Genomic DNA, 144,179 nt, shown 5'->3' with positions numbered 1-144,179 from the left:
GTCAGACCCAAATACTTTTGGAAACATATAATATGACCTAAATGTTATCTCAAATAACAGAGGTAAAGATGGATTCTTCAATGCATGGTGTTTGGACAAGTGGGTAGTCATTTGCAAAAACATAATGTTACATCAAATATCGGCCCATAAACAAGAACAAATGCCAAGTAGATTAGGGATATAAAGGTAAAAATCAAAGTTATACAAGCACTAGAAAATAACGTGAATTAATTCATCGTTAACACTGGTGTAGGAGATGACGCTCTAACAATAAATAATCTACAGCTGATAAAAAAAAATGGATAAATTCAGCTACAGGAAAATTTCTTTCTTAAAAATGAATGACTTTTAGAATTTAATTCACTTTTTTAAAAAATAAAAAGTATCCCATTCTATCTACACACCACATGTTCCTCATCTCTTTATCTGTTGATGGACATTTAGGTTGCTTCCTGTCTTGGGTAATTTGAATAGTGCCACAATGAACATGGGCGGGCTGACATTTCTTCAAGATCTCGATTTAAATTATTTTGGATAAATACCAGAGGTGGGATTGCTAGGTCATATGACAGCTCTATTTTTAAATTTTGAGGACTCTTTATAGAATAATATTCAGTCTCAAGAAATAAAGAAATTCTGTAATATGCAACACCATGGATGAGCCTTGAGGAAATGCTAAGTGAAATAAATCAGTTACTTAAATAAGCCAGAAAGGCAAATACTGCATGATTCCACTTATATATCTAAAATAGTCAAATTCATAAAATCAAGGAGTAAATGGTGGTTGTCCAGGGCTATAGAAGGGGGAAAATGGGAAGTTGCTAATCAAGGAGAATAAAGTTTCAGTCCAGCAAAGATGAATTAAATTCTAAAGGTCTGCTGTCCAACATTGTACGTGTAGTTGACGATACTATATTTTACACTTAAAAACATGCTAAGAGGGTAGGTCTCATAGGTGTTCTTATCAAAATATAAATTAAAACAAATGCATCATAGAAACATCATAAGCATAAGCAAAAGCCAGCTTTCATTCTGGGAGGAAAAAGTCTCCACATATACCACAGGCAAAAGGTTAACACTCCCAATCTAGGAAGAACAGTTAAATATTGTGGGGCAAAGGACTAAAGATGCAGTAGAGAAATGGAAGACTGCAATGAACCATTAGGTCACCAAAACAGAGATGACAATTTCCTTTAAACATACCAACAAAATATTCACTTATAGTTCTCATTTTTAGAGAAATACAAGTTAAAACAACCCTGAGATATAATTTCTCACCAGTTAGACTGCTACAAATTATTGACAAACAACACATTCTGCTTGTGAGGCTATCAGGAATCAGGCATTCTCAAACTTTATTGATGAGAATGCAGACTGTTTCAACCCATCCGGAAGAAAACTTGCAGATACTTAAAAGAATCCAATCAAAAAAACGACCTACATCTGCACTTAACCTTTGACTCAGCAATCCCACCTCTAAGAGTCTACCCTAAAGCTACAGCACCAACAATACAGAAATACAAATGCACATGGTTATATTTTGTAGCATTGTTTGGAATTACAAAATACTGGAAACATCAATTCCTATATATGGAGGGTGTTTCAGCAACTAATAATTTATGAATGAATAAACTGAGGTGCCTCTACAAAATAGTGCATTTTTCAGCTGCTTAAAATAATCTTTATGAACTCATATGAAGTGGTTTATACCAGGATATAATGTTAAATAAAAAAGGAAAGCACAAAAGGCTACTTACAGGATGCTACCCTTTATGTAAAAAAGGACGTATAAAGTATACATTTATTTGCTCATTTATACAACGAGAAATGCAGGAAGTATACATGAGAAGGGGATTGATTACCTACAGTGTGTAGGAGGAAAAGGCATGGGGAGAGGTGTGAGTAGAAATGGGAGGGAGGAGTAGGGATGAAGAGAAAGGGATGCATCTCTCTCTTATAGCTCTGACTTGTCAGAGTTCCACTTATCCTTCATATACCCAGAATTAAACAAAGAACTAAAAGCCACTAGCATGTGAGCCGAACCACAAATAAAGTGTTAAGATTAACAAGTGAATCTATCTGAATGAATAACACGAGTGCCCTGAAAGGGGTGACTAACTTTGTAAAGGATACCTTGACTGGATATTGTAAAGCTAAAGACTGTTTTACCTTAAGGATGTAATCTAGTGGATGCTTCTTCCAGAGATATGGGTAAACAATTCTCAAACTATATTTATTGTGAAACTCAACAAATAAACATATTGTAGATAATAAGAACTGGGTTTGTTATGGTGAGATAATAAGTTTACAACTAAGAAAAGGGGAGGGCTGGGCACTGTGGCTCACGCCTGTAATCTCAGCACTTTGGGAGGCCAAGGCGGGCGGATCAAGAGGTCAGGAGATCGAGACCATCCTGGCTAACACGGTGAAACACCATCTCTACTAAAAAATACAAAAAAATTAGCCGGGCGAGGTGGCGGCGCCTGTGGTCCCAGCTACTCAGGAGGCTGAGGCAGGAGAATGGCGTGAACCCGGGAGGTGGAGCTTGCAGTGAGCCGAGATGGCGCCACTCACTCCAGCCTGGGCGGCAGAGCGAGACTCCGTCTCAAAGGAAAAAAAAAAGAAGGGTGGGGGGAGGTACTGGAATGAACTGTGGGGCCTTGGTGTAGAATTTTAGTGATCCTGTCCTCACAAGACATGCATATACACAAATGCATGCATACACACAGAAAGATGATACAGAAAAGAGGCATACGTGTATGACTGAGTTAGTATACATACACGTATTTCATAGCTGTCTGCTGAGAAGGCCTGGAAGAAATGACGTACTGTGATCTCTCCTATCTTAAAAAAGTCAATAAAAAGCAATGTCTTGACCTGCATCTCTGCATTTGCCTTCTCTCCTTTGTGGCAAAGCTCAATAGAGACGTCTGTACTCATCTATCTTCAATTCCTCTCCTCCCAGTCTCTGTTAAATTTCTAGCTATCTGGCTTTCACCTCTACCACTTGAAACCGAAACAAACAAACAAACAAACGTTCCTGTTAACATCATCAGTAACAGATGCTTTCTAAAGCACAGGGTCAGTCCCCAGTCCACGTCATTTTTGACTGGCCAATATCATTTGACACACTCCGGAACTCCAGGTTGGCATACACAGCTGTGTATACAGCATCTGCCCTTGGATCTTCAATACAGGTCTCCCAAACAACCTATCTTCAAACCAGCTCTCTGATACTCTACTCAAAACCTGTTTCTCCTACAGCCATCACCATCTGAATACAAGGAACTTCATCCTGCAAGTTGCTCAGGCCAAACACCAGCATCATTCTTGATTCCTCTTTCTCTCCCAACCCATCAGCAGGGGTGCTAGATCGGAAGCTCTCCCATGGCCTCCAGCACACAGCCCTAGTCCAGGCTGTCTTCACTTTCTCCAGTTTTACTAGAATACCTCTCATCCTCTACTCTCATCCTCTTTGCCAACTCAGTAGCCATAGTAAACTTTTAAAAGTAAACTTTATATAGAATATGACATATTTTGGCTTGATGGATTTTGCAACGTGAACACTCTTGTGTGACCATAACCCAGGGGAAGAAATAACATGTTACAAGCTTCCCAAAACAAATGTTAGGCCCAGCATCTTCACAAAATAATAACTATGCTAACTTGTCTCTATTGGTAATTTTTTTAAAAATCAGGTTTGAACCTTGAATAAATGGAATTATAAAATGTATACTCTATTTGGATTCCTTAGAACAAAATTATTCCTGAGATTTATCGACATTGTTCAATTAAAATAGAAGTTAGTTTTATTTTCTCATTGAGGGATAGATTCCATTTTATGACTACTCCAAAATCTATTCATCTACATGAACCATTTTTGTAATTTATTTTTAACTGACAAGTAAAATTGTATACATTTATGGTGTACAACATATCGTTTTAATATACACACATTATGGAATGACTAAATCAACTTTTATTTCTTTCCAGTTTTAGACTACTCTGAATTATTTTGTTACTGGCAATGTATAATATCCTTCGGTTAATAAATATATGGTTTTGAGTATTTTGTAGAAGTGGAATGTTGGCCTATAAAATAGACATAGTTTCAGTTTTGTAGAAACTGCAAGAGTTGTCCAAAGTGTTTGTGCCAATCTATCTCCCATCAGTAGCTGCTTCTCACCCTCATGAACACTTGATATGTTCAGTATTTAATTTTAAGCCACTCTGGTGGGTCTTAATTTCTCTGACTCCAATAATTTAAAAAGTCAGCATTTTATGAATGTGTCGACTCTATAAATCTTGTTCTGCCTATATTTCTATTATGTGATTTGTTGCTAATGGGGGTCTGCAGGAGGAATTCTTTATATATTCTGTTTCTGAGTGGTTTTATTTAGGTTGAGAATTACTAATATCACCTCTCATTCTGAGGACTGAATTTTCACTCCCTTAATAAAACCATTTTATGATAAAAAGTATCACTTTCGTGTATTTTATAGGTAGTTCTCTTTAGGTTAGCCCTTTTATTTTTTATCCTATGTAAGAAATCTGTGTCAATGCTAACTTCATAAAATATATGGAACTGGAATAGATTTTTATGTATAATTTGATGTGTCAAGATTTTTGAAAATGAATATCCAATTGGCCTCATTTGTTATAAAAATCTCCTTTCTGCACTTCACTGTAGTACAATCATTGTCACAAATCAAATTATAGAACATTTGGGAGTTTGGTTCTGGGCTTCCTATTCTGTTCTGTTTATCTAATGCTCAACCAATGCTCAGTGGTTTTAATGATTTTACCTATATTACACGACTTGATATTTGGTACCATAAACCCTCTAATTTTGTTATTCTCATATAAGGTTAGTTACTCTTGACCCTTTGAATACACATATGAATTTTAGAATCAGTATGCCAATGACAGTAAATAAATAAATGTAAACAAACAAATAGGCAAACTACGTTCTGGTGTTTTCATTAGAGCTGCATCAAATGTTTTGATCAATAGGTGCAGAACTTTGCATACTAAGTGAAGTTCTGTTCATATTGAGTCTTCCCATCAAAGAAGTTTCTCCATATAGACTTTAATTCACGTTCATTGTGTTTTGTAGTTTTCTGCTTATAGAATATGAACATCTTTGTTAGTAGTATCCTACGTACTTGGTGCTTTATATTTTAAATAGTATTAGTTTAAATTTTCATTTCCTAATTATTTACTATAGCAATACAGTATTTACACAGAAATACAATTAATATTTAGGCTGACCTTATATTAGGTTTGTGCTAAATGTATAGTTTCAATTTATTTAGATTGCATATTGAGATATTCTAAAACTCATATTTTTAGTTCTTACTTTCAAATCACTATAATTTCATTCTTTTTTTTTCATGCTTTATTTTTCTGGCTGTGACTTTCATACAATGCTGGACAGAAATGGTGGGAGGAAACATCCTTGTTTCTATCCAGACCTCAGAAGAAACATTTTTAGTAATTTATGATTAAGGGAGTCTCCTTCGCCTCCTAGCTTGTCAATGTGTTTATAGTCGCTAACTGTTGACTTTTTCATATGCTTTTTTGGCATAGATTGAGATGACCCTAAATTTTGCTTTTTTATTTAATGAGGAAATATATATCAAGTGATTACCTAGTATTTAAAAAAATAAAAATAAATGCTTTCAGAAATAAGTTCATGTGATTATGACTTGGCATCCTCTTTATATATTGGTAAATTCAATTTGCTATTATTTTTTATTTTAAAATCTATTTTCATGAGGAAAATTGGTTTATAGCTTCTGGTTTTCCTACCTTGTCATGTCCTTGTAATATTGTGGTTTTCATAGATAAGTTGTTTCATGAAAGAAGTTGAAAACGTCTCCCCCTCTTTTTTCATTGTAATTTTTGTAAAGGAGTATGAAAAAGAATATTGTTATTTCCTTCTTAAACATTTGGATGGACTCACTAGTAAAACCAACTGGTCTTGCAGATTTCTTTGTGGGAAGTTTTTAGCATAGTTTCAAGATCTCGAATAAGTGTAGAATTGTTCAAATTTTTCTATTTCTTTTTGTGCCTGTAAAAGTATGTTTTTTCTATGAATTTGTCTATTTTATTTTTAAATTGGTAATTATTTGTGTATTTTCTTATTTTTTAAAGTCTGCAAAAATTGCAGGATTTTTTTGTAGTCCACTGTTAAATCATAAATATTAACTTGCGTTTTATCTCTTTATCAATGTTGCTAGGGTTGATTGATTTTTATTAGTTTTCAAAGAATCAACTTTTTACCTCAGTGATTTTTATATTGTGTATTATCTTCTGATTTTATTAATCTATTATGTTTATTAAACAGCATTTAGACAATATCTGTCCTTTGAGTGCCTATTCCATTTTTATCACTGGCATATTACAGATTATAAATATTTAATGTTTATTTTTCATCCCAACTACTCTTGTTTTTATCTCCTTTCTTACTAACCAAGCATTTTTTAAAATTATGCCACAACAAGCTTGTAGTTGTAATTTATTTTCCCATTTCAGTGTTATTACTAGTCATTAAATTTGCACCTTTGATTTAATAAAGACTAACATAAATCATTACTTTAACTTCATCCTTCTATCATAGACATAATATTCCTATGTCTCTGCCACCTTCTATGAAATAATTGTCATAAAGCACTAAAGCAGAAAAACAAAGATTAAAAAACAACAATTCCACGGCTCTGGAAATCAAGCAGAGGAAGACTCAAATTCAGAAGCATTTATTTTTGAAAGAATGACTAGATTTTTCAGTAAGGCCGTATGTTAGGCCAAAGAAAAGTCTTAAGAATGGTGAGAATCAGAGGCCTTGCCATGCCCAGCTCTATCAATTATGGATGTCTATTTGTCTAGGATAAGATTTGGTGTTAGATGTGGTAAACTATTTGAGTTGGGAATGTAAACCCATGACTTTCCAAGCTAAAATTCAGAAATCATCTGATGGCACAAAACTCACTGGTAAAAGTAAGTACACAGACAAACTGAGAGTATTATAACACTACAATTGTGGTGTGTACACTATTCAAATCTTGAGTAGAAAGACTAATGAACATATTAAAAATAATAACTTCTCAAGACATAGACAATATAAGATCAAATAGAACACAAATTTAAACAGCCAGAGGGATGAAGTTAAAATGTAGAACTTTTATTAATTCTCTTTGCTTATTAGTTTATTTGTTTTTGCAATCAGTGTTAAGTTGTCATCACTTTGAAATAATGGGTTCTAAGATGTTATTTGCAAGCCTCATAGCATCCTCAAGTTTAAAACCTACAACAGTACCACCAAAAATAAATGAAAACATACTACCAGAGCAAACCACCTTCACAAAAAGGAAGAGGAGAAGAAGGAAGAAAGACCACAAAACACTCAGAAAGCAAATATTGATATTTACTTATCAATAATACCATTGAATGTAAATGAATTGAACACTCTGATCAAAAGATACAGAGTGGCTGAATGTATTAAAAAAATACAAAACCCAATGATATGTTGTCTACAAGAAACACATTTCACCTATAGATATACACAAGTAGCCAGAAAATAAAGAGATGAAAGAAAATATTCCATGCAAATAGAAACAAAAAAAGCAGGATTAGCTATACTTATAACAAAATTGGCTTCAAGAGAAAAAAACATGAAAAGAAACCTAGAAGGTCATTATATAATGATAAAAGTATCAACTGAGAAAGGGGATATAGCAATTGTAAATACATATGCATGCAACATATATATTTTTTATTTGTTAATAAAACAAAAAGTTGGGTTTTTTTGAAAAGTTAAGCAAATTGACAAACCTTTGGCCAGACTAGGATGAAAGAGAGAAGACTCAAATAAAATCAGAGATTAAAAAATAGAAATTATTACTGATACTGCATAAAGCCAAAGGGTCATTAGAGATTACAATAAACTATATGCCAATAAATTGGAAAACCTAAATAAATGAATAAATTTCTAGACACATACAACCTACCAAGATTGAATCATGAAGAATTTCACAGTTTAAATAGACCAATAACATGTAATGAGATCAAAGCCATAATAATAAGTCTCCCAGCAAAGAAAAGTCTGGGACCCAGTGGCTTCACTGCTGAAGTCTACCACACACTTAAAGAACTCATAGCAATCCTACGCAAACAATTTCAAAAAATAGAAGAGGAAATACTTCCAAACTCCTGCTATGAGACCAGTATTATCCTGAACCCCAAACCAAAAAAGACATATCAAGAAAACTGCAGACCGTATTTCTGATGAATATTGATGCAAAAATCCTCAACAGAATACTAGTAAACTTACTTCAACAGTGCCTTAAAAAGATCATTCATCATGACCAAGTGGGATTTATTCCAGGGATGCAAGGATGGTTCAGCATATGCAAATCAATCAATGCAATATATCATATCAACATTATAAAGGACAAAAGCCATAAAATCGTTTCAGTTGATGCTGAAAAAGCATTTGATAAATTCCAACATCCCTTTATGATAAAAACAGTCAAAAAATGGTAGAAGGAAGATACTTCAACACAATAAAAACCACATATGACAGATCCACAGATAGTATTATACTAAAAGGGAAAATTAAAAGCCTTTTCTCTAAAATCTGGAATAAGACAAGGATGCCAACTTTCACCACTGTTACTCAACATAGTATTAAAAGTCCTAGCTAGAGCTATCAGATAAGAGAAAGAAATAAAGTACATCTGAGTTAAAATGGAAGAAATCACATTATATTTTTGCAGATGATGTGATATTGTATTTAGAAGAATCTAAAGACTCCACCAAAAAACCCCACAACTATTAGAACTGATAAACAAAAAACAGTAGATTTGCAGGATATAAAATCGCCATGCAAAAATAAGTAGCATTTCTATATCCCAACAGCAAATAATCTGAAAAAGAAATCAAAATCATCCCATTTACAATAGCCAAAAATAAAGTAAGATATCTAGGAATTAACCTAACCAAAAAAGTAAAAAATTTCTACAAAGAAAATTATAAGACATTGATGCAAGAAATTAAAAAGGACACAAAAAATGGAAAGATATTTCACATTTATGGGTTGGAAAAATCAATGTTGTTAAAATGTCCACACTACCCAGAGAAGTCTACAGATTTAATGCAATTCCAGTCAAAATACCAATGACATTCCTCACAGAGGTAGAAAGAAAATCCAAAAATTTATATGAAACCACAAAGGCCTAGACTAGCCTAAGCCACTCTGGCCAAAAAGAATTACATTACCTGACTTCACATTATACTACAGGGTATAATAACCAAAACAGCATGGTACTGGCATAAAATCAGACACATTGACCCATGGAACAGAATAGAGAATCCAGAAATAAACGTATGTAACTACAATGAACTCATTTTTGACAAACGTGCCAATGACATACCTTGGGGAAAGGACAGTCTCTTCAATAAATGTTGGGAAAACTGGATATTCACTTGCAAAATTATAAAACTAGACCCCTATCTCTGTCCATATACAAAAATCAAATCAAAGTGGATGAAAAACTTAAATGTAGGACCTCAAACTATGAAAGTACGAAATAAAAGTTTGGGGATGCTCTCAGGCCACCAGTATGGACAAAGATTTCTTTTTGTTTTTGAGACACAGTCTCGCTCTGTCATCCAGTCTGGAGTGCAGTGGCATGATCTCAGCTCACTGCAACCTCCACCTCCAGGCTCAAGTGATTCTCCTACCTCAGCCTCCCAAGCAGCTGGGATTACAGGCACGGGCCACCATGCCTGGATAATTTTTGTATTTTTAGTAGAGACAAGGTTTTGCTATGTTGGGCTGGGCTCCAACTCCAGGTGATCTGTCCAGCTTAGCCTCCCAAAGTGATGGGATTACAGGCACAAGCCAGCATGCTTGGCAAAGATTTCTTGAGTAATATCCCAAAAGCACAGACAAACAAAGCAAAAATTGACTATTGTGATCACATCAAGTTCAAAAGCTTCTGCATAGCAAAGGAAACAATCCAACAAAGGGAAGAGGTTGCCTACAGAATGGGAGAAAATATGTGCAAACTACCCATCCAACAAGAAAACAATACTCTGGATATATAAGCAGCTGAAACAACTCAATAGGGAAAAAAGCTAATTATCCAATATAAAAATGAGCAAAAGGCCTGAATAGACATTTCTCAAAAAAAAGACATTCAAATGGCAAACAAGTATATGAAAAGATGGTCAACATCACTGATCACTAGAGAAATGCAAATCAAAACTATAATAATTTATCATCTCCTCCCAGTAAAAATTGCTTTTATCCAAAAGAAAGGCAATATTGAATGCTGGTGAGGGTGTGGAGAAAAGGGGAACCCTTGCACACGGTAGCTGGGAATGTAAATTGCAAGGGGAACCCTTGTACACTGTTGCTGTTATGGAGGTTCCTTAAAAACTATAGATTGAACTACCACAAGATCCAACAATTCTACTACTGGGTATTTATCCAAAGGAAATGAAATCAGTATGTTGAAGAGATATCTGCATTCCCAAGTTCATTGCAGCACTATTCACAATAGCCAAGATTTGGAAGCAACCTAAGTAACCATCAACAGATGAATGGATACAGAAAATGTGGTACATATAGACAATGGGGTACTATTCAGCTATTTAAAAAATGAGCTCCAGTTATTTGCAATAATATAGGTGAAACTGGAGGAAATTATATTAAGTAAAACATACCAGGCATAGAAAGACAAACTTTGCATGTTCTCACTCATTTGTGGGATCTAAAACTTAAAACAATTGAACTGACGGAGATAGAGAGAATGATGGTTACCAGAGACTGGGAAGGGTAATAGGTGGGGGAAGTGGAGAAAATTAATGGGTACAAAAATACAATTAGATTGAATAAATAAGATTTAGTATTTGATAGCACAGCAGGGTGATTACAGTAAACAATACTTTATTGTAAATTTAAAAATAATGAAAATAATATAACTGGAAGGTTTTAACACAAATAAATGAAAATTGCTTGAGGTGATGGATGCCCCATTTACCCTAATGTGACTTTTATGCACTGTATGCCTGTATCAAAATACTTAATGTACTTCATATATATATATACACACACACACACACACACATCTACTAGGTACCCATAAAATAAAAAATATAAAATAAACTTTAAAGGGGAGGAGAAACAGAATGAGGAAGAATACATACTCAAAGAAATGCTGAATGGAAACTTTACATATTTGAATAAAAAGCTTATCTTGAAGGTCAATGAGCCCCAAATGAAATTAAGAGAAAGAGAGTTACATCTACATACATTGTAGTCAAATTGCCAAAAGATGAAAATACTAAAAATGGCAAGAGAACAATTATTATGACCTAAAGATAGACAGCAATAAGTGTAACAGCTGACTTTTCATCAGAAACAATGGAGACCAGAAGGCATCATGATGACTTACTCAAGGTGCTGAAAAAAATAAAACATTTGGCAAGAATTCTGTCCATTAAAAATAGTTTTCTAAAATGATGGTAAATAAAAGAAATTTCAGGGCCAATAAACATTAAAAGAATCAATTGCTAGCATAGCTATTCTAGAAAAAGTACGAATGGAAATCCCTCCTATGGAAAGGAAAATGACTCTAAATGATAAAACAAATTCACAGGAAAAAATGAACACCAGAAGTACTAAACATCTGCATTAAAAATACTTTTACTCTTTTCTTTATGTAGTTTTTGAAATACAAGATTATTTAAAACAATTAAAACAGTATATTTTTGGATTTTAACCATCTAAATGTGTGTGTATGTGATGAATGTGACATATATGAAAATAGTATGAAATAAAGGGGAAAGGGTAGATCTATATTGAAACTAAGTTGCTCTATTTTGCCAGAATATACACCACTTTTAACTTGTAGATGTTTTATACTTATTTTTAAATTTATTTGTATATTTATTTAAAAGAACTTTTTAGAGTAGTTTTATGTTTATATCAAAATTACTTTGAAGGTACAGAGATTTCCCACATACCTGCTGTCCCCACATAGCCTCCCTGGTTATCAACATTCCCTACCAAAGAGGTACATATTTTGCAATTGATGAATCTACCATGATACTCCTTTATTACCCCAAATCTACAGTTTACATCAGGGCTCACTCATGGTGTTGGACATTCTGTGGATTTTGACAAATATATAATTGCATGTATCCACCATTATAGTATAATACAGTAGTGTATTTTCACTGCCCTACAAATTCTCTGTAGTCCATCTATTTATCTCTCCCTGCCCCGAGCCCCAGGCAACCAGTGAAACTTCTCCTGTCTCTATATCTTTGCCTTCCTCAGAGTGTCATAGAGTTGGAATTACACCACATGCAGCCTCTTTATTTTTTTAGAGTTAATAACGAGGAGGACAAGTATCGGATTACATAGTAAGAGTATGACTAGTACTCTTATGTTAGAAACCACCAAAATAGCTTCCAAAGTGGCTGTAATGTTTGGCATTCCCACTGGCAATGAATGAAAGTTCCTATTGTTCCACATCCTTGCCAGCACTTGGTGTTTTAAGTGTTCAAGGTTTTGGTCATTCCAATATGTGTATGGTGGCATCTTATTGTTGTTTGAATTTGCATTTTCCTCATGACATATTATGGAAAACATCTTTTCATATGCTTATTCTCATTTGTACATTTTCTTTGATGAAGTGTCTGTTCAGATCTTTTGCCCATGTTTTAATTAGGTTGCCTGTTTTACTGTTGCTGAGTTTTTAGTGTGCTTTGTATATTTTAGATAACAGAGCTTTGTAAGGTATGCCTTTTGAAAATATTTTCTCACAGTCTCTGGCTTTTTGTTTTCTTGAGGTTCTCTTTCATGGAGCAGAAGTTTTTAATTTTAACAAAGTCTAGCTTATCGATTTTTTCTTACATGGATCATGTCTTTGGTGTTTTATTTAAAAACTCATTGCAAATCCCAAGATCATCTTGGTTTTCCACTATGTTTTTGTCTAGGAATTTTAAAGTTTCACGTTTTATATTTAGGTCTGTGGTTTGAGTTATATTTTGTGAAGGGTATGAGGTGTCTAGACTCACCCTTTCTTATGTGGATGTCCAGTTGTTCTAGCACCATTTGTTGAAAAGACAATATTTTCTCTATTGTATGCCCTTGGTCCTTTGTCAAAGATCAGTTGACAATATTTATGTGGTTTTCTCCCTGAGTTCTCTATTCTGTCCATTCATCTATTTGTCTAAGTCTATTCTTTCACCCTAATCATACTATCTTGATTACTGTAGCTTTACAATAAGTCATGAAGTTGGGCAGTGTCATTCCCCCAACTTTGTTTCCCTATAATATTGTGTTGGTTATCCTGAGTCTTTTGCCTCTCCATACAGACTTTAAAATCAGTCTGTCTTGCCAATATCCACAAAATAACTCACTGAGATTTTGGTTATCCTGAGTCTTTTGCCTCTCCATACAGACTTTAAAATCAGTCTGTCTTGCCAATATCCACAAAATAACTCACTGAGATTTTGACTAGGATTGCATTGAATCTGTAGATGAAATAGAGAAGAACTGACATCTTGTCAATATTGACCTGTGGTAGATTTTGATAACTTACACAATTATACTGTAATGCCTCAAGAAACCACTAAAACAATAAAGTGACATGACTAAAAGAAGCCACCGAGGAAATAAAGTGACACTAAAACATATTTGTATAACACACGAAAATGCAAATAAAGGAAGAATAAAAATGACATAAGATATGCAATTCAAATAGCAAAACTGTAGGCATAATTCCAACCAGATCAGTAGTTATATCAAATCTTAATAAATCAAACACCCCACTGAAGATGTGGAGGCTGTGGAACAAGTTAAAAATAAATATCCTACTACACACTGCCTTCAAGAGACAACTTTCACATTCAAAGATGCGAATAGGTCAAAATAAAGAAATTTAAAAATACATATTTTTTACAAACTGTAAACATGAGATGATTATTTGTTTGTAAGTTTTTATTTGAATTTACCCAGCCTGTTGCACTGCTTTCAGTAAGTTTTACTCTTCTACAAGTTAGTCTGTTTTACCAAGAGCAGACATTCTTCAGAATGATGTTTCTAAAAATATTAATCAGACTATGTTACTCAGTCCCATTCAAAACTTACCAATGGCTTCCTATCTCATTCTGTGTAAAAGTCAGAACTCTTCCAACAACAGCTGTCAGCAACCACAGTAGCCATAAAGCTCACCCTCCACCTGTTGACCTTGTGTCAGACAATATTCAACTCGCTCTCTTTGCTCAGCTGCACCGGCTTTCCTGCTGGTCTGCAAACCCTTATCTTCGAGACATTGCATTGCCTGTATTTACTGCTGGGATGGTTCTTCACCCACATCCATATCCAACTGCTTGCTCCCTATCCACTTTCCTCTTTTCACATAAATATAACTTCCTCAGTGGGGCCTTTCATAACCACCTTATTTAAACTTTTACCTACTTACCACAGCACTCCCTATCCCTTTACTGTTCTTTACTGCAATCTAGCTGAGTATATGTTTTACTATTTTGCACCTTATCTAACAACCCAGGCTGAATGAATGGTCCAGGAACATGCAGGTTTTATTCTATTCAAGTCATTTCAAGATCATTCATGCAAAAACAGTACAGGGTACTTTTTAAGTTTTCAATAAATATAACAAATGGAATTCTGAACTATTAAAACAGTATTTTAAATAGTAGATGCTTTTTGTATTCATTCAATTCACAGGGTATGTTTTATTTTTGCAGAACCTTTCTAATTATTTTCTCATTGAGCAGAGTCTACTAAATATGTGAATTGAGGGCCTAAAAAATATTCTACTATGAGGATGGATGGGCTAAACTGCTAATGTCTTCAATAATATAATGTAAATAGCAATGAAGCCTGGATGTCTTCATTTTAACATCTAGATCTTCATCTGTGTCTTTCTGTCTATCTACCTACCTACCAACCTACCTACCTATCTATATGTATGTATATGTTTGCGAGCTTCATATATATGTGAAAATTATAAAATATATAAAACATAAATATATTAATTTTAAGTTCACAGCAAAATTAAGAGAAAGTACGGAGTGTTACCATATGCCTCCGGACCCCACACAAGCACAGCCTTCCCACAGCCACATTCCCACTGGAGCCATGCATTTGGCACAATCATCTGCTTGGACATTTCTCTGTCATCCGAAATTCACAGTTTACCATAGGGTTCACTCTCGGTACTGTACATTCAATGGGTTTTGACACATTTATGATAACATGTATCCACCACTGCAATATCATACAGGGTAGTTCACTGCCCTAAAAATCCTCCACCTGTTCATCCCTCCCCTCTCTCTACCCCTGGCAAACATGATCTTTTTCCTGTCACTGTAGTACTGCCTTTTCCAGAATGTCATAGAATTGAAATCACACAGTATGGAGCCTTTTCCTATTGGTGTCTTATATATATTGAAGTTTCTTTTATGTTTGTTTATGGCTTGATAATTTCCTTTCAGTACTGAATAATATTTGTCAGGATGTCCCACTTTCAGTATGTTTTAAAATATTCATTATTTCTCAACACTCTGGTTGTTGAGAAACTTTTAATTTTTTTTTTTCCTCAAAAGCACCCAGAAGCACTGGCATGACAGGCATGGTGTGAGTGAGTACCCTGTGGTGTGAGTGAGTACCAGGGCACTTCCACGTGCTTAGATAACTTTACTGTCAGAGGTTAAATTACACAGTTACCTGAATCAGGCTGCCTTCTTAACTTACATGAAACCACCATTTTCTGAATACTTTTTTCCCCTAAAGATCTTGTTCATGTGTTAAACATTGCATGGAATCACTGCATTGAGACGATTTGGTCACCAAGAAGGTGTTGAGTCTGTTGGGCCCTTCTTTTTTATTCTGTATTATTATAATATTCCCTGTTAGGCAGACCAGAGTATTAATTCCAGGAGATGCTACATTGTCTTCTTTGCTTTTAACATATATTTAACTGCCCATGCTGTTGCTTTGAGGTATCTCTCTCCAAAGTGGATAAGCTTTTCTTATAACTGAAATTAATTTCTCTTTCTGTTAAACTCATTCTATCACTATATGAACATTAAGCTAGACAGTTATCGCACAAGGATTTAAACTGTAATTCAGCACATATTATAGGCTTAAAATTATAGTTTGTAATATCTTCCACATTTGTCTTTCCTTTTCCTTTTTCTCTTTCCTTCTCTGAAAACAGAAAATGAATTTTAAGTCTACATCTGCAATCTTTTTTGAAAATCTGTTAAAATCTGAGGTATTGATAAGTTAGATGCCCTTATTCCTTCACTATCTAATTTATGGCAAATTCATCAGAACTGTTATATACCAAATAGGCAAAATAAAAAAAAAATAAATACTGAAGGATCAACTGACATGTAAATCACCTAGTTTGCCAGGTAGCTGTAAAAATCAGTAACACAGGCCAAAGCATTTTGTTGTTGCTTTTGAGAAAAAAATAAAGTCGATATCTGAAAGCTTAGTCTTATTTCAAGAAAATATATCACAGAATTACTGTATTTTTTTCTAGTAGAATGCAATGAAGGGCTGTATGAGCTGAAGAGAAGGATCATAATCATGGCCTTGCTTGTTAAATAGTTTATGTACTAAGAGATTTTACTTTGTTTTAATCAAAATTAAATTAATTTGTAGAAAATGTGGCACAAGATAAAGAGAACCTCCTTAAAAACCTGTTGCAATGATCGTTTTATGACACTGTGTTTCTCCTGACAGTACTTTGCTGGGGCTTGATGGTAAAATTTGCTGTCAGCACTGGGGATTTGGGCGGCCCCCTTTGTGAACTTAGGCACTCTTGACCTTTGGTTTGGATGCAGATCATTCATTTGATGTTTTATTTTTGGTTCTGATTTCCACTGAAAGTGTGAACCTCAGAGCAAAGGTGTTCCTTGGGCATTTAATTTTTCCATGAGATGGGGCTACAAAGTCTGACCTATTTCACAAGGATTTCTTTAGGATGAATTCTTGCAAAAAAGCTTAAGGTGCAAACTAGCTGCAAAGTGGTTTGCATGGTTTGCCTGGGGTGAGGTAGCTCATGGCAGGAACATAAAGACAAGTCCAGTACACTGATCAAAACCCCTCATCTATCATCATTATCAAGTCAGTGGGGGGCTTGGAATCTCCATGAAGTCACAAATTTTGAGTGCATTCTACTTTTCCATAGACATTGAAGCAATATTAACACGGGAGCTATTTTGAACTTTGATGAGAGTTATTATACATGTAATCTACATTCATCTTAAATCCAGAAGTATAAAAAGAGAAGGGGGGAACATTCTTTAGAAACATCTCAAGGCAAAGACTTTTTAAAAGTTTACATTTACTATTATTGCTTTAAATCACTCAAAAACCAATTCGAGAAACATGTAAAAATTTCTAAAATCCAAAGTTTAAGAAGGCTGAAGATTTTTCTGAAGCAGCAGTTAATTCTGGCAAACGGATCCATTGTTTAAAACTAGCATCACCATGTAATTTTAGAGCCGGAATAACATTCGAGACCATTTATTCCTACATCTTAATTTTAATGCTAACAAAACCAAGAGGCAGAAAATTGATGACTTAAGATCACAGTCCACTTGTTCCAAGATGGGATGGAGCCTTGGCCTTGGGTTCTACTCACCACACCATGTGGACAGTCCCTGAAAGTCATTGTCAGCACAGACGCCAGTTTCAGGATAACACAAGGGTCTACACTAGAAAGGTAAGAGACTCACTTTCAAAAACGTTTAAAAGAGGAGAATAAGTTTACTTAATACAAGTAAAAAATATTAGGAAACTCTTCATACTAGCCATCGGGGGAAGGAATGGAGGGTCTGTTTAGTGGTTACTTTATTTCTGGCAGTAGACAAAAGCAACACAGCAATGCTGACATGTGGTCTCCAAGATTTAAATACAGCCTGTAAGGGTGACTTTGGAGATGTTTTAGGTTGCACAGTGCTATGGGTGTCAGAGATCTAATGCTGCCATTTTGTGTCCGAGTCTCCAAAAGCCTCTTTGTGAATTGGGCAGAGCTGGTAAGTGTACCCCTGATGTACAGATGAGCAAATCACTTGCCACCATCCACAGAGCAGATTTACAACAAATGATATCCAGGGATATCAGAGTTCAGTCCAGTCCCCTAGCCAACACACCCATCCAACAAATAACACTTGAGTGTACAGGAGGTAAGAGGCTGAATGTTCTGTAGCTAACACCAGAACATGAAGCGTGTTCTTCAGCATGCAAACGGGTCAGGACATTAGAGGTCAAGTATATTGATCCCTATATGCACACACTGCAAAAAAAAAGAAACTGGTATCACGAGTTTGAGAGAGAATGGGCCCTACATGCATATCTTTCCTCCTTATAACAGGTGTGTTTGTGAAATCTGTGGAGCACACACATGCACAGACACTGTGTGCATGGATGTGTATATGTGTACATATGTGTGTATATATGTAAGGTGTGTATACGTATACATACACATATATGTGTTGCTTGTGTGTGTACATCTGCGTGTATACATGTACACATACACATGTATAGAAATATATATTATATATATAATATAATATATATGTATAAAAGGCTCATGCTCTTTGGGGAACTCTAAGGCATTTTTCCTCTGAGCTCAACTGAAGTCACAAGGTCTGTATTGTGAAAGCCAAAGGAAAACACCAATAGTAACACTGTCCTTGCCATCCGCCTTCCTCTTTGCAGCACCCATGATCCATATCACTTTTCTGACCAGGGACAAGCAGGTCTGGAAGGAGAATAATGCAGGAAAAGCATACTTGCCTTCCTTCTTTCACCCGGGCCCATGTTCATCATGAGAAGGGCTTGCACGTTACGCTCAGCTCTGCACTCAGAGCTTGTAAGGGGAGCATGCTTTCAAGAATCCTTGTTCATAAGACATTTTACTACTTTCAAGAATCCTTGTTCATAAGACATTTTTAAGGGAATTTCAATTTGCAGCTTTTAATGAACAGCCTACCTCATTCCTACAGAATTGGTTAGTGGCCCATTTATCAAACTGCTAATACAAAGTTAATTAGTTACTGAATTTAGCTGATTTGGGAGCTATCAACAGAGATCGTGGCACTGTTGCAAATCCTCTCCTGGACTTTCAGACAAATAAATTAGAAACCAAATGTTTATATCTAATTTGCAAGATAGATAACCTACTCATGTAGGGCCCTATGGTGTTATGGTGGTATTCGAAGTAAGTCCACCTCACTCCCCTCTGCCCTATTTTTCGCTAATATTATAACAATGGTGTTTTGTTTTATGCCATGGGAGTTTCCCATAAGCACCTAATAACTTACTGAACAGTTAATCTAATTCTGTGGCTATTGCTTATTATGGGAAAACTTTGCAAAGATTTTACATACGAAGTGCTACTCCATCCTTAGCACTTATATATGCATGCATCTCCTACACCAGATCAACTTGAAGCATGCAGCTCATTTTATTTCCTTCACTTGAAACGCATCTGCACTGAGCTGACTCAACTGTCCTATCTTGCTGGCCGGCTAACAGAAGTGATTCACAAACCAGCAAAGGTTGTCCCCACTTAGCCAGAGGCAATGAAGCATGGCTTTCTAGAGCAATGTGTTAGCCCATTTTTGCCCTGCTCTAAATACATGGAACTGGGTAAATTATGAAGAAAAGAAGTTGAATTGGCTCACGGCTCCCCAGGCTGTACAGGAAGCATGGCTGGGGAGACCTCAGGAAACTTACAGTCATGGAAGAAGGTGAAGGGGAAGCAGGTTTGTCTTGCACAGACAGAGCAGGAGGAAGAGAGGGAGGGGGGAGGTGCCACACTCTTTAAAAAACTAGATGTTGTGGGAAATTACTCATTATTATGAGAACTGCACCAAAGAGGAAATCCACCCCCATCTATAGGTGAAGCCAGCTGGACTTCCTGGGTCAAATGGTGACTTGGAGAACTTTTCTGTCTAGCTAGGGGATTGTAAACACACCCATCAGTAGTCTGTGTCTAGCTAAAGGATTGTAAATGCACCAATCAGCACTCTGTAAAAAAAGCATCAATCAGCGCTCTGTATCTAGCTAAAGGATTGTACATGCACCAGTGAGCACTCTGTAAAAACGCACCAATCAGCGCTCTGTGTCTAGCTAAAGGATTGTAAATGCAGCAATCAGCACTCTGTAAAAACACACCAATCAGTGCTCTGTGTCTAAAGGATTGTAAACACACCAATCAGCACTCTGTATAATGGACCTATCAGCACTCTGTAAAATGGACCAATCAGCAGGAAGTGGGTGGGGACAAATAAGGGACTAAAAGCTGGCCACCACAGCCAGCAGCCACAACCCACTTGGGTCCCCTTTCACACTGCGAGTGCTTTGTTCTTTCACTCTTCACAATAAATCTTACTGCTGCTCACTCTTTGAGTCAGCGCCACCTTTATGAGCTATAACACTCACCACATTCCTGAAGTCAGCGAGACCACGAACTCACTGGAAGGAAGAAACTCCAGACACATCTGAACATCTGAAGGAACAAACTCCCGACACACCATCTTTAAGAGCTGTAACACTCACGGTGAAGGTCTGCAGCTTTGTTCTTGAAGTCAGCGAGACCAAGAACCCACGGGAAGGAATAAATTCTAGACACATCATGATCTAATTACCTCCCACCAGGCCCCACACCTCCAACACTGGGAATTACAATTCTACATTTGGACAAGGACACAGACTCAAACCATATCAAGCATATATAACTACTCCAGCCTCAAAGCAATCCTCAGGCCATTCTCCTTCACCCAAAATCATAAGCAGTTCAGTTTAGCCATGCAAACTTCCGTAGCCAACTGATGTCAGAATTTGAATGTGAAAAATATCCCTGCAATACATACTGAGAGGTATTTTTTCGATTATCTACTAAAAATGTTGAGTAGTATTTATTCCTGTGCCTAACTTTGGTATCTAGAAAGAATTAAATGCACATCTGCATTATTGTTGTTGTTGTGTGGTTTTTTTTTTTGTTTTTTTTTTTTTTTTGAGATGGGGTCTCTGTCTCCCAGGCTGGAGCCCAGTGGTGCAATCTCGGCTCACTGCAACCTCTGCTTCACAGATTCCAGCAATTCTCCTGCCTCAGCCTCCCGAGTAGCTGGTACTACAGGTAAGTACCACCATGTCCAGCTAATTTTTGTATTTTTAGTGGAGACAAGGTTTCACTATGTTGGCCAAGCTGGTCTTGATCTCCTGACCTTGTGATCCGCCTGCCTCGGCCTCCCAAAGTACTGGGTAACAGGCGTGAGCCACTGCCCCCGGCCCACATCTTAATCTGATTCTCACTCTAATGGTAAGTGAAGGTATTTGCAAGAATATGGAAATACTGGAAACCACTCTATGAATGGTGACTGTGTCAAGTATTACCTGAACAAGGACTATTTGTTTCCTTCCTCTTTCTTTATTTCTGTTATTTCCTGATTTGCATTGGATATTTGTCTCCACCAAGTCCCATGTTGAAATGTGATCCCCAGTGTTGGAGGCAGGGACTGGTGGGAGGTGTCTGGATCATGGGAGCAAATCCCTCATAAATAGCTTGGTGCTGTCCTCAGGACAGTGAGTTCTCCTGAGACCTGGTTGTTTACAAGTATGTGGCACATTTTTCTGTCTTGCCCCTGCCTTGCTTTATGCCATGATCAGAAGCCTCCTGAGGCCTCGCCAGAAGCTGAGCAGGTGTTGGTGTCATGCTTCCTGTACAGCCTGCGGAACTGTGAGCCAGTTAGACTTCTTCCCTTCATAAATGACCCAGACACGGATATTTCTTTATAGCAATGAAGATTGCCCTAGGACCCTTCCTTACTTCGTTCTTTTCTCCTCCTCTTCCTTCTCATCCCTTTTTGTTCCTCCCACTTCGTCTTTTATAAATGGCTGAGCATCTACTACCTGCCAAACACCAGAAATCACTGGCACACAAGAGTCAAGCAGTCGAGATGCCTGCTGTGCTGCAGCTCAGAGTAGAAAGGTAAATAACTCAGGTAGGGGGTCAGAAGACAGGGAAACTGAAGAAGCCAAAGATCAGGCACATGGTGGTAAATAACAATCAACAGCCCAGCAGAAAATAGGAAGAAACAAGTGATAAAAATGCCAGGTGTGAAGTCAGCTCCGGGGATGTTCTTGCTGAGTTTCAATCCCCAGTTCAGCCTTTGCTTCTTCAGAAGCCAAAGACTTGACTGATCCTAGACACCTACCAATACTTGACCTGCCTCCTCCTAACTCAGCCTGTGCCTTTGTCAGGAGCAGGGGGTCCCTGGGCCTCTGCTACCCTGGTATTCACCATCACAAGGCAAGTTGAGGAAGGGCCAGGGAGATGCTGAGGTTGATGGACTGGAAGCTGAGGGGGCTCATCCTTCAGGCTGAGGCTGACACACAGGGCTGCAGCTTCTCAGCTGCCTCAGTGGGACAGAAAGTTGTTGTTTCTGACCATAAGAGAGTGTGGGCTAAGAGAAGCTTTAACTGATCGTGGAGGATGGTCTGTTAGTTACTGTAAGGAACAATTCGCAAACCTTAACAACCTGAGTGAACAACCGATGCAATAAGTTGTGAGAACACACTGCCCATAGTTGAACTGTTGAGTTTCAATCCAGAAGTAACTTTTGTGCTGCAGAGAATGCAACATTCAACACATAGCATCATATGCAGGAGCACCAGATAGTATTCAAACAATGCTCTCTTTTTCCCTCACAGATTCTGCCGTCCAAGACAAACAGAAATATCCTTCCAGAACTACCTCCCTTGGGGAAATGGGCATGCTCCTGCTCATTTTCTTGCTTCAAATTAAAGAAGTCATTGGCTTAAGTGTTCTCACCACAAAACAGAACAAAACAAAACAGAGTGATACCTAGGTGAAGCCCATGGTGCGTTAACTACATTTTGGTAATCATTTCACCATCTAACTGTTTTTAAAAAGCAAATTCCAAAATGAAAGAATCAGGAAAAATTTTATCTGTGATTTTTTACTTTTTAGAAAAGATGTGAAACAAATCAAAGTATTAACATGTGTTGAAAGTTGATAGAGTACAGGGATGTCTATTACCTTATTCTATGTACTAATGGAGTACAGGGATGTCCATAAACTTATTCTATGTACTTTTCTATTTGAATTACTCTATCATAACAATAAAAATTTTAGATGCATATACTGAAAAATTGGGAGAAACATTTTTGAGCAAGTTATATAAGCTAAATGGACAATTCCCAGTTGTTTTATGAAATTCTGACTCTTCCAATAATCAAAATAATGAATTGGTACAAATGTATCACAACAAATGAAAATTATAATTATAAACAATATTACATAGTGGATTTAAAAATATGGAGGTAGAATAAAATTGATTTACTTTTGACTTGAAAAAAATGACAAAGATCTGAAAAGGTAAGTGATCCATCAGTGCTCTCATTTGAAAGCAACTTTAGCCCTGAAAACTGTGTGATCAGGAGTCTGTGTTTAATATTTACATGTGAAAATCTCAAGCTTCTCTGTTTCCTTTCAAATCACAGTCATTTTTTCCCAGGTACTATGATCATTGACATATCCCACTGATGCTGAGCATGGCCTCTCCACAGTGCCTTCTGAAACCTCAAAGGAGATTTGACGCCAGTGTGCCTCACACCCCTGCAGACAGGGCTCAGAAGGAGCTTTTTGTCTTCGATATTTCACACACTGTTTGGATTTCCTCTATCTTTTCAATTTGGTCGATCACATTTTAGTAGTAAACTCTCAAAACTTCACTGTAAGCCAGGCACGGTGGCTCACACACACCTGTAATCCCAGCACTTTTGGCGGCCAAGGCAGGCAGATCACCTGAGGTCAGGAGTTCGAGACCAGCCTGGCCAACATGGTGAAATCCCTTCTCTATTAAAAGTACAAAAATTAGCTGGGCATGGTGGTAGGCATCTGTAATCCCAGGTACTCAGGAGACTGAGGCAGGAGAATTGCTTGAACCCGGGAGGTGGAGGTTGCAGTGAGCCGAGATTGCACCACTGCATTCCAGCCTAGGCGACACAGCAAGACTCTGTCTAAACAAACAAACAAACAAAAAACAAACTTCATGTCTCCTGCTGTTGATGTCCTGGTAAATTGGATAAGGTTAGCTATAAATAAATTGGAAAGCCACTTGGCTTTTTCTTTCTCCATAACCTAAAGCAGTCCATCCTGTTCCTCACCACAGCCCATATAAAAATAAACATCCTAACAGCCTCCGCACCTCACCTGAATTCCCACTAAATGTTTCTTCTCTCCATTCCGTGACAGTCAGTTTACAGGTGAGGAAACTGTGTCACAGACTTTTCTTCAATTGTCCAGTATTTCTAAATAAAGCAATGGTACGGCCAAGAGGAACGTCCAATTTCATTCAATTCCAAACCCATTTTCCAACTATGTCACATTTCTCTCATCTTTGTTTTCTTGTTTTTCATATAAAAACATCACACAAACCTATGACTTTTAAAGCTAAGGAAATTGACAGCAACATCTGCCTTTTTTATACCTCTGCAGTGTAATATTTCCCTGTCATATTATAGAATTTTATAATGTTTTCATCGTAAAACACATTCTTTGTAATACTTTAAGTGATTTAGCAGCTCCAGGATACAATCTGCACAAAATTATTTCCATCTTACAGATATAAAATTGAAACCATCTTTACCAAGTCCCGTATTTTAACAACAACAACAAAGAAACCAGCTCTCAAGTTCAATGTTCTTTTCCCATTATCTAATGGCAAACAACAGCAATTACGTTTGCACTAACCTAATAATATGGGAATCTCTGCCATCTTTTAATTTATCTGCAATTTTTCCACATTGCTTCTCTCACTTACGGTTCAACCAGATATCTCTGTTTAGCAATTGTGATGCTTCTTGGTACTGCTCTTTAGGAGATGGTGATATCGAGGATAGAGCAGGGAAAAGTTGCAGGAGCTCTCTGGATTTGGCTTTTCTTGCACCTTATCAGACTATACTTTCTTTTTCACTGTTGTTAGCTCTTCCTTCTTTTGTGCTGTACATATGAGCATTATTCAATCTCTCTCCTTTTTTTCTCTCCCATCTATATCTATATCTCATCTCCTACTTTGTCTTTAAACAAAAATGCACAAATTAAATCTCCATTTTTCCCCTTGGCTATAGACTTAATTTTTTGTGTCTTCCCTAAAATTTGTATGTTGAAGCTTACATTCTCCATGTGATGGTATTTGGAGGTAAGGTATCTGAGAGGTGATTAGGCATGAAGGTGTAGCCCTCATGAATGAAAGCAGTGCCAGTGTAAAAGACACCCTGACAGATAACTGGTCCCTTAAAGCCATAGGAGGCACAGTGAGAAGATGGTCACTTATGAATCAGAGAGTAGGGCGTCAGCAGACATGAAATCTGCTGGCACCTTGAGGTTGGACTTCCCAGCCTCCACAACCATGATAAATACATTTATGTTGTTTATAAGTGATATGGTTTGGCTCTGTCCCCACCCAAATCTCAACTTGAATTTTATCTCCTAGAATTCCCGCAGGTTATGGGAGGGACCCAGAGGAAGGTATTTTAAGAAGGCCGGTCTTTCCCGTGCTGTTCTCGCGATAGTGAATAAGTCTCACAAGATCTGATGGGCTTATTAGGAGTTTCCCCTTTCGCTTCCTCATTTTTTTCTTGGTGCCACCGTGGAAGAGGTGCCTTTCGCTTCCCACTATGATTCTGAGGCTTCCCCAGCCATGTGGAACTGTAAGTACAATTAAACCTGTTTTTGTTTCCAGTTTCAGGTATGCTTTTATCAGCAGCACAAAAAGAAACGAATACAATAGTCACCCAGTTTATGTAATTTTATATAGTAGCCTGATGCGACTAACACCCCTCCGTCTCAGTATCCAGTCCAACACTGTCAATGGGATAGCACCTGAACTTGAAAGCCATCCTCATTGCCTCCCACCCAATGAAACTTGTTTCTCACTACTTTGTTTTCAAAAATGTTACTATCATTCATCCCAATATTTTAAGAACTATGAAATTTTCTGTTTTCTTTATTCCCCATGTGTCATCCACAGGTAAATCTTACTCCAAAGTGGTGCTAACACGTACAGGGCAGGATATAAACACATTGCTTGTCTTAACGGGAGCAAAAGTATTTGCTATCTTTTTATCATTTTATTATATTAAGAGAAAAGGATGCAATCCTTTACCATCAATGCCTGTCAGAAGTGACAGATCATTTCCTTTCTGCTTTTTGTATAATAAAAGGCCACAAATAGGAGAAGTACATCTTCTAGTTAGGCCAGGACAATCCCAATTGTGCTTTGTACCACTGTAATTATTAATAGTGCTCTGCTTTATTTAAAAAAAAAAAAAGTTCTAGCTGGGTCTTTCAATGACATGCTTACCCCAGCCACAATGTTCTTTTGAAAAAGAGAGATGATTTTATGTGTCATCTGGTTAGTAGTGATGAGAGTGGAGACAAAACCTGAGACAGCTGGAGGAAGTGAGAAGAGTTACCAGATGGAGGCTGCAATCTGGGAAGCATATCTCAGGGAATCCCAACAAAGGAGAAGGCCCACCACCTAGGAAGAGCCACATGGAGGATCATTGCATAGAATGAACACGAAGGGCTTTGCTCAATTGCCCAGCGATCTCTGAAGAGTTGATACTTGTACTGAAGACATCCCATCCATCCTCTTGTGAGCTGAATGATGTTCCCTCCTGCCTCAATTACTTCCCTGCTGCATTGCTACCTTTCAATGATGTGTCACTATTTTTTCCCTTTCTTACTGAGTAATTAGGGCAAACAAGCACCATTAAAAATCATTTACTCCTGGCCATACGGGAGTTGAATTACCATCAGCTTCCAGTAAAATGCAAGTCTACCATTCCCTGCATTTGAGATTATGGTAGCAGACTCTCCTTGTAGGGAGCAGGGGAGGTGCCACAGGTGAGTCAGCATTTTCCCCTGTGATCAGGCAGCAGGAGTGATCCTGCTCACTCCAAGAGATGCAGCTCAATCACTTTGGATTACCCCATACAGACATTCCCTGCAATGTCCAAGACAGCCATAATTCCAAAGGGAATGGGACACTATACCCTTAGTTTAGAGGTGGTGGGAAAACCTCAGGGCTATGTAGAGAAATCTCAGCTGTAAAGTCTGTAAGCCTTCACTTTGCTACAACCCAGCTCAGGCTTTATCCTTTCATACGCCTCCTCCCTGCCTTGTCTGACCCACCTAACTCACTCTGTGATGATACCCACACATGCTCTTGTGAGCTGAATCACGTTCCTGCCTGCCTCAGCTACCTCCCTGATGCATGGCTACCTTTCAATGATATATCACTATTTTTTCCATTCCCACTGAATCATTTCCTTGGCAAACAAACACCATTAAAAATAATTTACTCCCGGCTACCCTTAAATACTATGCCATTTATTTACTCCTCTTTATTTATAGAAAAGCTTCCTGAAGGAGTCATTTATACTTGAAAGCTTTACTTCCTCTCCCTTCATTCTCTCTTTGGCCCACTCCCGTCAGTCAGTTCCCCATCCTCGTCTGACAAACTCTCCACAGCATCTGACACAGGTGACTCCTGCCTTCATTAAACCCCATCTTCCTCTACCCTCTGGGAACTTCACTCTGGGTTCTTCCCCTGCCTCACTGGCTTCGCCTTCTCTGTTTTCTTTCTTGGAGTCTTTTCTTCTCTATTTGTATATGTTCTATGCAACAGGCCTCAAGCCTGTGAACTGTCTCATCAACAGTCACTCACCTCTGTTTGATTCTTTATTTATCATGTGTGCACTACTATTATTATTATTTTTGAGACAGAGTCCTGTCTCAAATTGTTCTCTTGCCCAGCCTGGAGTGCAGTGGTGCGATCTCAGCTCACTGCAACATCCACCTCCCAAGTTCAAGCGATTCTCCTGCCTCAGCATCCTGAGTAGCTGGGATTACAGGCACATGCCACCACACCCGGCTAATTTTTAGACTTTTAGTAGAGATAGGGTTTCAACATGTTGGCCAGGCTGGTCTCGAACTCCTGACCTCAGGTGATCTGCCTATCTCGGCCTCTCAAAGTGCTGGGATTACAGACGTGAGTCACTGTGCCCAACCTCTATGTGTGCACTATTGAAGTCCAAATTTCTATCTCTAACTGCCCACACATCTCCCCTGAACTCTTGACTAACATGTACAGTTTCCTACTCAATATTTCTACCTGGGAATCCAATAGGCAACTTAGAATTAACATATTTAAAATCAAACCCTTTATTTTACTCTGTCTTCCTCCACTGTGTGGATTTCTCTTCATCTTATCTGCCACCATGAATGGTTGCTTGCTCATGCAGAAAACTTTGGAGTCATTCATGATTGTCAAATTCACTGAAATTCCAATCACATTTCACTAGCCAGTGCTATTGGCTCTATCTTTAAAGAAATAGATGCTACAACCACTTATCCTCACATCTATCATTACTATTTCATCATTGCATCATTAATTCTTCCTGTTCCAGGAGGACTGTTTCAGTCGAGTGTAACTGGACTCCTGCTTCTTTCCTGTGTCCTTCAGTCTATTTTCTACCAATTTATACCATTATTCTTTTAAAAACAAGTCAAGCCTTGTCAATCTTCTGTTGAAACCTTTCTGAAGGCTTCCTGTCTTAGTAGGTAGGAATGAGGTGCAATGGCATTACCTGGCCTGGCAGACCTACCTGATGGTACCATGAACCATCCCTCTGATATCGTTTGCTACAGTCTTTCCCGTCTCACGTTTACTCTAACAACATGGGCCTATGTCTCTCAGTCGAATTTGCACTCCCATCGGGGAAGCTTTGTACCTGCTGTTTCCTTAAACTGAAAACATTCTTTGTCTTCATATTTTCATGCATTTCATTTTAGTCTTTGTTAAAACACTAGCTTGTTAGACAGCCTGTGACTATCCTATACAGAGTAGGTATCAATTTCCATCAATCTCTATGCTGCTTAATTTTCTTAATAAAATCCATTCCCACTAGACATATTATGTGTTTATATTTTTTATTGTCTGTACACCTGCTGTATCTCCTCATTAGAATGTAAGCTTTATGAGAGAGGAGAGATTGTCTGCTTTATCTGTTTTACTTACTGCTGTAGCCCCAGTCTGCATAGCAGTATCTGGCACTTTATGGATGCCCAATAAACATTTGCCAAATGAATGAACTCATTCATCTTGCGTAGCAGATGTCAGATTACTCTCTCAAAAGCACACATTCTGCATCAACCATCTTCTATTCAAAGTATTTCCTAAATTCTCCATTCATGCTGAATTAAGTCTAAAAAAAGTCTTAACCTGGCATTTCAGATACTGTGGAGAAGTGGAAGGGGAAGAGAATTAACAGTATTTGCCAATAAAATAATAAATTTTATATATAAGAAACTAATTTACATGGGAAGGAGACAAAGTTAAGAGGGATTATATAACTTTAAAACATAGTAGAGGAAGCTGGGTCAAAACCTGGAAAAGTCTCATGCAATAATAATGACATTGACTATAATAAAAATGAATTGAAACCTGTCAGGTTTCATATCAAGGAAAGACCTTGATGAGCAAGGCCACTAAAAAGATGACTTGTGTAACACCATGATCAATCTGAGGTATATTAAACATATTACTGACAAATAAAGAGCCTATTTCAGCAGAACATTGGGAACCTATTGTACTAGAAGCAGTACTAAAATTAGGCCTCCTTCTCTTCCATCTTGCATAGAGAAGAGTTAGAAATATGTAAAATCTAATTTCAAAGAATAATTGATGAATTACTACACATAAGAAAAAAATTGTGCAACATCAGAGAACATAAATACATCCGGTGGTTTTTAACAATCAAGAAATGTGTTCAATTAGTCTAAGAAAACCAGTTGAAAGATTTCTCTAAATACTACAGTTGCAGAAAATGAAAGGAGGATTTTTAGGCATCTACATATTTCAAAACATTAGCAGGGATACCAGGAGGGAAGGCAGAAGGTGACAAAATGATTTAAATGTGTTACAAATCTATGAATACTCTAACTGCAAGGGGTTGGGGGGAAAAGGTACTGACCTAAGAAACTTTGGAAATGAATGAAATCTATAAGAATGAAGGCCAAAGGAATTGTACAAAAGCACTGTGCTCTGGTAGGTAAATTTGTTTCCCATGGGGTACAGGTTAACATTTCTTATACCACTATGCATGTGTATCAGAATGGAACAATTAATAGGAACTCCTTTGTAGCTTAGATACTGATGTTTACATTAACAATATCTAAAGATATGTGTCTCTGCATGGGGTAGTCTATGCCAGTATATTTTCCTGCTCTCAACAGAGTGCCTGGAAACAATGAGAGCATTGTATGGTAGTAGTGAGCACACTTAGCAAGCAGATTTTGGTTTCTAATACCATTCTCAAGGGAGCCAAATCTTCTCAAAGTAATGAATAATTCTAAGACTGACATGGAAAATATACAAGATAAGCCTGGGACATTTTGTGGTTCCAGAAAGTACACACACAAAAAGTTAAACATCATTCTCAAATTGTTATAAATTAAAAGTTCACTTTAAAAAGTGATTAGCTATAATGACCAATGAGATTTCCAGGACTAGAAATATTCAAGTAGAGGGAATGTCTGGATTGAATCTGCAGTTGAATCAGGACTCTAATTTCCTATGGGACTCTGTGTAACTAAGTGTATCACTGTCATATTATTAATCTTTCTTTTTTCTTTTTTTTTTGGTATAGCTCACTGCAGCCTTGACCTCCTAGGCTCAACCAATCCTCTTGCCTCAGCCTCCCAAGTAGTTGGGACTATAGGAACATACCAGCACACCAGGCTATTTTTTTTTTTTTTTTTTTGGTAGAGATGGGGTCTTGCTGTGTTGCTCAGGCTGGTCTCATACTCCTAGGCTCAAATGATCCTCCTGTCTCAGCCTCCCAAAGTGCTGGGATTACAAGAGAGAGCCACAACACCTGGCCTCATATGACTAATCTTATACTACTTCTTAGTGGGAGGTAGAATGCCATTGTTGTTAAAGGCCCAGGCTATGGGCAGAATGAAGGCATTCGCATACTGTCCATCAGTCATCATCCAGGTGCCCTCGTTGGGTTTCTAAGCTTCCCTAAGCCTTGGCTGCCTCATCCACACAAAGGGTACAACAATAGTCTCTATGTGACTGGTTGTAATAAACATTACATAAAATATCCACAGATATTTCATTAAACCAGAGGTGAATATTAGATAAAACAATCCCCATATTTATTAAATAAAATAATAATCTCCAGATAATTGACTCTCTTTTTATCTACTCATCTTTCATGCATCTATTCAGGTGTCTATTTAAAAATAAACAATTATTTATAATATCTTTCAAATCTAATCTAACCCAACATGATCAACTATATCAGCATTTTGGTTCTTAATTTGTCTGTTCTTCATTCAAATTTAACTTCTCTCAATGATTCTAAAATTATCCTATATTTTACATTACTGTGTATGCTTTTACTCATATCACTCTCTTAATTGTATCTGTAGTCAATACCTAGATGAGATGTTTAAATACCCAGTTCAGATGCCACCTCATTAATAAATCATTTCCTGCTATTTCCAGCTAGCTCACTTCCTCATCCCAATTAGCTTATCCTGCTGTTTTCATAACTTTTATTGTACTCATTGCGTTGTGCTGTGCTTTATGGCTGTATGCAGGCTTTATTTCAACTATTAGATGCTGGACAATAAAGCAGAATGTCTGTATGTTTTTTCCTGCATTTCTTTCATGGCACTGAGCAAACTTCAGGCTCTGGATTCATAATAGGTGCTCAATGAATCTGAAATAATAAAGGCTGTTATATTTCAGAAGACTCTGGTTTCATATGGTCAATATCTCTGCAAAAACCTCTGTGTATTTGTAAATTCTTGAGCTGATAGATACTTAAAATGCAATCACTGTCAATTTGGCTCCAAGCTTCATTGCTGCACGATGAAGACTCACAGGCAACATATGCCTACCGATGATTAGCTGTCAAAATTCAAGCAAAGATTACAGCAGACAGAGAGCAAGACAAGCCACTTGGAAAACATCATTTTGTGTTTTTAGCTTTTTTTGTTTACTGTCTCTTGTTGGGTCATTGCCAATTGGTGGCAACTTTGCAACAGTTCATGCAGGAATCTACCAAGCAGAAAAATCTATATATTTTAATATGTTTCTCCTAGTTTTGAGGTAGCAGTTATTTATCTACAACAACATTGGTTTAGAAAATTGGTGTCGGTCATTTTCCTTGTCTTTTCTCAGTGATTGTGTCACGTTCCCTATGGAAACTGGGTCACAATGGAAGATCAGCATCACTGAAAGTCTTCTGATTCTTTGTTTCAATGGAAATGCACTCATGTTGTATGATGATACTCATTTCTGAAACAACACTCCCCACATTCCTGAAAACAAAATTCTTAAAAGCATTCCCACAGTCAAATGAACTCATGAAGACTGGAATGTATGTTCTGATTTGTGGTTCAAGAAACCTTATTATAAAGAGTATAGCTAGATTTCTACCATCATAAATAGTGTAGATAAATTGTTTTAATATACATATTTTACTACCTGCCATCATCAATTTGAAGTTTCATTAAGATATGACACTGACAAAGAATTATCTTGCCGATAACAAACACAACTGCACCAAAAAGACCCCCATAAGATCTAACCTATGTCAAATGACTTAAAATATATTAAATGCTCTCCTTTCCACACTCTTTAGAAAAAAATCTGAGATACATTAACTGACACTTAGCTAGTTAATACAACACATTTCAAACAACATAAAGTTACATATATATGGTATATTTTATGCATTTTTTTGAAAAGAGAATCAATTATATAAGTACCCTTCGGATAGAATATTTGTTTTATGAACAATAATTCAGTATATTCATAACAAAGGATTATGTAACATATGACTATAAATATTATCTTTATTTCTATAATTTTAAGTCTGTATCATGCACTTACATTAGTAGACTTAAAAATTAATATTTAGCTTTCTATTATGTTCCCTATAATCATCTTCAAACTCTTATTTATATGCATATGTACATCTCATTTAGAGTTACACACTTATCACATGTCAGGAATTTTTGGAATCATTCTATCAAATCTATTCTCTTTAGTGGTGATAAAACAGATACTTAAAAACAGGCTGACCTGCTGAAAGTCAAACAGTTCTATTGATTCATAGTACTATGACCTGATCCCTTTACCAAGAAAATAAAAAAAGTAGAAAAAGAGTAGCTTAACAACAATAAAACCAGCAGTAAAATCATCTCATACTACAGTCCATATGCTATCCTACTTTATTTTTGAGAGAATAACATCAAAAATCTATTTAAATGGAATTGCAAACATTTGGGCCATTATATTTCTGAGCCTATGGAATCCTGAAAGAAACAAGTTAAAAGTTGGAGGCCTAAGGGGTGTAGAGACTACTATGAACAACAAGAAATGAGGTACGCAGCGTAGGCGACCAAGTATCATAAAACTATAGACAAAGGTGCTTTAAAAAATTCATCATTTGGGGGCCATTCAATGTAGGGACAAGTCATCCTGGACACTTTAATAACTTCTGCAGTGAGTTGCACATGCAGTTCAGTACAATAATTGTGGAGCATAGAGAGACCATGGAGGCAGAGAGAAGGGGAGACATCGTGTTTGGTGCATGCTGTTGTAGAATGATGGGTGGTGAATATCAGCAAGTTTTCTATCCATAATGGGTACCACCAAGAAATTTCCTAATAACTTTCTTATTCTGAAAATGTATTTACATGCAACATCTTACTTCCAGACAAGGCTGGATAGATAAGGTCATAATTTATCACATGCACTCCTCTGAAGGTTAATGAACTGAATAATAGAAAATGAGTAACAAAAGAGAGAAGACCAAATTGAACACTGCCATGAGACTGAATGTGAACATATGGACTATCTTTGTTCTCTGTGTGTAGGGATGAGGGTGAGAGTGACAGGAGAGAGAAGACTTGGGAATGTATACAAAGAATCTTAATTACTGATTTATTTCTCCTACTTGATGTACTTCCCAGTAAGGTCTGATAGAAAAAGAAGACTACCGGCCAGGCGTGGTGGCTCACACCTGTAATCCCAGCACTTTGGGAGGCCAAGGAGGGCAGATCACAAGGCCAGGAGATCGAGACCATCCTGGCTAACACGGTGAAACCCCGTCTCTACTAAAAACACAAAAAACTAGCCGGGTGTGGTGGCGGGCAGTTGTAGCTCCAGCTACTTGGGAGGCTGAGGCAGGATAATTGCTTGAACCCGGGAGGTGGAGCTTGCGGTGAGCGGAGATTGTACCACTGCACTCCAGCCTGGGGGACAGAGTGAGACTTCATCTCAAAAAAAAAAAAAAAAAAAAAGACGACTAACTAGCCTGACTCAAGTTTGCAAATGGGACAGGAATGGCTTATCTGAAACAACACATGCAAGATATATTCCATTACTTTATTAATTCACCTTCACCTTCTTTCCTCACCTGCCCTTCACTTTCCTCAAGAACTGTACTGGATCCTGCTAGACTTTCTAAAATGGAATCCCTACATCTCTATATAGTTTACGCCAAATCCTTGAGTAGATGGGCAATATCTCCTTTTCTCCCCCAAAACAGTAGAAACCTACATTGTGAGAGAAGAGAGGGGATGATGAAAGAACAGGGCAATGTATGAATTTAGACATGTTGGGAAATTTGCTGAAAAATCATCACCAGGAACAGCATGGGAGGTGGGGAAATAGGATGGAGGGGAGGAAGTGAGGGTTTGACAGAAAGGAGCAGAGAAAACAGGGATGTTTTTGGGATGAACTGAAGCTCATTTTAAAGAGCAAGATTTAGCAAATTTATCTCAGAGATATCAATCCTACCTATTTCTGAAATAGTCTTTGTATTTTATCTACTTATTTATTTTTATGCACATAAAGATTTTAATATAAAAATTAGCATAATTTCTGTAAGAAATTTTAAAGAGCAAAATTATGCTTCTTTGAAGCTATCTATACTCTGGCATTATTTTCTTCCAGGTAGAATTCTACTGTAAAATGTAAGTAACCAAAGTATGAGAGTATATGGAAATACCTAAGCCGTGATAAATTGTTACAAAGATCAGGATTTGACATGTGAATGACATCATTCATAATTTCATAACTCTGTGTTTTAACTGTGTTAAACTTTCCTTTTACTGGGTAATTTAATTGGGAATAGAGTTTGTCTTTTCTTTGTTTAAAAAAATTAAATAAGAAAAAAATATTTTAAAGCTATTTGGTACTAGACATATTCCTTTATCTCTTCATGCTCCTTCAGTGCTTTTGTTATAATATCCACCCTCTCTAAAATTCATGTATGGGTTTGAGTGTGTCCCCAGTCTGTCTGGGACCAGATGAAAATTTACAAACCTAACTGGATTATAAATGTTCCAGTGCACTGTGCCTGCAGCATTGGATGACAGCCGAGAGTCGGGAGAGGGAGCCTTGAAATTCTCACTCAGAGTTTGCAGACTCCAGAGGCAGGTGGAGTCTCAGTGGTAACTGTTATGAAGTTGCTTGACAACAGTCAGCTTCAGGAAATGCCTCTTTTCTTTATTTTTCTAACCAAATGTCATCTGTCTTAAGCACCCATTTTTCAGGATGGATCGGAAGTTCAGGGTCAGTCACATGTGAGTATTTTCATGGCTCAGTGAGATCATGAAAGACACGCAGGGTGCAGGCGGTTCCAGAGCAAGGAGGTGTTGCCTGGGCTGAGTTTCAGGCAGGTGCTTCCCCCCTTCCTTTCAGGCTCTGCTGCTCCATGCAGTGCAGAGGGAGCCTCTCCCCTTGGGGAGGTTTCTCACTGCGGACCCTCGGAGTGTTCCTGAACATGTGGGCTTGGGGGTGCTGTCTTTGAGAGTTTGCCAAAGCCAGGCCACTCCTGTCAGCAATCCCACCGCACCAGACCAAGGCCCAGCTTCATGGAGGTGGGACCAGCGCAGTCTGGAGGGCCCTGGGCTCTGAAGGTTTCTGCACTTAGGGATTGATGATCTGTGGTTGCAGTTCTGAATTCTTAATATTTCATCTTTGAAATTGTGCTTCGTAAGTGAAATCTAATGGGACAATGCAGACTGCAGGGAGACCTGAGGCCTCAGTTCGTAGGAGATCCCATCTGCAACCACAAAACTATCTCCTCTTCTGAACTTTTCTCAGCTGCTTATTCCCCGACCCTGTGGACCTTGAGTCCCACCCAACTGCCCCTCCCTCTCCAAGACTGAGCAGTGGCTAGGCACGGGTGCAGGACAGTGAGTGCACCCAGCACATCTGGTTGACATGCAATGTCCCAGCCCCGTTTGCAGCAATAGGCTGGAGGAAGGCTCCCAACCACCTCTACCCCAGATCCAGCATGTCCCAGCACTGCATGGAGCCCCTTGTGGGCACCTGTCTGCTGCTAGGGCAGGGATCCTGGAGGAAAGGACAAGCCTCCTCTGCAGGCCTTTCTTTATCCTGACCTCCACCGCCCGTATTCTTCACAGTTGTTCCTTATGAGCATCAACACATGTTTTTTGTGTTGAAAATAAAATAAATTTGTTAACTTATAACTTTTAATTAAAAAATGTGTAATTGTCTAATGAGTTTAATTAATAAAGAAAACCTAACATACCAGTGCCTGCTGTGTGTCAGGCTGAGTTAGACACTGGGGGAAGGTGATGACTGAATGTGACCTCTACTGCCAAGGGTTCAGAGCCTGGGAGGGGAGAAAGCCCAGCAGTCCACAGCTCCCAGCAGCATGACATGTGCTTGAACAGCATCTATGGACCTTTCCTACCTGCTGAATCCACACAGGGTGGTAAGACCGTGCCACTTCAGTAGAAGAAGGAAATCTATCTAGTCAAGGAGGTCCCTGTAAACAGCATGAATATGAAGACAGTAGGACACATCAGAAGCAATTTTTTTTTCAGCCTCAAACCATGCCCTTTCTTGGGATATTATTTAGTAACGTGCCCAATAGCCCTCAACTCCTAATGCTCTTCTGTTCTATTATTGTCTATTGTTCATTCGTAGTCTTATTTATTGTATTTTTTACACATTTATTATCATCTGTCCTTTGTCTCTCAAATTCAAGATTAGAGTGTAAGATTTTAAAGTTCTGGCCAGGGTAATCAGGCAAGAGAAGAAATAAAGGGTATTCAATTAGAAAAAGAGGAAGTCAAATTGTCTCTGTTTGCAGATGACATGATTGGGGTTTGCTAAATATACATTGTCTCAGCCCAAAATCTCCTTAAGCTGATAAGCAACTTCAGCAAAGTCTCAGGATACAAAATCAATGTGCAAAAAATCACAAGCATTCTTATACACCAGTAACAGACAGAGAGTCAAATCATGAGTGAACTCCTATTCCTAGTTGCTACAAAGAGAATAAAATACCTAGGAATACAACTTACAAGGGATGTGAAGGATCTCTTCAAAGAGAACTACAAACCACTGTCAAGGAAATAAGAGAGGACACAAACAAATGGAAAAACACTCTATGTTCATGGGTAGGAAGAATCAATATCGTGAAAATGGCCATACTGCCCAAAGTAATTTATAGGTTCAATGCTATCCCCATTAAGCTACTATTGACTTTCTTCACAAAATTGGGGGAAAAAACTACTTTAAATTTCATATAGGAGTAAAAAAGAGCCCACATAGGCAAGACAATCCTAAGCAAAAATAACAAAGCTGGAGGCATCACACTACCTGACTTCAAACTATACTACAAGGCTACAGTAACCAAAACAGCACGATACTGGTACTAAAATAGATATATACAGATATATAGACCAATGGAACAGAACAGAGGCCTCAGAAATAACACCACACATCTGCAACCATCTGATCTTTGACAAATCTGACAAAAATAAGCAATGGGGAAAGGATTCCCTATTTAATAAATGGCGTTGGGAAAACTGCCTAGCCATATGCAGACAAATGAAACTGGATCCCTTTCTTGCACCTTATACAAAAATTAACTCAAAATGGATTAAAGACTTAAACATAAGACCTAAAACCATAAATACCCTGGAAGAAAACCTGGTCAATACCATTCAGGACATAGGCATAGGCAAAGACTTCATGACTAAAACACCAAGGGTAATGGCAACAAAAGCAAACATTGATAAATGGGATCTAATTAAACTAAAGAGCTTCTGCACAGCAAAAGAAACTATCATCAGAGTGAACAGCAAGCTACAGAATGGGAGAAAATTTTTGCAATCTATCCATCTGACAAAGGGCTAATATCCAAAATCTACAAAGAACGTAAACAAATTTACAAGAAATAAAACAACCCCATCAAAAAGTGGGTAAAGGGTATGAACAGACACTTCTCTAAAAATGACATTTATGCAGTCAGCAAACAGATGAAAAAATGCTCATCATCACTGGTCATTAGAGAAATGCAAATCAAAACCACAATGAGATACCATCTCACACCAGTTAGAATGTCGATCATTAAAAAGTCAGGAAACAACAGATGCTGGAGAGGATGTGGAGAAATAGACAGGCTTTTACACTGTTGATGGGAGTGTAAATTAGTTCAACCATTGTGGAAGACAGTGTGGCAATTCCTCAAGGATCTAGAACTAGAAATACCATCTGACCCAACAATTCCATTACTGAGTATATACCCAAAGGGTTATATATCATTCTACTATAAGGACACATGCACATGTATGTTTATTGCTGCACTGTTTACAATAGCAAAGACTTGGAACCAACCCAAATGCCCATCAATGACAGACTGGATAAAGAAAATGTGGCACATATACAACATGGAATACTATACAGCCATAAGAAAGGATGAGCTAGTGTCCTTTGCAGGGACGTGGATGAAGCTGGAAACCATCATTGCTAGCAAACTAACACAAGAACAGAAAACCAAACACCGCATGTTCTCACTCATAAGTGGAGTTGAACAATGAGATCACATGGACACAGTGAGGGGAACATCACACACTGGGGCCTGTCAGGGGGTGGGGGGCGGCAGGGGGATAGCAGTAGGAGAAATACCTAATGTAGACAATGGGTTGATGGGTACAGCAAACCATCATGGCACATGTATACCTATGTAGCAAACCTGCACATTCTGCCCATGTACCCCAGAACATAAAGTATAATGATTAAAAAAAAGAGAAAGATTTTAGTGAGATGTCTTAAGTAGTCTTCCAATGGTAGTGATGGCAAAGCTCCCTTTCCAGAAATTTCTGTTCATCCCTGTCCAGACCATGGCTGAACTATCCCTGGTGTAAAAGAAAAAAAGAAACCAGCTAGCAAAGACAAGCCTGGAGCAGCTTATATTTGTTTTGCCAGTCCCCGGCCTGGAAGCACAGGCTGTCACTGATCTTTCCCAGCTTCCAAGGCAGAGATGTGCATGAGGCACTAGTCACACTGGTGTATCTACTTAGTGGGCATAGTGCAGTTCCAGTTCTTTCCCTTTGCAACCCTCACCACACACACACAAATGTGCAGAAGCATTTTCCTTCCTTCTTGGCCATTACAAACAGTCCTCTGATTAATCTCAGTGATTAGGGAAACCTAATTTGTCTTTACTGTCCCATGCTCCTATTACATGAAAAGTTATTTTCCTGGGAATTTTGCTTCAATCTTTATTTTGTCAAACAAGTGATTTTTCAGTGAAACTTAAAAAAAACTCAAATAAATGTGTAAAGTCAGTCTCAAGACTTAAAATAGATTTTAGAAGAGATAATTGGGTTGACTGAAGGATCAGGTGGGAGGAGCCAGTTGGTGCAACCCTTTTTCTAAATCAGTGTGGAATGAGCCATGCAAGAGGTTGTATAGAATACAGAACCAAGGTTAGGGATCCTTTAATCTGCTCTTAATCTCTTTCTAACGCAATATGTGACTTTCATCACTTCATCTCTTGGGCCTTAGTTTCTTTCTCTGCCAAACACGAGGGCTGTACCAGGTGATCTCCCTTCTAAGTTAATTTTAGGCATCTAGTATTTTATGATGGTCCACGGTGTGCCCACTTAACATACGTGCTCCTAAGGAACACCACCATGTTGACAGACACAATTTCCCAGGAAGGCTACCATCATAGAAAAAAAGGTAACTTGTGACCATTAAAAAATAAATTATTTGGCCAGGCATGGTGGCTCACACCTGTAATCCCAGCACTTTTGGAGGCTGAGGTGGGCAGATCACAAGGTCAGGAGTTTGAGGCCAGCCTGGCCAACATGGTGAAACCCTGTCTCTACCAAAAATATAAAAAATTAGCCGGGTGTGGTGGGAGGCCCCTGTAATCCCAGCTACTCGGGAGGCTGAGACCAGAGAATCACTTGAATCCAGGAGGCGGACATTGCTGTGAGCTGAGACCGCACCATTGCACTCCAGCCTCAAATAAATAAATAAATAAATATATGTGTGTGTGTATATACGTGTATATACACATATATAATGTATGTATATACACGTATACACACACACATATATAATGTATGTATATACACGTATACACACACACACACACACACACACATATATATATAAAATGTCAAAACATAGCCCATGTGCCTTTAAACAAACACAGCAGGCCTGGTGCGGTGGTTAATGCCTATAATCCCAGCACTTTGGGAGGCCGAGGTGGGCGGATCACTTGAGGTCGGGCGTTCAAGACCAGCTTGCCTGACATGGTGAAACCTCATCTCTACTAAAAATACAAAAATTAGCCAGGTGTGGTGGTGCATGCCTGTAACCCCAGCTACTCGGGAAGCTGAGGCAGGAGATTCACTCAAACCCGGGAGGTGGAGGTTGCAGTGAGCCGAGATAGCACCACTGCAGTCCACCTGAGTGACAGAGCAAGACTCCACCTCAAAAAAGAAAAAAAAAAGAACAAATACAAATAAATGAACACAGCAGTATTTGGTAACTCAATCACAAAAGTAAGCGTGAAAGACAGAGGTGAGAAGAAGGGGTGATGAAGAGCCCTAGAGGCGAGCAGTTGATGACCAGAGTAGGAAATGCATCACCCACACCCACAGCAAGCCAGGGGCAGCAGCAACCATAGAGCAATGTTTCATAAACTGAAGGAGACCTGGGTGTGTATTACCATTCACTCACTTTTGTCAGGAACACTTGCTGCAGGAAGCCAGAGAGAAAGACCACTACTTGGCTCCCGTCAGACTTGAACTAGAAAATTGTTTTCATCTATGGCCACCACATATGAAAATAGAAGTGAACTTTGATCTAGATATTAGTAGCTACAATGATAGAGGGGATTTAAAGAGTTAACACTATTTTAACTTTTTAGCTTGGAGAACCATATCGATGAAGATACAATAGCTGTCTTTCATTCTCAAATATCGGCTTTTTATCAGATGAATTACCTGAATTCTATTTCACCTTAAAAGGAGATACTTAAAGTGGTTAGTTGAGCAGGGAGATGGAGTGTCCACACAACAGAAGATGTTCAAACAGCTTGATGACTACTTCTAGCAGAAGTTACAGGAAGATTTGAAATATTGGATATGGAGTTAGACAAGATAAAATCCAATGTTATTATTGTTTCATTGATCCAAGAAAAAATAGCAAATGTATCTGTTTATCACCTAAGATTCAGCTGCATGTGAGAAAACCCACAAAAAAATGACATGAATATGATTTGCTTTTCTCGCCCATATAAGTGGAGTGTAAAAACAGGCTTCCTGTGGATTACACGGAAAATGTACTAAGATATTTAAGGTCCTGAGCCTTTCAGCTCACCAAGAGCAAGACCTTGTTCTCCTAGTCAAGAATGACTGCTAGTGTGCCAGTCCTTACACCAGAACTCCCAGCCTTCCCCCTTTGACACTCATCCCAGGAAGACCAATGGGGAAATGAGAAACAGGCAAAGTGTGCATCAGAAGGATTTTTTCAAGTTTAATATTTACAGGTATAGACCCTTGACTCTAAGTCACCATATTATCACCTAACAGCAGTGGGAGCTAGAAAACAAAGACTTAATTCTGTGCACCCATGAGCTAAGCTAAAGTTAGGGGAAGAAGAAAGAAGGCAAAGTTAACATTGAGATAGGCAGTAATATTTTCTGGTGCGCCATCTAAACAATAGTTGATATGCTGGAATAAACCTCTCATTAGGTAATGAAGGCATTTCTTCCCACAAGAAAAAACAGTGAAGGCTGCAATGCACTGCTAGAAATGGGAAAACAGCCTGGAAACAGCACAGTAATTCAGATAACTAAATAGACTTTGTAAGCTGGCAATTCTTCTGAGGTAATCCCTGTTAAAGGTTGATTGATGATAGTGCAAGAGGGTATAAATAAAAATTAGCAAAAAATTCAAATCAGACATAAGAAAGCAGTTTTTCATAAACAAAAAATAAACATTCTGAAAAGCCAGTGGGTAACTTTTTAAATGAAAATATTAATGCATATCCAAGAAGCAATTAGATACTGTCATGAGAAAGCAGTGCACAGAAATTGATGGGCGTCATTGAGCCAAATAGTTTGTTTACATTTTTCTACCTATGCATTAAGCACAAAAACTCTTAATTATTTTTTAAAAATGTAAAAATCCTTCAAAATGAATAATTTACCAATTATAGGGAGAAAAATAGAACTCCACTGATGACTGTGTTGAACAGCACTATGAAGCACTTCGATGATGAACGACTACTGTGAACTTCATCAATAATAAGCCACTTACGATTGTGTGTCTAGAGAGTGTTTCCAGCCTCTTTTTCTAGCCAGAAAGCAGCAAGAGATATTGGAAAATGTATAATATGAGGGTTATGATCAGGTGGATAGAGCAGTGATTAAAGGGTAAAGTATACATTTTAAATTGCTTATAATCCGTAGACACCTAAAACTCCAAATAGTGGAGGTTCATTCAAAAGCCTCTGCAGGCTTCGGGCTGGAGTTTCTTAACACTGTTGTCACTTACATGTCACTTGTAAGGACCCACATTTAATAAGCTGGAACTCAAAGTTCATTTCCCTGTTAGGACATTGTAACAAGATGTGCCACAGTAACACCCTACAGAGTGCATTTAAGAAACACGGTAGCAGAGATGATCACAGCATGGTGTATAGAACTTGCTTTAGGGATTAGGCAGAGCCAGGAATCTTCAGAGTCGATTCTGATATCTGGCATTACGTACGAGCTCACTTAGGAGCATTGAACACTAGAGCTAAAGAAATTCTCCATTAGTTAGTTTTCACAAAAAACACATATAATCAAAGCAACATTTCCTAATTATAATTGAGAACACTTGGAAGCGGACAGATGACATCTTCACATTTATAAAGCAGCACAGCCACTGGAACAGACAGTAGGGCAATGATTGAGTTTGCATCAGGATTGGGCTTGAGGGCCTATTAGAAATGCCGTAGACAGCGTTCAGTTCTGCCCGAGTGGGATGGTCATCAGAATGCTGAAAGGAGACACTCGCTTCTGTAAAGTCAGTATTGTTGGTTCCAGTAAAATAAGCTGAGTCTGACTAAGAAGAAGAGAAATATTCTGTGAGGGTATTCAGGATTTGTGAGGAAGGCTGGAGAAGCAGCCTTGGGCTGGGCCCCATGGAGGCAAAGCCCAGCAGTGCTTGCCTCAGGAAGGACTGTGTTCCATTCACAATGCTGCAGGCACCCACTGCCCTGGCCACATAGCACTGCATGCCAGGCCATCACCCCTGATCTCTTCCATCCACGACTGGAGCCAGCGAATACAATGCTGCAGGCACCCACTGCCCTGGCCACATAGCGCTGCCTGCCAGGCCATCACCCTTGATCTCTTCCATCCACGACTGGAGCCAGCAAAGGAATCTCTGGCTGGTTCCACTGGGTTCTGACCTGTGTCAGGCTCTGTAAGGAAAATCTCAGGTACAAGGTCCTGCAAGACAGCATCCCAACCTGATGAGGCATTGGCTCCTGGGGGATGCCACGGCTGCATGTCCCACAGCCACAGCTCTGCATGGGATGTCAACTTCCTCCAGAAAAGTGTGTGTTATGGTGTTTAAATTACCATGACAGCATTGAGGAATTCAGAAAATGTGCAAGAGCTGATGCTGGCAGAAAGAGAAAGCAAGTCCACATCCGGAATCCATGCTTATATCAGTGAGAGATGACCAGTGCTTCTGTCCCAGAGCAGCCTGGTGTCACCTGGGAGCCAACAGCCCCCTGCACTGTGGTGCCGCACTGGAGCCTAGACGTTGGTTTCCTCACTGGTAAACAAGTCTCTGCAGGGACAGCAGCTGGACTGGCTGTGGAAATCTCATGACTGAACTCAGGCCAAGCCCCAGCAGCCTTGCAAGGCTGCTCTGCTCATGATCCCATGAAGAAACACTGGAATGGGGTGGAGCAGGGCGGCTGTCATCAGACAGCGAGGGTGTCTATCACCCCTCAGAGCATCCCCCATGCAGGCAGCGATTCATGAATACTCAAATGGGAGAGTGTTCGCATCCTCCAGCAGAGTGACCAGCAGTCCAATTGGACCTGGAACTGAGGAATTTTGTAAGACACAGAATATCATTACTAACAGAAGCAAAGATTCAGAAAGTTCGAACAGGTAGATAGGTCACCCTTCTCTCTGGGCTCATTCTGAAACGCATCTGACCCCTTCTGTTGCAAGCCTCCCTGTTAACAATCTTGTGCTCTTGCCTCTCCCAAGACTTTGAGCACAGGGCCCTGGTTTATGCTGTTGTCCATACCCTGGGCCACTGTTTGAGACAACACGATGATAACCATAGTTCAGAATTCTGCCAGCGAGAGGGTTTCCCTTTTACCTACCCCAGTCTTCAAGTTACTGAGAAGAATTATAACAACATAAGCATTCACTTTCAGCAGATACCAGCAGACCATGCCAACTCATCTGAAACCAGATTTATTTTTCTCTGCATTGCGATGGATTAACAAACTTAGAAACCCCCACAAAGTCATAGCAGAGGGTTGAAGAAGGGCCATGGAGGCAGGAACAGGCAGGAGGGACGAGCAGAAGATGAGCTCATGTGAGTCAGTAATGCCCCCGACACCTGCATCGTCTGTGCACCATGTGTGTGACGTGACCCCCTCGTGTGATGGATGCTGCTCAGTTTGCAGAAGAGAATATCAGTGTCCTCAGGGGTTTAGGAGACCTGGACATTGGCTCAAATCTGGCTATTTGCAAAGTAACCAGATGCTCCTAAGTGTGCTGCTCCAGACTCACTAGTGGCAGATTCATCTCACCAGTATTATCAATAAAACACATTTGCAGATACAGGCTGACACAGACAACTGGGAGGGCTGACAGTTACTGTTAGGAACATAACTACGCCTATGAGCCATGCATGCCTTGCTCCTGACTACCCGGAAAAGAAACAAGCAGTCAAGCAAACAGACTGGCAAAGGTGGAGAGTTTTAATCTTCTATGAGCCTTGCTGCTTAGGAGTGAGCACACACACACACACACACACGCACACACACAAGCACACATACAAGCACATGAGCACACGTGCACACAAAGCACACACTCATACAAGTGCATAAGCACACGTGCACACACACACACACTGATTTGCACCCTTTGTAGAGTGCTTCAACTTGTCCTAGCACCTTGTCTCACCCGAGGAGTGGCAATTAAGTGATCGAAGTGGCTCACATCCTGCACCGTTCCTGCAAAAATCACAGACCTTCTTCTGCACTTTCTTCAAACCTGGGAAACAACTGACGTCTCAATGGTGCCCTCCCGGAAGGACCCTGTGTCTCATCCACGGTTCATCTGCAACACCTGGGGACCATCAGGTTACCCACGAGAACTTGTGTTTCCAGTTTACAAAATTAATGGTTGCTGCTTCTACACTAAAAAAATAAAGAGTTCAAACAGAGGTGTGGGTGAACATAGCTCTTCTAGAAAGAAACCCAAAAAGGAAAAATAAAAGAACAAAGAATGGTGCACTCAAATGGGCCATGATAAATTAGGTGCTTATTATCTTGAAAGATTCTATTTTTTTTAAAAAAACTATTTAAAAAAAAATCTAAGATAGTGGTTCCCATGAAAATCATTGTTAACAGACAATATTAAAATATGACTACAGTTCATTTTTAGTGTTTTTGTAACAAAATATGTATTGGCATTTTGACTCAATGAAACAATCAAGATTTATTTTTCACTTGAGATAAATATTGACCTTAATAACCTCAATCAATAACGCCCCTTTGGGATAAATGCAACTAGTTACTTATCTCAGCACAAGTCAATAATAGTTTTTCTGCAGAGTGCATCAAATGCTTTTCCTTTACCAATTTTCTACATTTTATATTCTCAATGTTTCTAATTATTCAAATTTATTAATCTAACAACTATTTGGATTTACATTTGTCTGACTTATAAAAGCTTTTTATTCTAATCACTGTTAATGCATTCAATAAACTAAACTCATTTGTACCTTTCAAAATGAGAGGTTTTATTGCTAAATATTAAGAAGTAACTAATTTTCATAACAGGTCATGGAAAGTTTTTAAAAATTTCTCTAAGAATAGATTAGCACAATTTGTGTCAGATTAGAATATGTTGTACCACCTTTTAACCTGAGACAAAATTTAATCGAGGAAAATGACTTAATAACAAACCAAAGAATTATTCATTTAGATGAGCTGACTGAATGTCTGATCTCCAATAACCAGTATCACTTTTTTTTAATAGTGAACAGGGAATAATGTATTACAAATGTTGAAGTTTAATGCTTGGGCTTTTCTGATTCTAAGAGGAAAAGTGGTATGTTCAGAAATATCCCATTCTATAAAGATAAGGTCTAAAGTTCAATTTTGAACATTTGACCAAGGCTATAAATGCTATTTACATTATTTTCAGTATTGTGGGTTATATTTAAATTTTTCCTATAATAAAGCACACTTTTATAATTAAAAAATAAAGTATATAGCTTCCAAATCTGCTCAAATATCAGTTTTTTGCATTCTGCTTAAAGCTTGTCAACCTTCCATATGTTCACAGTAGCTGAATATAATGTGTGTCATCCCCAAGTGTGTGACACAGAGTACCTACTATATCATACTATGTAGACCCTTGTCAAGGAAAAATAGATGTCTTCTGTTGCCTACAGCTGAGGTCAAGTCCAATTGAGAAAAAGTGACCTTCATGCAATCCACCCATTCCTCAAGATTAGTTCCATCCAATAAAACGGTCTGCAGTGACAAATATTCTGTGTTGTCAGATGGGGTAGCCATGAGGCACATTGAGCTGTGGCCAGTGAGCCCTTGAGTTGGCTAATGTGGCACAAGAACTGAATTTTTAACTTCGTATTCTTTGCTTTACATGCAGATATCCACATGTGGCTGTTGGGTGATGCAGCTCTGCAGGATCTAGGTTTTAGCCTCACATGCCATATCTTGGAGACATACATATTCAGGCCACCTCAACCTAGTCAGGTGGCACCATTCTCTCCTCATCGCTCTGTCTCCACCTCCGCCTTTCTCTCACCATTACACTTATTACTGGATGTATTTGAAATAGCAGTTCTCCATAACAAAGGCCATCAGAACATTTTTGCTTTTATATCTATTCTGTAACAGCACTAAAAAATGACATATCAATTCACACCTTTTAAGATGAATCTGAAAAGTTTCTAATTTATTGAAATAATTACAAAGAGTATAATTGCTGACATTGTAAATATTGATGTTTTATAATAAAACTGTTACATCATTTGTGAACATATCCACTGAAATCTAAAAACCATAACAATTTGAAAGTCACCAATTTCCATTTAAAAAACAGGAACAAACTCTTCTTTAAAGAAATTATAGATCGCTACATTTCCTCATTGAATTTGTAGTTCTTTTCCATTTAGCTTACATCATTTTATCCTAATGTAGTTTTATACTTTAAAGCCTTTATTGATCATTCCATCCTGCTCTTATAAAAATTGATTTTATATTTCATGTGTCTTTAAGGCTTTAACATTTTTTAAAAAGTAATTCTTCTGGATTAAATTATAGGCACTTGTTCAGCCAAACTAGGTTTTGCAAAGATAACCTATGAAATTTGAGTTTCACAAACTTCATTCTCTTAAAGACATCCTGGCTTGGTATCCTGTAGAAAGTATTTAGCACCCCCAAGCATCGTCATAACCAATCTGAAGAACCTGCCTGGTGACTCTAGAAGGGAAACTTGAGAAATCTTTCAGACTCGAGTGGCAGGTGTAGCTCAATTTTCTCTGAGGAATGATGAGTATGAATTTCTCGTGGATGCAAGTCTTATCACAGAGAAAACCCATTTCATTGTGCGGTCCTTAGATTCTGTTACGACTCAGTGTTTCTGTTCTCCAAATTTATAGGCTGAAATCCTAATCCCCCAGGTAAAGGTGTTAAGAGGAAGGGTCTTTGGGAGGTGATTATGCCATGAGGGGGGACCTTGTGATTCAGATTAGTGCTCTTAGAAAAGGGACACCAGAGAGCTCCCTGCTCATTTTTCTGCCATGTGAGGATGCACGGAAAGGCTGCTCTCTGCAACCGGTGAGAGGACCCTTCCAGAACCCGACTACCGTGGCAATCTAATCCTCCCAGGACTGTGAGAAATCCATTTCTGTTGTTTATAAGCTGCCCATTCTATGAGACCATTCCAAAGGCACTAAGACATGCTCTGAACTATACTGAGAGGCTATCATTAATACATTACTTTCTTATTTCTCTATCACTTTCATCCTTTAACATGTCTATAGTTTTCCCAATTATTTTACCTGCTTGTGGTCAACTCCTTATTAACTGAGTAAACGTAAGAAAAATGTCACAAATAGCCCAGTAATTTTTTTGAGACAGAATCTCACTCTGTCGCCAGTGCTGTAGTGCAGAGGCACGATCTTGGCTCACTGCAACCTCTGCCTCCTGGGTTCACAGCCGGCTAATTTTTGTATTTTTAGTAAAGATGAGGTTTCACAATGTTGGCCAGGCTTGTCTGGAACTCCTTGCCTCAAGTCATCTGTCTGCCTTCGCCTCCCAAAGTGCTAGGATTATGAGCATGAGCCACTGCATCTGGCCCATAATTTGAGTAATTTCTTAATTTCTCAGGGTGGATCAATCCTGGTAAGGTTGGAGTCAGCCTCTGCCTAATGCTTCTCAGGATACCAAATGTACTGCTAGTCTGCTACTTCACCGGCAGGGCCTTACTGTTGATTAATTTGCAAATAGAATGCACCTAGACAACTTAGTAATAACTGTATTTTTTGTTCCTTTGTTAATGTATGCATTAATGGCAACCACTTCAAAACACTTGTTAGATATGCAAGGATAAAAAATATGTAGATGAGAAAAAAGAGAAGAGACAGGAAATAAAAGTAAATTAATGTGTAAACTCAACTAAAGAATACATTCTTGTAAGAATGAAGAATCATAGTATTTTACAGGTAAAGGGGTGAAAAATGTTACTGAAACTCGCCACTCCTGTGTTCAAGGTTTGTATTTTATCAATGACCTCAAAATTTCTATGGGGCAATTATAATAAAATATTTATTATCTAGGAACAAAACAATGAGCTGAACAATATGAAGCCTTCAACTATCAAAACACTTATGTTGTTGCTTTGTGCATTATTGACAAAGCAATGAGAAACAAAAAGGAAAAACAAAACAGAAAAACATAAAAATCACAATTTTTAAATGTAAAATGATTATTGATGTGTATTCAACATCCCTAAATAATGAACAGACTATAATGGTGAACTTATCCTAGGAGGATGCAGATTTGTAAACAACTAATAAATCCAGCGGGCCCTGTCCATTTATTTGGAAAAGAGACACGAATTTACTCTGCAGCAAAGCTAGCTTAACTGCCTCTCATTATTTATTGATTTTTCTATTTTCAGCTTTTTATACCACGTAACTAGTACATGGCTAATTATTTTCCAATGGCTAGGAACACATGATTTATTTTCAAAGAACGTTGATGTACGGTATATGTCTGAAAAATAATGTCTTTGGAGTTGATAAAAGAGCATATTTATTTATTTAGTCTAGAGGTCCATAGTCATCCAGCTTCTAATTATCTATGAATGGATCTGCTGCAATGCACATCTTTCATCTATCTCTGTGAGATGAGGCTGGAAAATAGTCCAGCCAGCTTTGAACTACTTGCTGAGATGACACTCAGCTAAAAACACAAGACCCACTTCCCCCGTAAAATCAGCAAAATGCGGTACCCTCTCATACGGCCCTAACAACCCCATCGATCTCTTGTGTCTGGTTTTTGTAACTTTTGTCAGGGTTGAAAGTGCTAAGAGGGCTTTCTAATTTGAGTCACTGCTGACATAATTTAAAGTAATCTGGAAAAAAAATGGAATGCACTATTTGCCATTAGTTATTCATCACAGACTTTCGGAACCTTCATCCTCTTCCAGACACTGACCTGGAAATTTGGCGTATAGTATCCACTAGGTTTTATGCACCAGGTGAATGTTTTGTGAATTTTCTACTCAAGGAGTGTCTATTAAATACTTTATCTTTTGAAACTACCATTTGTTGATTTGTCACTACTGTAACATACAAAAGACATACTGAGTCTCTTAAAAAAAAAAAATAGTATTAGTTAAGTTCAACGAACCAAATAGTAGCTGGCCAGACCTTATTACATATACCCGAAACTATTTTTAACAAGTATCTGATGCCTCTTCATGCGGGAAGTTGATGCATTCCTTCACCATTGTCAGGCTTGGCCTTTTGACTTACGTTGGCCCAATTAAATGTGAATGGATCGTGTGAGCATCACCGTTGGCCATTCAGAAAACCTTTATCAATGGAGTCACATCAGGGGTAGAAAAGGGGTTGGCATGTAATTCACAAAATGCAGTTTGGTTCTCTGCGGACAAAACTCGAAGGGTTCATATTTTGAAATAGTCCTTGTCATTGAGTTTAAAAATCTTGAGCTCTAGCCAGTTGCAATTCTTCCATGTTCCCTTCCTTGGCCTCCTTGAAAACAGTGTCTCCTTCCCTCCTTGCAATTCTTCTCTGTATCTGGAGTGCAACAATCTCTAGCTGAAATTAATTCTTTACATCATGATTTCCTCAACCACATGGCCAGTCACTTCCAGAAGGGCTAGTCATTACTGTGGCCTGCACAGCACGTAGCACGGTGCTCGGCACAGAGGAGTTATACCATAAATGTGCACTTCATTCAATTCTAAAAACGGAATTTTGTGATATCGGCTGACATTTTCAACTTTGTAAATTTTGACTCATCGACATTTTAAGAAAATCATCAGAGTATGAGCAAAGAGGCTTATAGAGAAGCATCTTAATCTCTCATGGTACCAAATTCAATGGCAAAGAAAGTTTTGTATAAATTATTAAGACTTGAAACGGTCACTGCCAAAGCAGTTTCTAAGGTAGCCAAACTCAGAAAGTAGCATGGTAGTTGCTAGCAGCTGAAGGGAGGGGGAAGTGGATATAGAGCTTCAGATTTGCAAAATGAAATAGTTCTAGAGATCTTCTGCCCAACAGTGTGAATATAGTTAACACTATATTTAACGTTAATGGTCCATACAAAAATGCTTAAGATTCACCACAATTAAAAGAAGAAATTATGTGTTGTATATTATAAAGAGCTACCACCAAAATAAAGGTGAGAAAATTTTGCATTTCCTCTGAGCCCGTCCGTCCAATGTATCCTTTCTTAGGGTAAAGTCACCGGGTCCCAGTTTTCTCATCTGTAAGTTGTTAGCGTTTGATAGAAAGGACTCCACTAGTTGGTGGAGGAAGGGTCAACCAGGTTTTAGATTGGCATTAAAAAGGTGGCAGGGGTTTTCTTCCATGTGTGTTTTTGTCTCTCACTAGCATCATCTTTTTTTTTCTTCAGTTTTATTGAGTTGTAACTGACAACTAAATTGTATATGTTAAAAGTATACAACTTGATGTTTTGATATACACTGTAAGATGACTACTCCAATCAAGCAAATTAATGTATCCGTCACTTTACATAGCTAATATTCTTGTTAATTTATTTTTGTGTGTATGTGTGTGTGTGTGCATATGTGTGTGTTGTGAAACCACTTAAAATCTATTCTCTCACCCCCTCTAAAAATAGTCTTAGGTTGCCAACGACTTCCTGCCACACCTCCTGCAAGCAGTCTGCCTGTGAGACGGCATTTGCTCTGCTCCTGGTCCTTAGCCTTGAAAGGGCCCCAGTTACTTAGGAATGGAATATCACCATGTTTATTCAACCATCTCAAACACAAATATCCCTGAGACTATAGTTAGACAAAAGACACAAAGTCTCATCTCTGATAGATTTTAAACATACATCTAATAAAGGACATACATTTTCTGCAATAAGGCAAACATCAACGCAAGTTGATTATTACGTCGTGAGAGGTCCAGTTTCACTATGAGCAAAATGCATGGAATAGTTTACTATGAGCTGATTACGCGCCATTAAATATAGTAGTAAAGATCTCCTAAAAGTACTGCTTCTTTAGATAAAAACAAATAATAAATGTGCTTTGTATTTTGAGCCTTATTTATAGAAACTGAGCCACCGACCTCTAGGTTAGACTTGGAAGAGATTGATAACAAAGGAAGAGAAAATCATATACCTTTCCTTTGTGTAACAGGAGAAGAAGAACAAAAGAAGAAGGTACAAAAAGAAAAAGAAAAAAGCCCACACGAACAAAGCAAATTTTTAGATTCAGCTTAAAATATATAACCTGACAAACAACAGGCCAAATTTCAGATTTCCATGTAGTATATAACTTTGGAATATCAAAAAATAAAATTCTATTTTCAGACTTCTGAATACTCAGTAGGAAGCTCCTTTATGTATATATGCCAGCAATTGTTGCTGGACACAATTCTGAAATTAAACTACTATGACTAAAGATAAAAATGATTTGAACTTGTAATCATTGTTATTGATTTTAGTAGCAATACAAAATGAGAAAGAATAAAAAAAAAGAAATTGAACTCCAGTACTAATTCTTTTATTCTATAATAGTTACCTTTGCCTACAAGTATTGGAAATTAAGGGTAAGAAAAATATTCATTTGAAACCATATTATCCCCTGGCATAAATAAAAACACTCATTTAGTTAACTATATTTTTGAGGTATAATTGCATACTATACAATTCCTTAAAGTGTAAACTCCAAAGAATACATAGCTGTGAAACCAAGAACATAATCAAAATACAGATTATTTCCATCCCCCTCCAAACTTCCCTAGTGCTTCACTGCAGCCCCTTCCCACCATCAGCTCCAGCCACAGGAACCACAGATTTGTCAGTGACACCATAGATAAGATTTCATTTTCTAGAATTTGTTATAAAAATAATGTATACAGGTAGTATGATCTGGCTTTCATTAAGTGAAATGTATCCATGTTTTTGCACAATAAAGTAATATTTTCCATTTATTGCTGAGTAGTATTCTATTGGCAAATAACTCATATCCTTTGTCAATTTACTTATTCATGCCTATTTGAGTTTTTTCCTGTTTCCAGTTTTTTTCTGTTGTGAATAAAACCACTAGGAACATTTACATCTAATTTTTGGTAAAACCATGATTCAATTTATCTTTACTGAATATCTAAGAATGGAGTTGTTGGGCCAAAGAGTAGAGGTAAGTTTAACACTTTGAGAAACTCTCAGACAGTACACAATGATTATACCATTCCACATTCTCATTCAAAGAGTATTACAGGCCCAGTTTCTTCAAACTCTAATCATCATTTGATATTTTCAGACATTCTAATTTTAACCATTCTAGGGTTACATTATCTGGTCACGAGTTTAACTTACATTTTTCTGATAATTAAATTTAAAGAACCTTTTATGTACCCATAGGCCAATCGCATACCTTTTCTTGTAAAATGTTCAAATCTTTTTACTCACTTTTAAAAATTGAATGCTTGCACTTTTATTGAGTTGTAGTAATTTTTAACATATTCTGGATTCCAGTAGATTTTGGAAGTGTGTATTGTCAACATGTCCTTCCAGTTTGTGGCTTTCCTTTTTATTATTTTCATTTTTTGAGATGCTTTGTGACCCAGGCTGGAATGCATTGTGCCATGATGGTTCACTGCAGCCTCCTGGGCTCAAACAATCCTCCCACCTCAGACTACCAATTACCTGGGACTATAGACACTTGCCACCACACCTAGCTTATTTTTAAACCTTTTAATAGAGTTGAGATCTCACTGTGTTGCCCAGGTTGGCCTAAAACTCCTGGCCTCAAATGATCCTTCCACCTCAGTCTGCCAAAGTGTTGGATTTACAAGCATGAGCCACTGTGCCCAGTCATTTGCATTTTTAAATACTGTATTACAAGGATTATTAGTATTTCATTGTTAATTTTTTCCTTTTATGGCTGTTACTTTATGTCTAGGAAAATGTTGCCTACCCCAGAGTCAAAATGATTGTCTTATCTCCTTTTTGCTACAAATTTCTCAGGCTTAAATGTGATATTTAGTGTTTTCCAAATTTCACCTACACCTGGTACTTCAGATTTTAATCTTCTTTGGAAATAGTCTTTGGAGATATAATTTAGGTAAAGATCAATGTGGGATGCTATTGGATTAGGGTTTGCCCTAAATCTGATCAGAGTGTCCTCATAAGAGATAGAAAAGTGCACACGGAGGCATGGAAAAGGCAATGGGACGTTGGAGGCTGAAATTGGAGTGGTTTGTCTACAAGTCAAGGAGCTCTGGGATTGCTAGCAGCTACTGGAAGCCATGAGAGCCGTGAGATGATTTCCCAAAGAGCTTCCAGGTGGAGGCAAAATTGCTGACCAAACTTGTGACTCTTGGCCTCTTGAACTGTGAGAGAATAAATTAATGTTGTTTTAAGCCACTCAGCTTGTGGTAATTTGTTATGGCAACTGTACGCAACTAATACAGCCTATAATTGACTTGGACTTAATTTTGGTATACGTATATTTGATATATATACATTTAGTATATGTATAAGGGTAGATGAATATTATTTCTATATTCATTTCAAATTGTTCCAGTTAAACCAGAATCACTTATCTAGATTACCTTTCTTGAATTTTTAGATTCACACCAAATATATTTTATTCATACTATCTGGATCATTTTTAAAATTTCAGATTTATAATTTAAATATATGTTATTAGTCACATGTGCATTTTTAATTATCTGATCTTCTTGATGTATTAGCTAATTTATTATGGAGACTTTCACTTGTTTTTCCTCTAACAACCCTCCTTTTCTTGATGTCTATATTGTTAGATAGTCATATGGTAACTACAGCCTTTATTTGCTTCTCATTTTACTTTCAATCTATTTGTGTGTCAAGTTTATCTCTTTTGCACATCATAAGACTGGCTCTTGCTTTTTTATTTAGTCTGAAAATCCTGACTTTCGATCAGAGTGTTTAGCTACTTTTTATTCAATATCAGGATCAATATGGTTTTATGTAGGCTTTTCCATTTTGCTGTTTGTTAAACATTCCTTTTACCTTGTTTTTTATGTTTCTCCCATCTTGCCTTATTTGCACTTTATTTATCTTTGAAATTATATATTTGCATTGTTTTGTGGTTGTTGTAGACGTTACCAAGATTTATATATCTCTCAATATCTTTGAAATAATATGGAATTACATTAGGTAAACTATAGAAAATTCGCAATGCCGTATTTTTATTTTCTCCCATCTTTAACACTGTTGTCATATATAGCATGTCTATATTATTTATAACATCATTATTGCAGTGTTACACATTTTCATTTTAAACATTCATGTGGTTTTCAAAGAAATTGAGGTAAAAATAATATGTATATATTTATTTTCTATGTACATATATGGGATCTATATATGGGGTACCTGTGTGTATATATTTACTATAAGTATATACATATTATATATGCTATATAATATGTAGCATATATATGTGTGATTCTACATAAATGAATATACATATACAAAGAGAAGAGACAAAGTTATCTATTGAGTAATATTTGTAACATTTCCAGTGTTCTTTATATTTCCTTTGGAAATCATCTCTCTTCAGCTTAGAAATTGTTCTCTAGTCCTTATTATATTGTAGATGGGCTTAAGAAAAAAATGTATGAGTTTTCCTTCATGTGAAAATGGATTCAACTAGAGGTATAATTTCACTGGGTAGAAACTTTCTCTGAGAGGTGTTTTTATCTTTTCCTGTCAGCACTTTGAATGTGTCATTGACTTTCACAACTTCTGGTGAAATGTCAACCACCAGGCTTACCATTGTTTTCTTGTACACAACGCGTGATTTTTCTCTGAATGCTTTGGAGATTTTTGTGTGTGAATTTGATACATCTAGGAATAATTTTTATGTATATTTGTTGGTTAGATTCTATTGAATTTCTTGAGTTTTAAATTAATATTTTCCATACTCTTTGGAAAGTTTTTAGCTATTACTCCTTCAAGACTCTCTCTTGATAATTTCTATTTAATCTTATTTCCTTCTGGAATTTCAAGTATGTATGTGAGATTTTTAGTAGTATCCCATGCATCCATGAGCTTCTGAGATATGAAACAACTGCAACACACACAAAGCCACACATATGCTCTCTTTGTTTTTCTCTCCTTTTCTGTGTTGGATAATTTCTATTAATGTACTTTCAACTTCAGTAATTATGTTTTCTCTCATCTCTAATTACTACTGATCTCATCTATTGAATTTCTATTTCAGTTATTATAGTTTTCATCTCCATTTGTCTGTTCAACTTTGTTGTGTTTGTTAATACTATCTTTTAATTTTGGAGCTTTTTTGTAATTCATAAAACATATGTATGTATATAATTGTTTCTTTGAAGTTTTCATTTGGTAAGTCCTATATGACAACCTTCTCAGCTTCCATTGATGGATTTCTTTTCCTAAATGTGGGCCACATTTTCCATCTTCAGTAATTTGTGGTTGAAATCAACAAGTGCACATGGTCCATAATACATTATTCTGTCAATAATAATCTGATGTTTCCTTCTGACATTTTTGTTATTGCTATTCTAGTGGGTAGTTTACACCTGTCTGGAATGATATTGCCATGTTTTCTTTCCTATGATACACAGTCGCTAGTAGTTTTCCTCTTTATATGCAATTCCAGAACTGTTTTTGTTTGATTTTTTTCAGCAAGTGATATGTTTTGGCTGTGCCCCCACCAAAATCTCATTTTGAATTGTAGTACCCACAATCTCCACAGGTCCATGTGTCATGTGAGGGACACAGTGGGAGGTAATTGAATCAAGGGGGCAGGTTTTTCCCATGCTGTTCTTGTGATAATAAGTCTCACGAGATCTGATGGTTTTATACAGGGCTGTTCCCCAGCACAAGTTCTCTTCCCTGCCACCATGTAAGACATGCCTTTGCTCCTCCTTCACCCTTCTGCCATGATTGTGAGGCCTCCTCAGCCATGTGGAACTTTGAATCCTTTAAACCTCTTTTTCTTTATAAATTACCAGTCTTGGATACTTCTTCATAACAATGTGAAAATGAACTAACACAGCAAGGACCCTGAAAAATCTCAGCTTTATATAATTTGGCAGTTAATTAAGAACATGGGCAGAAGAAGTTCACCTCTGTGTCTCCAAGAGCCTCAGAGTCTGTCCTCTAACTCTTCAAGCCTGCTGTACAAGGTGTGCGTGAATTGGAAGTAGAGTTTATTTAAAAAGCAGAAAATGTATCAATATTATGGACTGTAGATCTTTCAAGAATTTGTTCCTATTTATTTCCTATAGGGGTTTCAAAGCCTATGAGGTCTCCAGTCTGTAAGCATAACATTCCAGCTGTCAGTGATTATTGGAGCAGTGCATACATTGAGCTTCTGTATCTCAGTCCTCCTTCACTTCTCTCAGCCAGGGTGGTCCTTTTATATTCCAGAGACTTTCTCCTCATTCATTCATTCTTTCATTCATTCATATATCTATATCTATAATCTATATATCTGTATCTATATGCAACTTCCTCTGCTTTGAGTCCTTTCTCATGTCTCTAAACAGTAACTTCTTAAAAACCACTTTTTAATTATTTTACCTGTGCAGAATTTGCAAGACCATTTCATTTCACAGCCAATAACAGAAGTCTAGATACTTGTATTTTAAGCAGAAAAAAATATATTATTTTATGAAGCTATGAATTGGGTGTTGAAGGTAGAGATACCAATTCTGTATCACTAATTGTGGAAAGTAGGAGAAGTATTTCTCCCTATTCCCAATGGCTCTAATTTCATCATTGACAAAACATCATTGAAAGATAGCTGCTGAAAGGTGTTGGCCAATTGACCATTAGGACTGGCCTTAGAGCACCTTTTGGAAGGCATTGTGCTATAACGCCTTCTAAAGCCATGTGTTATAGTGGTAGGACTCTGGTAGGATTTCTCCAGGAAATATCCCACTTTATACATCCCGCTTTGCCAAAGAGGAAGTGAGAAACTCATTTGGAGCTGAGACACAGTGATGTGATGTGGCGCCGAATGTAATTGCTCCCACGTGAGATTTTTACTTGGAAGAGTGTAGCATGAGAGAGGAGATGCCACACAGGATCTCCTGGTGAGCGAGCAAATCAGTGAGGAATTACAGCTTTTCAGAACAATAGCAGCAGAGCTGCCAGCAATAGATTTCAGAGCTTGAAGTTGAATTTTGGCAAGACTGTTGAACAGCAGAGGCACATGGTCAGGGGTACCGCACTACCTCTCCATTGCTTTTGTTCCTGTCTGTGTGGCCTCCAAGCCTGATTCTCTCACCCTCCCGCAGATTTCTAATATCCTTTAATATATTCCTCCTCTTCTTAATCTAGCTAGGGTGGGTCATGGTTTCTGCACCGAAAAACCCTAACACATGCATTTCTTATTAGGCATTGGACTCACTCTGGTGAATATAACTAATTTTTACAGTATCTTTTTTTATTAGACATCTAGTTTTGTTAGATCTGTTTTTCTGAAAATGTGTATGTGTGTGGTGGGTGTGCATGCATTTACCTCTGAAATGTACTGAAGGAAACACTGGTCCCTGTGATCCTGCCCTTGTAGGTCCTAATTTTCTCAGATAACAGAGAAGGAAATTTATTCAAAACTGTGGTGGTATTCTAGTCAAGTGGTAAGAAATTTAGATTCTAAAAGTAAACATTATGTATATTAACACATATCTATCTATCTATATATATATAGTAGAACCAAGGATTATTTATTAAATATTTCAACCATGCAGTATATTGCTTCTGAGGTAAGTCTGCTGCACTATTCCAGCCCTAGTAAATAGTTAATGCCTTGAACTATTCCTATTACCACAGGTTGCCAGGCCACTAAATAAAGCAAGCCAATCCAGGATTTGTCCATACAGAAAATGTGTGAGCTCCCAGGGATTCCTGATCATCCTCTTCAAATCAATCTTCTCTTTACAGAAATGGCAAGTCTGCTTTTCCCCAACGATACAGCAAATCTCAGATGCAGAATTCATGAAAGCTGAATCATCTTGTTAGCAAGGCTTCTAGATATGAAAGGGCAGTGTCCGGTTCCTGATGGCACGGGATGGTCCCGCCTTCGGGATCTAGTAGTGGAGTCATGGCTTGATGATGCGTGCCATTTTTATACATTCCCAGCTCCTCCATTTATAAGCTGTTTATATTTGTCCAGTTATTTGTTAACTATTCTAGGACTCATTTCTTCTCAGCTGTGAAAACTGAATTATAGTAAGTACTCTGCAAAATTCTTATTTGGATTGAGATTTTACCTGTAAAATACTAACTGCAACTCCTAGCACAAAATAAGCACTCAGAAATGCTGACTTAAAAAAAAATAACCCTATGCATTTAGGGCATTCTAAGATGATGCATGCCTCGTGTACTGCTGAGAAGCAGCAGAGAGTACTTTCCAAGGGATTTTTCACCACATCCTTACGATGACAGTTCTCTGCTGCATCTTCATCCACACCTTTCACGGTGAGGAGTGCACATCTCTCTCCTTAACTTGGAGATGGACTTAGGGCCTCTTCATTTTGGGCATAGGCCGGTGTGTCAGGGTGTTTCAGAAGCATTGTTTTAAGCACTCTGTTAACCTGAATAATTCATTTTATCTTTTTAGGTATGATGCTCTTTTAAGGTTTCCTTGAGATATACAGATTCTATACTACCTAATTTCATGAAACTTGAACTAAATCATGGGGATACTTTCTGAGTTGCATTGGATTTCAATCCGAGTGGTGCATCCCGGGAGTATTTTTCTCCCTCTTGCAGAGCCTGTCCTCCCTTGTTTCCATGGGTGTGTCCGAGTTGTTCTGAACACATTGTGCAGGGTATATTGCCTCTCTGGGATACCTCATTCTGCAGAGGAATATTGCCTCTCTGGGATACTGCCGCTGTGGACAGCACATCCTGGCACCTGCTTGCTGTGGCCAGCACTTTTATTTCAATCAGCTCATTTCATTCCTGTGACATGTAACAATATGGTCTTACTGTCTAGAAGGTCTTTGTGGAGAATTTTAACTAATTCAGCTCCGGCAAGGTCTAATTTGTAAAGGACTCCATTATAAGTAGTATGAGGAACTCTCTAAGACATCAACACCTTTCCCAATCATCATGGGTACTCAATAGCTTGGATTTGCCACATCAGCAGAAACACAAACAGGTAATAGAATCACTTAGTCTGTGACGAGGGGAAAATTGTGGTTTGACAGACTTGATGTCAGAACAAAACGCATCTTATTATTTGTTAACAGTAAAATACCTTCTTTACATTAACTTTAATCAGACCCTTATCAGTACATGTAAAAACTATTTTGTTTTGCTTTTTAACATCTGGTTTTCTTTCAATAGGACATTAGATTTATTACCACGAGATACTTTTGTTATGAAGCAAGGAATTAGCATGTCTTGCACAATGAAATAGTTTATTGTAAAAATATGCTGTTGAACTCTCATCCTGCAGTCCACATTACCCCCACTCAGGTTATTTTTAGTTTTGAAATTTAGAAATAAAATGTTTTAAAACTAACAATGATCAACAGTTTAGAAAATATTTGTCATTGTGTTTCCATATTGTTTAATGGAATCTAAACTTTTGAAAGGGAAATAGTTCCCTTTCAAACTTGAACAGCCCACATTTCATTCACACACCCACAAATGGAATACTACATATAAAAGCTGGCATTCTCACCGCTTACAGGCCCCCTGCATGCAATTCTTATAGATGGCATAATAGATTAGGAAAAAAAAAAAAAAAACAAAACAAGAAACGTTGAAGGGTAACATCGAAATCTGCTAATAGAAAAAGGTTGTAAAATTATATTATAGGTCAGCATTTGATGCATAAGATATAGAGAAAAACAACTTTTGTTACTATAGCCTCCAAAGGCAATTACTCTAGAAAAGCATGCAAAAAAATGTTATTCGCTGATGCTAATTGATTGCTTTTCATTCTAAGTCTCATAATGTGTCAAATTCAAGGTAATAATAGAGAACAAAACAGCTTGATTACAAAATTGTTGAAAGGGTGGGCCTGGGGAGGAGTAGGTCCAGTATAACCGATGAATCTGAATGGGTTTTAAGTAAATCTTAATTTGGAACTAGAAAGTGGAAACATCCACCTACAGGAACACAGTGGAAAAAATTAAAATGTTAAATGTTTAACATTTAAATTAAACACCGGCATTACAAACTTCTACAGAGCATTAATTCATTGTAGATTTTCCTGATATATAATACATTAGGCAATTTCCACTATAAAATTTAATGGAAATATAAAAATACACAAAAATATAAAAATTGAAAATAGAGCTATAAAATCACTCTGCACCTCCATGTCATCCAGCTTCTGGCTCCGTCTATCCACGAGGCTTCCAAAGGCACCCAAAGACATACCCAAAAACATCAGTGGAAATGACCATTGCTGAGGCCTTGAGAGCTACGTTGTTCTAGTGCGGGCTTGTCTGTTCTTGGTACTTTTACAGTAGGTAGCTAGTCAGACATAAGTAGGGCAGGAGAGCCCCTGCAACCACCAGGAATGTCAGAGAACCATCAGGTGATGGTCAGGTGGTTACTAACCTGTCTCGCTAAAATAATAATTGGTCACATCTGGCGCTAGGGAACGGCTGTCTCCCAACGGATAGACAACACCTGAAATTGATGGTCAGCAGCTTCCCGATAAGATTTCGGGAGTTAGGCGAGTGGGCTCAAGCATGCACACTAAGAGGCAGAATGGCAGAGTTTAACTGGCAGATGATCTTCCTCTAGCAACACTGGACTGGTAAGGGAACAAAGCCTCATGTGAGCCTGTGCGCAACTTCAGTAAACACTACACACGCAACACCTCCCAGATGCTGGCAGACCACTGCACATACAGACAGTCCCATGGGAAGAATCGGAGAAGAAGGAATGCAACCCCCAGAACCACACCAACGTATAAAAACCCCAAGTGAAAGGCCAAACCATGCACTTGAATCCCTCAAGTCACCCATTTGGTCCCTCTTCCACGTGTACTTTACTTTCGTTCCTGCTCTAAAACTTTTTAATGAACTTCCACTCCTGTTCTAAAACTTGCCTCTCACTCTGCCTTATGCTTCTTGGCCAAATTCTGTCTTTTGAGAAGGCAAGAATTGAGGTTGCTGCAGACCCCTATGGATTTGCTTCTGCTATCAGTACAATGGATCCTAATCAAAATGTAAATGCATATCACCTTGTCTAATAACACTCCTATGAATGCATATTAGGTCAATTAAAAATGAGCAATACAAATTAACATGTTTATTGATAGGGAGTATTTAGACTTACCAAAAATAACTCCAAGATAACATTATACACTTAATTTCAATTGTCAAATTTTAAAAGTCAAAAAACAAAATTAAGATTGATTCAAAAGGATCCATTACAAGAATTTAAGTTAAAACCAACCATCTAAAATAAAATGGATGAAGAAAATATTAAAGTAGCAAAATGAATATGAAAATCAGAGAAAATTATCAGCTACATTGATGAATAATTAAAATTCTTTGAAACAATGTATAAACTTCTAGAAATAGAAATAAGAGATAAAATGAAAAGATACAAAAATAAGAATCAAATAATGTTATAACTGGGGAAATAGAGATTTGAAACAATGTAATAGATACTAAGCATAGTCAGATGCTAATTTTGAAAATACTGAAATCAATACTTTATAAAACATAAGCATACAGGTATATTATTTTATTAATATATGAATATAATAATGGTGTATGTGTATTTGTGTGTTTGTGTTTGTGATTTGTGTGTTTGCGTTTGAACACTAGCTCAGGGATAAAAAAACTTTATTATTTTTTGTCTTATTGAGGTGCCTGGCACTTATCTAAACAGTCAGTAAGCTTTATCTCATTTAATTTTTTTTAAATTATGGCAACACTTCATGTGAAATCTACTCTCTTAAACGTTTTTAAGTGCACGATACAGCATTATCAACCATAGGCACAGTGTCATATAGTACATTTCTAGAACTAAATCATTCTGTGTAATTGAAAATTTCTATCCATTGAACAGCAACTCCCAGTGGTATACTTACGGATCCCATTTAAATAGCAACTCCCCCTGGGAAACCTACTGATTTTAAAAGGTAAAAACGGAACCCAATTATCTCATTTTTGGGAGCCTGAATCCTAGCAGCCCATCACTGACATAGATGACTAATCCATAAGGTAGATTTTCATTATAAAGCCTTAATCACTAGCCCAAGGGCTTTCAGTACCAGAACAGTACAATCCCGCTCTATTTCTCAGGTCAACACACTCTCCTATGCCTCAAAAGTCCTACTCCAAATGATCACTTCTGTCCTCATACCCCGATCCCCACTCACTCTTAGAAGATGAACCCAGCCTTTTACTTAAAAGATAGGTTAGAATTCACCAGAAAGAACCACCTACCTTCCTAATAACGTGTATTCTTCCCGCATCTACCTGTCTCCTCTCCTATTGCAATAGAGGCGCGAATTCTTCCCGCAAGACTAATTTGCAACTCTGCTTTGGAATCCAAGTACCCTTATTTCATCAGGAACACTATATGTGATAGGTAAGTGGATGTCAACCTGACTAGGCTAAGAGATGCCCAGATAGCTGGTAAAACATGATATCTGAATGTGTCGGGAAGAGGTTAGCACTTGAATCCGTAGAATTCGAGGAAAGAAGTTCCATCCTCACCAGTGTGAGTGAGCATCATCCAGTCCCTTGAGGGCCTGAGTAGAACCAAAACGTAGAGAAAGGGTCAGGCATGGAGGCTTACACCTGTAATCCCAGCACTTTGAGAGGGCGAGGTGGGCAGATCACCTAAGATCAGGAGTTCAAGATCAGCCTGGCCAACATGATGAAACCGAGACTACTAAAAATACAAAAATTAGCCAGGCATGGTGGTGCATACCTGTCATCCCAGCTACTCAGGAAGCTGAGGCAGGAGAATCACTTGAACCTGGGAGGCAGAGGTTGCAGTGAGTGGAGATTGTACCACTGCACTCCAGCCTGGGTGACGAAGTGAGACTCCGTCTCCCAAAACAAAGGTAGAGAAAGGGCAAATGCATTCCCTCTTCTTGAGCTGGGACATCTGCCCTCTTCTGCTTTGGGACATCTGTGCTCCCAGTCAGGCCTCAGACTTGCACTGAGACTTCCACCACTGGCTTTCCTGGGCCTCCAGCTTGCAGAGTGCAGACTACAGACCTTCTCAGCCTCCAGCTTGCAGAGTGCAGACTGCAGACCTCTCAGCCTCCATAGCTGCATGAGCTAATTCCCTCACTAAATGACTCTCTAGATAGACAGATAGGTAGATACACAAATAGATATGTCAGTAGATCAATAGATTCTATTTGGTTCTGTTTCTCTGCAGAACCCTGACTAATATGGTCAGCCCTATTTATGTTCATTGGTATATTCCATCTTTGTCTTTCATCTGCAAACTTTCTATTGTTTTATAAATCATTCACAACACTTCCATTTAAACAGTCAAATCCTTCCTTAACTTTGCATCTGTCTCTGGCCCGTGGCCTCCTGCTGCCTGTCTTCCATGGACAGACTCCCAAAAGCAACATTGGGTACTCACTGCCTTCCTTTTCATCATCTCTTCTTTCCTGGCCCACCGCTGCCAGCCTGTGAACAGCATCACATGACGGGGCGACTTTCCCCTGTCAGGAGGATCACTATGTAGCTAAGGCCAGAAGTCCCTATTTTGTAATAAGAATTTTTATTGCATTTTTTTCTGTTGCATAAGTTGGACATGATCCCTATAGACACTTTAAAAGAGACAAGCAAAATGACAAATAAAAAAATCCATCACAATCTCGATTACATTCCGTTAGGTAATTTCATTTTGTTCACCTAAAATTTTATGGGGACCTTCTCTTCCTATTATTAAATATGTGGTTGTAATATCATTTTTAAAGATCAGTGTCATGCAGGTAGAGTATAGCTTACATAATCAATACCATACTGTTGGAAACATACATTATTTTGCTTTTATGTTCAGTGCCTTGAAGAACATCATTGCAGATGAATAATCACATTCCTGGGTCATTTCCTATTCCTAAAGTTCACTGCATTTCACTTCTGAGCAACACTCAGAACAGGTGACCATTCTCCCAGAATTACTGGCTCCTTCACTTTGATGGGCCAGTGTCCTTAAGTTCTTCCCTTGTTAGTCACTGCTGCTTTCCTCTTCTGTAGGTCTGACCTCCATCTTTTCATCTAGCTACACTTTATAGCTTGTTGATGCCATATTTACTTAGAATTATGGTTAATTATTTATGTGAATTGGTGCACAATCCCATCACTTTATTAAGTTGCTTCCTCTGGCTGGTGCACGATGGGCGAGATGGTGGATTCCCTGGTTCTGAGCCCACAGAAGCACCCACTTCACTCAAACATTGATCCATTGATCTGACTTGGTGTGATATGTGACCCATGTTGGTGGATGAAACACAGTGAGCCCTTGGTGATCCTGGTGACTGAGGCCCTACAGTCAGGAAGGGCAACCTAGTATCCAGAGCTTGCTGCAACCTCAGTCAAAATAACTCACTGCCCTTGACAGGGTGGGAGAAATCAATATAGTCCACTTTCTCCCAAGTGCCGGTTGCCACCTCAATCAGTGCGCCCAAGTCTGTTTATAAACCCATCCAGAGCAGCACCGGGGGACCTCATAACACAGGCTCACTAATACAGACTCACCACGCCAGGGCCCAGTGCACCACAGGGGAAGTTCTGATTTTGCCTTCTCTAGGTAACAGCCAGATATGGGCCTGGTCACCAGCAAAAGTAAATTATCTTATCTTGGTATATGTGGTTTCTCCATTTTGTGTCTTTGATCTCTTCTGGTGTTTTCAGTCAACCAACCTAGTGCCTGGTAGTGAGTATTGGTTTCAAGGTTATAGCAGGGTTCCAGTATCAAAGTAATACACAAAAATAAAGATTTTTATGATGGTGTGTAGCATGACTAAGGAAAAAATTACCCCTAGATAATCAGGAACTAGTTCAAACTATTTCTAATGCATAAGCTTATAAAGGCTTCACTCCTTGATAACTTCATGATAGAGAAATTAGTTTTGTTCTAGCAGCTTTTTTAACTCATGAGTTAATAAACCCCATTATAATAAAAATATGTGTAACCACAGGTAACATAGTAACATGTTAAGTACATCAGAGGCTATATGAACAAAAAACAGGTAAATATTGATGTGCAGGTGAGTTTAAATCTGGCCAAAGCAGGAATCCGAAAACCTTCAAAATGCAGCCTCCATACGTGAAAGAGGGTTGTTACTGCTGATCCCATGGATATTAAATATTATGGGAGACTCTATGCCCCCAAACTGAATAACTTGAATGAGATAAACCAATTCTTCAAAGACACAATCTACCAAAACTCACACAAGAAGAAATAGAAGAACATTTTGGATGATTCCAAATTCGGGGAATAAAGCTTCTATAAACATCTATGTGGAGGTTTTTGTGTGGACATGTTTTCAACTCATTTGAGTAACTATTAAAGTATGGAAAGAGGATGTTTAGTTTCGTAAGAAACAGCCAAACGGTCTCCCAGAGTGGAGTACCATTTTGCAAATGAGTGAGCGTGTCTGTGGATCCAGATTCTTGCTGGAATTTGTGTTGTCACTCTAGATATTCTAGATTACAGACATTCTAGTACCTACGTAGTGACGTCACAATTGTGTTTTTATCTGAAACTCAATATTGATCTATGTGGTTGCGCATCTTTCATATGCTTATTTGCTTTCTGCATATCATTACTTCCAGTGGATGAATAAACAAACTGTGGCACATGCATGTGATGGAATATTACTCGCTGAGAAAAAAATGAGTTATCAAGCCACAAAAAGACAGGGAGAAATTTTCAATGGATATTTCTAAGTAAAGAAGCCAGCCTGAAAAGATCATATACTATATGATTCCAACTAGATGGCATCCTAGAAAAGGCAAATTGATAGAAAGAGTATAAAGATCAGTGGTTGCTAGGAGCTAGCAGGGAGTGAGGCAGGAAAGAAGGGGTCCATGGCTAGGGTACAAGGGCTTCTCCATGATAACAACTTGCATCAATGTGGTACCGTTTTTGCCACTGATGAATCAATGGCAAAAAAGAATTCTAGTTTCACTAGAATTATTATTATTCTGCATTGCAACGACTGTGTATTATTTATACTGTAAGAGTGGATACATGACATTATGCATTTTTCAAAACTCATAGAACTGTACAACAAAAGTAATGTATGCTAAGGTAAACTATGTCAGTTCATAATCACATATCAATATTGGTTTATCAGATGCAAAAAAATGTAACACACTGATGCAAGTTCATAATAATTGGGGAAGCCATGTGAAGAGGAAGGGGGTATGTATGGGAACTCTCTATACTTTCCATTTAATATTTCTGTGAACTTAAAACCTCTTTGAATAATTTTAGCAATTTTTACAAAGTAATTTATTAAAAAATACAATATCATCTGAGAAATATTCAACAGTTGCCTGACAGTTCCTGTGTTTACCAGCCCGTTAAAAAATGAAACAAAAATGAATACCCGCTAGAGCCAGGTTATCCAAGTGGTTTTCCTTAAAAGAAGTTAAAATGATATAATTCTAAAAATAGCATAATAGCTTAAAAATTACAAAGCTTTTCAGAAAGTTTGAGAAAATTATATAAGATAAAGAAAACCTGCCTGAAATTGTTTAGCCATTCATGTAATGACTAAATAACTTCCAAGACAATTTCAGAAACGTCTGAATAAACCTGGAGTGAATTAGAACCAAGTAATGCTTAAATATATCAACGTTGTTAAATAATGCATATACATTCTTTCTTGATACTAGAAATAGGTGTGACTATTTTGTGTCAACTCCATTTCCTATATTAAAGAGTTGAACTCCGGGACTTAGCTTAGGCTCTGCACAATTTCTTTTCTACACCTGTCTTTTCCATACATCTTGCCATTGTGCTGCCATCTTGGTTGCTTTCATTTATGATTCCTCTATAAGTACCAACTCTTGCCCTTGACTCTATATTAAAGTAAAATTCTATCTTTTAATGAAAACATTCAAATAATATATACTCCTCAGAAGAATGCAAGTCTTCATAAACATCCACATGAAGAAAGGAATGGCTAAGATCAATAACAGTGTACTTTAAATAGAGGTCATCATCGTTCTGAAAATTAACCAGAGTAATGCTTGAATGTACAAGGTTTCACTTCTGAATCAAGTGATAACATTGGAAAAGTAAGTGAGATTGTATTCCCATTTTAAAGATGGAAACAGAGAGGCTTGGAGAGTGTAAGTGAGGAGCCAAAGGTCACCCTGGGCAGTAGTGGTGAGGCTGGGAGCCATCCCCACAGCTACCTCTCTCTCTGTAGAATTTTGAGCTGATACTTATAGGAAAAATCATCGCAGAGTTGTAAAAACACAAACATTCCCAGGATTAAAAATAAAACCTTTTCTTAAGGATTATATTTAGAATTACATTTCAGGTTATAAACACACACACACATACCCGTACCCCTCCAGTCAGCCCTTCACATCCATGGGTTCTGCCTCTGCAGATTCAAACAAGGATGGATAAAACATGTTTGGGAAAAACAAGAATGACTAAATCTGCACTGAATATGTACAGACTTTTCTCTCGTCATTATTCCCTAAGTAATACAGCATAGCAACCTCTTGCACAGCTCTTATATTGTATTATGTATTATAAGTAATCTAGAGATAATTTAAACTATACTGGAGAACGAGCATAGGTTATATACAAATGTTATACCATTTTGTGTCAGGGACTTGGGCATTTGTGGAGCTTGGTATCTGTGGGAGATCCTGGAACCAATCCCCGACAGAGACCGAGAAGTGACACTATATGGATTCACAACATGAATTATAATTGGATTTTCCCCATTACTCTATAAAATACAGCTTAATTAATTTACAGGTAAACTTTTAGTGCAGATATGTTAGTTAGGTGAGATAGCTGATATAATAAAAGGCAATTAGAGTAAACAATGTGATCATTAGGGAAATGAAAGCCTGACAGGATGTAAGTTTAGGGTAAGGGCTGATGGTGATGGAGCAACAACCCAATACATGTTTCCACATTTCTTGATGTTTAAGGCATTCCCTAGTGACTTTGGTTAGACATCTTTTGTGTGTGCATAAAGAGAACACTTACTCAAACAAGCAGTACACTAATGACTACATTTTTGAATTATTGCTATTTTATAACACTGATTAATGCCAAGAGCTACAATTAACTTGGAAACTGTTTTGATGAAACATGATATTTGGAAACCCAGTAGCTGGTGTAATGGGAGGGCTGCAGAAATAAGTAGTGACCAGTGACCATGGTCAGCTTCTCTTCAAGAGTTTCCACTTCCTGCAGACATGCACTGTAAGGCTTCACTTGAACTTCCTGCCCTAACATAAACTGGACTACTAGAAGAGGACTTCTTGAACCTTAATATGCATACAAATTACTAGAAGTTCTCATTAAAATGCAGAGTCTAATCAATAGGTCTGAGGTGGGGTCTCTGACTCTGCATCTCTGAAATGTACCCAGGTGGAGCTGACAGAAAAATACAGGACACCCAGGTAATTTGAATTTCAGATACTCAATGAAAAATATACAACCTTTTTCTATGTATATCTGAAATATAAAATTATCCTTGTGTCTTGTGTGTTTTGTTTTTTTTTTTTTTTTGCTGAACTTGGTAACTCTATTCCCAAGTTATAGGAATGCTCCTGGACCCGGGCCATACACTGAGAGCAACCCTCTGGAATTCACATGCCTTCAGAGAACAGGCAGGGGAGCATACAATGGTGAAGCCACCAGACTTAGTTTATTAGAGAGTGATATGGTTTGCCTCTGTGTCCCCACCCAAATCTCACCTTGAAGTGTAATAATCTCCATGTGTCATGGGGGGTACCTGACGAAAGGTAATTGAATCAAGGGGGTTGGATTTTCCTGTTGTTCTCATAACAGTGAATAAGTTTCACATGATCTGATGGTGTCCTAACGGGGAGTTTGCCTTAACATGCTCTCTCTTGCTTGCTGTCATGTAAGACGTGACTTTTGCCTTTTCCCATGATTGTGAGGCATCTCAAACCATATGGAACGGTGAGGCCATTAAACCTCTTTTAAATTTCCCAGTCCCATGTATGTCTTTATTAGTAACGTGAGAACAGACTAATACGGAGTCTTGGGTCAGTATATTAGACAGACATAATAATAAGTGCATCCTAACCTAGCGATGGATCCACAAAATACATGAGGGAGAATCAAAAAAGAAAGACAATCAATTCAACAATTATGGTCTGATATTTCTTTATTCTTTTTCAGTAATAGGACAATAAGACACAATCATGAACAATAAAGGTGTATGGATTGTGAAGCTGCTCAGCTGTGACTCTGTATTTACGTGTCTTTCTAAATGTTAGCATGGTTATCATGGTACACAACATAATATTCTTGGAATTTCCTTAAAAATAAATCTAAGTAAGGACTTTCAGGTTTAGCTCTGACATGCAAAAGGCTTAGAAGTCATCATTCCTATCCTCACAGCAAGACCAACTTGGAGATATGCTCTTGGACCCACTAGAAAATTCAGTTTGCAGAGAAAACCACTACCCTGAAATCTGGACAGATGGTAGCTCCAGAGAGCCACGGCTGAGACGTGTGACTTGGAGGAGAAACCCTGGGGGTCCATACAGTGGTCGGAACATTTAATAGTAAATGGGAGGAACCACTGGAGTGGCATGAGAGTGGGAATCTCCAGGGGACAGCAGTCTCAGAGGGGTCCACACATTTGTGGTCCTTACTTCTGGGAAACTCATCAAGTTCTCACGGTGAAGATCCAAGATGGAGCCCCTCTTGGCTCTGGCAGAGCAAATGGAAGATTAACCTTTGTGACATACACTTAGCACATTCTCTATGGTAAAGGCCCACCAATCAGGGGAGAAGACTTCACCAGAGACGTACCCCAAATGGGGAAAGGGCATTTCTTCCCCTTCATTCCCCTCTAGCTTTCCTAAAAGAAGCTAAGAAACATGTTTGAACGTCACAGCCCAAAGACACTGGCCCACCTCCAGCCTAAGATTTAATCACAGGATCATAGGATGCTCCCTTTCCCCACACTTCCCATGATGGTCATGGCTTACCAGCAGGGCTACAGGATAATACCTGGCTTACAGCTGAAAGAGCTGCAAGATGAAGACTCTTTCTGAGGAAGAGTTCTAAGCAAAGCCCAAAGACAGCATGGGAACTAGAAATGACGCTGGAGGAAGCTGAAGCCGCTGGCATTTATAGCTACAGCAAATATTAAACAGTCAAACTATTAGTCAAATAAACGAAACCTTGCCTGAATTACATGTTTACCAGTTTCTACTCGCTGGTACATCATATTCATTTTGCAGGAAGAAAATTGCAAAGCATGCTAAAAAAAAAAAATGGAAAAAAACACAGTCTGAAGAGACAAAGCAAACTTGAGAGCCATATGTAGAGATGACAGATTTTTCTATTATCCAGCAGGAAATTTAAAATAACAGTGATTAATATGGTAAGGGCTCTAATGATGGAAAAGAAATGTGCAAGAGTAGATGAGAAATATAAGTAGAGAAATGGAGACTCTTAGAAACAAACAAACAAAAATCACTGAAATAACCAACCTAATTAAGAAAAAGAATGTCTTTAATGGCCTCATCAGTAGGTTGGGTTTTGTTAGAAATTTTAAAACAAAAGAGAACAATGAAATATTTTATGTATTGAAAATAACAAAAACCATCAACTTAGAAGTCTATATTTGGTGATAATTTCATTCAAAAGTAAAGAAAAAAAATAGTTTTTCAAACAAAAACTGAGAGAATTGATCCCCAGCAGACCTGCCCTGTAAGAAAACTTTCAAGAAATTTTTAAGGGACAAAAAGAAAAATATCCTTCAGAAATTCATATCTTCATAAAAGAAGATTATTGCAGAAGGAATATGAAGGTAAATATAATCTTTTAAACATAACCATTTGTTTAAAGTAGTAATGGTAGCAATGCATTGGGTGATTATAGTGGATGAATAGGTAAAATGAGTGACAACAGCGCCACAAGGTACAGAAAAAAAAATGGGACTACTCTGGACAGCACCTACACTATCTGCCAAGAGGTATAGTGGCATTTGAAAGTGGATATAGATTAGTAAAAATTAAGTATATTGCAAACTCTAAGGCAATTGCCGAGAAAATAATAAACAAATATATGTGATATAATACAAGAATATAAAACAGAATGATATATAAGGTTCAGTTAAAACCAAAGAAATCAGATAAAGAGAGGACTAAAGATAACAAAAAAAATAAATGTAATGAATAAAAAATAGTTACAAACATGGCAGATATCAATTCAACTATATCAATGGTCACTTTCAATAGAAATGTCCCAAATTAACCACTGAACAAAGATGTTCAAAGTGGATGAAAACACAAGACCCTGTTATATTTTGCCTCAAAGATGTCCATTTTAAATATAAAAACAAAGATCAGAAATAAAAGGATAGAGAAAGATAGACCATACTAACACTTACTAATTTAAAACTGGGGAAGCTAAAGTATCTTCATTCCAAGAGGAGTTTGGAACAAGTTAAATTATCAGGGATAGAGAGAGGCATAACAGTGATAAAGGGGTCAATTCTGTAAGAAGACAGGACAACCCTGAATATGTACTTAACATAAAAGCATCAAAATACATGAGGCAAAACTAGAAGAACTGAAAGAAAAAATAGACAATCCACAGTTATAGTTGGAGGCTTCAACACCATGCCTTCAGTAATTGATAGATCAAACAGATCAAACAGGCCAAAAGCATAAAATTGACCTGAGCAGGACTAGTCATTGACTTGATCTAATTGACATTTAGAGAATACTCCATCCCAAATTGGCACAATTCACGTTGTTCTCAAGCTCTTAGGGAGCATTCACTAATATATTCCATGTTCTGAGTCATAAAACACATTTTAAAAAATTTAAATTGACAGAAATCATGCAACATATTGTCTTAGAACACAACAGAATCAGACTAATAATCAACAGAATCAGACTAGTAATCAACAGAAAGATAGCTGGAAAATCCAAAATATTTGGAGATTAAACAACACATTTCTAACTAACACATGAATTCAAGAAGTCTCAAGTCCAGGCTGGACTTAAACTCCAGAGCTCAAGCAATCCTCCTATCTCAGCCAAGTAACTAGTACAACTTAAATTATGGCTTAAAAATATTTTTAAATAAATGAAACGAAAATACAGCTTATCAAAATTTGTGGGATCCAGCACAAACACCACTTAGAAATTTATAGCATTGAATGTATGGATTAGAAAAAGAAAAAATCTACAATCAATATTATGTCTTAGAAAACTAGAAAAAGAAGATAAATTTAAGTTGAAGCAATTATAAGAAAAGAAAACAAATATTGGGAGAAAATCAAGGAAACTGAAAACAAAAAAAAATACAGAAAAATAAAAAAGCTCTTTTTTACAAAGATCAATAATATTGATAAATCTGTATCCAAGATAACCAGAAAAAGAGAGACACAAATAAGTAATATTAGAAATGAAAGAGGGACATCACTACTAATCTCATGGATAATAAAAGGGTAATAAGGGAATATTGTGAACAATTCTATACCCTCAAACATGATCATATAGGTGAAACACCAATTCCTTGAAACACACAAACTACCAAAACTGAAGAAACAGATAATCTGAAATCAGCCTTTGTCTATTGCAGAAATTGAAACAGTAATTATTTACATTATCCAAAATAGAATCATAGATTTATGATTTAACGGGTGAATTCTACCACACATTTAAGGAAGAAATATGACACCAATTCTCCACAATTTCTTTCATCAATCTTGGAGAAAGATTATATATCTATATAAATGTAACAAAATAGTTCATAAAGAAACCCACAGGAATAGAATCAGTTAGGTTTACTTCTCTTTGACAAAGAACAAAAGGCAAAGGATACTTTTCAACAAATGATGCTGGAACAATTGTACTTCCATATGGCAAAAAACAGACAAAGATTATAAACCTTTACACAAATTAACTCAAAGTGGATCATGGGCCTGAATGTAAAGCAAAGAATGATAAAACATGTATAAGAAAACATGGGAGAAAATCTAGATGGCCTTGGGTTTGGAAGCATGATATATGTAAGGAAAAATTAATTATTTGCAGTTAATTAAAGTTAAAACATCTGATCTGCAAATCACAGTGTTTCATAAATGAAAATCAAGCCATAGACTGGGAGAAAAGATTTACAAAATGAGTATATAATACTGGACTTGTATCTAAAATATACAATGCTTAACATTTAATAAGAAAACAAACAACTCATTTAAAAAATGAGCAAAAGATCTGAACGGACACCTCATTAAAGAAGATATATAGCTGGCAGATAATCATGAGACAATAGTCAATATCATCTTTTATCAGGGAACTGCAAATGTAAGATAATGGCACATCTCTGCACATCTATTAGAATGTCTAAAATCAAAAATATTGACAATACCCCTTAATGGCCAGGATTTAGAGTAATAGCAACTCTCATTCATTTCTAATGGAAATGCAATATGGTACAGCCACAGTGGAAGGCAGTTTGGCAATTTTTTAAAAAAGCTAAACATAACTTTGCCATTCAACCCAGCAATCAAGCTCCCAGGGACTTATTCAATAGGTTTGAAAACCTATGCACACACAAAACTTGCGTGCATGCAGATGTTTCTAGCAGTTTTAATCAGAATCATTAAGAACTAGAAACAACCAATATATCCTTCAATTGGTCAAGGGACATACAAACTCTTGTACATTTATAAAAGGCAGTATTCAGTAGCAAAAAGCGAGCTATCAAGCTGTGAAAACACATATGTAGCATCTTCAATCACATTGCCAATTAAAATAAGTCAAACTGAAAAGGCTGCATCATTATGTGATTCCAATTATCTGACACTCTGGAAAAGTTAGAGATAAAAAGATCAGCAGTTTTCATGGGACTGGAAGAGGTGAGGAGGGATACCAATGTGTTCACATATGGGGGTTCTTCAAGGCAGTGAAATTCTTCTGCATGATAAGTAAAATGATGGATAGAGGGCATTATGCATTTATTAAAACCCATATGTCTTCACAGCACACAGTTGATCTTAACATATGCAAATTTAAAAAATATGAGAAGGTAAGAGGATCCTAGAAAGGAAGGCATAACGTCACAAGAGAATCTGTCTCTATTACAAATGTATGAAACGACGTGACAAAGGTGGTGAGGGAAAAGGTGCCGACCTACATTAACCTTGGAAATGAGCGGAGACTGGTAAGACTAAAAGCAAAAGGAACTGTACATAAGCACCCTTATTATGGTTGGCGAAGTGATTTCCTACATGGCTACAGTTAACAATTCCAATATTTCTATACTATATACTGGTATTGAATTACTAATTAAATGCATGTGGAAAATAGGAATCTGCTTTCTCACTTTCAGTGTGAAAGTTTACAGAGAAAGGAGAGGCTAAAATGATCCATGTGATCATGCATGAGTTCAAGACATCATCAGTACCAACTGATCAGTACCGAGTCATCAGTACAAACTTACCTGTATAGACACAGATGATTATATATGGAAATATTTATAAATACGTTTTTATAGAAAGGTTGTAGGTATATGTCACTCCTTTTCTAGAAGCTGAGGGGCCCATAATCAATGATATTCTATTAAAAATGAGTGAACTTAATGACCAAGTCTTGTTTTCTAATATCAGACTCCACTAGAACCAGGGTTCCTTGGGTGGTTCTAGGACTGAAGGGAATTCACAAGATGAGTCTAGAGTGTCTTGCAGTGCCAGAAAGGAAGAAATTGCTCAACACACACACACATAGTGCCAGTGGTAAGTCAAAGGGACACAAGATCTGATGGCAAGGATTTCCGGTAGTCAAGGAGGCACAATTTAACAAAATATATAAAACAGTAGGATTATAACTTAAAGTGTGAAACATATATCCAGGAGTCCATGCAGGTATAAATAAATGACCCAATTAATTAATAGTTGAAAATAGAAGAACTCCAAATGAAGTAAGATTCCAAATAACTTTTGTAGCTCTTCTTCCCTCAATAAGATGGAGCGTGCCTCTCCACTAATGAATGTTTGGGGTGCACGTGGTAATTTTCTTCGAAGAGAATGGTATACAAACAGGGGAAGAGAAACTTTATAGTAGAAATAACTGACAAACAGTGCTGTGGCTAGGTGGCCAAGGTCAGTATCAACATTGATAAGTAATATATAATATGTACCTTTGATTTAAAGAGATAAAAGTGGCAGTTTAACTCTGTGATTTTCCTCCCAAATGACCATAACTGCAGTCTATGAGGAAGAAAACACACAAAAAAAATCTCAATTTGATGGATTTCTACAACATACTAGATCCGCAATTCTCAAATAGTTGATGTCATCAAAATAGTGAAAACCTGAGAAAATTCCACAGGCAAGAGGACCCTAAGGAGATAGGGCAACTAACTGCAGTGTGATGCTTTGGGTGAAATCCCAGAACAGAAGGTGTGAGTTAAGCAAGGACTAAGAAAATCTCAATTAAGTATGAACTTTAGTTGAAAACAATGTATTATTATTGGACTATTCATTGGAACAAATGTCCACACCAGTGTAAAATGTTACTGTTAGGAAAAGCTAGGTGGGGAGTACCTGGGAACTCTCTGTATTATCTGTAACTTTTCTGGAAATCTAGAACTGTTCGAAAATTAAAAATATATTAAAAGAAATAATCCCAAATATATATTTTTCCCTGTGAAAAACAAGGCTAACTGGTAAAAGGTAAGCATTGACTTTTTCAAACCCATCTTCTACATTTGAGAATCGTATTGAGGCAAGCAAGTAAATCAATCTTTCTCTCTGCTCATTCTGTTAGGTTTTCCTTATAATGGCTTCCATAATACCCTAGAAGGGTACCAGGGTCCATGCTGTGATAATCCACACAAATAATTACTCCTCAATTAAATCAAGATGCTTAGAATATTTAACAGCCTTCATCCTCTGGTGTGGATTGAATTTATCTTCAAGAATACTTTGGATAAGGCAAAGCCTGTAGAGAGATAAACACTCAGCAGCTATCTTGTGCTCATGGCAGAAAGTCCAGGAGAGCTCCAGGAGCCACAAACCCAGGAGGTCACGCATCCAAACCATCTTCAGCAACTGATGCTCCCAGGCTCATTGTCACAAAAGCAAAAAAACAAAAACAAAAACAAAAAACACCCAAAACACTTTTTGTGGTTGTATGACCTTAACTGACTGAATGAAATACCCAACCAATGTATACATCTGAACCATCATTTCAAACCACCAGGAAGTTTATACAGTTCTCTGGCCTATGTGTGTCTCCTGCCTATGATGCCTTGCTCTTGCTATTTCTTGGCTGAAACATATTTATGTGAAGTGTTCACCTGATAAACACCTGATGTCCTGTGAAGGCAGCTTCGTAGGAATGCTGGCTCCCACCTTTGTCCCAACACCACTCTTCACAGACTATTATCTTAGCACCTGCCATGATTAATTTCATGGACATCCTCAATAACCTCCCCTACTAGTCATGTTTATAAAAGTCAAAGAATTTTACTTATTTTATCTACATTGTCTAATATATGAGTTGTAAGCAACCCTAACATATCTATTTGCTAAATTAATGAAGGTGCTTATTAATTTAGCAAATTAATACATGTGCTTATATTTGTACTTATTTTTCTGTTTTCTGTCTATTCAAATATTCTTGATAATAGAATAATGAAAGTGTTCTCCATTCCATACATCACTTTTTTTTTTTTTTTTTTTTTTTTTTTTTTGTGATAGGGTCTTGCTATGTCTCCCAGGCTGGAATGCACTGGTGTGAACATAGCTCACTCCAGTATTGAGCTCCTGGACTCAAGCAATTCTCTTGCCTCAGCCTCCAAAGTAGCTAGGACGATAGGTGTGCACCTCCACATATGGCTGATTTTTTTAAAATGTGGTAGAGTTGGGGGTCTTGCTATGTTGCCCAGGCTGGTTTGGAACTCCTGGCCTTAAGCAGTCTTCTTGCCTCAGTCTCCCAAGGCACAGGGAACACAAACATGAGCCACCAGATGGTCCGGTACACCAATTTTAACAGAAAGAAGATGAGCTGATTTTTATTTTAGCCCTTATGCTAATTTTGCCTAGCATGTATATGTGTCCAACACATGCGTGCACACACACAGACACATCCCAACCTAGCAATAAACAAAATGAATTTACCTTAGTGCTTAACTTGTTCACAAACATGTTCAGTATTTTCGGAAGGATGGTAATAGCATTTACCTTCTTGGGTCTATTTACTTACAAATTCATTCATTATAGAAAGAAAATGATCCTGTCATATTTAATCTGTAGATTCTCTGAATATAGACATGTAAATTTTGAGGAATGCATTGATTTCAATAAGCTGCTATGAAAACCAATAATTTGGATGTCTCATGGAGCTCACTAAATGTGATGTTTGCACACTTCAAATCTCATTCTCACAAAGCTTCAGCAATAAAAACTCCTAAACCAAGTAAAAATATATTTTTTATAAATGTTCCATTTATTTCAAATAATATTTGACTTAAAAAGCTACAATTTGTTAGAAGAATTTTGACATTTAGATTTTCTCATAACATAATTGGATCTGTTTGTCCAACATTTTATTAAATACTTAGCAGCATTTTAAAATAGATTTCGTACAGTGTGCCTATTGTATTCCACTAGAATTTTTAAAATATGTGCAATCAAACCTAGTTAATTTCCCTTGAAAATGTGTAAATTATTTTAAATATACCAATTATCAAAAACACATCTTTAAATTTGAACAGTAATACAATTTCCTGACCTAAACATCTTTTAAAGGCTAAGTGACTAGCTGTAAATGTTAAGTCAAAACAGAAATAAAAATGAGAATTAATCTTTTACTGCATTTTAAAAGGACATCTTTCATGAAGTTTTAGATATTAAGCTATCTTCTTATCAATCTCTGGAGTGATTAACTTTGAGTGATATATACTTTTGGCTCAGCTACACATTCGAAATAATTTTAAAAGTTATGATATCTTTTTAAGTAGTTGTAATTTTAATGTGTAGTCCATCAAATCTGACATGAATTAGGCAAGAGCTACACCAACCTATTGTGTTGTATTATTTTACATTTTGCGATATGTATCAATATCGATAATATCAATATCAAGGAGTTATTTAAGATTTTCAGAAATTAACTGCAAGTGCAAAAGGCAAGCCAAGTGAAGGCACCTGTTGGACTAAGATTTGACAAAGCTGTAGTGACTGCACAGGAACAGAGCTTCTCAGTTACGACTCAAGAGTGGCTGAGAAAGAACGCCACGTGGGTACCACCCAAAGGTGGACCATCCTTCGATTTCCAACAGTAAAGGAAATATCCAGCCACAAAGATCTTCTAGCATTGAAGCAAGAATTACAATAACCAACTTATGTCAGAAACAAGTGTGATCATTATTTTCAACGTGAGGTTTGGGTCTTCAGCTACCAACCACGCTTCATGAGCCTCAGGTAGGAATAATTCCACAAGCACAGTTGACCTGGAGGAATTGCTTTCAAGTATGAATGTCCTAAAACTTCCTGAAGCTCCATAAAAACTTCAAATGTGATGGACACTTATGTGCAAAGACGTGTACAACTTGTAAAACAATCCATTTTCTTCAAGTGTAAGGATAGAACAATTTTTTAAAAATCCTCTACATAAGTTAATATAATGATGAAAATGATGAGTAAGAAAGTCTGGTTACCAAAAAAGTTAAGTACAGTAATTCCTGTAAAGTCCCTTCAGTACAGAAATGTCCTTACAAATATGAAGTGTGTGCATTCTGATGTAAGTCTGAAATGATATACCTCATAAGTATTAAGTTGTCACTATTAGTTGTTAAAATTAATATTGATTTATCTCCATGATTTTGCTTACCTGTATCTTGTTTATATTTATTCATATAAAATTATATTTTAAATGATTAAAAATAAATCTTGTATAAAAAATTTAAAGAAGACTATTTTTTAATCAAAGGACTCACTAGAATTACTTTAAAGATCTTCTTTAGCAAATTAAAATTATGTTTTGGTACCTAATATTTGAATTATATAAGATTCCTAAAGGGAAGATGGATTGGGGCTAGATTGTATGGGTGAATATGTCTCTTACGTAATTGAAGATTCACGATTTAAAGGTCAAATTATTTGTTAGTAGCTTGGATGGAAATCTCTCTAAATGCAATAGTACCAGCTCCTTATCTGTTGTCCAAATTATTAAAAAATGGACTGTTTGTTCTCATTGTGGATATTATTCTCTTGTATTATAATATGGAGACCCTTAAAGGCAAGTGTGGAGACCGTATGTGGCACTGGTTAATGCTACTGCTCTAAATGGCTTCTGAATGAAAGAGATTTTGCTGTCTGCCCAGTCTATATCGTTTACAGGCTTATCTGAGCCATCTCCCCAGATCCTGGACCTGCTTAGGGCATCTGGGTCCTAGCGGTAGGTGCACCGGCTGTTTGAAAGTATGAGTGGCCAAAAGATTTTAGAATGATTTATGCCAAAACGATAGCACACTACCATCACAAGAGCTGCCAGAAATGATGCAGACATACAAATATCTGACTCACACAGACACAGAAAAAGAAACTCGCCCCTTTCTCCATACATTTAGAGAAGGACTCATTCTTTTCATACTGAAGATTCAAAGCAGGGTATCCAATCATCTCTTTTATGTGAGACAGAGACAGTTACCCAAACTTCTAAGGATATCTATTCTCATTTTCTCCAGGGCCCCACAATTTTGCTAAACACAAGACCTCATGGCTCTCAATTCCAGGAGAGAAGTAAGGCACAGTAACTTAAAGACAATTTACTACCCAAGAAAACCTGTGCACGCACACAGCCCAGATACCACCAAAGGTGCTTCACGTCTTATCTCCACGGAGGTTCAATCAGCACAAAGGTCTCTCTGATCTCGAGTATCTGACCACCTTATACCTAACACTGGGTGCTCAAAACTAATTGGTTAATAATGATAATCAGCTATCAACATTTTCCCAACTCTCCATAGTAATAAAGTACAAAACCCAATGAATAAAATCAAATTTATGGAACTTCTGGTATCATTTTGGGTCAAATAGCAACCATCATGTATTTACAAACCAATCAGGAGGATGAATTTGGATGTAGGAGATGAGTTTCTCCTCCTTCCTTTTGTGGATGGAATCATGGTTCACAAAAGGTAAAGAGACTGGTAAGAGCAGTGGAAACAACAACAACAAAAAATGGTGTTAGCCACAAGGCCCTTGAAAAATTTAAGAGTTAGGCACATTTCAGAGTAATTTTGAACATTAATTATAATCTTTGTCATAAAAAAAACCTTTAAAAATTGCATTAATTTGATGTTCAATGCATAAGTGGATACCTAGTGGAAGGGTTTGGTTTTAGTAGAAAATTTTCTAAATATATTGGTGAGCAAGGGTAGGACTCAGTTCTGCCCAGCAGCAACACAGCACGTTGAAATGTTCCATAATCAAAACATTTATTCCGTGCAGGCTGTGCTCACACTGACATACTATGAAAGAAATGTCTTCAGAATGCTCACTGTAAGCCTCTAAATCCTTCTTAATGTCTGATTTCTATCATGAGCTAAAAATTTAATTACTTACAAAAACTAAAAGATGAAAAACCTTTTTGAAGATTAAAACTCCTCCTTTTTTTTTTCTTGCCCTCATACCTGGTCTTTAGCATTATGAATTGATGATTTTATCTGTATAGCCAATGTTAAGTTAAAAACGGAAGGCAAATATGCCCTAGTTGGACAAAGTTCTACTTTTTCCTCTGTTGTTTTCATGTTGGATTCGGTTGACCATCTACTTTTACTCTCAACAGTGCTCTGGTTTGAGTGATAAATTGGAGGTTACTTAATGTATAGGGTAAGAGTCCTAGATATACTTGGTAAAAGCTTAATAAAAACTTACCAAACCTTGAAGGCTACTATCCAACAGATTGATTCTTACTAGTTTAGGTGAAAAATGATACCACAGCAAAATCACAAGCTTTATTAACAGAGGAAGCAGCATAGCTTTCTCTTCTCCAACAAGCTGGTTTGCATTAACAAGTGACCTGTCTGTTTTCTTATATGGTGAATGCAGATTAAACTAAAATCTGCAAAGGAGTTTGTGTATTTAATATGTAATGATTCTAGAGATCCTTTTGAGATGAGTTTAGCCTGGGAAAACCTGGGACAGAATGTCAAGTAGATTGAGCTTTTTTTCTCTTCGAGAATAAGCTTTTGGGTACATTCCAGAAATATTGCTATATAATCTCTTTAAATGTTGATTCAGAGAAAGGAATACTTCCTCTATTAGGAGGTGGCCTAGTTAAATCAGGCTTCATTGACTATAATCTGAGGCTTTAAGGGAGAACATCACTCAGTGTAATAACTGATTTTAAATGGTGACTGACTGCGTTGTTCTATTTCTCAACTTTCTGATTCTGCAGGAAATTATGTCTAGATTGTTTAACAAAACTATACAAAATTCTGTTGGAATACTATGCAGTCATAAAAGTAATAAGATCATGTCCTTTGCAGGAAAATGGATGAAGCTGGAAGCCATTATCCACAGGAATGGAAAACCAAACACTGCATGTTCTCACAAGTGGGAGCTGAACAATGAGAACACATGGACACAGGGAGGAGAACAACACACACTGGGGCCTGTTGGGGTGGGAGGAGGGAGAGCATTAGGAAAAATAGCTAAAGCATGCTGGGATTAATATGTAGGCGATGGGTTAATAGGCGCAGCCAACCACCATGGCATGCATTTACCTGTGTAACAAACCTGCACATCCTGCCCACGTACCCCAGAACTTAATTTTTTTCTTTTAAAGAGAGATGTTCTGGTGTCGTCCTCATAGGTGGAATTTCTGCATTATTAAGGTACATACAAAATGACACACTGTAGACTACTCTCCAAAATATTCACATGTTTAAATAAAAATACATATCATTTTCCTCGGGCTGCCATAACAAAATATCAAAAACTGAGTGGTTTAAATAACAGGAACTTGTTGCCTCATAGTCCTGAATGCTAGACATACAAGATGAAGGTGTTGGCCAGGCCAGAGTCCCTCTGGCTTTGGGAGGGAATCCTCCTGTGGCTCATCATAGCCTCTGGTGTTAGCCGGCAATCCTTGGCATTTTTTGGCTTGTAGATGCATCCATCCAGTCACATGGCCGTCTTCTCCCTGTGTCTTCACATTGTCTTCCCTCTATGCATTGTGTGTTTGCAGATTTCCGCTTTTTATAGACACCAGTCATATTGGACCAGGGCTCACTCTAATCCTCTCATCTTAACTCAATAACAATTAGCAATACAGGAAACTTCTCTTCCTCAAAATCACACCACTACTTGTTATTTTCTGGCGTTTCTTGTTCTCTTTTTTTTTTTTTTAACCTTGTGGGTGTCTCATTATTTTTGTTTTAGTTCTCTGATTACTATTGCAGTTGATGATCTCTCCAATGACATCCTAGACATCACAACTTCTTTCTTTCTTGGCAAATTCTTTTGATTGACAGTGCTCCTTATAGATGCTAGGTATTAATTTATTGTTGGCATCCATTATTGTAAATTTCTCCCAGTCAATTACCTCCATCTTTCCTTTGTACGCAAAGACTATTGTTGAACACAGATGCTTAATTTTGCTGTTTTTAACTCCAATGATGTATTCACTATGTTTTAAGATTTTTTAAGGCTAACAAATTTGCCTTTACCAAATGGTTATGGAGACATATTGTTGAAATTTTTTTCCTCTTAGTTTCACTTTTATATTTAATGTTTTAGTCATCAATTTGTTGAGATTTATTCTGAACAGGTATGATGTAGAGATTCAAGATTAAAATGTGCTTTGGTGAGCTAGTTTCCCACTAGTACCTCCCACGGCACTTGTCATTTCTTCAATGGTTTGGGCTGCCATTCAACTCATATACCAAGTCCTCCTACATCCACAGTCTCTTTCTTAGAACTTCTGTTTCATTCCATTAACTTGTCTGTTTCTTTAATTTACTATATGCTGTGTTTTTCCCACCGCATTTTACATATCAATATTTGGTAGAGGAATTTTAGTTCCCTTGGCCTTTTTTTCAAATATTCTTATGTATTTTAAGATGCAGATCATAGAAAAATATAAATTGTAGGATCATGTGGATATGAAGGTCATTTTTCAACTCCCCTAGAAAAACACACTGCAGAAATTTTAATGGCAATTTCATTGAAGTTATTATGAATACAATTGCCCTTATTTATCATATTTTTAACAGAATTTTAATTTTCCCCATAAATTTCTAGTGGATGCTCCATGAAGTCAACTTTTAGCTATTTTCGTGGCTTTTTGTTATTTACTTTCTAATGCATTTCTTAGGATGTTAGTGCTAAGAAACATCCTAAGCACATTTGTAAATTAATCACATATCTATAAATTTTGCCAAATTCTTCTTAGCTTTGTAATAGCTTATCTCTTAATATTCTGCTAACTATATGAAATTTTCAAATAAGATTATATGCTATGCAAATTATGAAACGTATACCTATATATATATTTTTGCTTTTAAAAACATTTGTGTGCCTTATTGTTCTGCCTAGAACTTACGGTTCTACATTGAATATTCTCTTCTTGTCTTTACTCGTAGAAATATCTGACTTGTTATTGAAAATTTCATGATAATACTGAGTATAAAAGTTCTACATCACATATGCTCTTTGTTGTTGGATAGTCTGGTGGTCTTATATATAAAATATATTTATTTATGTATATATTCATATATTTTCTTTTGAGATGGAGTCTCACCCTATTGCCCAGGCTGGGGTGCAATGGCACGATCTTGGCTCACTGCCCAGGTTCAAGCTGTTCTCCTGCCTCAGCCTCTTGAGTAGCTGGGATTATAGTCATGTGCCACCACACTTGGCTAATTTTTTGTATCTTTAATATAGACAGAGTTTTACCATGTTGGCCAGGCTGGTCTCAAACTCCTCACCTCGTGACCCACCTGCCTCGGCCTCCCAAAGTGCTGGAATTACAGGTGTGAGCCACCATACCCATCCTACATAATATTAAGTAGGCTTTTATTTTTAATTTTTTAGAATTTCTCAGAGTTAATTTCTGAGAAATTTATTTTTAATTTCTGGGGAACTCTCTTAATTTCTGAGAATCAGTGGGTGAATTGTATCATTCTTTTTAGCATATATCAAGAGAGTTGTATCATTTTAAAAAATTAATGTGGTAAATTGTATTATAGCATTTTCTGATTTCTAATTAATTTCACTTAGTTATTTTAGTCATCTCTTATAATCATGCTATCCTATATTTTAGATAAATTTGAGTCAGTTATAAGCATTATTATTGTCATAAATTACTTTTGCTTTTTTTTAGTACTCAAATTCAGTGAAAAGGAAGAATAAAGACTACCAATAACATTAAGATCTCAATGGATTATTGTGGTCTTACTATTTCTTAAACTCTTCTCTAAATCATCTTTCTTTTCAGTGATGAGCTATTGTAGTTTCTTAAATTATTAAATTTTTCCACTGGACAAATATGAGCTTCTTAATAGAATGGTAGCTCAGTCCCAACTGCTTAGGAAAAGGACTTATACTCAGTTTCTAAGTCCTCAATAATGTTGTGAATATTTATTTTTTCACCCCAATCCCAAGGACATCTCAAAGAAATAATTGTTTGCCAAAAGGCAATTGGAAAATTGTGACTTCTAAATTGGCTATTTCTATGCAAAGTGTTTTGGCCTTTTTAGGAGGTGCTGTATTAGGACTTTTTAATTAACTTCAATTTGCAAATCATCGTTGGCTAATTTGCAAATTCTATGTATTAATGTGAGTCAAGAATAGTTAATATTAAGTGTTGTCTAATCAAGTTACAAAAATAATAGGAGAATCATCAGTTTAGTGTTTATTAATACAAAGAACACTTGGAACACAGTGTGGTCTCTGAGCAAAACAATAAATGAGCACAGTCATGCATACCAAAGAAGAAACAGAAAATCCAAACTCTCATCTGAATAAATTGCTCTTAGGAAACAGTTTTAAGCCTGATAAAGGTCTTATACAGGTTTACATAGTAACAGTGACATTCTGTGGCCATTTTTACAATATTTCAGCTCAACTCTCTCCTAACAGCCTATAATACTTCCATCGCTATTATCAAAATGCCTAGGATGTGTTTTTGACACATTTTACATATTTAAATAGCAAAATTTTCTAGGGTGTATTAGTCCATTCTCACGCTGCTATAAAGAACTGCCTGAGACTGAGTAATTGATAAGGAAAAGAGGTTTGGTTGACTCAGTTCTGCGTGGCTGGGGAAGCCTCAGGGAACTTACAATCATGGTGGAAGGCACCTCTTCACAGGGCAGCAGGAGAGAGAATGAGCACCCAGCAAAGGGGAAAAGCCCTTTATAAAACCATCAGATCTCATGAGAACTCACCCAGTATCTTGAGAACAGCATGGGGGGACCCCCCCATGATCTAATCCCTTCCCATGAAGTCCCTCCCACAACACATGGGGATTACAATTCATATTACAATTTAACATGAGATTTGGGTTGGGACACAAAGTCAGACCATAGGGTAATATCATAAGTAGGATTATCCATCATTCACTCAACATTTATTTATTGAATGATTAATATATTAATATCTACTAGTTACAGTGTTAGGAATTTGAGAATATACAATACCTGTGATATTTTGCTCTATGTTTTTAGTGTATTTATCACCTCCAGTGGATTGTAAAATCCTTGAAGACTGAGGCTCTATTTTTTTACTTTCTTTTACTCTTCTGGATATATTCAAGGTCTGGGACAACTTTGGAATAAGATAAGGGCACAACAAATGCATACTGAAAAGATAATGAATGAAATAATGGAAGATGTATTAAGATACAGTTGGATAAGAACCCAAGTGACATTGTAGTGAGGAATTGGTGGAAAAAAGGTAAACTGAATAATGAGTAAGCTATGAACTATAGATATGGAGAGGAAAATAGAAAACACACTTTTATTAAGATTTCAAATTTCCCTGAATAAATTACAGTTCCTTAATTCTGAGCTCGCAAAAAACTATCCGATTCTGTCAACTAATGTATAATCCAAATAGATGTCTGAGGTTACAATGATATTAACTTTATCAGAGTTTAGTGTACAATGTTGATTTTTTGAAAACCATTTAATTTTTAATATTTAATATTCATGAAGATTTTAATTAGTTTGAAAGCTGGTCAGTGTGTCAAGATCACTAAAACTACACTCCATCCTGAATTAAGAATTTTGTACTTTCATTAAAATTAGGGGTTGGAGAGAAACTGCTTTTAATTAAAGAGCAGAGACTACCAATACCCATTTTTAAACAACAAATCTTTAGAAGATTATGGAAAACTCTACTCTAGAAACCTTTTTCAGAAACAATGACAGAGGTGTAGCAAATTGTACACTTAGTTTCAATAGCACCATCTGTTGGGGAGCTGAAACAATGTCAGCCATCAGTGTCAGTGTTAGGTGGACATAATCATTTTGCTAATTGTTTACTAATTTAAATAAAAAGATTGTAAAAATGTCTTTAGGAATTAACATGCATCATCTAATTTGAAGAAATGGCCATTGGTTCAACTATTCTCACCAGTGTTAGGTTGAGAGAAAATCATCAGGACACATACAATGAGTTGAAGGAGGTATATTGATTATAAGGACGATTGTGTTTCAGGGGCTTATCCTGTTGTCCCTGAAAACCATCAGACTTGAGTTTCACTGAATCAGCACTCCCACATCCCTGGTGACTGCCTTCTCAGGGTCTGGATACCAAGAATGGCACCCAAAAGAGATACATGGACCTCAGAATTCAAAGTACCGTACCAAAAATGTACTCTTTCTTTTAGCCTTTTTACTGAATTTACTTTATTGGTCAATTTTCTTTGACATTCAGTTCTTTTCCATGTGTCCTCATTAAATGAGGCATTAAGAATTAGATAATATTCTGGGTATTTTTATATCAATTTAATTTAAGGTTGTAATGAATATTGGCCGCTATGTCAAAAGCTTCTACCCTTTTTGACATGCAAATTGATAGCCAAAAATATCTTATCCAAGAATTGTAAGGTTGATTTTTATTAAACAGTTGTATATTTATCATTGTTAAGAGATTTCTTATATCCACTTTCAATCGATGTACTAACTGTGGGTTACTGATACTATATTATTGAAGTATGCATCCTTATATGCCATCAATAATAGTATTAAAAAGAACAGATATATTGTTTAGTAATAGATGTAGAGAATTCTAAGCTGCTACTACCAATTAATTCTCTGGCTGTTTTGAGTTACTAAAACCTGTTAAAAGTTTCAACATGCTGTATCCAGCCAGGAAGGGGCAAAGAGAGCTTCCAATGCAGGCCTCAGACAGAGTGTGGCACTGCTGACACCTTTATTTCAGGCCTCTACTCTCCAGAATGAAGACGGTAAATTTCTGTTTACCGCTCGGTTTGTAGTACTTTGCTGCAGCATCCCTAGGAATTAATGCATCCGTGAAGCCTAAGAAGTATATTTCTTATGTTTTAAAATTGTGACTCTAATTCCAGTTTCTTTATGACCACTATTATGACTGCTGCTGCTTTACTATAAAGAAAAGGTTCGTGTAATGCATTTTAATAGGTGTTAAATCAGTTAATCCTCACAACAGCCCAACTGGGGAATGACTAACACCTCAATTGATAGGGAAGAAAATGGTAGACGGGTTTAAAATGTCTCAAGTTACCGTAGTAGTGACAGACCGAATTTAAATATGGGCCATCCACATAAAAATACATATTCCTCATCGTTAGATTAAAAGTGTTTATAGTAAATTTGCCAGATCCGATTAAATAATAAAATCAATAGTTTTACAATGCAATGATACTAAATAGCTTCAGAAGACAAAAGGAAGATATTCTAACAGAAAACTAAAATACACATAACTAAAAGTCTAAAAGATACAGATATATGTGAGAAAAATTCTAAAATGTAATTGAGACAATACATAATCTGGATAATTGGAGTGGTATCCGGTTTTCCTCAATAGTTAGCAATTTGATTAACAAGTTATTTTAAAATTTTCAGGGAATGAAACTTTAAAATTAGCTGAGATAATTTTCAACATAAAAGTCAATTACTTAAACCTACACTATACTCATGTAAAATTATAAAATCTTACCAGAAATGCAATAAAAATATGGCAGTTTTGTGCTTCTATAGGCATAAATATGTGAATCAATGAACAAAAAGAAAGTTCATAAAGAGATATGTGTGTAAGAACTCATCTGAAAAAGTTTGTGCTTCAATTCACTGAAGAAATAAAAATGTGTTTAGGAGATGGTTGAGGACTTCAAACCATACATCCTAAATTCCAAAGGGATAAAATGTGTACATACAAGAAAGAAAACTTTATCATTACACAAAAAATATAGGAACTATGTCTAATCTACAATTCTGAAGCCTCTGTAACTATGAAACTAAAGTCAAAGTAAATATAAAGTCAGAAAGTAAATATAACAGATATAAAAAAGAATAAAGAGTAGTATGCATGTTTAAAATGTCTCTAGGAATCCAGGCATATTTGTTTTTCCACTCCACTGAAGAACATAAAGAAAGTTAGATTGTCACAAATTAATCCTAGAGACCCCTTTGTGCCTTGAAGTAATGTCTTCGATTTTTTAAATGTTTACAGGCAACATGTTAAATATTTGACTAGAATATAAATTCAATAAATGTATGTATTTGTGATGGCAAAGATTTAAAATTCAGAGTACTACAAGAAACTAGATAAATTTTCAAAAGTTTATGTGACTTTGATTCAAAAACAGGAACTCAAAAATGAAACAATAGAGGTTTCCATATGAGTTTACAGAATCAGCATCCAAGTTTCTGCAACCCAGGATACTTAGCTATGTTCTTGGAAGCATGCTATCGAAAGGGCAGTCACTGCTTTAATTTATGAAGATTTTCCAGACTTATTTTGGCCTTCAATTACCAACCACCTGACTCCTGCTGGCCTTTGTGAAAATTAACTCAGAATCAAATGAAATCTCTGAAGGAATCTTTATAAGGACGTTTTCCTGTTGCCAACAGCAAGCTTGGGCCACAGGGAAGCCATGAAAAGGTGAAGAGCACAAGTTGAGTGAAAGCATCTCAGCTCTGTGATATTAATGGGATTTTGATCAAGGTTCATTTGCACTATCCTGGGCAAAGCCAGGTTGAAGCTGCTTCCTGCTCAGCTGGTTTCATTCAGTGGACTCTGTAGCTGGGTGTCTCAGGCCCTCTCTTCCTTTTTTTTAAACCAACTCTAATTTAGGAACCCTAATTAAACCTTTTCCACAAAGTATTCTACAACTGTTCGTGTCTCACGGGGTTTACCTCTCGGAACAAACGCTTTACTTCCCACACCATATGACTTACTTATTCTCACGTATTGCATTCCAGTTCTATTGTTTGTGTAGTATCTGTTTTTCCTCAAAAGTTATTTGAGGACAGAGATCAAACCTTGTATTTATTCTGTGTCTCTGGAGAATACTAACGATATATAAAACTAAACCTAAATACGATTCCGAGGAAGAAAAAGAGCAAAGTGAATCACCAATTCAGTGACTGGCCGAAAGCAGAACATGCTATTTGGGTCATGATTGTCTTTTCTGGGCTTATTACATGAAGGCAGAGATAAAACAGTCAAAAGTTTCATTGGCTTATGATCAGGGAGCAGGCATTACCTAATTGTCTCTTCCATGGGTAACCCTGGGAATATGCGTCATTCCAACCTCTAGGAGCTGAGCCCTAGTGAAAGGTCTGATGATGGCTTCATAGTTACATACATTCATCTCACCACAGTTGAGAAATGAGTGATTTTTAAATAACGAATTTGGAAGCTATTTAAAGCCTACCAGTTTCCACAGCTGAAAAATAATGCAGGAAGGGCATTGATTGTGTCCCATGAGTGAAGGCCCTGAGCATTCCAAGTGGAATATGGGTGCATTTCCAGTCTCACTTGCTTTGCCGTATTTAAGTAGGTGGAAAAGAAAAGCAGAAAAACAAGGTGACTTGGAAATAAGGGTGAGTGCTTCACGGAGACATCCGGAAAACCGTAAGATCCTAATGACTGTCAGAAAGGACTCATGGCTGGAAACCTTATATTAAAAGCAGGGATATTGACGCCAAAATCAAGAGTTGAGGAAAAAGAATGAAAGTAGCCATAGGAAGTGAATGTTGAGAAGCTGGTTTGGGTCATGTTTTTCTCTTTATCATCCTCTCTGGGTTTTTCATTCTAATCCAATACTCAGCCTCTCACGAGCCACAGTGAGGGAGTGCCAGTCCCTCGCCCACACGGGCAATTCTGTGGGTACACTCTTTGTTTTGCAAATAGATCCATGTTGATGCACTTCTCCAGAGGTTTCTTCTGATTTCCACCAGGGAAAAGTGAATAGCCCTTCGTGTCTAGCATGTTTTGCAACCCTCTTTTGCCCTTGCTAGTTATCTTAAAGCTTTGGGAAATGAAAATAATCTCCTCTTAATCAAAAGATTGAGAATGCCTGCCAGAGGCTGCCGACCCCTCCGATATAAGAAAGAACTTCCTGGCAGGGAAGGTTGTTAAACGTCAAAATGATTTAGCAGTGAAGGTTGTGGAATCAGCTCCCCTGCAAACCCAAGATAAATCGCATCCCTGCAGAACTGTTGACACCAGATGACTCTTGAACCGGCAGGGTAGACTATTCCTAACGCCAAAAATTAACTAGTATGAAAAACTGTCGATGGTACCAAGGCAAACATCGGATTTCTTCCAGTTCCGGGCAATGGATTTGTCCCTGCAGTTCTCCGCATCCAACATAAAAGAAATAAATGGAGTTAAGCCTCAGCCTGACTTAAGCACATTATAAACGATCCTTCCAGACAAACCACTTTCTTACTCAAAGAGATTATTTTGTCTTTCGTGGATCTTGCCCAATTCCTTAGTCTGTGTGGGCTCCAGGAGCCTCTCAAAGGGATGGAAATTCATCCAATTCTGCCGAACCTCTTAAACAGTCTGTAGAAGTAGTTGGCTCCATCGTGCATAAAAGAAAAGGGCATTTTTCATTTCTTTAAGACACTGCTTCTTTTCAGAGTTTTTATGAAATGGAAACAGTTACTTATTCACTCATCGTATGATTAATAAGGAGTAAAATGGGGATCCCAGCCCCTTATTCCTTTGGAAAATAAACAATAAACACACTAGACCCTGGTACCATCCCAGAAGGCTGAGGAGAGACAAGCTACCCAAGAACTTGATAAAACTTGGCACATAGGTAGATTTCTAGTTCCAAATGACAATTCAAAAACCACAGTGATGAACTGCAGGGCAGTTGGAACGATCCTAGCTCCTGTGCTCCATTAGACCTAAATCATATTTTATCTTTCTGCATAACTTTTGTCTTATTTTTTGAAGAACGCATTTATTGAGGGCACTTTAGAGAAATCTACTAGCTTCAAAGATACCAAGGCTTCTTCAAGCTGTCATTTTTCCTTGTTCTCCTAACCAGAATGTTGAACAGGCCCCAGACCTCCTTTCTTATAATATCAAGTCAAATCTAAATGAACTAATTTTTTTATTACTTTCTACTAGGACTTAGCTTAGAATCAGGTGTCTCATACAATCTGAAGACACTAGTAGTGGGGGAAAAAATAAAAAGTGGCATCCTGAAGGCTTCTATATTATAGAAGGGATTTCTATCGCAATTTTTGTACATGAGGGTTATGTGAGTTATCTAAGATCACATAGTATGTGACAGAGTCAGATTATGTCATCTTTTTTTCTTTCAGTCATAACAGTATATGTTAAAGCTCTAAATCATTTCTATTTTATGTGTCCAAAACTTTGGTGTCTTATAAACATTTTTTTTCAAGTATCTGTTGAGTGCTTATTAACAGCAGGGAAGTATTCAAGAAAACAGTATGGTTAACCCAACCATCAAATATACAATTTCTGGTCTAATTCATGCTATGTTCTCCTGCCTTTAATCCATGAAGATATTTATAATAAGATATGTATAAGTAATAATTTTTACAGTGGGAGTAACCTTGTCTCATCTAGAGTCTCTCTTGTACTGTTTTAAAATTTTTTATCTAATTATATGCTTTTAATTTCCTCTCATTCCTCTGAATTCTGCATTCTTCCAATAAAAGAATCATTGCTTCATTCAAAACATAAAATTGATCATGCCATCCTTTAATCAAAGCTGTCGCTCCATTGCCTACAGCCTAAAAATCTAAGTCCCTTGGCATGGACTGCAAGAACCAGCATGATCTGGTCCTATTCTGTTTTCTCAGACTCATCCCTCATCATTCCCCTGTTTGCAAAAAACTACAAGAAACATTTTATACTTCTCTGAACTCACCAATCCATTTAAAGACTCTTTGTACAGTCTAGAAAACTCCAGTGTTCACTATCTGGAATAATTGTTTTCTTTATGTTCCAAATCAAATGCTACCTATTTTGTGATTCTTTTTACTACTTCCTACAAGCAGTGCTTTTTCACAGCTCTTTTTCTTTTTTGACTTTTTTATAGCATATATTTTTCTCTTTACTATGTTTCCCTTATTGAATTATGGACTTAAAATTATGGACTTAAAATAGTGACATGTGTAATACTGTATGGACTTAAAATAGTGTAAAATAGTGTGTACCTGTATAAAATAATATAGTCTGTCTATGTGAATGTGTGCACACATGGGTAGTATGTCAATATGTGTATGCACACATGCATGTCTACCCCAGGCACTTAGTAGTGCCAACCGCATGATAGGCCTCAGTCAAGTTCACTGAATGAAACTATTGAGATGTGCCATGTTTATAGAATTCTAGCCAATGTCCATTCACCATTTACTTCTTCCAACTGAAATGTCCTTTTATGTTGGCATCTTCATTAAGGATTATCACTTATCTTGCAATTTACTCTTATTTTCCCCACATACATCTTACTTTTTTTAAGTTGCAATAACCAAAAATATACACAATTTCTACAATTATATGCAGAAGAATAATTTTTATGCTCAAGTTTGCAAATCCCTGTTTTAAAGGAATACGAGACTATGCTAAAAAACATGAAATATCAATACGATCTTTAAAAGGAAAAAGATATTCTTAGCAAAATTTCCCTTTGAAGATTAAGCTGATGGAGAAAGTGATAAAGAACTGATTCAAGACACCCAGGATGATGCGGTGACTTCCAAGTTGGAGAGAAGGGCAAAGAAAGAAATACCAGAGAGAAATGCTGGCTACCAGGCTCAGGAGAGATCCCACATTGCCTTCACGATTCTCTCTTCTGCCCCTGGAAAAATGTTGGGAAATGAACCTTGGATATCAGGATTTATAGTGGGGTGTTCCCTAGGTTTGAGAACATACAAAAAATAAGGAGTTTTCGAAAGTAAAGGCAAAACATCCTTAGATAAGCAGGATGCATTGTCTCTAGATTTAAGGACCTCCATACATGAACTCAGTTTAATTTACCTCAACAAGGAACACAGAAGCTACAAAGATAAATGAGATCCACTGTCAATACTCCAGTGATTTATGTCACAGTGGGAGAGCTGCTCTTAAAAATGAGTAGTTTTATAGGATATGCTAAAAATCTGATAATGACCTGCATTTCCATCTCAAAACTAGTTTCCTCATTCCCGCAGTAGGAACAGTAAGGGAGAAGCGGTTGAGTGAGGACATTATAAACATGCCATGTGTTTCTGAATGGTGCTTCCGCCGCAATCTGAGTTCCATGGGAAACTTTTCTTCTCAAAATAATGTTAAGGAGCTGTTAATCAAGCAACTACAGCTTAAACGTGTTTTAGAAAGCCTCTCTACATCTGTCTATTCACATATGTATCCTCACAAATAATACTAATTCGGGTTTTTTATTATGAGATATTACAAAATACTACAAAACATTTGGAACTTTAACTTTTCAAAAACTAATATAAGGCAAAAAGGATAAAAAATGCTATCTGTCTACCCTTTATGTATCTATCCATGCAATCATGAATCAAATACCCCAAATGACCACAGCACTACTTAGGGGTGTCAGAGCCTTTACATTTTTCCATTTTGTTTTATTTGGCTGGTTCACAGAGATTTAAAACTGCAAAACACCAACTTCATTTCTGTTTATGGGCCAGGCCCGGTGGCTTATGCCTGTAATCCCAGCACTTTGAGAGGCTGAGGTGAGTGGATCACCTGAGGTCAGGAGTTCAACACTACCCTGGCCAACATAGCGAAAACCCATCTCTACTAAAAATACAAAAATTAGCCAAGCCTGGTGGTGCATGCCTGTAATTCCGGCTACTTAGGAGGCAGAGGCGGGAGAATAGCCTGAATTGGGAAGTGGAGGTTGGAGTGAGCCGAGATCGTACCACTGCACTCCAGCCTGGGCAACAGAGGGAGACTCTGTTAAAAAAAAAAAAAAAAAAAAAGAAAAATTCTATGGATGATCAAAGTTTGTTGGCTATCACGGTGCATTGCAATGGTCTCTGTAAGTGATATTCTACAATGATGTAGAGTAGATTTTATTACTTTTGCTTTAAACTGACTACAAATGCTACAAACAGAATATGCATTACATCTAGAATAATTCTGGTACACAGCTGTGCTTTGTGAACACATACAATAGCGGTATTATGATCACCTAGGTCTTTTATTGTTCTTTATTGCTTATGTAATACTTTAACATATATTAGAAACATTGATTTCTTTTTATTGAGGATAATAGCTCCAAACTCTGAAGTAAAACAACACATGGGAGATATAATGTTTATGCAGAAGGTTATCTTGGAGATAAAAAGTTTGCCAGGCAGAAATGAAAATAGAATGATTTAAGAGTTACCTTATAAATAGTGTACACACTTCATGAGCTCTTGAAATTCTGGTAAATACTGTTTTACTTTCCATTTCCGATTCTTTGAGAGTAAATTCTATAGATGGGACATATAAAAGTATCAGAATCCCACTGGAAAAAGCTAGTAAAAGGTAAAATAAGGGGTAAAGAACAGAACAAAAGAAATCATACGTAAGGCAGAGCAAGAGTAAAGATTTTATAAAACAAAGACAAGTTCTAAGAAAAAGAAGTCATAGGGCTACTATTACTTTTTAAAATTCTTGTTGCTTTTAAAACTTATATAGTGAAATGATGACCACGATCAAGCACACTAACCTACTCACTTCCTTCCATACTTTCCGTGTATGTGCATTAAAAACACCTGCATTCTACTCTTAGCAAATTTTCAGCATACAATACAGTATTATTAACTATAATCCTTATGCCCTGCACTATATCTCTGTATTTATTCATAAATACAAGTTAGTTTCCTTTTCTACTTCTCCTCCTGCCCCCCTTCACTGTCCCTGGTAAGCACCTTTCCATTCTCTGTTTCTATGTATGCTTCGAAGACCACGTGGTACTTTTCTGTTTCTGGCTTAGTTCACTTACATAAGGTGCTTCAGATTCTTCCGTGTTGTGGCAAAAGGCAGTAACTTCTATTACCTTTAAGAGACTGGAAGTCACGGCACTGATTACTTTTAGGAAGGAAGGAGCTTTACTTTGTGTCATAAAGGACTGATATGATAGATTTTGGCAAAGAGGAAACATCGAAAGGGCTAAGACTGAGTCTTCTATTCATCTCGCCCCCTGATATTTACAATGTGCCATGCCTGGGTAGCCAGGAATGCATCTAGCGGCCAAGGATGCAGCAGCGGGATTATCTCTGCGCTGATGCAGTTCATATCCTAGGAGGGAGATAGTTATATTCTCATGATTATGAAGCCATTTGCAAACATAGCAATTCGAACAGCTGAAACTATTCAGACCTTTTTCAAACTAGGCATCTAAGAAAATCTTTAAGTTTATAATGACCATGGCCCAAAAAACTAAGAAATTCAAAAAGTTATTGACTGTGTGTATATGATACATATGTATGCATATGTATAAATATATCTCAGAAGCAGAGAAAAGATTGTGTGGTCTGCCACTTCCTCACCCTGGGCCCTTAGGAATTTCTAATCATTTAACTATTTTCTAGTGTGCCTGAACTCAGCCTCAGATGTCTCAGTGTGCTGCAGGCAGCCCTTGTGATGAAACCAAATTAGTGCCCTAGATGAGAACCATTGGTCCACTGCCACCTTAAATTGAGATGGAGAGAAAGATTTAAAGAAAACACTAAGCTTCTCAGTTTGCATGGTGATTTCGGTATAAGAAGAACAAATTTAAAAGCATCTCTTTTGATCTGTGGGGAAGAAAAATAGATCCTACGACGTGTCTAGCAATAGAAGTATTACAAGAATGGCAATAATAAATATAGCAATAATTTTAACTTTCATTGAGGATTTCTCTATGCTCCTACGTTGTCTTTCATTTGTGTCGTAATAAACCTGAGCAAATACTATTAACTAGAATTAATCCTGTTCACAAATAAACAAAATTAGAGTGCTCTTGCCACAACCAGAAAGTGTGGGAGGGGTTTGTGGCTAGTGATCTTCCTACCTCTATGCTGCAGAAGAGGCTGGCATCTTATGCCCTAGAAATAATTTCATACTACCTGATCTTACTAATATGAGAAAAAATAATACTGTATTTAATGTATTTTTTTATGTTAGACTTTTTATAGATTCACTTGTGGTATTCCTCAATCTTCCTGAGCCCCATTTTCTTCTCAATTTATGTTCTACCTTGAGCCTAGGTTCAAGATCCTAACCCCTAATGTTGAAGTGGGATTACCGTGTTAAGAATGCATTCTTCAGACCCTCAAAGCCTGTCAGCCAGTTTTAGCAGGATCTAGGAAAGAGGTGCTGTCTCATCTTAGACTCACCAAGGTATCAGAATTAAAGATATTCCGTTTAATGTTATTTCAACTAGGCTTGTTTGGACTCATACTCACCAACTAATCCTTATTGCACACACAATTTAGTTTATCATTCAATATTTAAAATGGCCAGAAAACCCCAAATTTCACATTCCTTTACTGCTATACTATTTTGTGGATTTGAAAAGCTTGTGAGCTCTTTGCTTGCAATTGATTTATAGAATGTAATCAAATCCAGAACTTCAAAAAAGATTGAAAGGGACTGATTTTCTGCACCTGCAACGTTTTCAGTCAGAAGCTAAATCCTGCTATTTAAAGACACTCCTTCTTCTCAGTATGCTCTTATAGCCGTTGTTATTCCTTCTCTGTCCTTCCTAGAAAGGTATTTGTTAACTTGTTGAATAAAAAAGCCCCATTGTTCGGTTCTAGGACCTACACAGTATATTAGGTTACGAAAAATTCCTAGCCTATAGCCTATAACTTATAAACCAACTGAATAGCTAAGCAGCCTAAATGTTTATTTCATTCAACACCAGCACTACTTTTAGAATCTACTATGTGAAAGGAACTCTGCTATGTATACGATTGGAGTGCATAAGCAAATTCTAGGAAACACTATTCAAAATCCTCAGCAGAGTCGGAAGCATCATCGTTTTAAACCATTTTATCTTCTGTGTTAACATTTTCCTTAGTTGATTGGGTTAAAATCTACTAGTCATTTACATTAATTGGCAGGTGTAACAAAGTTTACACTAATGCATCCTAATATAGTTAGATTCTAAATGCCAAATTATGTTAAACAAAGATTACATGTTTGCCTATATGTGTTCAGGCAGAAAAACAAATTACCAATGTGATTTCTTATTCAGTTTAGATGTATTACTTACAGAATAATTGAGAAGGTAGTTTATATCAGATTATTTTGTTTTTCCTAAAATAGAAATAATATAATCATCCAACAATCATTTGCCTTTGCTCGTGGTTTCTTCCCAGTCTTAGAAAATCTTTTCCACAATGGTTGAACTAGTTTACAATCCCACCAACAGTGTAAAAGTGTTCCTATTTCTCCACATCCTCTCCAGCACCTGTTGTTTCCTGACTTTTTAATGATCGCCATTCTAACTGGTGTGAGATGGTATCTCATTGTGGTTTTGATTTGCATTTCTCTGATGGCCAGTGATGATGAGCATTTTTTCATGTGTCTGTTGGCTGTATGAATGTCTTCTTTTGAGAAATGTCTGTTCATATCCTTTGCCCACTTTTTGATGGGGCTGTTTGTTTTTTTCTTGTAAATTTGAGTTCTTTGTAGGTTCTGGATATTAGCCCTTTATGAAAAACAGTATGGCGATTCCTCAAGGATCTAGAACTAGATGTACCATATGACCCAGCCATCCCATTACTGGGGATATACCCAAAGGATTATAAATCATGCTGCTATAAAGACACATGCACACGTATGTTTATTGTGGCACTATTCACAATAGCAAAGACTTGGAATCAACCCAAATGTCCATCAGTGACAGATTGGATTAAGAAAATGTGGCACATATACACCATGGAATACTATGCAGCCATAAAAAAGGATGAGTTTGTGTCCTTTGTAGGGACATGGATGCAGCTGGAAACCATCATTCTTAGCAAACTATCACAAGAACAGAAAACCAAACACCACATGTTCTCACTCATAGGTGGGAACTGAACAATGAGATCACTTGGACTCGGGAAGGGGACCATCACACACCGGGGCCTATCACACACGGGGGAGGAGGGAGGGGGGAGGGATTGCATTGGGAGTTATACCTGATGTAAATGACGAGTTGATGGGCGCTGACGAGTTGATGGGTGCAGCACAGCAACATGGCACAAGTATACATATGTAACAAACCTGCACGTTATGCACATGTACCCTAGAACTTAAAGTATAATAATAATAAAAATAAATAAATAAATAAATAAATAAAATGATATGAAAAGTTTAAAATAAAAAAAAAGAAAGAAAATCTTTTCCACACTTCTGAGATGACAAATTATTAAACTCTCAATGTCTATCTGAAGTCTCCTCAAATCTGATCATCCTAACAGCACTTCTTACTCAAACTGCCTTTACTACTATTTTCTGTGCCACCAGTGACAGGAAATCTTCAAGTGCCTTGTGTTGTCTTATTGCATACAGATATTTCATGTCTTTCCACAGTGATTTAAATTTGAGGGCAAAGGTAGAAAAAAAAAAGTGAGTGTTTTACAGATTATTAAGTACCTAATAAATACTTGATCAATTCATTTAAAATGAGTATCTATATGGATACCCACAGTTTAGTTTTATGAATTCTAGGTATCATTAATTCTAAAGACTTATACCCTTGATTCACTTGGTGAAGTCCACATAATTTGGAAGCTTAAAAGGAAACTGTGAATCTCTAAAACCTTCCATTGCACCTTCAAAATATTTATCTCCCATATATTTGATAATATAATTTTTAATTTGAGGAAATGGAATAAAATACTTTAAAGCTGAGAATTTCCTTCAAACCAAAGACACCTTCTATCAGTTACCCCGCTTGCTCAGTGGTAAGTTCTGTCCACATCATCTCCTTGCAGTCCCCATTCAAGCTATTCTGAGACGGCAGGGCTGTCTGTTGACCGAGGACCACAAAGCTGTTTCTTTATTCTTATACTGTCTTCCTCCACTTTATAAGAATCATCTTGCTTATGTTTTATGTGCCTTTAATTTTGGTTCATTTAAGTGAACTTCAGATGGTTTACAACCTGCCTGTGTTGATACCCAAGTCCCTCTCTCTGTCCCTGTTTCTATATCTTCTGCATTCTTCATGCATATTGTCTCTCTTTTCCATTCATCAGAATCTACCCTCAGTAATACTTGCACCTGTGAGTAAACGTGCACATTAATGTGAATTGAATATTAATATACAGGAATTGTCACGTGCGATAGCAGCAATGGGAAATCAATTTCCTATTAATGAAAATGGCTCAATTATTGGTCTCTTTTTATTAAATTCTATCAGAAAAGAATGACTCAATTATGGTTCAGCAATATCATGGTAAACTGTGCAATTGCTGAAAAGAATATGGTTGGTATGCATATAAAGAAAGATGTACTTCAAACATGGCAATGTGAACATATGAATAAAATAATACCTATGGATGGTATGATCAAAATTAGTCAGAAAAATAAAGTGGTGCTGATAGAAATAACAGGATTGGTAATAGCAAGATAAATATAGCTTGAAGAGTTAGAGGTGGGCTGTTTATATATTATGAAAAGATCTAGAATGACACATAATGGATACTTGACTTTTTAATTTGGGGAGGGTTTTTGGTCAAGGCAGTAATGAAAACTTTAATTTTTACTTTATATAACATGTATTATGTATCCTTTTTAACAACAGACCCCTACTACTTTTACTTTTTAATATAATAAGAGACCAATACAAGAAATAATTTTTTTTTTTTTTTTTTTTTTGAGATAAGTCTCACCCTGTCACTCAGGCTAGAGTGCAGTAGAGCAATCTAGGCTCACTGCAACCTCCACCTCTGCCTCCCAGGTTCCAACAATTCTCCTGCCTCAGCCTCCCGAGTAGTTGGGATTACAGGCGTGCACCACCACCCCAGGCTAGTTTTTTGCATTTTTAGTAGAGATGGGGTTTCACCACGTTGGTCAGGCTGGTCTCGATCTCCTGACCTCATGATCCGCCAGCCTCAGCCTCCCGAAGTACTGGGATTACAGTCGTGAGCCACCACACCCGGCGGAAACGTTAATGTTCTTGAAAGACCTACAGGAATCTTTCGAAATCTCCAGTGGCCTCCTCATTCTTCTCAACTCTACTTTTCAACCACCAGCACTCAATTTAAGTACATAACTATTCTTATGAATCTTTAAAAAGTGTAGTGACATTTAAACAGAATAATGTTTTTACCATTTTTTCTCACAACATATATGCTGTATTTTCATTGTATCCTTAAGGAGGCTTTTGTTCAATGCTTCTCAGTAACTAAGGTGTCAAATTGAGAAAAGTAAACAAGACTCTCGATACATTTCTATACTAGGGATGCCCAGAAATCAACACAAGAAACAAGCGGCCAGGCGAGGTGGCTCAGGCTGGTAATCTCAGCACTTTGGGAGGCCGAGGCAGGCAGACCACAAGGTCAAGAGATCGAGACCATCCTGGCCAACATGGCGAAACCCCCTCTACTAAAAATATAAAAATTAGCTGGGTGTGGTGGCACGCACACCTGTGGTCCCAGCTGCTTGGGAGGCTGAGGCAGGAGAATCGCTTGAACCCGGGATGCAGAGGTTGCAGTGAGCTGAGAGTAAGCTGAGATCAGGCCACTGCACTCCAGCCTGCCACAGCGTGAGACTCCATCTCAAAAAAAAAAAAAAAAGAAAAAAAAAAAAAAAAAAAAAAAAAAAGAAAGAAAGAAAAGAAAAGAAAAGAAAGAAAGAAAGAAGCAATGTTTATCTCGGTGTCTTCCTTTTGCAGTCGGCTTCCTCCAGTGCCTGCTTTTCAGCACAGTAATAAGTGGAGCTCTCCCTCACCTAGTGGAGCAGAGTGCTTTGACTTTGTTTCTTATTTCTGTTTTTCCTCAGTTACCATTCAATCGAAAAGCAAAACATGTAGACTTTTATTCTATTTTATTAATGCATCAAACAAAAACAGACATAACCTGATTGGAATTGTGGTCAAAGAAAAACAAAAAGTGGATTACTCTAATGACAATTCACCCAAGACGCATTTTGGTAACTCAAGCTCTTTCTGGAAAAGCTCTGTAGAGCTTGTCTACAGCCTTCTCTTTGCCAATTAAAAATAAATTCTGCTGGCAATAAACTTTCTTCTAAAGGAGGAAAATAAACCAGGAAAGGCAAAGGTATTTAAAATGTGAAATACACTTGGAAATACAGTTTAATAAAGACTCTAATAAAAATCCAAATGCTACAGCCCTGCTTGGAAACAAAATTGGCGCATAATCCTAATGCCTGTTCCCAAAGGTTTTCATTAAGAACTATGCCTTTGCTTAGTTCTTATACGTCATCATTTTCACTGAATACTCCCAATTCTCCTGAACAGATCGACTGCCCTATGAACTCAGACTGTTTTTTTTGCCAATCAATTCTTCCATCACATATGAGAAACACATTTTTTAAAAGACAAGAAAACTTTTATAGAAGTTTTGTGTATGTCCAGCATTTCCTGCTCATTTCTACGATCACGATTTTTATCAGAATTCAGTGATGTCATTTATTCAGTAATCCACCCATTTCCACTTGTCTTTTTACAGCGTCTTTCATTGCTCTAGGACATACTAATGCCTCACGAGACTTTTGCAATTCCTAACAAGAGGTCTTTCTGTTCTTGTTTTCACATACATCTTCGTGGTAGAACTTCAAACTTAACCGCTCCCCATTGCAAAATCACCCGCTTCTCACGCCCCAGCCCACCATCACCTGTGCCACACATTACCACACCCCACGTTTCATGTACTGTAAGCATGACTTCCACGTACTGCCATCTCCATATCTTGCTTTCATTCTTTACCTCATTGGAGTATCTTCTGCCAGCTTCACAGTTTAAACCTATTCATCCTCCATCACCCACTCAAAAGCAACTCAGAAGGACTTCCAATTCCAGGGAAATTCTCTCTCCCTTCTCCTTCCCATCACTTCTTCTGAACTTGTCTAATTAAAATGTTAAATATCCTGTCTTGATTACCGTTATTTATCTACATACTTTATTTTCCTTAACATATAAATTTTCCCAAGTGCAGGATTCGTGCCTGCTGTATTTTCAGATTCCTGGCCATGCCAAGAAGTGCTCAACAGTTATTGCTCAACTTAAGAAATTAAAAAAGGATTCTGTAAATAAACACCTTTAATGTTATAACGGTGCATTTGAAAAGGATGATGTTTTAAGAATCCATAATACTTTGCCTATGTGGCATCATTCTAATTTGCAAATTGTGAGATTGAAATAGAATTATCCGACTTTCCCGAGACTATATGGAAATGGAGCTAATATTCGAGTTGTTTTGAAAACAGTTTTTACTGAATCCCTTAAAGCATAAAGTCTGTAATGCATTAATCTGTTAGTGATCCTAAACACCTCTCACTCATGTTGCAGTGGCCTCAGATTTCGGAGTCAGGCTGATGTTATTTTATCCTTCTCTATGATAGGAGAGACTTCCTCTTCTATTGCTGAGAATTCATAACCTTTCATCCACTTATGCTTTTAAAAATATAATTTGGGTCCTGTGCAAATACAGCACACACAGAATGTCCTTCCTAAACTATTCCCCAATATAAATTTAATCATGAAGTCATTAAAACCATCGTGTTCTTTCTTAAGTTAAATTCTCTTTCTCCATCCCTCTATGGCCCTCTCTCTCCTCTTCTGCCCTTCCTGTCCTTCTCCCTTTTAGAGTTGCCCATTTAAATTAAAATATGCATGACAAGAGTAATACCTTAGTAAGGATTCAACTCAGTGACTCTTACTGAACAAACAATGCTGTAACAGATTCTGTAAACAAAGAGATAAACAAAACACAATTTCTGTCCTCATGGGTGATAGGATGTGAAAAGTGTTACAATCAGCCAGCAGAGAAGCATGCTGGGACAGACATTCATTCTGCCACCCAGGATGTGACGGGGCTCCTAAGAGGCATTGATAAAGGAACAGGGCCTTCCATTGCTCTTTTGTAGGTGGGCAGCCTACGGGAAAGGGGATTTACGACAGTGGAAAGGAGCAGTAAAACTGCTGTGGTTAAACGCGAATCACACGCTCCCAGATCAGCCTGTGGTAAGTATCCCTTCAATAATTAATCTTCAATTTCACATTATTCTGGTGCACCAGCTGATCTTGCTGGAGGGCAGTGTGCATATAGAGGAGAATGGCGGGAGAGGAGATGTGATAAATGGTAAGAAGGAAGCAGCAGGCATCATGACAAATCTGGACCAGGAAGGAGGAGAGGCTGTCAGGGAACGTAAGGGAGAAGGGGCAGGCAAGACTGGTTCCAGTGACAGTGATTTTACTTTCCATCACAAAGGTAGCCAATGACAGCAAATGAAATGCAGGAAAAATTTTATATGGCAATGCTTAGGAACCCCTTAGAAATCTCAGACTTAGTAATGTCAGTTTCTTTATTTGCAATATTTCAAAAACTCTTAGAAGTATTGAAACTTGAATCCCATAGGATATGGCAGTATTTTTTTACCAGAATTATTTCAACTATATGTGGTTAGACATGTGTATCATTACACACTATTAAATCTTTAAAATGGAGAGATGAACAACTCCTTATTAATCCATCTGCCAGAACAGGAAACGTTCCTCAACAGAAAGTTCTTGGAGGGGAGGATAAAAGATCTTTAATGTCATAAAAGTTGTAGACCATTGATTTAGAGTGTACAGTGAAAAAGATGAAAACCAGGGAACACGGGAAAGAATAAAAATAAAAAAGCCAGGGAAATATAAGGCTGACTGAGGGAAACAGTGTCTTATAATGACTATTTTTTGGACAAAAAGAAAATGACATTTTCTTTAGCGCACACGGTGTCCCAAGGCTCTTAGGGCACACTGAGGTTTGTTTTGCCAGTTCTATGAACTTGAGCAAGGTCTTTAGGCTCAAAACCTCAGTTCTAGGTTGGCTAAGTGAGCACACCAGGCCACCTACATCTGGGGCATCACAAAACAAGATGACAATGGAAAAGAACCCAGGACCATGATGCAGGCATAATAGAACCTCAGCAAACGTTGGGCCAGAGACTCCGAAGCAGTTGCTAGACAGCCTCCTACCAGGAATGCTGCAGAAAATCTCCATCCACCCATCCTGCAGCAAGTGGGACGGAATGAGCTAAGAGTAAAGGAAATCTACCTGTTAGAGCAGAATAAAATCCTCCATGGACCCCAACAATCAAAAATAATGAGCCACTAAAGTGCTTTGCTTGGAAAGGGGGAAGGCTATCGGTCTTTCATTTTCATGGACTTTAAACAGAGAGGAATCAGAAAGCAGTAGCTTTGTAAAGGTGCCTCAATCCCAGCTCTCACCTGCAGGTTTAGCTCCAGCAGTTCTACATATATTGACAATTGTTTTTAAAAAATGAGTTTGCAGCCTGGTGCAAAAGGAAGATGGTATGAATAATATTACAGCCAGGGACCTATGGAGAGCAGTGCGCTTTCGACGGTTTTGTTATTTAACTTCTACCAAAGCATCTCTATTTTCAGGGCTGACAGCTCCATTTCCACGGTCTCTGGCTGTGAGTGCAGAGCACTTGAAATTGCTGTGGATCGACACCTTGCTCACAAGGAAGGCAAAGGCGCACAGGGGCCCTCATGAGGAGAAGGGTGAGGAAGGGGGATAGATTTGCCCAGAACCCTTTGCTCCTTGCTTACTTTTAAAAATCAAACTTAATTCCCTCCTCGCAAATTGCCTTAAAATGTTTACATTTTGAAATTCATAAGCACTGAATTTGAAGACATCAACAAGCGCTACTTCCCCATCCCGCCTGGCCACCTGTTGTAGCTGTCTCCCTGTCACGGCCTCACTCAGGAACTGCTTCTCTTTCCTCACAGTTTGAGCCAGAGATGGGCTTGTCAGGAATGGAAATAGAGCTTCCTGCGATGCATGAAAGTAGATGCTGGACTGCACGGATCTCACAGCTTTGCAGAGAGCAATGGCATTCTCTTTCCAACTGCATAAATTAGAACTGCTGCACTAAGTCTGCAAAATTGAGCTCTTGTATTTCAGGGCAGCCCGGAGAGCATATTTCTTAAATCACTTAAAGATTCCATAGAATTTAAGGAAGGCCTCTCAGCCTTTTCAGAGAGGTGCAGATGACACAGGGATCATGGTATACATCGCCTTTTGTCTCCTCGGCGGGGAAAACCCACTGCCCCAATGCTGCCCAAGACAATCTTACGAAATCAGCGTGCATGTGTTCCCACTTCTCCAAAAACAAACAAAAACAGACTAAAAATAACTTTCATCCTAGACAGAAGAGAAAATGTCCAGGGTCTCAGTTGTAGAAAAACAAAAAGGCAGCGTGCTGCTCTAAAGGGACATGGATAGCAAGCAGGCCAGGTGTCCTTCCAGAGCCTTCTGCAGAGCAGGTGCTCAGCACAGCCAGTCATTTCTGCAAGTCAGTGTCACCTGTGCCATGGACATCTTCACAAAGTAATAACAAGAGCTACATTCATGAAACCTTCCTATATTCTTTAAGAACTCAGCATGCATTAACTCAGAGAACCCTTAACCCCTTTCCCATTTGCCTTAAGAAATGAGCCCTGGCAGTGAGCTGCACTGTTTTTTGTTTGTTTGTTTGTTTTCCCTAAACGGGAAATAGGATAAAACAGTCTGTTGAGTGGAATAGTCGTATTATCCTCATTTTACTTTACCGAGAGATTACATAAGAGCCCAGGGTCTCAGGACCCATAAGTGCAGAAGGAGTCTGGCTCGTGGGCCCAGACTCTTCACTTCCAAACTGCAACAATAACATGGATAAAGTCAGGAGTGACAGATGAACTGTGACAAGGAAATGCAGTCTGTGGACTTGATGTCTGTGCTCTCACCAACTGGACCATTATCTCTCTTGATCTTTTAATGCTCATCATTCAGCACAGTGGCCAGTCAATGGTGGGTGTTGAACAAGAGTGTGTTGCATGAATCAATGGGAAGAGGGCCCTTGGTGATAGCACTGTTGATGAAGAGCCAGAATCAGTGAAACACGTGAAAGGCTCCCAGTGGACTCTTCACAATCCTAGGACAAGGTTGGACGAGTACAGAGAATCTCGGCCTACTGGTAGATTGATTTAAACACTCCCAAGATAATTCAAACAACTCAATGTCAGCTGACTTAACATTGCGGTCCCAAAGTACATATCTAATTAGCAATTGACCTAAAATATTTATACACACACACAATGAGAAGAATACTTCTACGAGTATTCCGTATGCCCAATAAACGTTAAGGAATGTTAAGCTTATCTATAATCTATATATCTGTGTATCTATCATCTATCTACCTATCATCTATGATCTATCTATCATCTATACGTCTATCTATCTACCTAACATCTATTACCTATCTGCATCAACATGCCTACCTGTCTATCATTTATAATCTGTCTGGCTTTCTATCTGTGTATCTTTCTGGGGAGAGGGAGTGGCAGGTACATTTATTAACATGTGCTGAATTTCCATTGTGTCCTGTGCAGCACATGTTAATACTACTCTATATTAATACTGCGAAAAACAGCGAGATATTTAGAAAAACAACTTCATGTATCTGAAAATTAGAATATTGGCATTTGGAATTTTGGACTGGATGATCGAAAGAAGGTTTACTTGCTTTGGAGTATGTTCTATACATATATGTCAAATGATTAAAGATTATTGTCAATTAGTGAATCTCTTTTCAGGGAAGTATTTTAGTTCTTTTAATTTATTATGGCACAAAATAATGTTTAAATCTTAGCTACAGGCTGTTATAAACTGTAAGCCAAAATAACATACTTAAGATGTGTCCAATGGTTAATTACAAATTAATGCTTCTAAAAATAAGAAATTAGCCACTAAAAGTCAACTCTGTTACTAAAGAGTAGGCTAAAAATGGAAAGAACATTATCAAATTGTTGGGAAGTGAATACAAATTAGATGACAATTGTTCACGTCCTTCTATTTCCTCTCACATGTAACAAGGGCAGTATTCTTGACCTCTACTTCCCAGAAACGGTAAGGAGATTGATTAGCACCTGTGAAGGTTTTGTACTATCTTGGCTCAGAGAAAAGTAATGGTGCCTTATTCTTCAAGTATTGTTTCATTTGAATCACAAATAAGGAAATTAATTTTTTTAACTAAAAGTATAACTTCTAATAATGACTAAATTCCAGGAGGATTAAGAAACAACTCTACTGGGTTTTCCACACTCTATCAAAGTAAGACTTCTTTTGTCTTAACTGTTACTCTGGAGAATGTTAGAGGCAACATGGTTTCCTTTTCCTACAGAGGGTAAACATACTGAAGCATGATTTTAAAAGAATTTCAGAAGGATCTGTAATACAAAGTCACATTGAACATTGAGCACTAATATTATTCTTTAGGAATTGATGCCTAGGCTAATGCACTGTGACCCCTGGGGATTTGTTTTCAAGTAAGGGCAATGGTTCTCAAACTTGAACAAGCAGTGGGATCACCTGCGGGGTCTATCACAAACCGAGTTCCTGATTCAGTAAATCCAGGGAGGGAACTGACGATTTGAATTTCTAACAAGCTCCAGGTGATACTGCTCTCTGCAGATCAGAATTTGAGAAAGACTAAATTAGGGAGTTCAGTGGTTTCCAAACTGGAGTCCATTTTATTTACCCAGAGAATTTTTTCTTTAAATGCAGATTCCTGAGTCTAGCCTGAGTTTATGGAATCAAACTTTCCAGAGTGCAAGACTTAATCATTTGCACTAGTTTTAAGCTCACCAGGTAACCCTGTGTGTTAGTCCATTTTCATACTGCTATAAAGAACTGCCCGCTACTGAGTAATTTATAAAGAAAAGACGTTTAATTGACTCACAGTTCAGCATGGCTGGGGAGGCCTCAGGAAACGTAGTCACGGCAGAAGAGGAAGCAAGACACCTTCTTCGCAAGGCACAGGAAATGGAAGCGCCCAGGGAAGAGGGAAGAGCCCCTTATACAATCATCAGATCTCGCGAGAACTCACTCACTATCAACTTGCCGGGAAACCTCCTCCATGATTCAGTTACTTCCACCTGGTCTCTCCCTTGACATGTAGGAATTAGGAGGATTGCAATTCAATGTGAGATATTGGGTGGAGGCACAGCCAAACATATCACCTTGATGCACAGGCTCAAAAACAGGTGAGTTAAATCATGATATTTAGAGCTATTGAACCCCATAGCCAAGGGTTGAATCAACTCTTTGGTTTATGCCTTCAGAATCTCAGCCTTACTTTTCTGTGGTCACTTCCTGCTTTGATATGCTTGCTAGTGATGTTGCCATTTGGGGTGCTGTAATTTCCTAGAATACTGCAATATTCAGTCTTACAGAAAAGACCTTTCATTTGTTCTGTGAGGCACCCAAGGCACAAAAGAGGCAGAGTAGCACAGGATCTGTTTAAAATGCAGACCCTGAAATTAGGCTTCCTGGGTTGAACCTGGCTGCCACTTATCAACTATTTCTAACCTTGGGGAAAGCTTGTAAACTCTCTAAGTCCTACAGTTTTCTCATCTGTGAGATGTGGGTAATAGTGCCTTCCTAAGAAGACTCGTGTAAGCATTAAATTGGTTAATATCTACAACGTGCCTAGAGTAGAGCCTGGGTCTATTTTGTGTTATAGACTTTTTTTTTTTTTCTTCTAATGTATGATTGGAGGCTATTGGGTAAGAGATTTTAGCTCTGCTAAAACCTTTCAAACAGTATTTTGTTAAAGTAGACTATATTCTTTCAAAGCATGTTGAAAAATAGCTGGCATTCAAATATAGGGCGGGAAATCTATGAATCAGGGTATTGTGGATGCTGTACATGATTGATGAGAAAACAACAGGACATTTCAAATAACCCAGAAAGACAGATCCACAGGGACGTGCCTGAGGATTATTTCCAAATCCTTGGCTAACCCGGGGCTCTCTCTCCCTTGAACTGCTGGATGTCTCCCGCTGCTCAGGTGATGTGATTGCACACGAGATCCTGATGAGTCCTCTGTAAACAAAATCCAAAGAAGACGACTGGCTCAACACATCAAGAACTGGTTACTCCACACATTGTCTGATTTTACGACTGTAGAGAGGAAAACACTTCCATGAAACTTAATTGCTGCTTATAAGTTTCATTTGCTTGTGCCTTCTATGTGCCTTTTAAAACACAAACAATAGGCTAGGCATGGTGGCTCATGCCTGTAATCCCAGCACTTTGGGAGGCTGAGGCGGGTGGATCATGAGGTCAGGAGATCGAGAACATCCTGGCCAACATGGTGAAACACGGTGTCTACTAAAATACAAAAAATTAGCCGGGCATGGTGGCACGCACCTGTAGTCCCAGATGTGGGAGACTGAGGCAGAGGAATTGCTTGAACCCAAGAGGCAAAGACTGCAGTGAGCCGAGATCGTGCCATTGCACTCCAGGTTGGCAAACAGAGCAAGGCTCTGTCTCAAAACAACAACAACAAAAAAAAACTAATAAGAAACACAATATCAGTAATTATGATTTTTAAATAAAAATCTTATCTTTCAGTAAGCCTTTATCCCCATGGATAGATTTATAAAGTTCTTTCAGAATCTGAGAGTATTGAACTTTGTGTGTGTCCTAGCAAGGTCCAAAAAAGAGTGAAAAGGCCTTCCATTTGTTCTCTCTGTGGGGTTCCCAAAGCACAAAAGAGGCAGAGTAGCACAGGATCTGTTTAAAAGTACAGACCCTGGAATTAGGCTACCTGGGTTGAATCTGGTAGCCTAATGTGGGTTATCATATGTGTACACATATGATCAAATGTTTTATATATGTGTATCCTATATATAAAGCATTTTTAAATAAGTTCATATATGTATATGTACACATATACATATACATATATACATACAGACCCATATACATATACACATATGCATATACATACACACATACACGTGTGTATATACATACACATACACACATACACGTGTGTATATACATACACACACGTTTGCACATCCATATATGTATATATACACGCACATACACACATATGATACACATATAATATATATGTGTATGATATATACATATAAAACATTTTAAATTCAGTACCTCAGTTTAAAACACAAAATCATATTAGCTGGCATAGCTTTATTTGTGTGTGTGTGTATAAATATGTGCCTCAAACTGAAGTACTAAATTGTTAAAATGATTCCTAACCTAATCATCAAAAATGAAGTTACTGGTCGGGTGCGGTGGCTCATGCCTGTAATCCCAGCACGGTACCCTGGGAGGCTGAGGCAGGCAGATCTCAAGGTCAGGAGTTCGAGAACAGCCTGACCAACACAGTGAAACCCCATCTCTACTAAAAGTACAAAAATTAGCCAGGCATGGTGGTGCACGCCTGTAGTCCCAGCTACTCGGGAGACTGAGGCAGGAGAATCACTTGGACCTGGGAGACGGAGGTCACAGTGAGCTGAGATCATGCCACTGCAATCCAGCTTGGGCAACACAACGAGACTTCGTCTCAAAAAAAAAAAGTTATTTCAGAAATGATGAATACCAAAAAAGCCATAAACTACACTCCAACCTACTGAAAAAATTCCTCCCTAATTGTACATCTATTATATGTGGATCTTGTATCTCAAAGCTGTTTCTTAAACTGAAGAATAAATATACCACCATTTGAAGATAAGTATTTCCTAGGAGTACTAGGATATTGATTCATCAGTTTTAAATAGCTTATCATATAATGAACTCATAAGAACTAACTATAACCATGAGGAGCAGTGAAAACCTTGTTAGAGGAAGCGAACAGAGTGCCGTCCTTGGAGGTGAGCCTTCTGTGATGGATTTCAAGGTGTTTCACACTGGGCATGGAAACAATGATGCTAAGATGCTCATAAAGACCAGATAAAACCTTTTTAATTATATATAGAACAACTTTAAATATGTATTTGAAATAACTATATAGAAGACACAATTTGCATAGAATTGTATATAATTGCATACAATATTAACCAAGATTCATTTTTGAATATAGCTACTGCCATCATTTTCTCTTTCTCACAATTTTATTTATATAGTTTGCTTAAATAAGTCATGTCCCTTTAATAATTTTAAGAAGCTTGTGACAAATAAATGATACACAGACATGGTGTTATTGAGGCTGAAAGGAAAAGTGGACGTGGGACCACTGTAAACAGGAACCACAGTCAACAGAGAAGTGCTCGGTGCCGGTCCCAGGGGCTACGATGCTCTCTGATACATGGCAGGGTTTCATGGTCAGAAAATAAAGGTGTCCCCACTCTATCATCCATTATTTTATTCATTAACCTAATGTGTGGACAGGTGATATGAACCCTGCTCCTGCCCTCCCACTGGCTGAGTCCTCGCTGTGTCGATGCCATGCCTCTAAGAGCTGTGGCCATTGTGGACAAATTGCATGTACCCTGCTCTCAGTAAACACACCATATTGACTAAGACAAATGCTTCCAGATTCTCCCACTCGCTGTAATCTGGTGCAGTTGGTTTGATGGCGGAGGCCTTCATTGTATGGTAGGACTCAGGGGAGTGACCTAGACCACCTGGGTGTACAAGCGGCCACATCCCTCTGGCCGATTGAAGAGCAGGCACAACGGAGCCTACATGTGAGCCAGAGCAGCCAGTTATATGAGTCCTCCTTTGACTGCATTGACTCCTCTTGCTGATATTGACAAGAAAACTCCAGAGTAGATAACCAGCTCGCCACACTTTCCTCATTTCCTATTTTTACACATTTCTTGAAACCTCTTTTGACCTAAAATGATGGCCTTAGCCTTCAAAATGCCTCAGACCAAGGCTCGAAATGTGAGTGACTTCTGCTCACCATTGCACCTGGACCTGTTCAGGAAACTGCCCTAGAAAAGCACAGGCACGTTTACAGGCACCTTTCCTTACTGGGCACCACAAAGACAGCCATGGAGTTGATCTTTGCCTCCTGTGATGAGATCTTCTGGGACTCAGATTGTTTCTGTCTTTCATGGACAATGGCCCAAAGCACATGCTGTGAACAGGCTCTTGAAAGGGGAAACACGCAACAGGGAGCGACCTTGCTAAGGAGAGGCCAGCGCTGGAGAGCCGTGTGCTGCACAGGAAGGACCTTCCACTGGGACGAACCCAGGGCATTTCAGGGACTGTGAGTGCTCTGCTACCTCTGTGAATGCCTGCCATATGCTATGGGAGAACCAGAATGGTTAACCGCAGGGTATTCAACTGCATGGATGGTGCTTGTTAAGGGGAAATCAAAAGTGTGGGGAAAACGAAGGGTTTATAGCACTGAAAATTACAAGGTCTTTGTTTTTCCTGAGAGCAGTTTCTGTCCGTTCTTCCAGCAACGACCTGGGTTCCAACGGGCTCTCTCATAGAATCTTCCAGTATCACTCTGACTTCAGAAATACTTTGGCAACTGTTTTTCAAAGCTTCACAAGGAAATGCATAATTTAGTTTATTATTAATTCCTCTGTGTGCATGTGTGTGTGAATACATTTTAAAAGGAATGATTGGCTACAATGGAGAGGTGGGGCTTTGCCAAACAAACAAACAAAAAACAGAAAAACCCTAAGTTGAAATCCATATAAATAGGGACGTTTAAAAACCCCACAATATAGACATTAACTTAGTCATCAAAAGAAGAAATTTGCAGTGTAGTCCTTCTAGCCTTGAAGGACTAGACTCAGAGCCAACAGAGACAACAGTCTTAGCTACGATAGCCTGACTCTGTAATATATTCTCCTTCCCATCACTTTGTGGCTATCCTGGCACTTTTTTTCCTAAACAGTTACAGTTTCAAGTGATATAATTCTCCAGAGTATATTGCTGTGTCCTTTATATTTTGTGATCATTGATCTTTGCTATAAAACTATACGGTTTGAGTGTAAAGTTTGTAAGCTTTAATAATAGACTTTTCACTTTCAGTCCACAGGATACCATAACTGAGCTGGAATAGAACATGGGGCATCTGAAAAGAAGAACCAAAATAGATGCCTGGTCTTCAACTAAATGACCTGTTCATCTTTTTCTAGAAAACTTTGGAACACCAAGGACGCAGTTATCAAACGAGCTCAGTCTCTCAGAACACACGTGGGAGAATTTAGTATTTCAACTTTTAGGTAGACAGTTTCTACAAGCTAAATAATGGAAAAAAAGGAGCCAAATAAAGAAGTTATAAAACACATGAATATTTAGCCCCTACTTTTTATTAAACTGACTTTTTATTCACATATCAATTGATTAGTTTATCTATTATTATTAATTTATTAGTGACTATTTTTCACACTTGGAAAAAATTAAAGCAAATGTCTTCAAGTCTTGAAAATTAAATAGTCATTGTGTATCTATTCCTACTTATCAAGCTACTTCTTTGAATCTCACTTCAAACTTCATTAAAATTAAGAGATTTATCTGGAAGATCCCTAAGTAATTGGAAGATTACTTCCAATCCAAATATTTTGTGAGTTGATGACATTAATGTTGTAGCCATATGTTTAATCTATCTATCTATCTATCATCTATCTTTCCTTCTCTCTAAATCTTTATCCTATCCTATTTTACACACGCACACATACATCCTCAACATACAAATTTAGGGCCTCAAAACCAATTTCTGAAAACATATTGCTTTTTCATTTTCTAGAACTGTAGTGTTTTTGTATCACTTTTTCCCTCATCAATATTCATATTGGTCGACTCCATTGGCTGAGATAAATTTTTATCTAGAGGGAACGTATGGATATCTCTGTGGAAAGAGAACAGCATTATCTGACGTTGTCTTCTTAAAAATCACCCTACTCAGTACTGAGCATATTGCCATGGGGAAAGGTGATTGGAGAGAGCACACAAAGTGTGGTTTTATCCTTGCAATTTCAGTGTGTGTTGTCTAGGTGGTCATCATCTTTTACTCTACTGCTAAAATCTCCAGTCTTCATGTCATTATTATTTAGTAATTAATGTTTAGTGGGGTACTTAGGTATAAGACACTTTTCAGACTATAAAGACAAGCAAAATTTTCTTGTCTTTGTTGTCATTATTTTTAATTTCCCACAGAACTTGCTAGTTCGTTGCTACTTAGGGAAAATTGCTGGCACATTTACTCTCTAAACAATAAGCAAAGGAAGGATTTCTTAAGAGAACCTCCATGTACTTCTTGGACAGTCAGAAGTGCTACAGCTCATAATACCCTCATCTCCTAAATAAAGGGTTCAGATTAGAAGCTAAGATTTCTTCAAATGCACTTTATTTTGTTTAACCCACCAGCAAATACCAATCTAAAATCAAAATGCCAGACTCCTTAGACTGAGAAGAATTCCAGGGTGTACACTGGCCGGCAGAGGCTATAGCCACGTATGCACCTGCATCACAAGGCTGAAGAAAACTCAGGCGATGTTGGAGGCCTCTCCATTGGATTCACAATGAGTGAACTGAGACACAGTAAGGGGTGGCTCATCTATGGCCTCACAGCTGGTGGTGGCACCTGTCAGTCTAAATTCTAGTTTTCACACCTTCACTTTGTGGTCTTGATCTATGCCAACCCTTTCAGGAAAACAAAGAACTGATTAGGAAGAAAACCTCAAATGGACATTACCAAGAAGAAACTGTCCCTCCTGCAGAAACTAACTGTATCATCATGATTAACTCTTGCCACATTAGAACCACTCTAAGATGTGACTCGTGATGAGATTCCACTTCCTCCACTAACTTGAAACAATTCATTGCTATTGTGTAGACAAAAGACTCATACCCATGCTCAGATTTTCTCCAACTCACCCCATGTTCCTGAAGACTCCACTACAGTCCTGAACTGTGCTGTCTCAACTGTCTTGTCTCTTGTGAGTCTGACTGAGACCTGGGTCTCATGACCTTCACCCACCACATGCAGACGCCTCCGCTTCTAGATGTAGGTGAAGGGCCACAGGATATAGCATGTGGCACCCTGGGAGTCCCTGAGGGCTCAGAATCTGCAGCCCAGCACTCTGGAGGAATGGGCTCCAAAGCTCATTCTTGAACAAGCAGAGAGGAAAGATGAGGGGAAGCAAGAACACCCACCAGCCCTCCTTCTGCCCCCATGAATGTGCTGGGCTATGTGCACGTGTCTTCCCCCCTTGCTTAATTTGGAATTCCACATTCAAAACACAGCTGCAACAAACCCACAGGGTCTTTTCCTGGCTCTTAGCAAAGTGGTGTCCTGTCCAGTAACACACGGGAACATTGTGTCACGTGCCTCTTCTCACACTTTCCTCCTATCCATACCCTTTCTCCCTTGGGCTGAACACTCCCAGATAAATTGCACACACATTAATATTTTCCTTGGACTCTCTTTGTTGAGGACTCAGTCTAAAGCAATCGGGACAGCCAGAAGTGTTTCTACAAAGCAGCAGGACTGCTCACCTCTTCGAAAGCCATAGGAACTCTTTATGAATGGTAACAACCAACAGGACAGTAATGACCTTTGGCAAGCAGTGACATCAACTTTGCTTAGGGCTAAGTGAGGTACTTGGAGGCAGAGGCCAAGTTCTTGTGAGAGTAGATCAGTGTGGACTCTCCTCAATATGAAGGTCGTGAGTGTGGCGTGCTTCTGATGGCTCTCGAGAGGTTGCAAAACATGGAGAAGTACAGGGGAGTCGATTTCCAACTCTTAACATGCTTCAGAAGTTGGAGGTCTCTGTGGCAACTTGAGGGCTTCATGCCTCTGAGTGCCAGATGAAAGTGGGCAGAGGGCCAAGATGAGGACCTGATTGAGAAGGTGGTTGAGACACAAGAAAGGCGAATGCGCTCCTAGGCGGCTCATACATACCAAGTCAGCGCTGGGGAATGTGGGAGGGGAAGCATGAAATTTAAGGAGGAGAAATTTTGGCAATGAACCCCAAGTGCCACTGAGCCCTCGTGGCTGGCAGAAACAGTCCTTCCCACTGCACAAAGGAGACAGGCTCCCATGGTTTGGAGACCATGTGTGTGCGAGAATCTCACCTTGAGCAGGTGCATCACAATTGCTTTCTTGCTCACCTAAAACATCATCCCCAACAAAGCTCTTTAGCCCCAGGACAAAAACCTGAGTCAGGGGAATACAGCCTTATTCCAGGAAGAAACTGTTTTCATGGCAACAGGATACACATACGTGGTTAATATGGACTGGGATATAAACTGGGGGGAGATACACAGAAGTGAGCGAAGTGGAAGACTAAGCAGAAGAGGATATTCAGCATGGGCAGACTCACCCATGATTTGGGATTTAATGGGATGTCAAGAATCCCTGGAGTTAGCCCTAAATTTGCGAGGGAGCGTCTTAAAGTGTGATTTAATGATGGTCAATAATAGAAGTGAAACTGCCAGAATTTTCATAGTATATTGTTGAAGGAGGGTTCAGAAGGCTGGAGGAAAGCTAGAGTAGATGTATAGTGTGCATCCCTGAGGATGAGGATGAGGATGCACCCATGAGGGACAGCTCCAGCATCATCCTAAAAATTTACTGGTTGTCCTCTGCCAGCCAGAACTGGCAGAGCTACGACCATCAGAGTGAGACCCCATGGTCACTGGAGATCACAGGGTTACAGAAAGGCAGAGGTCAGGACAATCCTCTACCTTCAGAAGCCAAGCCAGTGTAATTACGGCAACAGCAGCAAGACTAGAGTGGAAATATGAGTGTCTATTTGTGGCAATGAATCATAGACCATGATTTTCCTAGGAGTCAGACAGATGAGCAAACAGCTGACTAAAGGGCTACATGATTCTCATGATCTGTATGGAAAGCTAATACACAGAAACCACCGCCATGCAGTTGCCCCTTGAGGAAGGACTGTGCAAACCCATAAACATTCTTCTGGTCCTTCTCTAAAGAGAGACACAGGTATTCTCCTGGCCATCCCTGCAACGGGCAAAGTGAATGATCCAGACCTCTCAAGGTTTGGTGCAAATAGGGTCTCAGCTGATACTGATAATTGAAGACCTAAAACACCACCATCTACCACAGGTTCGTCTAGGAGCTCAGAGAAGCCAGGTGAAGAAAGGGAAAGAGTTTTGGCCCCAGCTGATCTCGCACTGGATCCAAGTGGCTCCCTGTGCCACTGTGTGGAGTGGAAGTCATCTTTTTCTTATCACATCTAATGACCCATGTTCAGTATTTGCTCTTCTTGATGCCCTAATCTAGCATCCTGCTGATTAGTGTTCCCAGGAGAGGGGAAGGCACATGCCACAGAATACAGTGTGAATCCCACTACAGTGGAAGCTACATCCACCTCCTGGCCACCTTTAGCTCCTCATGGCAAAGGATCCATGGGTGAAAAGCCAGTTGCTCCACTGGCTGGAATGTTGACCCTAATGACCATGAAGGGGTCAGGTGGCCAGCATCGAGGAGGCTGGCAGGGAAAAGGATGGCATGGAAGCCTCTTTGAACTTCCATGGCCCAGCAGTAACTGTTTTGGGAAAAATATAACAAATAAAAGACAGCAAAAGGAGTTAACTCAAGTGTTTAGACCTGCAACAATCATGGTACTGGGTCTTCTCACCAGGTAACGAACCAGACAGGCCACAATGAGGGTAAGGGAAGCCTGACATGGTTAATAAAGGGGAGAGAAGATGAATGTCCCTTATGGCTTCAAGCCAACCACAGCAGTGGGGCCTGAGGCTTGGTCGCTAATTCGTGAGCTGAAACCTTACAGAAGATAACAACTAGACATGAGATTCAGGGAGAGAAGGGCCCATTACTTTGTGACTTTCTCCCCCACGCAGGAAAGAAGTAAAGGTGCACTCATTCCCACAGGAGAAAAGAAGGAGAACCCATATCATAGGATGCAAGACAAAAAGATGACAACGGAACATCTAAGAGAGGTACCGTGAGTGGACTCCGTGGGACACCAACTCTGTATGACTTCCCAGAACCTGTCTTCACCTTCTCTTCAAACCCTCCTCCCAGACTTCACCATGACCATGACCACCCGTGCCCTGTCTGATTTCTCAAGCACCGACACACGCCGAGTCCTATATGCACAAAGCCACCCTTCACTTCTGGTCTGGGAAGGCCTGGGAACATAATTTCTGGCTCCCTCCATGTCTGCGGTGGGAGGAAGTTACACAATCCGGAAGTGCGGGGGGCCAGCATCCACACTGGGGGAAGCTCAGCCAGTGATAGGCAGACTCATAAACCCCCTCTGGAGATGGCTCCAAGGCATAGTTTCTCCTTACACATCTTCCTTAACATGCTCCATATGTTTTGCAACCAAGACTACTCAGCCCCCTGCTGTCTCTGTTTGCAGCAGAGTATGCATTCCTGGTTGGTGCAGCAAAGTGTTCTCTCCGGACGGCTTTCCATCCCCATTCCCCCATCTCCCTCACCTCCACTTCCCCCGCCTTGAGCCTTTCAAATACACTGTCAGCATTTCAATCTGTGCCTCAGGTTCTACTTTCTAGAAAATCTTGGCTAAAACAGTGGACTTAAAATGCAGTATATCATAAAAATATGATTAAATGACTGGTAATACTGTGACAAGTATTAATAAAATATGGGGAGACAATAGAAAGGCTTACAGTGTCTAGGAAAGGAAAACCCCTTGAGGCTGAGACTATGAGCATTGGAAACAACTTCGGAAGTTGCCAAGATCAACTTCTGCATTTCAGAGATGAGAAAGTTGAAGCTCAGAATAATCTCTTAACTTTCCCAGGGTTATATAAGCCCACAATAGCACAGCTGAGACTAGAACCCATGTCTCAGGAGTCTTAAATCAGAATGTAATCTACTGCATCATTTTGTGTACAGCAAGGATTGGTTAAATTCCTTCAGTATTCCCAAGAGGGTAGTTTCCAGAAGCTGGTTATTTGAACCTCAACATCCCCGAAGAAGATATGGATATCTTATCAGGCTGTAATATTAATGGAAATGCCTTAGACAATACTGGGATGTCTGCATGGAGCTAACCATGAGGAATAATGATGTTTATAATTATCATTATCTTTACTGTTCCCAATGTAATTCCCATGCTTGTAATTCAACATTTTACAGAGTGCGTTCACACATGGATTCCCACTTTCAGTACATAAACAAATTTATATTGATGGTTCATAAGTCAGCTTAGCATCTATCTGTTCCCTAGGGCTTAACTACCTCTGGGTAGATGGTCAAAATTGTATTTCTGGAGCCACAAGTTTTAGTATCCCAGGTCCTAGACCATTTTGAGTAATTCCTAAGGCCCAGCTTAATTTCTGCACAGTCTGATAGCCTCTGCACTCAAGATTACTGTAGGGAAATTACTGCTTCAAAGCACCCACGAGTACCCTAGTAGGCTAGAAATGAATGAAACTTTCACAAATGCCTAACATTCTTCCAGAGAGTTTATACCCACAGAGTGGGAATCTGAATTAGGATGATGTTCTGTAACCTTACATAACATCAGCAGTGCTCAGTTCTCCCATTCCTAAAATGAGGGCTTGCAACAGATGATCTCTGAGGACTGTCTGCTCTCTAACATTCTGTGATTCATTATGGCTTTCTTCTTAATGTATTTTTCCCTTTCTTGTTTTCTTATTGGTCTTCCAAACTTTTTATTACTGCCATTTACGGTTTTATTTTTTAAAATCACAATACTCTGTTCTTCTTTCAAGATATATTGAACAATTTAATTAGCTTTCATGAAATATTTTTCTATGAGCTGCAGGAGGAGACAAGGCGACTCACACCACCATGGCATTGCAGGTGCCTTTCATTGCAGTGTGTGGGGATTTGGTCCAAGACCCTCCCCACCTTGTATGGAAGTGATGCAGCTTCTTAAAATGTAGGACTCTCGAAGTGTATGCTTTGCTCTCAGCCGTTACATAATGCATGAGCACATTATATTAATAGGAGCAATTAGGTAAGTCTAACCAAAACAAAAGAAAATGTACTTAATCATAGGAATACTTGCAATTCAGCTATATTTTTCATAACTGTTGGAATGCCTCTGTGTATTTTTGGTTTATACAAAATAGACTGATTGCACTCTTGATGCACTCTTAAAAGTTTGTTCATGTGCTGTTCTTAGGAAACAGGAAGAGAATAAACAGGAGGATATGATTAGATATTAAGAGCAAAGCAGAAAGAGCAGGAGCAAGAGAATTAAATACAGTGATTCACCTACCAGCATTTGATTCCATCCTCTTAGGCAAAAGAAATAAAAAAAAAGAAGAAAAGGAGGGAGGGACAAAGAATGCGAGGGAAGGAGGGAGGAAGGAAATACAGAGCACCTAGGTAACAATGGCATTAAAATACACTTCTATCATATTTAGTCCTCAATGGAAATACAGAGCAGGCACAAAAATCTCATACTTCTATTTAAAGTAGATACCAGAAAGTGTGGCCCGCAAAGACATTTGGCAGAGGGAAGCCTGGAATCTGTCATCTTTCTCCATGTGCCTTTTCAAATCCCAACTTCTAGATGTCTTGTGACTCTGTTGTCTGCCACTTAACAAAATTTACCTACTAAAGTAAATTTACCTACTCCAGTGCCCTATCCTCCACTAAGGTTCGTATTCCCTTAGAGCATTAATGATGCCTCCCACGTAGAAGTAAAGCACAATCGTACGCATTTATGGGAGAAACGTGTTCCAGTCAATGGCATCCTGATGAATGGCGAAAGCTTATTTTGGAAAAGGGGAAACTGTTGGTGGTGTTAGTTCCTCGTTCAGCCGCATAGGAAAAGAATGTGCTCAGCATCTTAGCATCCTAATTCTGAAGCAGTGTTAATCCCTGGTTTAGACTGATCTTGTTTTAGAGTTTCAGGGTTTCCACTTCAAAAGTTATGGGAGCTTGTTACAGATAAATTAATTCTCAGACAGATGACAAGGGATTTTCAAACCTGACCTTCCAGTTATCAGCACTCGTCTTCCGATGAGACACGCTACTGCCAGTTTCTTGGTTGACCCCATAGTCTTGATGACTATGATCGTATGTTGAGTTTAGAGACCAGAACTAATGAAGGGATAGCAGATAAAGGACAGCAGACTGAATTTTAATTGACAGAAAACAAACAAATATCGAGACTGGTCAGTAAGGAGTGAGGTTTGTTCTTGAAACTGGAAACTTGTGATTAGAGGAAATATTGAGAGAGACATTGAAATATTACAAAAGATGCACTTTTATGGTCCATTTCAAGTTGGATTTCCTGATGGAAATCAGCAATCTTTTCCCTCTTTGCACACTTGCAGGCTTATCTCTGCCTTCTGAACCATGACGGGTCATCCCTCCCCTCTCCTCCTTTCCTCAGACATTGGGGACCCCGATGACATCTCTGTCTTCTACAATCCAAATTGTGAAAGAGAACGTCAGGAGGCACCTTAATTACTTCCTCTATGCCAGTTCCCCTGGCATACGAAATAATGATCTTCTCATTTCTTCCCATCCCTCTGAATACTCTCTTACCATACATTAAATGCAGATGCGTCTCCCAGCTCCACTCTCAGTCTTCACTATTACCCATTCTCTACTCTTCTGCACGGCCGCACCATTGCCATGTTTCAGGTGGGGTACAGAATCTCTTACTCTAGATTGAAAACTCAGGCTCAACATCTCCCACACCGCCGAGTTATCATCCTCTGAAGTTTATTATTATTTATTTATTGGAGGTTGAAAGCATTTCCCAGGCTAGAAAGCTCCAAGTCATCTCTTCTCCCTCGTTCCTCACCACCCACATTAAATCTGTCTACAATTTCCATGTTCTACTGCTATGCATTCTCACTTCTGTCTCTTTTCTTTCATTGCCTCAAGTAATACCCTAGCTCAGGCACTCCTAATCTCTGCCTGTAATCATCTGACCAACATCCTACTTCCTGACTCTTCAGAGTATATCAGCACTATCTGAAGAGCCCTGAGAAATGCAGAGTCCCAGGCCCCTCCCTGGACCCACAGAGTCAGAACCTGCATTCAGCAGCATCCCCTGGTGGCCCCTGTGCTCACAGAAGTTTGAGAATCACAGCCTCCCTGACCTTGTTGTTGACTGCATTATCCCTCTTTAACCTTCCCTCCCCCTGGTGCCACTTATGTTTTTAAACACATGTAACCACCATGCTCCAAATATTCAAAACAGACTTCCACCAAAAACATGGCTGCATACGGCATGGTAGTTTAAAGCAAGGAGACTTGAGCCAGACTAAGTAGTTTCATAACCTATGGCACCGTTTACCTGTTCACTGCAGATGGCCAAGTTGCTTAACCTTCTGCATTCCTCAGTATCCTTATCTTACTATTATACTTACTCCATAGGGTGTTACGAAGATTAAATGGCACACGATATGATGTAGAATGGTTCGTGTGACATATTAGGCACCATAGAATATTAGATACTATTACAAATACTATTGTCATGACTATATTCCTCCTGTGTATTATACAAACAATAACAGGAGAGAAGAAAGAAAACACAAACTCCATTTTTAGCAAAACTAGGAGATAGACATAATTCAAAGATACATGTAAGGTCAAATTCTCTGCGATGAGGCATAAGCCATACCCTATTAAGTGAACGGAAGATGTGCAGGAAGATATTTCAGCAGTGGCAATGCTTAGAAAGCCTCAGAAGCTCACCTGGCTCATGCTGGAGTTGCAACGTTTGTTGCAACAATTAACATGGGGTCAGGGTAAGGAGAGGGAGCCACAGAAATTCTGTTGGATTCATTTTGGCTCCGAGGAGGAAAACAAGAGTCTATCAAAGAGCTCATGAGAGAGATCGCATTTGAAGGGATTCGTCCTTTTCTTTCTTCAGTCGAAAAGGGGAGGGCATTTGGGCCGTGAAGGCCAGAAGCTACCCTGGGCCGGGGAAATACTAAAAAAGAGAAAAATGCACACACACGTGCTCACAGACATACATATACCCATGGTCATTAAATACAAAATTTTAAAGTGCAAGAGAAAAGAAAACCCTGTCAACAGATTTAAAAAAAGTTTAGCAAAATGCTGTTATAAAGCAATTAAAAATTAGGAGCATGTTATTCTCCTAATATGCTCTGCATATTTCATTCTATGCCATTCGTTGTTTAACTTTTATTCTCATTTCAAAAAGCCATTCTACATTCCACCTCCCAACAGGTTGAAATGACCTATTTATCCTTCCAAGAACATTTCCTCTTTTTCCTTTACACTCCCCTATGAAGGAAGCTGCCTCCTTTTTGGCATCCATGTAAAATCTGCTCCAGTTCAATTGCTGGATTTATTATACTGTGTCCTCTGTTACAGTCCTATTATTTCATTTACACTATTAAAGCAAAAGCATTGTATTACCAAAAACATTGATAACAATGAAAAATAAGTAGACTGTAGCAAATAAAAGCGATGTAAGGAGATAAATTTAAAATAAAATTAATTATCCCAGTCAAAACACTAATTATATAGAGTTTAGCATTTTAGATTTTGATTTATTTTTATTTTTATTTTTTTGAGACAGAGTCTTGCCCTGTCCCCCAGGCTGGAATGCAGTGGCCCGATCTCAGCTCACTGCAACCTCCTCTCCCAGGTTCAAGCAATTCTCCTGCCTCAGCCTCCTGAGTAGCTGGGATTACAGGCGCCCGCCACCACATCCGGCTAATTTTTATATTGTTTTTAGTAGAGACAGGGTTTTACTATGTTGGCCAGGCTGGTCTCCATCTCCTGAACTCAGGTGATCCACCCACCTCAGCCTCCCAAAGTGCTGGGATTACAGGCGTCATCTACCACGCCTGGCAATTTTAGAATTCTTATAGCAATAGCACCCTGATCTCAAAGACTTTGTAACTATATTTCATAGCATAAGCATTTCAGCTTAGGGTTTTTCCAGCGAATATTTTTTTTTAGACTTTAAAACTTGCATCCATATATTTCTTTCATACTTTTATTACTTCTAAAGTCATTTTGACTTCAGAAGTCTTCACAGCCTTTTGCTGAAACACTGGGATGGTTTTCATGGAACGGAAGAAGCAGGCAGGAGGTGAACAGGAAAACAAGAACACAGCGTCCTCACTTCTCGGGACAAACACAGGCCGGTTGGCAATGTTCTGACAACTTCACAAATTCATAGATTATTCTTGCATTTTACCTTTTATTGTGTCTAATAACCCTGAAGGCTCCAGGCCCCTGAAATAATCACACAGCAGCCTCTTATTTATTAGAACATTTAGAAAATTATATTTTATCCTCCCAGGTACTTCTCTTGCCCACCTTTCACCTTCCCTTTTACCCTGTCAAAAATTCCTTGAGATTTTTTCTCTCTCCCATTCACACAATGAAATAATCCCTGCTATGAAATCTGGCAGGTTCCCCAACCGAATTCTGAATCGCCACACCCAGCATCAATGCTGTGCCCTTGCCTTTGAGTGGGCCATGTGGTTCTGGGAGCCAGGGTTGCCTGCCTCAGCATTGTCTCCTCATCTTTCCTCTCTCTTCTATTATTCAGTGAACCAAGAACCCGTGTATCTTCAGCCTGAGAATATATTTGATAATCAGTATCCCATATCCTCGTTTCAGAACTTCTAAGCATGTATTTTCAATGATCTCTGAGAAAGCTGGAACTGAAATAATCTCTGTGAAAGGGTGGTAGGACTTGTTCCAAGTTCTTATCCCAATAACTATCTTGGCACTTATCATCACCATCTAATCCAAGAATATATATAGCCAATGTTTCTTTCCTGCCCCATGATGCGGTTGTAAGCCTCTAGAAACAGGAATCCCTTCTTTGGTAGTGAAACCTCGTAGGAATTGTGTGACCCTTGAATGACACAGTTATCTAGAAGACTTAGTAGAATACTTTACATATATATAGAATTCATATAATAAATATTGGTTATTATCATTATTTTTATTTTTTTACCTGAACACTGATATTATGTCTCTTCTAATTTTCCTAGTAGTTTTGATGAAAGATGTCAGTTTCGAGCATCTAATGAGATACAGTTTTACTCTTTCCAGTAAAAGAAAGCACACATACTATATTCAAATATCAGATCATTTTTTTCTATGCCACTAGCAGTTACCTCATTTGGCGAAACACTGGAGCAGGTCTCCTTTATTCATTTTTATATCTACCGTAAAATCTACACCATGACTTGTGTACAACAGATGTCTTATAAGAGTGGAAAAAGTGAACGATTAATGTGTGTTAATTAAATCGCCCACCTGTCATTTTTTTTCATTTGGATGACTAACTGCTTTTATCATTACAATTTCAGATTTTTTTTTTTCCAGATATCAAACTATCCTTTTAGACATTGGCACTTTACCTATTCTCTCATGTTGCTTTTTCATTTTTATGAGGTATTTCCTCCCTAGAAATTTGAAATTCAGACGAACATTAAAGAGAATCTCTCAAATCTGAAAAACTTTAGAAAAGAATCCTTTGGAGAGTGGCAGATGTCAGTGGTGCCCCGGTAAGATGCAGCAAAATGTGACCGCATCCTCTTTGTTGCCCTGTTAAGGGAGACAGATTTTAATTTCCTGAAAGGAAATCCATGCCAAGCCAGCCTGAGCCCACACCATGCTGCTGCTCTCGGCCGACGGAGTGAGAGGCTGATATCTCACCTGCAGCTCAGTAATTGTGAGAAGAAATTTCAATTCCAACCTCGGCAGGAGCAGAGGAACTCAGTTTGGAAGTTTCCATCTTGGTAGTCCATACAAAGAAAGAAAATTCCTTACAAGGGGTTAGATTTTGATTTCTCATTACAGATGGGCTTCCTTTTGATAATTCTACAATGTAGAATGAAGACCCCATACAGTTTAACTTTTTGAAACAGAAAAGCAGATTTTTCTCTCTATAAAGGAAGCATCTCCTAAGACCTATAAAGGATTTTTTCCTTCCTATTATTAAATGCTTTTCTCTTTCAATAAGCCCTGTTTCTCCTTGACTTCCATTTCTGGGCTGATTTTCATTTTAAGAGGTAAAACAAAAATGTTTCTCAAAAGCAACAAAGAGGCTTAGAGCGTATATAGCTTGCTCTAACAGGTGTGCCTTACCTCACAGTATAACAAAAACATCATGACTTATTTTCAGTGAAAACCCGACTCTACAAAATTCCCTAAAACAAGGATGTTCCCCTGAAGCCAGTTTCACCATATGAAAAAAAAAGGTTTATTCCGTGTTTACCATCACAACAGGGCATTTGGTAAGTATTATACTCAAAAAGGAAAAAAACAAATCACTGTTGTTTACAAGAAAGCACTCAACAGCATAGTGCACATCTGCCCAGGGCTGTATGGCTCTGTGTGGAAGCGTTTCTTTCTCTGTTATTGCACGGTCCTCAGAATTAAATGGACCTGTGGACAGATAGACCCTAATCAATGGTTCACGTATGGGCCAATCAAGTAAAAGTGAATACTTGAAGAAAAATTGAATCCAGAGTCCTTCTTGGAGACCTCCAATTTCGGAGGACATAACAACTAATCCAAAGTTGGAAAAGAACAAAACACTGTTCCTCTTTTTGTCTTACAAATAATAACAACAGATTGCCCCCCAGATAAGCCTCTTGATGTAATGTTATTCAGCATCTAAGATGATTTTAAAAACCTGCAAAATAGAGTTGTTTTCTTTCTTGCTGTAGATGACCCCATGGCTTGGGGACCACTGTGTCATATTGTGCTGAGAAGGCTCAGATTGGGTGGCTGTGGATAACTCACAGAGCTGTGTACATGTTTCCTATTTTGCTGACCTGCAGCTTACATATCTACACACTAGGTAACAGAGCAAATTCATGACAGGCAGTTGAGAGAAGCAGAATGCAAGGGGAAAATCTGGGGCAGGCTGAGCCCAGATTCCAATCGTATCAGGGGAGAACAGCAATTCCTACTCGGGGCAATTAAGAGATAGGAAAGAGAGGTGAGGGTCAGATGTTGGCAGAGAGCTCCAGATTTGAACAGATTGAGCATAGACTCAGAATCTGTTCCCATCTAGGTGAAATCTAACAGAGGTTGCCAGGAAGACAGGTCTGATGACCTGGGCAGAGGAATTCCTAAGTTTCTTGCAGGGAGATCTGTTTGGAAGAAGACTTTGCGCTGGCCCAGCTGCTGCATGAGCCCAGCCCTCCAGCCCTGGACCTCCTGGTAGCCATGGTGATAAAGAAGCATTCGTTCTAGACGGAATATAGTAGCATTTCAAACATGATTACCTGATCTTGTGTCCAGGAAAGGTAATGCTCAACCACCTACAACAGTAACATGCAATTAAAAAATCTATCTGCACAACCAGCCCAAAATCATCTCGATAGTTGGTGAGTGACTGAAACTATGCCTCACAAATAAGGCTGGTGGTTTAGTGTTTACAATCACACTTCAGGGTCTGTCCAGAGCAATCATTACTTGATGAGGGAATTACCATTTGCATTTCTTACTGTCCACAAGAGTATGTCTGAGAGGGTTCTAGGACCGTAATCTGACAAAAACACTATTTGGCAGCTACCAGTGAAGACTGTGGTTCCCAAAAAGTAGAGTCTGTCTCGCTGGGAGTTCACCACATTACGTTAGTGGACTCCTCATTGTAACATCCCACCTGATAATACCAGCCATTCTGACCCTAATATGCTGCAAACAGCTCTTAAATAATGCATTGCAACAAATGGACCTGACTTACTGTCCGTGGGCCAAATCAAAGTCCTAGTCTCTTATTAATAAACATTGGAATGGGCAATTGTAACCTGAGGGAGGTGCTCTTAACGGATGGCCATCCACCAGTGAGGACCCAGAGCACCAAATTATGCTTCAATAAAATAACACTGCAGAACAAAACACATTATCCCCTGATCCTCACAGCAGCTATATAGCTTTCTCTGATGCCCATTTCCAAATGGGACTTAATGTGGAGGATTTAATGGGTAGGTTTATGTTATTTCATGTTTTTGCAAATTAACCTACCGTAGGAAGCATCTGCTGAGATGCACTCAAGGCGTTGGAAACGGCCTTGGATTTGCAAGTACACATTGACTTCCCTAAGCTCCTTCACCCTCCTTGTTTTGCTTTCAAAATTCCCCGAGCCAAATATTTCTGTCTGTATTCTCAAAAGAGGCAAATGTGTTTGTCTGCTCCTGTTGAGCTTTTCTGTCTAGAATCAATGGACTAAGACATTAATAATAATGGTGTTTCTGGAATCTTTGTCGAGCAAGATTTGGAGCTTTTGTCGCAGCCTTCTGCCCTATCAAAATAACTTTTTATAAAATGTGTTCTCTGAAAAGGGAGAAAAAGCATTTCTCTAATACACATAATAAAATTAGAGAGCAATAAAAAGGAACATTTTATACTTAAAATTGCCTCCAAAGATGAGTTTCAACATTTAGCTTTACAGATGATGAAAATGAGAATGAGGAAACCCAGGTACCTGCAACTCCACCTGCAAACGTGATTGCAAACCTCCTCGATGACAAGCTCTCACACTCTAGCTTGCAGGCAGGAGGAGGCTGTCTCTCCTTCTCTCTGGCATCAGCCATCATTTTATCCTGGTAGAGATTTCTGTGATACACATCATGAAATTTCCTGTAGACAGCACAGACTTTAATATCTATGCGATGTCCTGACTTCTGCCCTTTCCTCTGGTGTCTTTGCATGTGGCACCTCGTCTCATGTCTCTTGACATGAGTACAGACAGTGACCACCCACCGGGAGTCTTTTTCCCTCCTATCCACTCACGAAGCTCCAGACTCTGCAGTTACTAAGGTGTGAATAAGTAACACTCACATGTCATGCAGCAATGGTTCACATGTAACCCATTACTTATTTTACAGATGAGGAAACTGAAACCTAGAGGAGATTGATTTAAAGTCATACAAATACTTAGTATTAGAACTGGTGCTCAAAACAATTTTTCCTTTTCTAAATACTATAACATGGTACTACCTATATCCACAGTGCGTGTGCCGTTCAAACTACTCTCAGGAAAATTGTTACATTTTATTTTCAAAACAAACCCAGGCACGAGGAGAATAGGGGGAGTCATTGTCTCCTATTTTTAAATTTGAGGAAAACTCTGTGTCTCCAGGGAAAGGGGAATGACAGTGGTAAAGGGTGGATGCCGAGCTGGAGTTAGATCCTAACCCTGTCAGCTGTGGGCTGGGTACCCCTGAATAAGTTACTTAATGACTTCCGGTTTTGGTTTTCTTTTTGCCTTTTTTGTTTTGCTTTGTTTAATTGACAAATAATAATTGTACGTATTCATGGGTTACATAGTGATGTTTTGATGCATCTAATGAACAGTGATCAGATTGGGCTAATTAGCATACCCACCATCGCAAATATTTATTATTGTATTGGGAATGTTCAATACCCTCCTTCTAGCGATTTGAAACGAACTGATATATTATTGTTAACTATAGCGATCGTACGGTGGTAAAGAACACTAGGACTTATGCTGAGAAAAACAAGAACCTGAAAAATGAGAGTGAAAATCTACAGAAGAAGTTATTCTATGAACTGAATTAAATGATGCATTTTATAGAATACACGTGGTCCATAGTAAGCCTGTAACAAGCAGAAGCAGTTATTTCTAAATCTCACTCACCTGTAAAACCACTTCACAGCCCGTTGCCTCTCTGAGGACTTCTTACTCTATTCTGATCCTAATGCACTCTTTCTCTGGATCATCTTCCAAACAAACTTCAGTTGTTCATATTCATTTCACATGTACTAGGTATTGAGACTCCTTGAAGGAAACACAGAGAAAACACTCCAGAATTTCACCCATGAGTTTGTATCTACAATGGAAATGCAGACATAGGAAGGGACCAGGAGAGAACAGGACAGAGGAGGGAAAAGCAAGTCTTGGGGTTTGGCTGATGAGGAGGAAGTGCTAAATAGAACAGAGATGTTTTGTCTTTTTGTAGTTCATTATTAAGGTTTTAAAGAATTAAAATTTGGTTTTGAACAAACACAAATTCGGATATATATCAATACCCCAAAAAATAGCTTTAGAAAATCTATAAAATACAGCTTGGCCAATACAGATATTACCCTTTCGTACAATGAAATGGTGAAATGATACTAGAATATTATGTCATTAATCCAGATCATCTGTTTTTCAAAGGCTGACAGTGACACTCAGCGGCTCACCTGAGTTTGCTCCTCAAGATGACTGCGTACCTTCCTAGGATGGCCAAAGGCAGCAATGATAAAGAAAATTAAACTCACCTAAAAGCCACAGTAATCACTTTCTCTACTTTCTCTGTAGAATTAACCCTCAAAATATTTGTAAATCAAACTATGGGCATACCTGAGAGATACAGCAGGTGCAGTTCCAGCTCACTGTAATAAAGTTCATATTGCTATAAAGAGAGTCACACACATTTTTTTGGTTTCCAAGTACATAAAAAAGTTATGTTTACACCATACTCTGGTCTATTAAGTATGCAAATAGCATGATGTCTTAAAAAGCTAACGTGCATACCTTAATTAAAAAATAATTTATTGCTAAATGAATGCTAACGATTATCTGAGCCTTCAGCAAGTTAGAATCTTTTTGCTGGTGGAGGGTCTGGCCTCAATGTTGATGGCCGCTGATTGGTTCAGAAGGCGAAGGTGACTGTAGCAATTTCTTCACACAAAACAACAGGGAATTTTGCTGCATAAATTGACTCTTTCATAAAAGATTTCTCTGTAGCATGCTATGCTGTTTGATAGCATTATCTCCACAGTCAAACCTCTTTCAAAATTGGAGTCAATCCTCTCAAATCCTGCTGCTGCTTTATCAACTAAGTTTATATAATCATCTAAATAGTTTGTTGGAACTTCAACAATGTTCACAATATATTCACCAGGAGCAGATTCCATCTCAAGAGGCCACTTTCTTTGCTCATCCGTAAGGAGCAAGTCCTCATCCATTCAAGTTCTATCATGAGGTTGCAGCAATTCAGTCCCATCTTTAGGCTCCATTTCTATTGCTAGTCTCTTGTTACTTCCATCACATCTGCAGCTACTTCCTGCACTCAAGTCTTAAACCCCTCAAAGTCATCCAAGAGGGTGGAAATCAACTTCTTTCAAACTTCTGTTCATGTTGATAGTTTGACTGACTTCCATGAATTACAATGTTCTTAATGGCACATAGAATGGTGAATCTTTTCCAGAAGGCATTCAGTTTACCTTGCACACATCCATCAGGGGAATCACTATCTATGGCAGCGATAGCTTTATAAAATGCATTTCTGAAATAATAAGACTTGAAAGTTGAAATTACTACTTGATCCATGGGGGGCAAAATGAATGTTGTGTTAGCAGACATGGAAATAATTTTAATTTTTTGTTTGTTTTCTTGAGCTAAAGTCTCACTCTGTCACCCCGGCTGGAGTGCAATGGTGCAATCTCAGCTCACTGCAACCTCCACCTCCCAGGCTCAAGCAATCCTCCCATCTTAGCATCCCGAGTAACTGGGACTATAGGCATGTGACCATGTCTGGCTCATTTGGGGGGTTTTATTGTATTTTTTTGTAGAGAGAGTGTTTTGTCACGTTGCCTAGGCTGACAACATTAATCTTGTACATTTCCTTCAGAGCTCTTGAGTGTTCAAGTGCATTGTCACTGAGTACTACTATTTTGAAAGGAATCCTTTTCTCTGAGCAGTAGGCCCTAATAGTGGCTTAGAATAGTCAGTAAACCATGCTGCAAACAGATGTATGTGCTGTCATTGAAGCTTTGCTGATTCCTTTAGTGAGCGCAGGCAGAGTAGATTTCACATAATTCTGAAGGGCCCTAGGATTTTCAGATTAATAAATGAGCACTGGCTTCATCTTATAGTCACCAACTACCAGAGGCCCTAACAAGAGTCAGCCTATCCTTTGACACTTTAAAGCCAGGCATTGCCTTCTGCTCTCTAGCTATGAAAATCCTGGACAGCATCATCTTCCAATATAAGGCTGTTTCATTTACATTGAAAATCTGCTGTTGAGTGTAGCCACCTTCATCAATGATCTTAGCTACATCTTCCGGGTAACTTGCTGCAGCTTCTCCATCAGCGCTTGCTGCTTCACCTTGCACTTTTACATTACGAAGATGGATTCTTTCCTTAAACCTCGTGTACCAACCACCGTTAGCTTTCAACTTTCCTTCTGCATCTTCCTCACCTCCCTCTGCCTTCTTAGAATTGAAGAATTAGAGTCTTGCTCTGGATTGGGCTTTGGCTTAAGGGAATGCTGTGGCTGGTTTGGTCTTCCATCCAGACTACTCAAATTTTCTCCATGTCAGCAAGACAGTTCTTTCCGTTTCTTGTCATTCATGTGTTCACTGGAGCGACGCGGCTGATTTTCTTCCAGGTCTCTTCTGCATTCACAACTTGGCTAGCCATTTGGTGCAAGAGGCCAGCCTTTTGCATTGTCAATGAGTAGTACTATTTTGAAAGAAATCTTTTTTTTTTTTTTTTTTTTTTTTAGCAGTAGGCCTCAATAGTGGGCTTAGAATATTCACTAAACCATGCTGTAAACAGATGTGCTGTCATCCAAGCTTTGCTGATTTCTTTAGAGAGTGCAGGCAGAATAGATTTCACATAATTCTGAAGGGCCCTAGGATTTTCAGAATAATAAATGACTTCAACTTATAGTCACCAACTACCGGAGCCCCCAACAAGCGAGTCAGCCTGTCCTTTGAAGCTTTAAAACCAGGCATTGTCTTCTGCTCTCTCTATGAAAGCTTCCCTTCTCTAGGGAAGCTAGAAGAGGAGAGGGACAGGGGTGGTTAAAAATGACACAGCAGGCTGGGCACGGTGGCTCACGCCTGTAATCCCAGCACTTTGGGAGGCCGAGGCGGGTGGATCACAAGGTCAGGAGATCGAGACCACAGTGAAACCCCATCTCTACTAAAAATACAAAAAACTAGCCAGGCGTGGTGGCGGGCGCCTGTAGTCCCAGCTACTCGGGAGGCTGAGGCAGGAGAATGGTGTGAACCCAGGAGGCGGAGCTTGCAGTGAGCTGAGATCCGGCCACTGCACCCCAGCCTGGGCCACAGAGCGAGACTCTGTCTCAAAAAAAAAAAAAAAAAAAAGACACAGCAACAATCTGTGGCTAAAAATTTGAAAGGGCCAACTGATTTAGCTGATAATTTATAAACCACAAATTCCATGCGCAGGATAGTGTGGTAGCCGCACACTAAGACATATATCCATTTAGTTCTGCAATCAGGAGACAATGAAACATTTATTGGGTTTTAATTTCTGGGCAAACCTGTGGTTAACCTTCCTTATCAAGATTTTCCTTTGCAACGTAATCAACATAGTAGTGTTCATTTCCATCAGCCTTTTTTGATAAAGGAATATTTTTTTTTCTCTTGCTTGTAGCCAGCCCATAATTTTCTGGAGAGCTAGTGAGACAGACTTCGCAGAAGTAACAAACAGGGGCAATTTGATCGTTTTGTATTTGAGTTTTTCTGGGACATTTTTATTCTGATCTGATCTAATATTTCATCAAAATTCCTATACTGGTTTACAATGTTTAAAGTACTTTCAACTTCCCAAATTTTTAATTTGCACCAAATCTATAATATTAGAATAATGGATAACAGTAGCATTATTTTACAGATATAGATGCTGACACTAAGAACATTGAAGAGACTTTCTGAATATAACACAACCATTTAAAATCAGGGCACGAAGGGAAGTGAGATTTTTTGGCTGCTAATGTAGTTCTTCTATCACGTCTTAACGCCTGAGCAAAAACAAGGAATAAACGGTGTCCACCCACAACAATGTCACTCAGATTCTGCCTTGATGTAGGAATAGTATTTATTCTGTGCCTTCTGTATACTGTGCTAAGTATTATGCTCACTAAAGTGAACACAGTGAACACCTACCTGTCCTCAGGGAACTTACAGTTTATTGCAGGTGATGGAGGCATAAGCAGAGCTCTGCAATGCGATATAACAAGTGCTCTCATTGGGGTCACATGGGGCCTCAGCCCTGCATGATGGCAGCACATCACTTGCAAATGGTGTCTCGTTGAGATGGAAAGTGTCACCCAGAATGAGTCAGGTGAGATGTGGGCATTCAGGAATATGATAGCCATAGGTAAGGCCTCTGGGGTGGAGAGAGCAGAGCCCATCGAGGAACTGGTAGCCAAGCAGGAAGTGAGATTGTGCAGGACTTTGTAAAGGTGTTAAGAGCAATGCCAAATAATTGAGAATTCTTAGTAAGAGAAAGAAGATTACACTTATTTCTAGTGGCACTGAGAAAAAGAGGTTCAAGTATGAGAGAGATGAGAGAGAGACAGAGAGAGAGAGAGAGAGAGAGAGAGAGAGAGAGAGAGAGAGAGAAAGGGAGGCTGGTCCTGAGATTGGAGGCAAAAGAACCAGCCAGGAGGACGTTTCTGTATCCCAGTGTATTAGTCCGTTCTCCCACTGCTACAAAGAACTCCCTGAGACTGGGTAATGTATAAGGAAAAGAGGTTTAATTGTGCTTATGGTTCTGTGGACTGCACAGGCTTCTGCTTTTGGGGAGGCCTTAGGAAACTTACAATCGTGGTGGAAGGTAAAGGGGAAGCAGGAACATCTTCACACAGCAGGAAAGAGAGAGATTGAAGCAGGAGGCACTACATAGTTTCGAACAACCAGATCTTGTGAGAATTCTGTCATGGGAACAGCAATTGGGGAGTTCACCCCATGATTCAATCACCTACCACCAGGCCCCTCCTCCAACACAGGGGATTACAATTCAACATGTGATTTGGGTGGGGACAGAGAGCCAAGCCATATGACTGTGCAAGACCCAATGGTGTCCTGATGTAGCCTAGAGGAAGCTGAGAAAGCTCTTTGACCTGGGCTCTCTTCCTTACTGAATCCTCAGTCTCTGCTCAGCACCTATATTCATGGCTTTGTTGTCTCAACAGTGGAAAGAACTACATGATTCTGTGATAGTTTCTCTTTCTGGAAATATTGAACAGGTGTTACTGCATCTCTTTCCTTGAGATGCAATGAAAGACAAAAAAATTGTCAAGTATCTCTGGAGAGTAGTTCAGGACTAGTCAGGGCAGAAAGGCTTAGAAAAGGCAGCCAACACCAAAGACAAAACTAAGCTATGGCATCCACACGTTGCATAGCTCCTCACCCACAGGATGTGATGCCTTTGACATCATTCTCCCAATACACCACGCTCCTATTTCTCCACCTGCCATAGGGAATTAATGGCTTATCCTTTTACATTTTTCCATCAGAATGTATTTATAATATTTCTTTCTTTATTATCTCCACTGCTGACCTCCCTTCCCCATGAAAATACTTACCTACGTCACCTCCTCCTTTGGAGTAGCATTTTATGGCCTTCATTGACTCTAGGTTCTCTTCTTCTCTATGTCTCAGTGTGAGACCACCACACCATTCTGCACCTGGAATCCCTGGTTTGTAAATTATCAGCTAAACCAGTTGGCCCTTTCAAATTTTTAGCCAGGCCTCTATCCCAATCAATGCGCCATCGTAATAGAACTTCTCACCAAACAATTCTCACTGGAACCCTATTCCTGAATCAAGACAAAATTCACCTAACTGACCCTGATCATTTATCTTCAGTCTATCTTTCACCCAGAATGGTAGCCACCTTGACATGTTCAAAAAAAAAAAAGAGCATATTTCTCTGCCTTTAGGACAAGCAGTCTGAGTTGGGGGAAAACTGGTCAGTAGTTGCAAATATTAATCTTTAGTCTCAAAGATGTTTTATTAAGAGCTGTTCTTTAGGCTGTGGCACTTCCGATAATACAAAAAATTGAACTTCATTGCACAATGAAATCAAAACATGGGATAAAATTAAAGAAAACAAGAAACAAATAAATAGTTTAAATCAAATCAAATTCATTCTTAGATAGTAAATAGATGGATAAAACTGGGCTTCCACAGTCAAATTCTAAAACTAACTCCTTGCTGAAACATTTGCAAAGGCCTAAGAATTTTATGGGGGAATCGCCACACTGTTTTCCATAATGGTTGAACTAGTTTACAATCCCACCAACAGTGTGTTCCTATTTCTCCACGGATCTAGAACTAAAAGTACCATATGACCCAGCCATCCCATTACTGGGTGTATACCCAAAGGATTATAAATCATGCTGCTATAAAGACACACGCACACATATGTTCATTGCAGCACTATTCACAATAGCAAAGACTTGGAATCAACCCAAATGTCCATCAGTGACAGACTGGATTAAGAAAATATGGCACATATACACCATGGAATACTATGCAGCCGTAAAAAAGGATGAGTTTGTGTCCTTTGTAGGGACATGGATGCAACTGGAAACCATCATTCTAAGCAAACTATTGCAAGAACAGAAAACCAAACACCACATGTTCTCACTCATAGGTGAGAACTGAACAGTGAGATCATCTGGACTCAGGAAGGGGAACATCATACACTGGGGCCTATTATGGGGAGGAGTAAGGGGGCAGGGATTGCATTGGGAGTTATACCTGATGTAAATGATGAGTTGATGGGTGCTGATGAATTGATGGGTGCAGCACACCAACATGGCACAAGCATACATATGTAACAAACCTGCACGTTATGCACATGTACCTTAGAACTTAAAGTATAATAATAATAATAATAAATAATTTTATGGGGGAAAATAAACTTTTCTTTCAGTGTACACTTGAACTTTAGAAGTGAGAAAACTATTCTATTGTAGAAAAAGTGATCCAAACTGCAAAAGAGCTCATCGGATGTTTACAGGAGAGGGACAACAGGTGATAATTAATCTAAGGCCTGCAGCCCAAGCAAAGAGAAATGTACTGTCTTGAGTCTATGATTCTTTACCTTCATTTCCTCTTTACCCTCATTTTCCCTTCACCTTCTCTCTTTTAAATTTTAAAACATTTTCCTTTTCTTATATTACCTTTCATCTCTTTCTACCAGTGAACCTTAACTGCCAGAATATGGAATGGGAGTATTTTTCTGAGTAAATACACTCGTTACATTCAGGGGACTTTTCCTTGTGTGTGACCCACAATTGATTTTTCCTCCCGACAGACTGCAAGAGCTTGGTTGAAAAGAGATTCTCACTACTATTCGAGAGAAAAGCTGAAGAAAGCATAGCTAACGGTTTCTTAATTCTAGCATATTTGGAGGAGGTGACCCTAATTTGGAAAGGTGTTTAGTCCGTCTTTCCCTTTCAGTATAGCCACGAGTCATTCAAGGCAATAGTCACTTTTCGTCCTCCTTTGTGTGGTGAAGATTGCCCATGCACAACAGCAAAGCATCAGACAGGGTCCCCCAGGTTGACTTTGCTCAGGTTTCTCATTGTCTACCACCCATTACCATCCCCAGAGTCCCACGGGTTAGTGGAAACCAAAAATAGCCCAAATTGACACATTTTGAGATGCTTCTTAAACAGTGATATTCAGAGCATATTTGTATTATTAGATTTTCTTTTTTTAATTGGAAACTTGGATGAAAACTAAAGACAACCTTTTCCTATAATTGCAGTTTTCAAAGCAGTCTCCACATGCATGATTTGATTCCATCTTCCCTACACCCTGGGAAATAGATGGGACAGGCACAATTACTGAGGTAGGTAAGGCCTTCGGATGTTGTGTGTGCTTTACACTCCAAAACCCTCCTCTGCTTGCCTCTGGCTCCTTCTCTCCAGGCTACTCAGGCTGTTTGTAGGTCTTACGAATCTTTAAAAGAATAGAATGTAAGAGCAATGATACTGCACAGCTCTGGGATCTTGTGGAGCCTCCAAACGGCAGCAAAGCTCTGGGAGTTTGGATTATGGAGAGGTGGCTGTTTTCTTTTTATTTGGTTTACTTTTCATGTTCCTTTGGATTTCAATTACCCATGATATTTCTGCTCTAGTGATTAAAATAAAACAAACAAACAAAAAAAACCCTAACAGGTAGGTTTGTGTCTTGGGGGTGTCATAAAAAAGTATGAATATGTCAGGGGATTCATAAACCTCACGGATGTAAGATTTTACTCATCACCTTAGAGGCAAACACAGAGATGTTCTTTCAGTACCTAACTAGAGATACTAATTTACCATTTTCACTTTATTTTTTAATTCAAATTTCCCTGAGTACAATAATCAGGGTCCTTGTAAAATATGCAGCCCCCAGACTGGTCCCCTGGAGGTTTTCTGTCAAGGAATCTTGGATGGAGCCTGTGGAAGGTATGTGTTATTCTCTGTATAAAAAAATTTCGAGAAGCAGTGCTATAAGCACCATACCTACAATATGGACACCGGGAGCACACATGTCAGGTGAATTCAAGCCAGGAAGCATCTGCCCCATCTACCCGTGGATGGTGACGCTCAGCTCCCAAGAACTCGTACAGATGATACTTTTTCCAGAGAAGCAAGAGAGATGTCAGAAATGGAAGCAGTCAGGCTTCTCTCTAGGTTGGCGGCACACAAAGAACTCAGTGCCCGCCGTGTGGAAGCCTCCTGCACCAACTGCGACAATTATCTTCCACCCACATGCAGGTGGCGTGTGATATTCTGTTACACACAGAAGAAAATGGTGATTCCTAGTCTCAGTAATTGCTTTTTGGCTGCAGAATTGGCAGCTGAAGCTGGTAGCAGAGGTGAGTTCTTGGCCAATGTCCACTCTTCCAGACTGCACATCTGGTCTCCCAACTTGCATGCCATTACCAACACAGGTGAGAGCAGTAATGTGCTGAAGTGCTGAGACCCAGTGGTGGAAATCTCCCAGACTCCTCCGCGGAAGGATGACAACGCCACCTTTGTTGAGTACAGTAGTTGTAACCGAACGCCTGTACTTAGAAAATATATTTCACCTTCTTTTGCCATTTGATGTTTTTTTAAAAAACTGAAGCCTTGTTTTTAATACATAGGATGACATTCACCTGAAAGGGCTTACCATGTACCTGCCTAATAATAAGAGAGTAGCTTGTGGAAACAGAGACCCCCATCACAGAAAAAGTTTCTTTTTTTTTTTTTTTGAGACGGAGTCTCACTCTGTCACCCAGGCTAGAGTGCAGTGGCGCAATCTCAGCTCACGACACCCGCCACCCCTCAGACTGAAGCAATTCTGCCTCAGCCTCCCAAGTAGCTAGAATTACAGGCACCTACCATTATGCCTGGCTAATTTTTTTTTTTTTTTTTTTTGAGATGGAGTTTTGCTCTTGTTGCCCTGGCGTGATCTCAGCTCACCACAACCTCCACCTCCTGGGTTCAGGCAATTCTCCTGCCTCAGCCTCCCAAGTAGCTGGGATTACAGGCATGTGCCACCATGCCTGGCTAATTTCATATTTTTAGTACAGATGGGGTTTCTCCATGTTGCTCATGCTGGTCTCAAACTCCCGACCTCAGGTGATCCACCCACCTTGGCCTCCCAACGTGTTGGGATTACAGGCGTGAGCCACCACACTCGGCCCAATTTTGGTATTTTTAGTAGAAATGGGGTTTCACTATGTTGGCCAGGCTGGTCTCGAACTCCTGACCTCAAGTAATCCACCCACCTTGGCCTCCCAAAGTGCCAGAATTACAGGCATGCGCCACCGAGGCCAGCCCCATCAAATCAAATGTAATCGCACATGCCTTCTTAAAGATTTAAAGGCATCCTGTGATTGGCCAACACATACCAAGCAATGCAAAAATCAGTAAAGACTTTGCTCTGATTTTATTATATCATCCCATTCTTTTATTGATCGATAGTTATCTAGGTTAGATCTAAGATAGAAAATCAGACCAGGCAAAAAGAGTGGTTTCCATGACAATGGCAATGGTTTAGACAATTCACTCTATTTTAAGGAACTAAGACATTGAGGTAATTTTCAGTCCCGATCTGAGCACCTTATGCTGTCATGATTGCCTTGGAATGCCAAGAACAATGCCCTCCCCCCACCAAGGCTGACCTTGGAATCAGCCTTTTGAGCTGGACACCAAGATCTTCTCTGCAGTCTTCCAGCAGGTCATTCAATCCCAGTCCACACCCATCCTCTGTGATGTGGTTTGGCTGTGCCCCCTCCCGCATATCTCATCTTGAATTCCCATGTGTTGCAGGAGGGACCCCGTGCGAGATAATTGAATCATGGGGCGGGTCTTTCCCGTGCTGTTCTCATGATAGTGAACAAGTCTCACAAGATTTGCTTGTTTTATAAAGCAGAGTTTTCCTACACAAGTTCTCTCTCTCTCTTTGTCTGCTGCCACTCCATATAAGATGTGACTTGCTCCTCCTTGCCTTCCGCCATGATTGTGAGGCCTCCCCAGCCGTCTGGAACTGTGAGTCCATTCAACCTTTTTCCTGTATAAATTACCCAGTCTCAGATATGTCTTTATGAGCAGTGTGAAAACAGACTAGTACACTCTCTATGCCTGCCATTACTAGAAGGTTAATGTAGTATAAACAGAATGTTCACCTTTTCTAAAGGAGTGTTAATTCTCTGTTATTATCACTTCATAGGATGGGTTTTAATTCTAACCTATCTTTTATAACTTTCTATTTTGACCTTCATTTTCCTGTTGACAGGCATCCTTCTAATGTCTACATTTTCTTTTCAACATATTAACTGAAGCATATAAAACTCTGGCAACACTAATACCTCTACAACCCTTAATACTTGAGACAGTTCTACTCCTAAGCCCACATAACTGAGGCCAAGAAGAAATGCAGGCAACATCAGCTTGCACCCCTGTACATCCCCGATCAATTTTTAATTGTCATCTATGATTTCCATGACACTTCTCCACACTCCTTTATAATTTTGGCACCTGACTCATCGCAAGGATTCTCAGTAGCATTTATAATGACAAGGAACCCACTCCAGCGTAAGCCTGGCAATTCCTTCACTACCTTGTCTTGAAACCTTTCATTTTCACAAAACCTAGATAGTCAGATGTTCCCATTGTTTCTTGTTTTCTCATCACCCACCTTAATGTTGGTTCTTATCATCATCCAAAAGCAATGCGCCTTTGCTACTGTATCACTGCATGGATTTTCTATCCTCCCTGACACACACACACACACACACACACACACACACAGCATATATAGTGCTTATAGTCCTTTGCCTTCTTCAGAACCTCTGTTTTTTCACACACCATTTCTCTTCCTGATCTCACTCCCACTGCTTGGCTTCACCCTCCTCCCTCCTGAGACTTGACTCCAGCTGCACTGTTTTAAATCCAGGCTCATTGGCATCTGGGATTCTAGTGCCCACATTAACATTCTTTAGCAATAAGCACTGCATGTCTGAATCATAAAAGGATCACACATCTTAGAGTATTCCATGAAGAAACGCAGGTTTCACAAAAAGAAATGGCTAAGATACAGCATGATTTGATAATATGTAAAAATATTCTTAATAGAATTCTTGCCAATGTCTCTGTAAATCTTCTAATATACAGAACCACAAGACACAATTAAATAAGTGAGTTTATTAGAGGCATTGAGATGAGAGGGAGAGAGAGAGAGACAGTGTCAGGATCAGCAATGAAAGATGTCCTTTACAGAGAAGTGCAGCTGAGAGCTTTTATTTTCTCAAGCCCCCTTTCCCTCCTCCCCCAAGTCTCTAGGGCTCCATGCTCAAAGGCTTGGAGTTACCACCTGCCATCTTCGATCAACCTCACTGCCTCTCGAGCGGTGCTGCAAAGCCACTTGACTGTTCCGGCTCCCAAACTCTCCACAGCAGCTCCTCTGCTTATCCTCTTCAAGTTTAGTTCCAAATCATACTTTGACAACTAGTTATTGCTTTTTCTACAGTCAGGTCTCAAAACGACGGGAAAACACAGGAAGAATTTGTCTGTGTCCATCATCACCAGAGAATATACTCATTTTGTCATACGTTTTAGCACACTTGGGTTCTAAAGTCAAAGCTTACATTGCTCATAGAGCAAGATAGAGAAGTGTTTTGTTTATTTTGTTTTCAGGTGTTTTGTTCTTTTTATTTCTGTGCATCTTCCTGAATAAAGAGGGTTACTGCTGTGTGGACCAAAATGCTACCTCTCACCAACAGCTGGTTCTGCTTTGTCACAGTGCACCAACCCCGCCGTGGATAGACGGAGGCCATTAGGCCAGAATCCAACCAGAATTTCTAGTTTTCATTAGATAA

Source organism: Papio anubis, chromosome 8 (genome assembly GCF_008728515.1).
Source record: "Papio anubis isolate 15944 chromosome 8, Panubis1.0, whole genome shotgun sequence".
Lineage (NCBI taxonomy): Eukaryota > Metazoa > Chordata > Mammalia > Primates > Cercopithecidae > Papio > Papio anubis.
The sequence above is the reverse complement of the archived record's forward strand: the minus strand, read 5'-3'. Positions refer to the sequence as shown.